This window comes from Enhydra lutris, unplaced genomic scaffold (genome assembly GCF_002288905.1).
Source record: "Enhydra lutris kenyoni isolate GAN:26980312 unplaced genomic scaffold, ASM228890v2 scaffoldscaffold31, whole genome shotgun sequence".
NCBI classification, from domain to species: Eukaryota; Metazoa; Chordata; class Mammalia; order Carnivora; family Mustelidae; genus Enhydra; species Enhydra lutris.
Window position 1 is genome coordinate 3061035 of NW_019154115.1, and position 116524 is coordinate 3177558.

At 55.0% G+C, this 116524-nt stretch overlaps 2 protein-coding genes across 3 annotated transcripts in view; one reads left to right on the plus strand and one right to left on the minus strand.

The window, feature by feature from the left end:
- The window catches only part of LOC111153362 (cholesterol side-chain cleavage enzyme, mitochondrial), an 11984-nt gene extending 11737 nt beyond the window's left edge, over nucleotides 1-247 (plus strand). The window contains exon 9 of the mRNA XM_022512354.1: nucleotides 1-247. This exon is cut by the window's left edge and continues 143 nt beyond it. The gene's annotated coding sequence lies outside the window, so the exon portion shown is untranslated.
- Nucleotides 248-1688: 1441 nt separating this feature from the next.
- On the minus strand, nucleotides 1689-102706 carry LOC111153335 (coiled-coil domain containing 33). 2 transcript variants are annotated; one of them, XM_022512311.1, is made up of 21 exons: nucleotides 102397-102706; nucleotides 100937-101262; nucleotides 91950-91952; nucleotides 80494-80648; nucleotides 69012-69145; nucleotides 64538-64647; nucleotides 62451-62567; nucleotides 59226-59317; nucleotides 57939-58059; nucleotides 51960-52089; nucleotides 51217-51350; nucleotides 50099-50170; nucleotides 38530-38724; nucleotides 6176-6347; nucleotides 5828-5916; nucleotides 5527-5658; nucleotides 5345-5435; nucleotides 4259-4425; nucleotides 3173-3259; nucleotides 2744-2857; nucleotides 1689-1871 (listed from the first exon to the last, which is right to left on the minus strand). In XM_022512311.1, exons 1-21 carry the CDS (start codon nucleotides 102704-102706, stop codon nucleotides 1764-1766), a joined length of 2859 nt encoding a protein of 952 aa, XP_022368019.1. In that variant the 3' UTR covers nucleotides 1689-1763. The 2 variants fall into 2 exon arrangements, with proteins under 2 accessions (XP_022368019.1, XP_022368018.1); XM_022512310.1 differs by lacking the exon at nucleotides 91950-91952 and adding an exon at nucleotides 100443-100562 and having other exon boundaries at nucleotides 80494-80657; nucleotides 100898-101262.
- Between the last annotated feature and the right edge of the window lie 13818 nt (nucleotides 102707-116524).

A 116524-nucleotide genomic window follows, 5' to 3' on the forward strand; every position in this document is an offset into this window, starting at 1 on the left:
GGACTCCGCCTCTGCCACCCACCAAGCCAGCAGGGGTGCTGGAGGGAGGCCCAAGGGGGTGGCACCCTAGGTGGTGTCAGCTCGTCTGTCCTCAGTCCCCCTCCCCTGCTCCTTTTGGACCAGCTCTGAGAAGAGAGAGTCCGTACTCAGGGGTCAGCTGCCTCAGCTCAGCCAGGACACCCCTCTTTCCTGCCGCCTCTTCCCCCTCTTCACCTGCCCCAGGAAGGCAATAAACGGCTGAACTACGTGATGTGTTTTCATTTCTATCTGACCCCCTGGGTTTCCAACACTCCAGTGGGGATTCTCCCTGGCCTGCGTCAATGGTGGGGTCTGAGCACGAATGAGAAAGCCCGAGGCAGCTGCGCCTGAAGCCCTCTCTGCTGGGACTCCCGCCCCCTACAGCAGCTCAGGAGCCAGTAGGGTCGACCTCCTTGTTGCCTGGGGTAGAGGTGATGCAGGGCAGGCCGGTGGTGGGCTGTTGCCACCATGAGGGGGCTACCAGAGCTGTAGGCAGAGGGACAAAGGACCTTGTTTCTATTGAAGGCATAGGGTGGCCTGAGAGGTGTGGGCCGATCTGGCTTCTAGGCAGGGCGGCCTAGCAGGAATGAGGCTCTGATTGGCTGGACCTTGGGTGGGAGTTCCCTGTGGGGTCCTGAGACTTCCTGCCAAGGCCCAGCTAGAGTTCTGGGGGAAGCTAAGGCTGAGTGAGTGAGTGAGGGTCTGGTGTGAGGCGGCTGACCTAGAGAATAAGAGGCCAGCATGCTTTCTTTGCCCCACCTGACCTTTCTCTGGGCTTCTCCAGGCCTCAGCTTCCTGTTCTAGGGAGACATGCCCACTTATCCAAGCTCTGGGCAGTAGGCGAGAAGACCGTTGCTAAGTCTGGTGCGTTATTTGGACTGTCGGACACTGGTCCCAATTTCGGTCCTCTTAACCCCTTCTGAGTTCCGTAACTTCCTGACCTCACCCAGTGCCTGATCCCTCCTGGCCTCCCGCTAGCCAGGTCTAAGTCCTGCAGGCAGATGGGGGAAGTTAACCTTGCTCAGGACAGTGGCCCTGTGGCCTTGGTCTCTTCTATGAGCATCTGCAGTCTCTGAGTCCACTCTTGGAGCCTTTCTTCTTTTCCCTACCACGCAATCCTTTCTTATTGGCTTTCTCTTTCCTTCCTGCTTCCTTTCTCTTCTCTGGGCCTGAGTTGTCTTTGACTCAGAAATGTTAGAGTGGGAAAGGGCCTTAGCATCAAAGAAGGCAAGCTCTGCGTGAGATAGATGGGAAAATGGAAGCCCAGAGAAGTTGCTTGGTCACTCAAGGTCACACAGCATGCTTGTAGCTGGAATTCAGGCCTCCTGACTCTCAGCGGAGGGCTCCTTCCCGAGGCCCCATCTGCTTTCCTGTCCCTGGCTGTATTTGGACGCAACATTGCTAGCTTAGCCTAGCCCAGTTAATGGGGGTACTTCACACTAATATGTAATTGATTGCCACAGGAAGGCTTTAAGTCTTTCCATTCCCAAGAAACAGATAAATCTGTTGGCTCTCCTAAAATGGTAGCTTCTGGGATAGGCAGGAGGCTATAGGGCTGTGGTGGAGGGCCCGGGTTCAGAGTGGGTTCCGGCAGGAGGAAGGTAGCCCCCTCAGCTGTCCTACTCCAGGAAAGAGGTGAATGTTCACTGACTTATGGCATTTAATCCAGTCCTCTGGGGGTTGGAATGAGACTCCCCAGCACACAGAGAGGGGGCCCTGCTCCAACTACTCAGGTCTGCTAAGACTCAGGTCTTCTCAGAGTTTGAGGGCTTGTTGAGCTTAGTCTCCAAGCTGGGCATCAGGGGATCCAGCTTTGAGGGTCGCCTGTGGTCCTTGGCATGGGCCAAGGAGTTCTGTGGTATGCAAAGCAAAGGGAGGCGAGTAAGTCCCTGCCCCCAGTGAGGGAACCCATCAGAGTTCACCTTGCCTGGCAAGCCAGGCCTCACAGGATCCAAACACACTGGGTCATGCCTTCACTATGGGTTCCAAACCTGTTTAACCGCAGCAGGCCCACCCAGTTTCTCCAAGACTCCCTAGGTCTCAGCAGGAGAGTTTGCAAAGGCAGCCCTGTGTTCCCTGATGCCCACCTCCCCATCCTCGTCAGGCCTTTTCTAGGGCCTCGGAAGGAGCAGAACCGTGCGGGCTCAGGAACCGGAGCCATCGGGGAGGCTCCGGGGTCTGGGGCTGAGCTGGGGCTGGGTCTTGGGGGGAAGGGCATCTGTGAACAGAGCTATTTGTGCAGATGAAGCCAGCAGCACTTCTCCCGGGGGCCATCCCCCCATCCCCGGCAGGTGGGCAGCACCATGGGGACTAAGAAGTTGTGCTCACGGGACAGCCTCAGGGGCCCTGGAGTGTGGTGGGGCCACGGCGATTCTGCCTGGGAGCAAACCCAGTGCTAAAGCATAGCCAGCACCAGAGCCTTCCAGAAAGACCTGCGGGGGCAGCCGTTCATCCACGGCCATGTCCCCTTGACTCACCCCCACCCTTGGGAAGCGGGTAGTCTCGGGCGGGGGGAACTTTCTATTCTCCTTGGGCAGGTGGGGTATGGAGACCAGGCCAGGGCTCCTGATGGTAATAGGGCAGACACTGAGCGTAGGTCTTCTGACTTCCAGTGGGGAGCAGGTCCCCCCGGTTCTTCTCAGGGCCCAGGAACTTGGGGTCGGGGGTGGCTGCTGCCAGCCACGCTGCCTGCACCCCACGGAGCTTGTCCAGAGAGATCACTCACGGGCAGGTCAGTGATGACGGAGTTCGAGGAGGGCCCCAAGCCGTACTCTTGCTCCTGCAGCCGCATGGCCAAGTCCTGCTTCTCGCGTCCCCAACGTCGGGCTGAGTCCTCTAACTGCAGACACGGAGAGGGACAGATGGGGGGACCTGCTGGGAAGCAGGGCCCATCCCTGCAGACAGGACAACCAGAGCCCGGACCGTGTGGGCTCGCTACCTTCTGGAGCCGTCAGGCAGGGGTGGGTGGGGAGGGCCAAGTGACAGTCTGATTAAGGCCCAGATGGACCCTCCCTGAGTTCCAACAACATACTGAGCCCTGACCCTGGGCACACACTGAGCCACAACTCTGGTCACACTTGGACCCTGACTCTGGTCAGGGTCTGCTGAGTGGTGAGCCCGCCCAGCCTGGCTGACCCCTGCCTGGGTCATCTACCTGGCTTTCCAGGGATAGGATCCGGCTCTGAGCTCGTTCTAGCTTGGCCAGAAGGTTGAACTTGTCGGAGGTGCTGGCAAGGAGATCCTGCGGGCAAAGCAGAAGCTCACACCAGTTTGCCACAGGGGACTGCCGCCATGTAGGCTCAGGAGGCCGGGAGCTGCTGAGGCAGAGACCAGCCAGGTCTGAGTTCCCAGCTCAGGTCCCCGATGCAAAGCCTCAGACCCAGGGCCAAACCCTCGTTCCTGAAGTAGACCTGAGGTGGCAGGTCACCGCTGTTCTTCCCGTGGATTTTGGTTATATGGAGTTTTGGTTATATGTCACTTTCTAAATATAAAACTTACTAGGCAGCAGCAGCGCACAGAAAGGAATCTTGGTCTTTTCGTAAAGTGAGGGCTTCCCTGTCCCTGCACTTTACCCGGATGTCCCCGCACTTTACCCAGATGTCCCCGCATCAGCGGTGCTTTCAAACAGAACTCACCTCCTGCAAGTCCTGGCATGAAGAGATATGCCCTCCGCTGTCCCCTGCCCACCCCTCTTCTGTAATTCCAAATGTCTTGTCTTTGGGTTTGCGTAAAGCAGGGATGCCTGCAGCGGCCTTGGAGGTGGAACGGGGCTGGGGCACCCACCTGTGCGGGCAGGGCCTCTGTGCCCTTGGAGTGGCCTGGGCCATCTGTCTCTTGCAGGCTCTCTGCCAGGTCTCCTCCTGCTCCCAACTCCCTGGGGTCGACCTGGGATGGGGGAAAAGTGCTCTCCAAGGCTCAGAGAGGCTGGTGTGGAGTCCAAGTGCAGGTTAGCCAGGTGGCAAAGGGGTCAGGGATCAAAGGTCAGGGGCCATTAGGGGCTTGCTTTCTCTTAGGCTGCAAGAGGAGGGCAAAGTGGAGCTTTCCCACCCATGCGCGTTCCCCAGGAGGAAAGAGGTGGGCCTGAGCGCTGGCACTCCTCCAGTCTCCAAGCACATTGGAGACCCTGGAAAGCCTAGCTCCTGACTGTGGTCTTCAACTTGGATTGTGCTGCGCGTGATTGCTGAGCACCCAGCGGCCTGTCCAGGCAGGCCCAGGCCCGGCCTGGGTGGGCGGCTCTTACCGGCAGAGCCTGCTGCTGCAGAATGATGGGGGCCGACTGGTGGCGGTTCTTCTCCAGCTCTGCCCGCAGCCTGGTGTTTTCCGCCAGCAGGACTGAGTACAAGTCCACAGGCAGGTTCTCTCCCGTTGACCCTGGGGGAAGGCCGGAAGCGGAGCGCGCAGGGAAGGCTGCAGACGTGGCCACAGCTGTTCGTGAGACAGGCGTTCCTGGCCCCTGTCCCTGGCCTGATCTGCCTGATCTGCCCCAGTGCTTTGCTGGCTTTGCTCCACTCTGCCCCTCCTCTGCTCCTAAGCCTTCAATGGCTCCCTGCTGCCAAATCGCAGCACCTCAGGCCACCATTCTAGGCTCCTTAGGATCTGACCCCTGTGTTCTCCATAACCACTCCCCTCCGTTGATCCGGGGTCAGTTTTAACTCTTCATCTCTCTCTTTCCTCCCCTCCCCCCTCCTGCCATTGTCACTCCCTGGGCCTTTGGCCTCACTAGGCTGCCTTCCCTTCTCTCATCCCACTCTGGGATGACCTTGGGGTTCCTGAAAGGCAGCCACAGCTCGCACAGTTTTCCTAAGGTCTTCAGAAGTGCACCCATTGCAGTGAAGCAGCCACAGGGCTGGGCACACGGGGGTTTCCGGTGGGGCTCATAGATGGCTCAGGAAAATCCTCTGCCCGGGCTGGCCTGGCACTGCAAGACCTGGTTCTCCCCCTCATCAGAGCCACCTCAGACTGTCCATTCTAGATGGCTTGGGCTAATGTCAGTGGAGAGAAAAAACAAGTGCTGCTTGTTTGGTAGAAGCAGACTCTTTGAAGACATGGGGAGATGAGGAAGTACTGGGAAGGGGTCGGGGCTGTTTGCTCATTCCCATCTGCGGGTCTGAGCAGGACCTACTATCTTTCTAGCCTGGCTCACACACTGTCCCCACATGTCCCAAGGGACTTCTTGGCAGGAGAAGGGAGCCCAGGGGAACTTTGGGAGCCCCTCACTGCCTTCTTCAGTAGGGGGCTAGCATCCTCGGCCCCAGTTCTGTTCCTGAAGCCGATTTTTCTGGAAGGCCAGGCCCCAGGGCTGGGACAAGCTGGGGAGCAGACTCACCCAGGGTGGGCTTTCCCAGCAGCCTGTTGAGCAGGGGCTCCTTCCTGTCCCGTAGCTGGTCCTCCAGCACCCGCTCCATCTTCTCGATCACCTGGAGGGCAGAGCACAACGGCTGGGCTGGCCTGGGGGTTGTCTTGCCATTGGGGGCTGGCCCCAGGCGCCTGGTTCCCCGTGGCACCTGCCTTCTCCTGGTGCCGCACGGTCTCCTCTAGCGCCTTCGTCTTCTGCAACTTGTCCTGGTACCGCTTCAGCAGCACGGCCTGTGGCTGCTGAGCCTGGTGCAGGAGGAGCAGCTCCTTCTCTCGATCATTCTTCTGATGGTGGGAGAGGGGAGGGGGAGGGAAGACCCCTCTGCTGAGTCTTTCATTGCCGTGCCACCTTCCCTCCAAGCCTTCTGCTCCCAGATGCATCTCTGGACACCCCCCAGTTCCCTTCCCCTCTTCTCCCCCTGCCCTCTCCCCTAAACCCCCAGCCTCAGCTCACTCGAATCAGCTCATTCTGCAAATGCTGCACTCTGTCCCTCAGTTTCTTCAGCTCCAACTCACTCAGCAGCAGTTTCTGCTTCATGGACACTGGTGGAGGTGGGGGTGGGGGAGGTGGGACTAGCTCAGGGAAGAGGCATTTCCCAGCTCAGCAGAGCTGGGGGCTGGGGGCAGGCGTCACTCAGTCCTGGGACTCGAGACAGGACTGGAATCTCCACTCCCCATCCCGGAGAGGACCCCCACTGGTGTCCAGGAGCAGGCATAGCTGGAAAATCTCCCCACCACCCTGGCACGCAATCCAGAGCCTGGGCTCAGGTAGGTACCGGGATGCTCTCAGGGACCCATATACCCTCATCCAGCTTCTGGGCTTTGTTGCCATTGTCCGGCTCCTCCTCCCCTCCCTCCTGAGTCAGCTGGCTCCTCAGCATGCGGTTCTCTGCCTCCAGCATGCTGGTGTGTTTCCGCAGCGACAGGATGTCCTCTGCCATCTTCTGCATGGCCTTCCGGTAGTTGTTCATCTCCTGTGGGTTCTAGAGCTCAGAACCAGGTCCCCAGCCCCACTGGGGCCCCCACCCCACATCTGCACCCCCTCTTGGAATTCAGCGACTGTGCCCTTGAGTCTTAGGAACTCCTTAGCGGGGTGGTTATGACTTGGCCTCCACCCGTCCTGGCCATGGGAGAGCAGTCATGCCAATGGTCTCTCCCAAGGCCCGTGTCTCTCCTTGTGATGCCAATGAGGAGGGACCTGGGGCTCACACCCCCCGGTGAGGGAGCCCCTGAGTGGCAGAGACTCGAAAGGACCCGGGGCCAGGTTTCCAGGCCCTGGCTAACTCCGAGCCACTTCTCTGACTTCTCCTTCTCCCTTTCTCTAATCCCTGTCCTTACTCATGTCACTGAGAACTCAAAGAAGAACCTTCAGAACTCCCCAGGAACGCTGCTTAGGGGTTGAGCCCAGGCCCCAGCACTGCCACCAACCTGGGGGCCAGGTAGAGACATCGGGCAGGCCCAGGAGACCCAGATGAAGACTCGAGGTCAGGGCTGGGATTCAGCTACAAAATCTAGGGTATGAGAAGCGACCAGGCTGCTGAGCTCTGTCTTTGGTTAGAAGTAAGAACTGCCATCATATCTGGAGTGCACTGAGCACCGAGTGTGTTCGGGTTAGGCCCTCCCTCACTGAGTCCCCACACCCAGCCTCCCCACCGCACTGATGGGGAAACCAAGGCCCAGAGGGGCGTGTAACTCACTCAGTCACAAAACTAATGAGTGGCAGAGAGAGGGTCTGAGACTCAGGCCTTCTGGCGCTGGAGTCTGGGTTCTTAAGCATTGTGCAATCCCTCCAGATGCCCCCTGACACAGGAACTGCACAGTGTGTTGAGAAATGGTAGGAGGAGCTTCCTGAAAAGGAAGATCGGTGTAATCTTAGTTTGGGAAAAAAATTCACGTCTGTCCTTCTGTATGCGTAGGAGATGAATGGGTTACCTGAATGGCATTTGTTTTTTAATAAGAAGGTTCCTACTGTTATTTATAAAAAGTTTTAAAAAGGGAATTTCTTAAACAGAAATATAAAAGAGGCACCCAAAATGGGAGGCCAGGAAGGCCGCTGGGGGGGAGGAGGGAAGTGAGACAGGCAGTTTGCTAAGCCCTGGTGGCCGGTGTCCCTCCAGAGGCTTTGGAGGCCTGGCATGTGGGAGTGGGGGGGGTGCTCCTCGCCTGAGCCAGGCTCCCAAGTTTCCAGGAAGCAGAGCTCTGTCCCCCAACTCCCACCTGGGCCCCCTGCTGACTGGGGACGTGGCCTGGCTTTAGGCCACTGGCTCCAACCTGCTGCATGGGGCCACTGGCTGGTTGGAGAAGGGTTCCCAGACAGCGGGGACTCATCAGACAACACTTGTCACCTGCCACTGTCTAGCCTTCTGGCCAGACTCCCTCTAACAGGTGCCAGTGTGGGGTCCATCTCTCCAGCATCTGCCCCAGTTGGGTTCCAGGCTTTGGCATCTCTAGATCTGCCCATCTGGTGTCCTCGGGCAGCATCATTAGCTAAGAGACTTGGCCTAGAGACTGTAAACACACACACACATACAGGGCCTTGCAGTCAGGCCTTGGTCAGAAGCCCAGTGTGACCACTGAGTCACTGAGCCCAGAGAGGCCCTTCCAGCTTTCTGAGCCTCAGATCCTTCTGACAGGTGAAGCACAGGGTTGCCTTGGTGGCCACCCCTCTGCTGGGCCCTGTAGCTTCTATCCATGGCAGCCCCAAGCCTAACATGGGTGTGGGAGGCCCAGGAGACTGCCAAGAGGAAGCACGTGTTATTTTGGAAAAGGAAATTCATCCCTCTTCCCCTTCCCCAGCCCCGTTCCAGCTTGGATTATGTTAGCTCTGTATAATTACAGCAGCCTCCGAATGGGTTTCTTTGCTTGTAGGAGTAAGTCTCCTAGAGGAGCACACACACAGGTGAGAGTAGTGTTCCAGGAAGCTCAGTGCATTCAGTCTGTAGACTTCTGCCGGGATTACACTTGGTCTCTGGCTACAGGCAGAAAGATGTCTGCACAATGTTGTTAAATTTTAAAAAAGCATGCAGCACATTGATATGATCCCATCCAAAATGTCTGTGTGTGCGCAGGCTCATGCATGGGCATGAATGTAGGTATATAAGGACATTGACTATTGCTCTGTTTGGGAAGGGAAAAGCATATTTTATGTATATTTTTAATGTAATATACAAAATTACATATTTTAGAGAGAGAGGGAGAGAGTGTACAAATTTAGGGGGGGTGGAGGGGCAGAGGGAGAGGGAGAGAGAGAATCTTAAGCACACTTCACACCCAGTGTGGAATCCAACAAGGGACTTGATCTCAAGACCCTGAGATCATGACCCGAGCTGAAACCAAGAGTTGGGCACTTAACCTAATGAGCCACCCAGGTGCCCTGATTTCATATTTCTAATAAGAATATATCCATATATTATTCATCTAATATAAAATAATTTAAATCTAAATACATTGAGGGACATACCATGTTCATGGATTGAAAGACGCAATATTTAAAGAATTAGTTCTTCCCAAAATTGATTTATAGATTTAATGCACTTACAATCAAAACCATAACTCGTGTGTGTGTGTGTGTGTGTGTGTGTGTGTGTGTAGAAATAGACACACTGATTCATTAATGGGTGAGAAATAAAAAAGGCAAGTATAGCTAAAATATTTTTGAAGAGGAACAGTTGGGAAGACTGACTTTATCAGTTATCAAGACTTATGATAAAGTTACAGTAATTAAGAGGGTAATATCAGAGCAAAGATTGATAAGTAGGCCAAAGAAGCAGAATAGAGAGCCTTGAAATAGACCCATGTGTATATGGACTCTTAGTTCATGACAAGGATGGCATTCAAGGGCTGTAGGGATAAGACTGTGATTGTAGTAAATTGTGCTTTGTCTGTTTGATATCTATTTGGGAAAGGGGAGGGTTGACTGCCATCACATATCATAAACAACAATAAATTCCAGATAGATGGAGATCTAAGTGTAAAAGGTAAAACAGTAAGGCTTCTAAAAGACAAAGATAAGACTATCATTAAGAACTTCGGGGAGGGAAAGCTTTTGAACAACAGGACACAAAAAGCACAAGCCAAAATGGAAAGGATTGATAAATGTGGTCCATTTAACTTAAGAACCTCTATTCATGAAAACACATTATTAAGGGAGTGAGTGGGCAAGACCAGTAGGAGATATTTACAACACGCACGATAGACAATAGGCTCATATTCAGATACAAAAATAACTCCTATGAAGAAGCAAGAAAAAGACCACTGAAGAGCATGATGGACAAGAGATTTGAACGGGCGCCAACAGAATAAGTCAATAAGCATGTGAATTGGTGCCCACACTCATTAGTCATTTAAAGCCACAGTGAGATACTACTATATACCCACTGCAATGACAAAAACAGAACAAAACAATCCTGACTGTGTCAAAGGTGGGTGAGGGTGTGGAACATGTGGAACTCTTCTTCACTGCTGGGGGACCCTAAAGGGCCACCATCACTTTGAAGAACCCCTGCCTGCTGGACAGTATTCAGGTTGAATGTAGCCAACGATCCTGCAGTTTACACGCCTGGGTGTGTATTCAGCACCAACGTGGGCAATCCACGCATCAAGAAGCAGGTGTGGGAATATTCCCCGAAGCATTATTTGTATTAATCCCAAACGGAAATCACACATATGCCCATCACAGTTGAACGGAGACATACGCATACAACGGGATGTAGGCAGCAGTAGAAATCAATGAGTGCCATTGACATGAAACCACAGAGAGGAAGCTCTCACACAATAACTTCAAGCAAGAGAAAAGCCGGACACGAAGTACCTCTCCTATGATTCCATAGAGATTTGGCTCAAAACTGGCAAACTTGGGGCACCTGTCGGTTAAGCGTCTGCCTTCGGCTCAAGCCTGATCCTAGGGTCCTGGGATGGAGCCCCCCCACACCCACGTTGGATCCCTGCTCCGAGGGGAGTCTGCTTCTCCCTCTTTCTCTCCCTTTGTCCTTCCCACCCCTGCTCCTGCTCTCTCTTGCACAAATGCTCTCTCTCTTTCTCTTTCTGAGATAATGAATACAATCTTTAAAAAACAAAGCAAAACAAAAAAACAGGCAAACTGAAGCACTGGAGTTAAGTCAGGGTGTGAGATCTACGCGGGGAGCTGGGGGGAGTGACTGGGAAGTGCGGGGGAGTTTTGTGGTGCCCGCAGTGCCGCACATCTTGACCTGTGGAACACATGGGGCTGACACACATCACTGCAACAAACATACTTATGTTTTGTGCATTCATCTGAACATGTGTGCGTCACATGAAAGAGTTAAAAACATTTGATGAATTAAAAAATAAATGAAACCTGTCTCAAGTCTGTTTAAGTCCCCGAAGCCTCCACAACATGGTTCTCCTCCGGGGACCCTGCCAACTCTCAACAATACTGGGTTCTTCTCGGCCCTGAGTTTTGGATGCTCCTGGGGGTGGGGGGTGGGGGGCTGCTCCCAGGCCCTCATGGCAGCCTCTTCCTGCTGTGAAGCCCTTTCCAGTCCTCTCGTGGAGGGCCTGGCAGAGTCTGCTCCGCCCTGGGCAGGGCGCTCTGAGGACCAGCAGGCACGTCCACTGATCCTTGTCAGGGACCCATACAAGGCCTCTGAAGATCCTGTGGGACTCTGATGGCTTCGAGGGCCTGTCCAAGGTCAGCTGGCTTGTAAATGTGGATCTAGCACTGGAATCCAATTCTACTTGCAAAACTGTGCTCCTTACACCTCCTTGATTGAGGAAGGCTGGGGCTTAATCCAGAGAGACGAAGAAAGAATGAGTCCTGCTCGATTTGGAGCTCAACTGATCTATAGAATTTGAGTAGCACTGATCAAGGAGTAGCCAGGGTCTACCTGATGCCCCAAGGCCACAGTCTGCCCTTTATCCCCGAGGTCAAGGCTGTCTCTGGTTGGAGGTAGAAGAAAGGGTTCCCCTATCTGCCGTTCACAGAGCCAGATGTGCCCAGGTCTCCCTGCATCAGGAGAGGTGGGCATATGGTCTCCTCTCACTGTCCCCCCCCCCGCCCAACAGCTGGCCCAGGACAGTGCAAAGACTGCAGACTCAAATGAGCCTGCCTGATCCCAGTGCTGACTCCCCAGCTGCAGATGCACCCTGCCGAAGGGAGGGGGAGGGGGACAGGACCCCAGGCAGGGAAGTGCTCTGCTGGGCGCCCGAACCCTGGGCACAGCAGTCTGTGTTTTGGGGTGGGGAGGGTGGGCGGAGGGCTGAGATCTTCACCACAGGCAGGCTGTGGTTCCCAGTTGAGCTCCTGAGGTTTGCAGCAGCTTCCTCCCAGTTCTGTGTCAACTCAGAGGCCTGGCATTGAGGCTCCCACAGGCATGAGAGCCACCCTGACCCTCCAGCACACTGTCTCATATCCCCCTTCACACCTGCACCCATGCTGAGCACTGGGCCGAGAACCTTTATTCCCACACCTGACCTTGGCTCTTTTACAGTCCATGGTGTGGGGGGGGCGCGTGCGTGTGTGCACGTCCGCACATGGGTGTGGAGGGAGTGGGGCTGGATCAGGGGACGGCCCCCTCCTCTCATCCAGGGCCCCACTCTTTCTAAGATCCCATTGTTCTCGAACTCTGAACAGTCCTGGAGTCCTGGGGGTGAACGAGGCTCTCTTTCTAGCCCCCTTCAACACATGGAAAGAGCTGAGCCTCAGAGCAAGGGATAAAGAGGTGGAGAGAGAGCATGACTGCTGGTGAAGTGGGGTGTCCCAGCCTCAGCCAGGTGGCCCCTTCTGGAGGGAGGGCTGTGAGTCCTTTGGGACTTTGGCCCTTGCAGATTAGCCCTATATACCACCGGGGCCTGGCTGCTGTCTGGGGGTGAGGTCTCCCCTGGAGGAGGGAGGATCCTGGCTTACCTCCCTCAGTGTTTGCCCTGGCTAGCGCCCCCTATCTAGAGGACACTGAGGGGTGTCTGCCCATCGACCTACCCTCCCTCCTCAGCTTCACCCACCTACACAGCTGAGCAGTAACCTTGGGCAGGGAGGCCGGGCTGGGGAGCTGTGGCCTGCGGGCTGGTTGCCTTGACCTCTCCCCACAGCCTGGGTGAGGCTCTCCACTCAGGGCCATGCTCTGCGTCACAGCCCAGCCTTGAGAACACGCAGGACACCATGCCCCAGATCCCCATCGTAGTTCTGCCTCTCTGCCTCCTCCCTCCTTCCCTCCCAGTTCCCAGCCTGTTCTGGAGGCGGTGGACAGGATACCAGCCTCTTCCCTGTGTCCTTTCTGAGCTATCACCTCCTCTGGGGACACCGACCCTCCTGAGTGCCCACTACACCCCCCCGCCCCCTGATCCCTCACAGGACCCTGGCTCTCAGAGTCTGTGGAGGTGAGAAGCATCAGGTCACCCCAGAGTCAAACAGTCCCTCTGCCCAGCCTATGAGAGTGGCAGTGTGCTCTAAGCCTCAGGGTCTTCATCTCAGAGCGTGAATATAGCCCAAACACAAGGGAACCCAAGGGGGTTAGTGGGTGTGAGGGGGGCTGGGGCCTGGCACAGAGGATGACACTAAGTTCCGTCCCCGTCCCACCTTCTGAGTGCTTTAAAAAAATCATTACTACAGTAGTGCTGGGGACCAGGCACAGGAGGTGTGATTATCTGAGAAACTGACGTCCAGCCCCTCCTCACGCTCCTTATCATATAAAAGGTGGTGATCTTTCCCAAGAGCCCGAAGAAGGAAAGTTTACTGCACCCCTCCCCCTCAAGAAGTTCTTACAGGGGAATCCGAGGTTATCTCACCCAAGTGGAGGTGTTCAATACATCTGGAGCTCCGAACAATTATGTTGACCAGAAATGCTTCTAGATCCTCGTTGTCTAAATGCCCAAAGTCACAGAGACGCAGTTAGAAAGCGACAGCTAGATAAACATGCAGGCAGCCAACACTTGCTGAGCTCCACTGTGCGCCATATCTGTTCCATGCTGGGGCCGGGGAGCACAGAGGAGCCCCCACTGTCCCTCCCTGCTGCAGTGGTTTCCCATCTACACAGAGGAGATGGCAGGAAGTGCCTGTGATACAGGGGAGCTCAGAGGAGGCTCTTAACCCAGGCTGCGGGCAGGAAGGCTTCCTGGAGGAGGTAATAATCCCAGCTGACTCTTGAGGATGGATGGGTAGGTGTTACCTGGGGGTAGGGGTGGGGGTTCTCTGGGCAGAGGAGACACTGTGGCAAAGGAAGGGAGGTGAGCGTGCAATGAGGAACAGAGCAGGGGGATTTCTGGCAAGCAGGGGACAGGGAGGAGAGTGTAGGGGTGTGGCTGGAGAAGGGGCAAGGGGAACAGAAGAGGATCTTTTTTTTTTTTTAAGATTTTATTTATTTATTTAACAGACAGAGATCACAAGCAGGCGGAGAGGCAGGCAGAGAGAGAGAGAGGAGGAAGCAGGCTCCCTGCTGAGCAGAGAGCCCGATTCAGGGCTCAATCCCAGGACCCTGGGACCACGACCCGAGCCGAAGGCAGAGGCCTCAACCCACTGAGCCACCCAGGCGCCCCCAGAAGAGGATCTTGAAGGCTCATCTCAGGGGTTTGGACTTGTCCTGGAAAGTCACTGAAAGGCATAAACTGCAAGGCAGGGGTGTGTGTGTGTGTGATAAGTACCCCCTGGTGTCCCAGGGGCATGCAGGCCAGGTGCTGTGAGCCAGGCCACGAGGGAGGGACCGGAGCCAGCAGAGGCAGTTGGGCACAGAGATGAGGGCGGGGCTGCAGGAGGGAGGAGGAAGAAGGGGTGGAGGGGGAGGAGTCATCATCTGCGGCCTTGGGGGACAGGGAAGAGACTCATGCCCCCAGTGGGGGAGAGGAGGTGCTGGCTTGGGGACGGGTGAGGCATGTGGGGTGAGGGGCAGTCACAGGCAGTTGATGGTGGTCAAACTTGGGGAGCATCTTGGTTGGAGACGGGGTGGGGGGGGCGGGGGCGGAGGGCAGCCCATGGAGGTCTAAGGGAGGCCTTGGAAGGAGATTTTCCAGAGTTATAGAAGTGTAGAATGAGGAAGGGGGCTCCAGGATGAAGGTGAGAGTGGGAGGGGGGTGCTCAGGTTCAAGTTCAGGGCAAGTGCCTAAAAGGTGGGAGACAGAGGGGCAGGAGCAGTTGGCAAAGCCAAGGCCAGGGAGCTTCAGAGAGGAGGGTCTTTGGGTCACAGTATGCTGGGTAAGGAAGGACTCTCCCCTTGCTGCCTGCAGATAACCTAGAGACCTGGGTACAGCGTAAAAACTACCTCCTCAGAGCATTCAAGCCCTGGCGAGCCACTGAGGCCCTCTGGGACAGAGCTGAGGGACACGGGAACAGCACCAGTCCCAAAAAAGAGGAGCCACAACCTGGAGCAACCTTCCAGATGCAGCTCACACTCAAAAGGGCCACAAGAGAACCACAGGCAGACAGACACGCATACATGCTGTGATGCCCTTTAGAGAGAAGTCGAGCTGTTAGGACACAGGGTCTGGGGAGGCACACTTAGGCGGTGACAGGATAAAGCAGCAAAGTCAGACAACGAGCCACCGCCGATGTGGTCATGTCTAGGGGAGGAGGGGTGTGAGGGGCTTCTGGTGCCAGCGATGTTCTAGTCTCTGACCCGGCTGGTGGTAGCAGGGGCATTCGCTTTCTAAGAATTTTGTTTTTGTTTTTGTTTTTTGTTTTTTAACATTCAGTGTGACCCACGTGGGTTGCATTTCACAATTTACAAGGTTTTCAAAAAAAAGATGATAAGGGGGAGGGTGCCTGAATGGCTCAGTCAGTTAAGCCTCTCCCTTCGGCTCAGGACATGATCTCAGTGTCCTGGGATTGAGCCCCACATCGGGCTCTCTGCTCAGGGGGAAGCAGCTGTAGCCGGTGGGGGGGGGGGAGTCGGGGGGGGGGGGGGGGGGGGGGGGGGTGGGGAGCAGGGAGGGGCTTCACTCTCCAAAGGGAAGGAAGAAGCCTGAGGCAGGGGTGGGGGGGTGGGGGGTGGGGGTGGGGAACAGGTGTAGACAGGTGTTGGATCAGAGGCAGTGTGGGTGGTAGGGTAGGATGCGTAGGATGCGTGCAGAGGGTGGGGGATGAGCCTGAACCAGGGTGGCGGGTTTGTTGGGCCTGGCACCCACCCTTCCCCCCTTTGCCCTTCCCTGGGCAGCCATCTCGCCTCTGGGTTGCCAGGCCCCAGGGACCCGTTGCCGGCAGGCCCAGGCTCCTGTCTTGTGGTTTGCCTTTGTAGCCGGCAGAGGGCAGCCGCCGCCCACAGATGCTCTGCCTTCTGTCTGTATCAGGAGTAAGGCTGGTGGGAGCAGGCCCCAGAGCTCTGGGCAGGGGAATGGGGGGATGAGGAGGTAGGGGTGGGGGAGAAGCATAGGGGGTGGTCTTACTGCACACCTGTCCTTCCTCCAAAAGGTCCTGCCCATCTTCCTACAGCTGTCTGTGAACTCCCATTTCTGAGGTTCTGATGGGTGTCCTCTGCCAAAAATCACCCATGGGGGCCAGGAAGTACAGTGACTTGTTCAAGGTAACACAGCAAATCCCAAATCTCACTGGACCTGGGTGTAGTTTAGAACCTGTACCAAACACACCCATGCACACACACACACACGCGCACCAACTAAATCTTTGCAAATCCGACAGGATGCTTCTATCTACCTCAGAAGCCGTGTTAAGGACATTAGACCCAGTTTGGGCCTGTGGAGGTCATGGAGCTTAATAACCAGAGCTCCACCTGTTGAATGCCTACCAGTGGGCAGGCCCTTTCCATACTTTTCCTCTGATTCAAACAATGAGCCTTCAGCAGAGGCATTTTCACTCCTACTTCCCGAAGAGGAAACTGAGGCCCACAGGGGCCGAGGCTGGGTGGTTTTTCGAGGTTGCCCCACCCATAGGGCCTGTGCTTCAGTCTGACTTGGGTCTCGCTGAGCGCCATTGAAGGGCCATCCTACAGGCTTGGAGAGCCAAGTCTGGGGTGGAGAATTGGAGCTATGGCCTTCCAGGGGACTGGGTAAGATGCCACTCTGCCCCTGACCCTCTCCCTCAGCCAGGGACTGGGGCTACTTGTCCTTGGGCAGGTGTCTACTGGGCGAAGGGAGTTGTACACATCACCCAGGCCCGTCTGATCGCCTTCAAGCATGTGAGGTGCTCTTAGGGCCCACCCGGGTTGCTTTTCTGAGTCGGAGAGAGAAAGATTCCCAATCCCCCACTCCGCACCCCCACCTCCCTGCCCCAGGCCTTGCCAGGCCCATTTCCTGATGTTGCTGCACCCCTACACCGGCCTGAGAGGGGCCAGTATTACCCCCTCAGGACACCCCTTTGCCAATGAGGAAACCAACCAATAATGTCATGTTTCTATTCCCACCCATGGGATTTCCTCTGCTCAGAAGGGGCACCTCTTGGTGGCATTCCCCTTCCAATTGCTCCTGGTGAACTGGTCTGAGCTCCTCCTACAGGCAGGCCTCCTAGTTCTCTGCTTCTTTGCGCTTTGTGTTTCCTCAAAACACAACCTTCCCAGTAGATGAAAGAGGCTAAATGTGCTGTGTTCCTCCTGTCAGCGAGACGTGCCGTCCCCTTGTAACTGGATGGGTCTTAGAGAACCCCAAAGGCAGCACTATGAGGTTCTGGGACTTCTTGCAGCTGCCCCTCCCTCCGGGGACACTTGTTGTCCCCTCAGGGAAGAAGGCCCTGAGGCTGCCATGCTCTAAGGAAGCCCCAGCTGCTGGTGTGGGCAGAGCCTCTTCCAAACCCCGTCCCCACCCCCCTCCCCCCCACCCCGCCCCATGGCTCCAGCCCCTGCCCTCCCATGCCAGCTGAAGACCCAGGCGCATGGATGGAGACCAGCCCTCTCTGCCATGCCTCGGCCTAGCTCCTGATGCAAAGAACACAGAGAGAATAATACAAGAAAAATGATCATTTTAAGTCACAATGTTTGGGGTGGTTTGGCATGTGACAATAGGTAAATGGCAGCTTCTCTCCGGCCTCTGGAGCCCTTCAATGGCTCCCACACGCCCTCGTGATAAACTGCCAGGTCTGAATTTCAAGGCCATCTGTCCCAGCAAAATTAGACTCCCTTCAGGAATTGGCCATGGCCACTCTGGTCATGGGCCAGCCTTCCTGGGCCCTTCTCCATCTCTAAAGCCTTGTGACCTCTGCCAAGAAGCCGTTCCTGATCCTCTACCACTAGACTGGGATTCCTCTTCCTACCAGGGACCAGCAACACACTCTCCCTCCTGCTCCTGGGGGACCCTGGCAGCACAGAAGGGCCTCCCCTCCTCTCTGTAGACTCTGGTGGCTGCCGCGAGATGGGGAAGGAGGGCCAGGCAGGTCCCCAAGGACTGGTGGCCAAGGACACTTCTCCAGCCAGATCTGCCGTCCTCTGATGGGCAGAGCTCCTACAGGTCCCCTCAGGAAGTGAGAGGCCACTTTTGGCCAATCTTACCTACCCAGTACCTTTAATGGGAATTAACCTCATTTCTTTAAAAGAAAATGGATACACTCAGCCTGTGTGGATTGTTGCTGGCCTTGCCCAGTTCCCCGAGATCAGATCAGGGCCCAGTTCCAGGGGGCTGCGGCCAGGAGGCAGGGCCTGAAGGGTGGGGGGAGAGGGGTTTTTGTTAAGCACCTGCTGAAAGGGGATGGCCCTCTCCCAGGGCTCAGGCTCATGCTGACCAAATAGCCCCTCACGCACAGGTACCCCTAGGGTCACGCCTTTAAATCTATGACCTCTCCGACTTTGGCCACTGGCCACCCAGCAGAGTGGGTGTGGGACAAGTGTGACAGCAGTGTGACTACAGAACCCTGTGGCCACCAGAACAGGCTCTTCCTTTCCCTCATTCTTTCTGGAACCTCATCACCACCAGAGGGAAGGTCAGGGAGGTCTGAGAGCCCCACTGGCTGGAGGGCATATGAGGCTGGGGCTGGCCCACCCGAGGTCAGGCAGCAAAAGCATGGCCAAGTGGGAGGGGCTGGACTCTGGGCTGGACTCTGGGCTGGACTCCAGGCTGCACCAGGCGGGCGGGCGGGGCTTGGCAGAAGGCAAGGTGTAAGGGTGCAGGGGTGCGGGGTGGGTCGCCGCCTGTGGGAGTTGGGAGGACCACTTCACCTGCCACCACTCAGGAGGTTGAGGGGGTAGGGGGGGGGTCTCTGCTTCTGGATTGAGGGCAGTCCAGAGATACAGAAGGTCCTAGAGCCAGTGCCCAGCTGACCCCAGATCCCTGTTCCCCATTCCCCTTGAATGTCAGCTGAATCTCCAAACCACAAGCAACTCTGTGCAAATTGCTGTTTAAAACAGGTTCCTAAGGGGGAGGCAGTTGCTTCTTTGTTCAGCTCAAGGTTACAGCTTAGAAACAAAAGGAGTGCATTTTCTCTTCCTTCTGTTCTTTATTTTCCTTTCTGCTGCCTCAGAGACGGTGCCTTTTGTGCTTAGCATAGTGAAGTTCAGAGGGGTGGAGAGGGGTGGGGAGGGGTGGCGAGGCCTTGGCCAGTGCTGACCCCAGCCCCAGCCTAATTGGCCCCTGCAGGAGCCAGGGGGGCTAATTGGGCTGGGTCCAGACAATGGGGCTGGGGGTAGGGCTGGCCTGGGGGAGGGGCTTCCAAGAGGATGCTCAGTCTTTCTATTCCCATTCCCTCCTCCCAAGCTTCCCAGAATCCTGCCCCACCTTCAAGGCTCTATCCTGGGCCCTCCTCCAAGAAGACTGCCTGTACCACACCATGCCCAGCCAACTATTACTCCTCCTCTGGTCTATGGCTCAGAGTCCTGCCTCTCCTGGACTCAGCTTGGGGCTGGCCCTTGCTTCCAGCCCAAGGAAGTACAAGGCCAGGTGCTCAGGGGGCTGGTGAGGGGCTAGACCCCAGCTCTGGCCTCTGCTTATTCTTCCATAAAGAACCCCTGACCCCACTGGTCACCTCCTGCCATAATCCTCTCTGGTTAGAGCTTTGCTGCCCCTGAACGGCCCTTGTGGGTGGGGTGGGGGCGAGTCCGGGCTACAGTCTAGGATCCTGGGTTCTAATCCAGCCTCTGCCCACAGCTGCCCACAACTTTAAGCAAGGCCCTTGCCCACTCTGGGCCTTCTCATCTGCAAGCTGGGGTGATGGTCCCGGCTAGGGGGTGGTTGCCACCATTTCTTGCCATAGAGGACGAGCAAATGCTTTGGTGACTGGGGTCCAAATGAGAAGGTGTTTTCACTGACCCAGGGCCCCTGGCCAGGGGCTTATCCACTTCCTCTCCCATGCCCCTATCTCCCTCAGCCTTACTCCTTCACAGCCCTTGTAAGCTGTGCCCAACCCGCAAGACTTCTCTGCCTGACTGACCTGAGCTTGCCCAGGCCCAGGCACTTTCTAGGACGTTGGGCTGGTCCTCCAAGAGGCCAGAGCCAGGGCCTGGGTTCACAAGAGACAATGGGCCCCTTAAGGCCCTCCTCTCTTCCCTTTCTGGGTTCCTGGATGTGGACTCAGGTGGTCGGGGCTGAGGCTGGGTGCCCTGTGGAAGATTCCTGTGGCTATGGGCCTGTGGGGGCCACTGCCTGTGGGCCGGATCTTCCAGGATCGCTTCTGCCGGTTGCCAGACAACACACCCCAGCACACCTGCCTGCAAGGTGAGCCAACCCCTCCTCCCGGAACCCGTGGGTATGAAGGCAGACTTACAGAGCGGCCCTCTGGTGGGCCTGGGGCAGCCTTGGGGGCTGGAGGGGATGGGGACTCTGGCTCCCCCATCTTTCTTGCTGGCCGTCTTGTTCCCTGGGATAGGTCCCTTGGGACTGTTGCTACAACAAGTCCCTGCCTGGTGACTGAGCCCAGCCCTGAGCTGGAGCAGGCAGACTCGAGGGGCCACTTTCCCTTTGTTCCAGGGTGGGGAGCATCTGGGTGGGGAGCCTGGCGTCAGGCTAGGCTCATTCCTTGGCCACAGAACTGCAAGGAGATGGCAAGGCCTGGGAGGGCTGTGGGGCTGGAAGCCCAGGAAAGGGCAAGCCCCCAAGGGCTCTGGCCTTCTGTCTCCCCCAGCCCCCATGTCGGCAACCCTCTGCCCCAGCCTACCCTGTAGCTACACCTCAGTCTCCCCCTTCTTCCCCCCTGTCTCCTCTCTCTCTGCTCCTCCAGCCCCACCCCCTCAGCAAACTCCCCTCCACACCCCGGGCTGGGCTCCTCTCGCAGCTGGACAACAGAGCCTAGGGCCCCACGCCTGCCCCCTGGGGCCTTCTCGTCTCTGCTTTCCTGATGGTCTGGACAAATTCCTTTCCCTTTAGTTCAGTGGAGACATGGGTGGATGTTTTTAAAAGGAACTCACTGGGAAGCAAAGGGAAAACAAACCCAAACAGAGCAGCCCGCCACCTAGAAACGGCCCTAGTCACTAAGGCAGCCATCTGTCTTAGCCACCCTTGGCCCGGGGTGCAGAGACCCCATCTGAGGGTGTGGAGGGGTCTGGCTGGCTTTTCCCCGACTGTGTTGGGTCCAGACTGTCTCAGGCCAGCCTAGCCCCAAAGCCCTTCCTGATAGGCACCCCAGCTACACCCGGCTAAGTGCCTGCACAGACCTGGGGCTTTCTTCACCTCCTTAATGAACAGATGAGTGAATGCCAGGGTTTTCTGGGGCCTCACCAGTGGCACAATCATCACCCCTGATTGGACAGTCCAGAACAGACAGCTTGACCTGTTTCCAAGTCTCCACCCTGGTCTAAGGAGCCCCCTAGCTCTTGCTGCTGGGTGTTAGCTCAGGATTCTGCATGTGTGGGGGGCCTCTGGCCTCGGTTAGGGGCACAGGGGGGCCCTTACTCTTCTCATGGGCAGGCCTCCGTTTTCACTTAATTCACTTGGAGATCCTGGAGAGATCTTTGTTCTTAATGGGGTGTCTTCCTCTATGTAATAGGGACAGGGCAGGAGAATCAGACATGACAAGCCCTGAGCTGCTTTGCGGCTCAGACCAGAGCCAGCCAGGAGCAGGAGAAAGACAGGGGGCCCCGAGTGCCAGGTTCCAGTCACCGCCCAGCTCCTCGTTATCTGTGTGGGCGGTTCAGGGCGGTTCAGGGCAGTCCTGAACCTCTCTGAGCCAGTTTCATGGTCTGTAAGATGAAAAGCCTGACCTCCCCTGTGTCCTAGAGCTGTGGGAAGTTTGATGAGCTTGTGGGTGTAAAGCTCCAAGCAGAGTACCCAATGCATGAATGGCTCTGGGAATGTCACTCCCACCTCTGTGTGACTCCTGAGGGCTCTGGAGGGTCGATCGTCCTCCAAAATGAAAACGAGGCTCATGATGGCGATTGGCCATCCTCTCTGGATGGCTCCAGCCACCCAGATGGCATCCCCGATGGGTGCCTACGCCTCCCTGATCTTGCCCCAGGGAGAGGGGCTGCTGTATTCTGCTGTACGTGCCCTTCCCATCCCAAGACCTGGGGCTGGAAGCCAGCGATCAAGGCGGTGCCACACGGATGCCCCCTCCCCACCTGCCTGCACAGCTACCCCCACACTGAGAGGAGCCCAGCGCTCCTGCACCCGCTGAGCTGCCAATCGATTGAATCTGCTCCCATCCTCGGGCGTGCCATGAATTTTTCATCAAAGGCCTGTAGACTTTGGGAAACGCACAATTAGAAGCACCATCAATAATGTACCACGTGGAAGCATTGGCCGTGCTCAGCCAGGCCCCAGACATGGGTGTCTTCTAGCCCTGCTCTGGTGGGAGGCAGGAGGGGCCCCCAGACCCCTCTGGGGGTCTATCAGTGGACTGGGGGTGCTGAGAGGGAGGGGATGCCATTCTGGAAGGGTTGAGCCTGCCCCTTGAAATCCCACGGGGACCTGCCCGATCTACACTTCTATAAAATGGGTGCCAAGGAGGCCCCCCGACAGTGAGACACAGCAGACAGCTGCTATGTCAAGATTGGGGCTCTTTGTGGGGTGGGGGACCACCTTCCATGGGGTCCAGGAAGCAGGGCAGGTCTTAGGTTGGGTGGGGAGCAGGAACAGGGGAGCACAGAGGCTCCCGGTGGTGCATTAGAGGGGGGTTTTATTCATCCCACTTGGCGGTCAAGGTCCATTGTGATCCCTGCCCCACCCTCCTCCAGTCTCCCAGCTCCGGGTGGGGGTGAAGAGCAGAGGTGGTGCAGTTCCGCCACCGACAGAACAGGGGCGCCCTCACCCTGTCTCTGCAGATCCTTTCTTCAGAGCCACCTCTGGACAAAAGCTTTTCTCACTCTCCTCCGCTAGAAGGGATGAGGGCTTCCTTTTCTGACTTTCTAGAGCCTGCATCAGTTAGCTAGTGACACAAGAGCTGGCCTTGGGCAGGTGCTGTTCTAGATATGTTACACAGATCCATCTAACTTCATGCCTCCCATAATTCAACAAGGCAGCCACCACGGGGCCCATTCTACAGGGGAGGAGAGTGAGGCAGGAATCGGGAGATTCTTGCCTCAGCGGGAGAAGCTGGTCCATGAGTCCACACTCTTCACTCCCTGCTCAGAGGCCCTGGCTGGCCTTCCTGTCCGTAACTGGCCTTTCTGCTACCTCACCAAGGCTGCTGAGAACTCAGGGCAGGGCACACAGCCATCGGTCCCCATTGGCCACAGTGCTCCCCCCAACACGTGGAGGGTCCAGGCCTGGCGCCTACATTTTGAGGCTGTTCTGAACACAGTTCTTCTTTGCAAGAGAGCTGGCACATGGGAGGGGAGAAGACACCAGGACTGAGATGGTCCATAACGTTTCTGTGATACTGTTGGATTTCTCTGCACCCAGCCTAGCTGTGAGCCTCTGCTCCAGCCAAGGACGGGCACCCAGGGTTCTGGGTCCCTGCACGTGGGCCGTGTGCGGCCTGAGATGCCGGTACCTGGAGGCCCAGCATGTGCCTGGTGAGCCTGAGTCCCCATTTCTAAGACCATTTTCTGGCAGAGATGCTGCCAGAGGGCCTGAAACACTTTGGCAGGCCTGAACCCTATCACCACCCCTCTCACCAGCCCTGGCAAATCCCAGCCACTGCCCCCCTGCCCCCCACCGTGGCCTGGGCAGGATACTTGGAGCCATCTGTGGCAGAGGCCTCATGGGTTCCTGGGATGGGCCCAAGGCGGGGGCTGACTGGAGGCGGTGGGCAGGGAGCTGGGTAAAACCCCCTACTTGGGTGCCTCCCCAGTAGCGTGCTGCATGCGGTCCTAATGAGTCTCCCGTCTGCCTGAGGCTTCCATGACTCTACGGGTGGGCAGCCGGAGCAATGGGGGGCACCTCCATTTATGGGGGACCGTGAGTGCTGCCTTTCCCCCAACCCAGACCAAGGGTGCTGGGGGCCCTCCAGGCAACACACACACTCTCTAGTAGCCCCGTTTGGGTACTAGATGGTGCCCCTGGCAGGGGCAAAGTCGTGACGGTTAGAAGCAGCCTGGCACCTGGGGGAAGTATAGACAGACAGCGAGGACGGGTGATGGGAGATGAAGCTGGTGTGGCTGCAGAGGCATTGAATGCCAGGCTAGGACCCAGTCATGGAGCAGGTTATGGTCAGCGGAGGTGGGCTGGGCTGGAGCTAGACACTGACTATGAATTTCCAAAGATAACTCCCAGGATAAGGCCTGGTTTCCTTGCGAACATGCCCAGCGTGAGGCCCCCAGAGCCCAGCGACAGTGAGAGGTTGTGCAGCACCCCACAGCACGGTCATGGCACAGCCAGCTTGACAGTCATCCCCCCAGGGTTGGGAAAGCCAGGCCATCTAGAAAATCAGTGCCGAGGACTGGAGGCACAGTCCAGCAGAGCTGGAAGGTGCTGAGACCTTTCTGGAGGCAAGGGCAGCTCTGAGAGGAGCAGGGTTGGGATGCCGGCTGTCAAGAGCCTTGGGCCGGGGAGACAGCCAAGGGAAGGCATTGTTAGGATGCTGCCTTTTCTCAGTTGTCCAGGTGGGCCATCTGCCTGGCATCCTGGGGCCACCAGGCCATGCCGACCCTGCTCTGGGGACTGCCCAAGTCTAGACCTCCAGACCCACCCTACTCAAGAGCCCCCTCCAACTCTGTGACTCAGTGATGTCACTGTTCTTGGAATAGGCACCTTCCCAACCTCAAGCTGTAGGAGCCAAAGCCGGGACCAGAACCAGAGCCCTTGGCTCTCAGGCCCCAGGTGCAGCCAGCCTGCCAGGAGACAGCTTGACTGGGGTCTGGGGGTTTTCTCTGGAGGTCAAGGTCCTCCCCAGTGGGGTCAGGCTTGCAGGGATTCTCCCAGGGTCTCAGCCCGAGCATAGCTCCCCAGGATGAGGAGGAAGGGGTGTGGAAGGAAGATGAAGGAAGAGGAAGTCTTGGCCGCAACTTCGGGAGTCCTAGCCTGAGGGGGGAGACAGTGCCCCACCCTGAGGAGCCCCAGTCTGAGGGTGGGTGCCTCGTCCCTGCTCTGGAGCATAGCTGAGAAGGATGCAGGACCCACACATGCCTGATAAGGACACAGGAAAAGAACAGATGGTACCAACAAGTGCAAATTAATTGAGCGAAGCCTGTGTACATAGGCGCTGTGAACAGGCGGCCTGACAGGCCCGGGAGAGGTTTGAGGGGGGTCAGGGAGGGGGAGAAGCCGTAACGAGCACTTATCGATGTCTCCCTGGCTCTGCAGCCAGAGCACGCTTATTGACAAAGCCTGTCTATAAATCTCCAGGCCACGTCGCCAGGAACCTTAATTACGGGGCCTCATTACCCCTCACACCTCTAGGAGCAGGGGACCAGCCGGGTGGCTGCTGACACCGTGGCCGGCCTGTGACAGCTGGGCTGAGCCTGGGCAGCAAGAGATGCCCCGCTGGGATGCGCTGCCGGGGAGGCACAAGCTAGAGTCCTGTGTCCTGCAGAGCCGGTGGAGCTCAGCCTCCAGGCCAAGGGCACAGGGGTGAAGACTTCCGACCCAGGGAGCGCGGAGTTACCTTCCGGTTTTCCCTGTTAAGGCTGTTGCTGGAGAGCGCTTTGCCCCTCTGAGCCTCAGTTTCATCAGCTGTACAGTGGGGAGAGGGCTGGGGTGAAGGTTAGGAGGGCAGAGTCTGTCTAGGGTCAAGCGCAGTGCCTGACGCTGGTGTGTGGATAACACACGCCTGTTCCCTCTCTCCCCGCTCACCCTGCCAGCAGCTCTTGAGGGAGAGCAAAGCAGCCCCAGGGGCCAGGGGCTGGCCTGGACATCACTTCACCGCATCAGATAAAGTGCCTTTCTTCTTCTTCTTCATTTTTTAAAATTTAAGTATGTCCTATACCCAGCATGGAGCCCAATGTGGGGCCTGAACTCACGACCCTGAGATCAAGACTGGAGCGGAGATCAAGAGTCGGTCGCTCAGCGGACGGAGAACATCCAGGCGTAACTCACAGAAAGTCACTTTCTGACCAGAAGGGAGCAAGACCACAACAAGGCCACCCTGTGGTACTGTCTGAACACAGATAAAACGTGAACATTGTTCAAACCACAGAAATGACCAGACAGCAGCCTTCCCTGGCCAAACTGAGTGCCTGCTGCTTCTTCACCAAGGACGGTTTTAGTCCCGTTCTGTCTCTCCTGCCTTCTGGATGAGAATTAGCTTCCCTCCTGAGAGCATCCAACCAGAGCCAAACCCTGTGTCCTCGAACCTTCCCCCAAACCACCTGATTCGAGCTGAATCCCTTCTGTCCTTCCCAGCACACCCTGCCTGCTGTCTCCTACAGCCCCACCCCTTGGCCACAGGGAAGCAATAAACCCAACTCCGTTTGATTATAGGTGAGTTCTTGGCGGTCTTCAGCTGCAGGGGATTAGGAATGCAGACAGAGGGCTGTTTCTTTAGGTTCTTGTGTTCTCCAGGTGTGAATTCTAATCTATTTTCAACCCCCACCCCTTTCATCGTTTTTTGTGGAGGTGGGCGTGCCCCCGGCTTCTCATTCTTTGTCTCCTCCTCAAGCCCCAGAGCTGGGTTTCTGGTGGGGAAGGGGAGAGGTTCTGGGGGCCACCTATCAGGTATCTGTGGGGGGAAGGAGCCCCAGGCTCTGGGGACATCTGGGGATCCAAGGGGATCCCTGGGGAGGGATCCAAGGAGGCTGAGACAATCTTGAATGGAATAAGGGACTGGGGAGTTGGAGCTCCCTCTTTCTCAGCGGTCACCTTAGTCCCTGGAAAGCCAGCACTGGGACAGTCAGTGGAAAGAGAGGGTCTTCTGCTCCAAATGTGCTGTCTGGTGAGCTAGATGGAGCAGACTCCCAGGGGTATTCTGGAGGGGAGGAGGGCATGGCTGGGCATTCCTTGAAGGTGCGTGGGGTTTGAACATGTGTAGGTCCCTGTCCCTGGGGGAACACCTACTTTGTCTCTGCCTCTCCAATCCCATCTAGATTCGTTCTTAGGGGCTGTTATGTCCTCTCCTCACCCCTCATCCTCACTGGCTGGGGACCTTTTCTGGCTGGTTTGTCCCTCCTGCCTCCAGCCTAGGCAAGCACATTCTCCCTGGTCCTGAGTTGCTAGAAACTATACTCCATTTCTGCCAGGCTTTGCAGCATGTCTTTGCTTTCAGACTCTTGGGCAGTGCTTCTGGAAACTCCTGTGTACCCTTTGCCTTTGGAGACGGAGCCTCATGGCTGTTGATCCCTCACAAATTCTTCTCAACTGGCTGGTCACGTGGCCTCTCCTGGCTACTTTCCTCCTCATGACTCATTCTCTCCCATGATTCCTCCTGGGCCCAGACATTCACAACACAGGCAGCTGTGAGGGGAGGGGGCTTTCCCATTGCCTGGGGGTTCCCCCCACCACCAACTCAGTCTCCTGGGATGCCTGTGCCCCTGCCCACTTCAGGCCCAGGCTTCAGCCTCAGGATCTAATCCTGATTAGCCAGACCTTCCACACTAAAGCCCATCCTTACTCCTGCCTCAGGACTTGCTCCCAGAGTTTTTAAGCTCCCCTCCCACTTTTAAGGCCAAGGCCCCAGGCACCTCTTGCCGAGATGGCAGTGAAATTCTCAACTGGGCAGAGGACTTGGAGAGGTAGGACAGAGACCCATACAGAGTGGGAATGGACTCCCCAAGGGAGGTTGTCTGATAGGAGGGTCTTGGAGGGACTGAGAGAGATGGAATCTGGCCTCTGTTAACTGCTCTCTCCCCTACACTATCCTCTTCACCTTGCTGCAAATGATAAGACGCCGAAGGCCCTTCACCACTCAGAGAGCCCTCTCTAGGCGCCACCGGGATTTTGGCAGCCAGCCTACACCATCCCATTTCCCAGGTGGAAAAACTGAGCTCCTTGCTGGCTGGGAGCTGAGTGGAAAGCAAACTTCCCATCTCTGATCCAGACCTGACCTCTCCCTGGGTTATGTGGTTACCTGGGAAGGGACACTTTATGCATTTCTTGGACACGTGTACTGAGCATTTATGTGTGCCAGGAACCTAGAGTGGGGGTGCGGGAGGGGACATGAGGCAGGCAGGAGAGAGGAGCCAAGGTTTGAAACTGTAAGCGGATACTCTCACAGTATCTCACAGAATATTCTGGGTGGGGGTACAGGCTTCAGAGGTCACGGGGGCCATCAGTCTGAGGGACTCATGCTGCAGGTGTGAGAGCCACAGACAGGTTTTGGGGAAGGGCAACACCTAGATTTATGCTCTGGATAGGTTACCTGCTGGCTATGTCCTAGACTGGAGGGGGCCAAGAGTGCAGGATGGCCCCATCTGAGCTGTCAGCTCCCGGTCTCTGAGCCAGCTTGCTGAGGGAGCCCCCCACCCAAGGAGCGGGAAGGACCTTCTTCTTGGCCTCCATAAGGCTCTCCCCCACTGTGAAGCAGGGGTCCCCACGCAGCCAGAGGAGGGAGAGTGAGATGCCTCTAGTCTCCCAAAACCATCCTCTGGGAGTGGGGGTCCAGCCGCCAGGCCATTGCCCTTGCTGGCCCTCCCGGATCCCCAGACCACTATTCAGCCATCCCTAGGGTCCACCCTGCTGTGGTGGATTTGCATATCTGAGAGTAAAAAACCTGCTGCAAAGGCTTAACGCCATTGGGCCATTGGGGCTGCCAGAGCCCCCCTTTTGTCTGTTTGAGTAAGAGCTGGCTAAAGGCTGAAGGATAATTAGTCCCCAGTGGGCCCTGTGGTCCCCCCTCCTTGAAGATTTAAAGGCACAGCCCACCTACTCAGCCCAGTTCTCCTCCCCACGGTTCCCTCTCCACTCTGGCCGGGGCCCCTCTCCTGCAGCCCCTCCCGCGGGCCCCCTCCACTCAGTCCTGGTGGGCTGGAGGAGGGGACCTCCGCTGCCGCTGGCAGGAGCCGATGAATGGGCATTTTATCTGATTAAACTGGGAGTGAACTGGCCCTTCTCTATTATCTTTGGAGCTGATTGGATATTTAACACCAAATGTAGTGTGTGTGTGTGTGTGTGTGTGTGTGTGTGTGTGCGCGCGCACGCCTGCGCACACATGTGCACAGACTGGGCTTTTCTAGTTCACGTCAGGAGGAAATTGGATTGTACTGAAAAGCATTTAATCGGAGCTCAGGAGCCTAATAGAGTCACTGCTCTGGGGGAGGGGCTATTCTGCCCTTAGCCTTGGACAAGCAGGGCCCCTGTCTTGGGCCCGGAGTGTTAGAGGGTCCTGCTCTTGCCAGCTCTCCCCGGGCTGCCACCTTCCCCACGGGCTGAGGACTTGGTAGGGCCAAGGAGCTGCGCCCAGCCAGAGCCCAAGCACCCTTCCAGACCACAGCCCTGAGACCTGGGACTCTGGAGTTCCCTCCTATCCCAGGGCCTGTCTTCCTGAGGGCTGCGTGAAAGGTCTCACATGGCCACTGGGCCCTTAGGATATGGGATGGAAACAGCCCAGTTAGAGGTAAAGGGGACGTCTCCTAGGATATGGGGATCTAGGGGCAGGGGCTGGGAGCTGCTCTCCCCCATGTTGCCAGGATCCAATGAGGAACTGGGGAATTCTTGGAAGTGGTTAATAAGGAAGGAAGAATAGAACGTAATTAATAGTTTGTTAGCTATGGCTTAATTGATGACTTTTCAGTTATGTGGAGTTCAGACATATGGTGCTTAGGACCTCTCTGCCTATACTCTCAAAGGTTTGGGGTGGGCCTGGGGAGGAGACCTGCAGTCCCAGAGTTCTGTTTTGGTGCTTTACCAGCAAACTGAGGCAGCCCTCCCACCCAGACAGATGGACTGGGAATGCTGAGTTGAGCTCAGCAGGCTGTTGACTTCTGAGTCACAAAGCCCAGCCAAGGCAGCTGCGGGAGCAGGAACAGGGTCCCTCAGACCCCAGACCTGTGCTTGACCAATGAGTGTTCTCCCTCAGTCTTGCCCTAGGGTCCTGGAAGGGCTACGGAGTTTCCTGCACTTTCTCTAACCATAAAGTGGGATGATTACTCTCCTTCATCAGGTTGGTGCAAGGAGGAAATGAGATGATGATGAAAGTTCTGGGAGCAAAGTAAGGGCTCACCAAGGATGGGTGGATATAATTGGTATTATCAAAAGGGGGGCTAAGCTGGCAGTCTGCAGAAGGAATGGGCCCCACTTCCCAGGTGTCACCCCGGTTCTGTAGTCCTTCTCACCCTCACTAGTAGATGCTTTAAGCCCTCAGCAATTTATGGCCTCATGATCTGGGCTTTATTTACTGAGAGAGCTCTGTCTCTGCCCCACCCACCCAGTGCTTAACTGGGAGCTGAGAGGGGCAGTGATAGAGCAGTGATAGAGTCAGTGCCAGCTGACTCCCTACGGAGCAGAGCCAGAGGTCATCCTACCTACATCTGCTTTGTTTGCCAGATAAAAGAGGAAATCATCAAGACCAGGCCCCTCATTGCAGAGAGGGAAGGCTGGGGCCCAGAGAGGGGAGGGGTGCAGGTGGGCCAACTGCTCAGGTCAGAGGCAGAGTCAGAACCGGACCCAGATCTCTAGGTGCCCCTCTCAGCCCATGTGCCCTTGGCTGTTAATTTTCTTGCTCCTCTTGGGGGTGGGGGTGGGGCTCTGCTCCAGTGGGCCCCTCACCTACATCCCTCCTCAGCCCGATCTTAAGGTGCTTGGGGGCAGACCCAGATTTGGCCAACCCTCTGTCCCATCTATTCCTTCAAGTTCTCACCTCCACACCCTAAGACTTCCTCATCTCTCACTGCTGGAATACATTTTCCCCATTTTACAGAAAAAGAAACTGAGGTCCTATCTTGAGGACTAGCCTGGAAGGAAGGGAGTAGTTTGAGGGCCCCCCACAATGTCTCTTGGTGAGACCCCAGGCCAACATTGTCCCGCCTGGGAGAGAGGTATGGAGGCAGACGAGGACACACACACACACACACACACACACACACACACACACACACAGCTAATCTCAACTCAACAGATTCCTCTTATAGGAACAAGTTCACTAACCTATACTTCTTTTCTACCAACAAATCCAAGATCTGTCACGGCTTTCATGGCAACAACCACTGATGACTGAAATCTGGGGCAGGGTGGGATGGGGTTAGGGTTAGGGATGATTCCCCCTGTGCCCCCACAATCCCTTGAGAAGACTGCACCCCAGTTCTGGTCACCCTCCTGCACGGATCCCCGATGTGTCTTTCCTCCTGAACTGGGGCTTCCTCAGGACAGGGACTTTTGTAGGGAGTTACCTTTTTGTCACTGTCACTGAGCTTGGGGATGTGCCTCTGGAGAAGGGTCAGAGGGGGAGGCCTGGGGGAGGTATGCTGCTCCCCACTTCCCTGTCCTTTCCCCAGCTTGAAGGGCCCATCAACACTGCAACTATTAATATGTCTTCTGCAAAGGGGAGAGGCACCCTCAGTTTCCTCAGCACTGCCATCCACTCTCTTGTTAATCCTCTCCAAAGCCTCAACATTCGGGTACAGGGAGAGTATTCCCTCCACTCAGTGGAAGAGACAGGCCCAGAGAGGTGGAGTGATTTACCCAAGGTCACACGGTTCTTGAGTGGTGGAGACAGGACTCGACTCTCTATCACCTGCACAGCTGAGAGGGCTCTGCAGGGCGAGGTAACAGGGTGTGGCACATGGCACATGCGCAGAAAGCTGGCTGAATGAATGAATTAATGAATGCCTCTGCCAGACTACAAAGTCAACATGGAAGGAGAGAGGCAGCTCGAGGTCTGTGGGGGTGGGGAAGCAAGCACTTGACATTTTGTTCTCTGTGCCCCCCTTCTTGGCTCCTCAAGCACTCTCCCACTTGGGGCAGCCCTCCCACCAGTCTCCCCAGTCTCAGTCCCTTGGCCCCTGCAGACTCCTCCCCAGCTGGGCTGGGAGTCTTTCTCTTCAGACGGACATGTGCCTCCCCTTCCAGATCTGATCCGTAATATCTGTGGGGCCTGCGACAGGGGCATAAGAGAAGAGGCTCTCAGCATGTGTCACCCTCTCTCCCACCCCCTGTGCCTAGCCAGGCTTCTCCCTGGAAGCACTCCACTCTGGAGTGGCCTGCATGGTTCTCAAGAGCAGGCTCAGGTCCATCTGAGCAGGGAATCCTGGGGTGTTGGATACCCAGAAAGTGATCTAGAATTGTGGACCTTGAGCTCCAGGGCACACTTACCCAGCCCCATGGACCCTCGTCCCATGGGGAGAAATGAGTATGGAGGAAGGCCAGGAAGGACTCTCTTGAATTGTCTAAGGATGGTACCCCCCCATCTTGTCTAATAACCCTGTTCTATGGGCTGGGAGGCCCGTTCCTGGGGCCAAGGTCACTTGCCTCTCTGGTCAAGTTGATCAGGAAGACAAGTCCACTCCAGTGGCTTTCCAGAGCTGGGCAGCACCGGGCTCCCTGCCTGCTCCAGGGACCAGGTGGGGGGGTGATACACCCTCAAGTGTGTATGTGGTGTGGGGGAGGGCGGCTGGCCTGTGGGGGGCCCTGCTCAGCGCTCACACACACCAAGAGACAATAAATCGACAAACACTTAATCTCTCTGCAAATTGAAACGGAGCCGTAAATATCTGGTGCATCCCAGCCGCTGAGTTATGAGTCTTGTTTATTAATCTCTTTAGTCCCAGGTGATGGATGGGGGAGGAGAATGGCCCACCAGAGACTCGGAGGGCGGGGGCAAGGAGGGGAGAGGAGTGGGCCAGGGGTCTGGGAACGGCCCATCTGGAGAAAGGGTCAGAGGGTGGAGGTCTATAGGACTTGCGCTTCCCCCCACCCCTGCTTCCCCCTCCATCTCGAAGGGCCCATGAGCTCTGTGACCAGTCCTAAGCCTCTCACACAGTGGACAGCCCTTAGGTTTCCAGCACAGGGCCATCTGCTCTTGTTAATCCTCCTTGTGGCCTTAGGAGGGGCACAGCGGAGAGCATTCCCTCCACTTAACAATGAGGAGACAGGCCCAGAGAGTTAGCGTGATTTTTCCAAGGTCACACAGATCTTGAGTGGTGGAGACCGAAGTCTGCTAGGGCTTCAAGAGAGAAGGGGAGGAAGGGTCGTGGGGGGTTTGGAGAGCAGAGCACCTGATGAGGGTCTCCTCATGGCTTCTTTCCTACTTTTCTCCCCTCCCTCCTTTCCTCAAACACTTGTGAGCTTGCCCTCTTTCTCTCTCTCGGTATGTGTAAGAACTGGTGGAAGAGGAGAAGGACAGAGTCAGGAGCTGTTGAGGGGCTCAGCTGAGTCCGGCAGCTAGCTGTGACAGGGACATACTCCAAGATCTGTGTTTGGATCGCCCCTCCCCCTAGTGCCAGCTCCTGGGCTCAGAGCTGGGAGGCTGCAGAAGTTCAGGGGATGAGCTGGGGAGGGCTGGTGTGGGTGAGTGTGGTAAGGTGCTTATGTGATGAGCATATGTCCCTTCTTGGGCCTCTGGCCAGATGGAAGGACAGGGGGGCTTGCAGAGGTGATGGGACAGAAGACAAAAGGCAGACCTGGCAAACGGGGGGCTGCGGGCACTGGGCAGTGGAGCTGAGGACTATAGACGGTGAGGGGCTGTAGCGAGAGGAGTAAGGTGACAGCCATGTTTCAGGAATGTGTCTGGTGGTTTGTGTGGGGAGGCCGGGATGGGACACCGAGTCAGGTGCTTCTGGTTGGAGGCTCTTGAGGTAAGTTCCAGATGGTTGTACGTTCTCTCTCCCTGTCTCACTCTGATTTTCCTGTTTTCTCTGCCCCTTGTGGTCCCAAGTATCAGAGCCCCCTGGTGGGGATCTGTCTCCCAGGTTGGAGTCAGTGTCCCTGTGGCTCTTGGGGGCTAACCCCAGGGTCCTGGACTTTGGGACCCCATCACCCCAGATGGCCATTCCTGCAAGTCACCTATATGATCGCAAGCAGGACCTATCACCTGCCACCAGGTGGTGCCTGGGGAGCGGGGCCTACCCTGAGCTGCTCAGCTTCACCAGCCCATGGACCTCATCCTGGGCAGGGGCCTGAGGGCAGGACCAAGGCTCTGGTCACAGCACAGGAGCCCGCGGGACTCCAGGATATCTGCTCCAACTTCCTCGGCTGACAGAGGAAGGAACTGGGGCCCAGAGAGGGGAAGGGAGTTCAAGGTCATTACAGGGAGGTGGTGAGAGCTCTGTGAGAGCAGGGGACAGTGTGGAGCAGGGCTGGATGGGAAGAGGGTGTGGCAACCACCAAGGGAGCAGGGCTGGAGAGGGGAGGGCCCATGCCACGCAGGGAGACCCTCCTCCTGGTTCGTCTCGGGTTTACCACTGTAAGTCCTACGGCTTGGGGACCCCTCGGTCGTGGGCAAACAGGGATGGCTGGGCACCCTTGGGCCACTCCAGGCAGGGAAGCAGGACCATGCTCCCAGGAATCTCTGTGACACCACCCGTCCCCTGCCCCTTTATGAAGGCCCCTCCTCACTTCCATCTGGCCCTATGGGGCAGTTAGAGCAGGGTAAGCAGCTCTCCTGTGTTATGAAGCTCAGGGACACGGTGCTCAGAACCATCCTGGGAAGGTGAAACAGAGCCAGTCCCTCTCCACCTGCCTGGGGGGCGGGGTGGCGGGGGTCCCTGGGCTGGGAGGCCTGCCCTCTGGTGGTCCCAACCCCACCTTGCTGCTGTGCGATCTGAGAGGGGTCAGTTTCCCGGGCCTTCCTTCTTCTCCTCACCCATGAAATGCAGCCCTCTTTCTTGGGGAAATGGCGTCCGGAGGAGCTGAATTCAACCCACCACCCTTAGGAGAGGTTAAAAGGGGTGGTGCGAGGGGGAAGGTGGAGTTAAAGGTATGAGGATCAAGGGATCATTCTGGGGTCGGGCAGACTTAAGAAAGGGAGAGAGAGGAAAGCTGTGTTCAGAGGGGGGGTGGGCGTGTGGGGACAAGGAAGGGGAGAGATGGATGGGGGGGGAAAGGCTTTCAAAGAGAGAATGAAAGAAATGAGTTATTCCAGTGTGGGGAGGTTGGAAAAACTCCACTGAATCTTTAAACAACCATTGTCAATTATTCATCTGCTGGTATGAAGGCCTCTGGTCTGCCACAAATCTCCTCCGAGCATGGGAGGGAGAGAGGGAGGGAGGGAGGGAGGGAAACAGAGGGAGTCAGAGAGAAAGAGAAAGCCAGAGACTCAGAAAGAAATTGAGACAACCAAAGAAAGGCAGAAGCAGGGAGAGGCAGACATGGGGGGTGGGGAGAGAGAGACACAGAAAGAGAGAGAGAGAGAGAGAGGGAAAACAAGGAGTGGTGAATGGAGGGAGGGAGCCAGAGAGAAGAGGCTGAAGATCCCGTTCTAGAATTTCTGCACTACAAACAATACTGAACGCACAAGTCTTGAATAGTACTTCTGCCTCCTCCAGGAAGCCTTCCTTGCTCCTCTCTCTCTACTGAGGGCTCACTAGGTGTTCCCAGCAACACAGCGTGAGCATGACACTTAAGAAGATAAATGGTCTGGGCAATGCCCTTTTGCCATTTATCCCTTGCCAAATATTTCCTGCGTGTCGCTCTGTGTCGCTCTGTTGCTTCCTGGAGTGTGGCTTGTTCCTGCTGACTGAGAACCTCCAGGGCTCAGGGCCTTGGCCTCTTCCCACCCCCCCCACCCCCTGCACAGCTGGACACAGCACTGGGCACCTGGCCGGGGTGGGGGTGGGGTTCTGGTTTTCTGCAGGCTGGAGGAATTGCTAAGCTCGCTGGGTGCTGCCAGGGAGGAGGCGGGGTTGTGTGGGGGGAGCGGAATCGTGGCCCAGGGCAGGTGGTTTATAAGTTCTCTGTGAATGGAACCAGCCCCTCATCTTCCCCACTCTTGAAGTTGCCTGGCTCAGCGTGAGGCGGGCTTGGGGAGGGGGTGGGGTCTGGGGGCGAAGGGCAATGCTTACAAGTTGTTTAATGTTCGGGAGTTACCAAGTTCAAGAGGACTCTTAATGTTGCACTCTTCACACTCAAAAGCCCACGTCTTCCAAAAATGCCTTCCTGGCCTGTTCAGAAGGGAAGTGGAGGCTTCCTCCAGCCCTGCTAAGCCCTGCCAAGCCCTGCACCTGACTCCGGTGCAGCGTGGGACCCCGGTCTCAGGGAACACACTCAGGACAGGAGCTTTGGACAAAGTGGCATCGGAAAGGCGTGGGTTTGCTGGGTGTGAAGGTGGACCCAAGGGTACACTAGGGGAAGGGAGCCTGCTGGGGCTCGTTGGGGCTATGGGGCTGAGACTGGCAGGCCCTGGGGCAGTGGGGAGCCTCTGCGGCCTCCAGGCAGATAGGGCACAGACCCCACGTCCCCTCTACTCCCTTCTCCCTTCCCAAGGTGCTCCTTCCTCCAGAAATTGTTCCATTTCCTCTTAAGCCAGAGTAGGCTCTGGAGGGATTCAGAAGCAAAATTGTTTCTTGGGCTCTAGGGACCATGCTCCTAGACAGACACACTCCAGGAATCCGGAGCTGCTGAGAGGCTAACAGCCTGAACACACAGGTGGAGAGAGAAGGGAGGCAGGTCATCGCTGGCTCGCCACTCAACCGGGGGTCCACTGCCACTTCCCCCCAGCCTCCCAGGAGTCACCCACTGTGATGGTGCCTGGAGCCACTGCCACCCAGATGTGTTCCAGGGCTGCTCAAGTCTCTTCTCTTGTTCTGTGACTCTGTCTGTGGCTTGCACACTATACGTGTGCTCACACCCATGGTCCGTGTTTGCGTGTCCTATCGTCCAGTGCTGGGGGAGAGTGTGTGCGGCTGGACTCCTCTATTATTCTGTAACTACAGTCTGCTGCTCCCTGGCAGCATTCTAGTGCTTGTCACTTTGTCTCCTGTTTGCGTGAGCTTGTCGATTGCTATGTAATTTTGTGTGGTTGCTATGGAACAGTGACCATCGCTACACAGCTACCTGTGATTTCACGGAGCTGCCCGTTGTTGATACCCACCCATGTTCTCTTGCTTGGGACGGGGATTGCTGGCCATGTGGGTGTCTGGGTCCTGCCCTGCTCCTTGCAGGCTCTGGTGAGTGGGTAGGAGCTGGAGCTGGGGGCTGGGTCTCCAGGACCAAACTAGGGCACAGGATCAGAAGTGGGAAAAGCCAGATGGTAAATCTGAGCCAAGGGAGAACGAGAGAGAGAGAGAGACAGACACATACACACACACTCAGAGTGAGAGAGAGAGAGAGGGAGGGAGGGAGGGACAAATGATTGGTTGGAGGACTGAAGGCAGGGTTGGGAGGGAAAACGGAGTGGAACCAAGAGTCAGGCACCAGGAGGGGACAGGCTGGGTCTGACACAGGCTGTGATGGGCAAGGGAGAAGGGCAGGCCCTGTGTACTGAATACGGCATGGGCGTCTGAGGGACCCAGTGGTGTCAGTCTGACTGAACAGGGCAGGGATGGGCATATAGGCCTCTGCAGCTACCTGTTTTCATCTGGTTATGAGCAAGGCAACGTGGGACAGTGGCATCAGGAGGCCTTGGGCAGGGTCACCCCACCTCGAGGCCTCCTCATTGCCATCCTTCATCAAATTAGGAGATTGGACTAGACGCCCTCTAAGGTTCTTTCTGATGGCCTTGCTATCCAGCCAGGGGTTCCATCACATGGCCCAGTATTTACCACCACCTTGCCAGGTGCCCAGCAAGGGGGAGGGTAGAGGGACCAGCCCACCGACGGGAGTGCTGGGAGATTTCCAGAAGGGGCACGCTTCCCTGCACACATGTGCCCAACTCACAGCCTCCCTGATGGCCTGTGGGTATAGGGGAGTCCTAAGCTTCCTTGTACACGCTCACAACCTTCCAGAATCTTGTCTTAGTGCCCTTGCAGTGACTTTTTTCTTATCCTCCCCTCCGTGACTCACAATGGTTACTTGGCCTCTTGCTCAAGAACAGTTCCTGCTCTTGGCTCCCCTGAGCAGGCCAGTGTCATCTCTTATATTTGAATCCTGAAGAGAAGACAGAGACTGACCGCAGGCACTATTCATGCTGCCAAAGTCTCTAAAGACAAGGTCTCCATATTTATTTTCAACCCGGTTGAGAGCCAAGCTGGCAGGTGAGCCCTGAGCGCTGCTTTCCCAAGGGGCAGAGGTGAGAGAAGGGAGTGTCAGAAGGTGGCCCATGGGTGTTCTGGCTCCTGTGCCAGGGTGGGCAGAGGCAGTCCCCGTGGGCGCATCTGGGCACGCCCTGCAGACAGCAACCCTTCCTAATCATCAGATGGGATGTGTTCCAGAAAGGTGCAGAAGTGCCAGGGGAAGATAGGGAGGCTGTTGGTGGAGAGGGGCAGGTCCTGAGAGGGGGAGTCCCAGGGCTTCCCCAGGGGACGGTGGCCTTGGCTGGGGCCTTTCCTCAGGATCTTTCTGATCAGCGTTCCCCATGGGATCCGCTGCGGAGGAAGGGAGGAAGACATACATGAATCCACCCGTGGTAGCCCAAGTGGGGACTTCGACTGGACTGTCTTTTGGTGGCCTGCTCTGTACTTCTCTGCATTAAGGGGCCAGGATTCAGCACTGATCCCTCACCAAAGTAAGCCACCACCTTGGCCAACTTCACCAACCCTTTCCCAGCATCTGATCAACTGCAAATTTCATGAAGGACGCAGACCCTGTGACCAAAGATGGTGTCCTCTTTTCTTTGAGCCCCAATCTCCTCTTTGAGAAGTTAAAACTAATGACTCAGAGGGGCATCCCCTTACCCGGAGGGCATGCTCCTGAGAAAGTTCTGGGCTGATCCCTGCTTAAGTCAATGGACCCCTGTCTTACAAGTGTTCCAAGGGTTTCCTTGGAAGGAAATTGTGTGTGAGTTCCATTCAAAAGGTGAAGAAACTCTGTAAAATGAAGAATCCACACCTTCCACCAGGTTAGCTTGGGGGTAAGTCACATACTGAGGGTTCCTGAAGGGAGGTCTCCTTGCCACTAGAGGAGTGAACCAGGTGACAATCAAAGCCCTTCCCTGTGACCTCTATCGCCGCTCTGGCCCTCCCAGCACTGGGTGGAGACACTCACCATTTCATGGGACATCTTGGGCACCTGAGGCTCTATCTCCATTTCCTGAGAGGTAGATGGGCTGGAGTCCATACTAGAGCTCACTGTGGCCTTGGACCAGGACTCACGGATGGTACCCAGCTTCTCATCTAATATCTTGGGGTCCAGGATGGGCAGAACCTGGCTGCTGTTTGGAGTCAAGAAGTCTTCCGGCTTCTGGGAAGAGAAGGTGCGAAGAAATTTCTGTGTCTTTCTACCACAAATGTCCTTTCTAGATGTCCCCCCAACTCCCAAGCCTCTCCTCTTCATAGCTCAGGAGGCCCAGCATGCCTGGCCCCTGTCTTCCACCTGCCCCCTCGCTCCCTGGGCCTTACCACACTGTCCTTGGCATTCCTCCTACGAGCGAAACTCTCCTGCCTCAGGGCCTTTCCCTCTGTTGTGTTCTCTGCCCAGATAGATTCATGGGTCTTTCCATGGCTGTCCTCTTCTCATCATTCAGATTTCTGCCCAGACATATTCTTCCCAGAGGTGCCCTGGCCTTCAGGAGAGAGGCCCACCCTCTCTAAAGTCACCTCTCCTCTATGTTCTATTCACATTATCCCTTTTTACTGTTCATAGTACTTAACTCTACCAGAAAGTTAAACTTGAAAAAACTGATTTTTGCTTGTTTACTGTGTGCTTCTCTCTCACCCCCACACTAGAATGTAAGTGACATGTCAGCAGAGACTTTGTTTATCCCCAGGGTCTGTCACTGTATGTGCTCGGTAACTATTTGTCGCAGGAATAACCCAACCGTGCCATCCAGGACTCTCACATTTGGTGCAGGAACATCATCCTCGAACATTGCCATTCTCCTCTGACACCCTTTGCTGGGAAGATTTCTTTTCCATTTCACGTCTGCCTTTAGCCTCCCACCTATCACCTGTTAAACAGTCTCCTCTCTCTCTGCTCTGCTGGGCCTCCTCCCTGTCCTTCCAGGTTCTTTTTCCTCTTCCATTCTCCCCTTAGCATGACTGCAGCTCTCATCTCTGCCGATCCAGAGCTCAACCTCACTCAGATACCGGCATCTCCAGGAAATCTCGATTTCCCCCACCCACACTTGCTCAAAGCTTTTCTGGGATCTTCTAGCCCAGCAGCTGACTCTCTCTGTTCTCACACTGTTCTCTAATCCTAAGCTCATTTGCCATTTCTTTTTTCTGCCCAAACTTTATGTTTCCTGGGCTTGGGGACATGTGTGATGCTCCCTCAGAGGAGAGATTAGTTTAAAACTCTCTTGGAAACCCATGGTTAGCCCTAACACGTGTATGTTGTTCAAAGGCTGTAGGGACCTCCAGGATGACCCGCTTCTCCCCTACATCAGTTGTTGGAATTCTGTCTTGGCCACATAGCGGATAAACATGCCACCATCTGTGCTAGAAGTAAATAGAACAATGGGCACAGTGCCAACCAGCACAGGATATGCTCGGGGTTAGAGGTGCCTGAATGTCTGACCCTGAACAAACAGAGGAAGAACAAGCACGGGTGGGCCTCCCTTAAAGTGACACTCTTTCTATAAAAACCCACAGATACGAACCGGATGAATCAAGATAAAGACCCTTCACTTTACCACTTGGCTCCTTCCCATAATGATTCCTTTATTCCCTTTTCATGGTAAAATTTTGTCTGCAGAAGTTCCTAGGGGTACCTAGGTGGCTCAGTCAGTTAAGCATCGGACTCTTGGTTTTGGCTCAGGTCATGATCTCAGGGTCATGAGATTGAGCCCCACGTTGGGCTCCAGGCTAGGTGGGGAGTCTGCTTGAGATTCTCTCCTTTTCCCTCTTTCCCTCATCCCCCTGCTCTCTCTCTCTCTCTCTCTCTCTAATAAAAGAAGTAAATAAAAAAATAAAATTTGGCATGCAGAAATTCATTAAGTTTTTTCAGGCTTGTGTCAGTAGAGTGAGCAATAGTCATGCAAGGACAGAAGAATCCAGTTCAGTCTGGGCCTCATCTCCCACCCACCCTGTCAGATGGGTGCAAGGACAGATAATTCCAAAGAGAAAGCAATATATGAAGATTTTTGGAATGAGAAGAGTGAAGCATTGGGTGACCTTGAGGCTGATCTGGGCACTTATTGTACTTCATAACCAAAACTCCTGGGCCTGTTTTGTCCCTGGGCTTTAGGCCTGGCTATCTCTCTCACCTGCCTCTCCCAGTGGCTATGGTTTAGGGAGAACGAGAGTCATTGTGAGTCTCCCCACTGAACACCCCAGTGCCTCTGTATACCATCTGAATCAGGTGCTTTGGGGTTGTTTTGTTGCCTCTGCACTTTCAGATGTGTGGGTAGATGGATACAGGACAGAATAAAGGAAAGAACAGCTAGCCAGGGCAAAGATGATCTCCCCATTGACCAGCTGGCCCCTGGGACTGGGGTGAGATGCTGATTCAGGACCTGTAATGACATCTCTCCTCATTTCCAGGCAGAAAGCCAATCTCACTGCCCTGGATTTCATAGACTGACATCTAATCCAGTTAGGGGAGGAAGTGGAAGTAATGAAATCAAGGGAGAGATCTCCAGAGGTGCCCCATCAGCTCTGAAAGCGGGGACACACTGCAAAGGGAGTCCCTTCCCCCATTGTCTGTCTCCCTCACATCTACCCTGTATGGACCAAGCACCAGCTGGGTAAACCCAGTGACCCAGAGCTGACATATACTGGACCCTTAATCAGAGCTGGGCACTTATCAGGTACTTAAAATAATTTTTTTTCCCCAAAAGACAGACAGACTGTCACATGTGGTGCCTCATTTAGAGGTGTCTGGACTCTTGGAAGCTTGGCTAGCCTATGTTCCTCTATGACTGAACCCCGAGAGCTTATTGGGAAGTTCTAGCTGGGCAGGGCAGCTACTATACACCCTTGCTAGAAGAACAGTCTTCCTCCATCTAGAGAGCACAGCTTCGGGAGGGATGTATGTGGAGTGGTGAGGGAGGAAGGGGACACCTGCCTAGCCAGCCAGGTCAGCTGAACCAATCCTAGTGATCACTCTCACATCCACTCACCAGGTACTTTTATGTGGATTCTGAAATTTATTATAATTAATTTTTCATCACAAAGATAAGATTAAAATGACACTGACCCTTCAGTCCAGACGAGAGACTTCACCTTGTCAGTCTCTGGTAGGCAGGTTGTGGGGGAGGATGTTCTAAGGAGGAGGGAAGGAAAGATAGGGTGTTCGTGGATGTCAACTTTTCTGCCCCTTCTGATCCATAGGTGCTCTTCCTGCGGCTCCTGCCAGACTGAGAGGATCTACTCTGCTCTGCCCTCTCCAGGGCTGGCCCTGGCCTGTATTTTATCCCACAGCTGCTTCACGCTAGTACCCTCCACCTCCCACACCCATCCTTGCAGGACTCCTGCCCACGATTCTAATCTCCTGCTCTAATCAACTTTGCCAGGATCCATCTTGGTCTGGGAGTTGGGGCAAGTGAGTGGGTAACTTTTATAGAATAATCTTTATATTCCCAAATGGTAGAAGCCCCAAAGGGAAGAACAGTGTTCAGAGGCAGTGGCTCTTGTCATATGAGCTAAGTGGCACCAGGAGGTTCCCAATACCCTACACAGTGCCTCATTTCTCCTTAACACTGCCTACTCAGACTGCTCAGCTTCAGTCTGCTCACGTTGTGGGGAGGCAATTGCCCCTCTTGTCCTTGCTTCTCATGGGAAAGGAGCTTGTCTGGGGCTACAAGAAGGCGCCAGGCTGCTCGAAATGGTGGGCGGTCAGGGTGGAGGATGGCAGAGGGGGATAATGCTAAAATGAGGATAAGGAGAGGGTAGGGCCTTGGGGACTAACTCCTCCCTATTTAAGCCCAGGCTTACCTAGCTCTCCTCTTCTTTCAGGTGGGGGTGGAGGCTGCTAGCCCACCCCACATGCCTAGTTGTTTGCTTTTCTATTTGGCAGGCCTCGCCAAATAGAGGCAACTTGGGACTGATAAGTGGCCCCTCATTCTGGTTCCATGGCTACAGCATGTCCTGCTTTATTAGGGCTCTAATTGGAGACCTACTTTGAAAGCTCAAAGCAATGCACAGCCATGTACTGGCTCAGACTCGCTGCGCAGCCCACCACTCCTTGTGCTGCTGCAGCTGCCTCATACCACGTGAGTGTCATGGTGGAGAGAAGACTCCCCTTCCTCGAGCCTCTCAGCCCTGGCTGTTGCCAGCAGAGGAGGGTCTGTTGCGACAGACCAGGCCAATAGCATCACAGGCTCGAGGCTTCTTGGGTCACCTGTTTCCTCCTCCTCCCCTAACATCTTCTGCCTCCCTTCTACCCACTCCATCCCCTAGATCCCTGATCATGCAAAATGCAACAGTTCCAGCCTGCCCTGGCAATCACAGACGAGCCAGGATGCAGCTGCTGTCCTTGGTGCTGAAAGTGCCCGCCTTCCGGCCTCCCTGCCTCTCGCCCCGCCCTGAGCCTTCTCGCTGGAGCGCACACGCTCTTAATTCAATTAGCTGGCCCTGAACCCTCCCCAGGGAACCTGAAGCGGAAACTGACAAATTCTGTTTAACAAAGACATTTGTCCCCCGCCCCACCGGCCTTGGGCTCTGCCCGCCTGTATCCCGCTCATTAGGTATCTAACAAAGTGCGTCCCAAGAAATCTGCTTCCAATCGCTAGTAATTCAGGAGGCCTGATGCAATTTTCTCCCTGATAAGGGTGTCTCTCCCGCTGGCAAGCACCATAATGAGCCCTGTGCAGCAGCTCCCTGATCAGTTACTGCTTTGTCATTTCCTGTGGCCCCAGTTGTAGGTTATCTCTTCAGCTGAAGGCGAGGCTCGGAAAACGGGGCCCTCCAAGAGGGCTTGCTGCATCCCATGCATATCACAAGCCTCATTATGGCATCCTGCACCGTCTTGCAGCTGCATTGGGTTTTGAAGCTCTGAGTCTCTGCCAGCAAAGAAGGGTCTGAGTGTTAATCCTCATTGGGTCCATAATTCATTCTCCAGAAAGTGGTTTTCAGAGGGTTAATCTAAAAGCAAGTTACAGGATCAGGGGAGGGTGCCAGTAATAAGGATATTTAACAATTCTGGCAAGGACTTGAGTATTAAATAGAGCCCTGCTCACAGCTCACTGGACAGTCTGTGGGCTCACTATTGTTAGTTTGGAATCTGGGCTTTCTGTATTTCATCTCTCCCATTGGGTCCCCCCATTTACCTCTTGAGAAAGCTTTCCAACATACAGATCAGATCACATCTTACTGCTGCCCAAAGACTTTCCTTAGCTTCGAATCACTATGAAACACCAGTAAAGTCTAAACCCTGCATCCTGGCATACAGGCCCTCCATGGTGTAGGCTAAGTCTCCAGTCCCATTGCCCACAACAGCCTCCATATGTCCCACATGCTTCAGATACCGTCATGCCTCCATGCCTTTGCACCTGTGATTCCTTCTGCCTGAATCACTCTTGCTTTGCCAATTTTTAAGCCATTCTTTGAGGCAGAGTTTAAACTATTCTCTGTGACTCTTCCCCTGACCTTTGTATGCTCAATGCACTTCTGCCAGAACTTAGCAAGATGGGTGGTGATGATCTGTTGGGTGCTTTACTGTTTGGCACAGGTTAGGGATCCAAAGAAAGGCTAATGACTTCATGCCTGAATGACCTTGGGTGGAGCTGGGATGCATCTGGTTTGGCCAAAGAGAGGTCTAGGCTATGGTAGTGTAACTTTGAGATGGGAAAAACCCAAGAGCAGCCCCCACTCTCTGAATAATTTTGTCTAGAAGTTTTGCCCTCTTTTCTCCCCTCCCGCTTCTTCAATCCCCCAATCATGCATTGGGCTCACAGAACAGCAGAGCAGGCCAGGGGTGGGCCAAGACTTCCAGCTTCCTTAGCCATCTCTGTATCCTGACTCAAAACATTCCATCTCTGTCTGGGAGTCACAGGCTCACATTCTCAAGGAAGCAGAGGCCTGCGGTGGGTGAGACATCTGGAATGAGCCTGCGGTATGGCTCTTGGTCCAGCCCTGCCCACTCACAGGGCAGGAAGCAGGTCTTCACTTCTCCACAGCTCAAGGCAGGGTACACTGGGGACACTTCAGCAAATCTGGCCTCCAGAGAGATGATTGTCTGTCTCTTCTCCGTTTCTTCATTCCCTGAAAAATTGCTGTGAGACTGAATGTGGGGCTGGTGATGTTTGTCTTCAGCTCTTGACAAGGCCTCCTGATGTCCTTATGGATGTGAGTCTGGTGGAGCGGCTGTCACGAGGGGCGGGCGGGTGCTGAGTGATGGATTAGCAAGTCTCCATTGTTCCCCTCCCCCAGGAGCCCTGTCCTCATGTCTGACGAGTTCAGCACGTTTGTCAGCAACTACACTGGGCTGGCCACTCACACAGGCTCCTTCATTCCATTTTCACTACATTCCTGGCTGGTAAGGATCACAGCTCCTTTCTGTGGATGACGAAGGTGGGACTCAGGGTGGCTAAGATCAGTGGAAGATCCAGGATTCAAGCCCAGACCTGAGGATGCACACTGTTCGTGTAGGGAGTGTGGGGTGGAAGGGAAGACAGGCAGGGTGTTGTGAGGTTGTGGGAGGGGAAAGGGTCTTTTTTCCCTGGATCCATCATTGTCCTTGTGGTCATTCTCAGAGCTGGAGTCTTGGGGGTGGGGACAGAACCCTCCGGAGGACAGGACCAGCCAAGGAGGCTCTGGTGCTGTCCTGAACGCTGGGCCTTCCGGGCAGCTGTGCTTGGTGAGGAAATGGACACAGGTTTGTGCTGGGCCTTCTCTGAGGACCAGCCCAGGACCTTCCTATGTAGCTTTCAAAGAAATTTATAAAAATTCATCAAAAGCCAGCATGATTCTGCCTATAGCCTGCCTTCTCCTCCCCCCTTTGTTAAACAGCCACTTGTCCCCACTTTGGTCTGGTCTCCAGAGAGCTTTGTAACTGATTTGAATAAAAACACTAGGGCAGGCCTTGGCACAGCATTGCAGACCCACCCTGCCTCTTCCTTCGAGAACAGGGAAGGGGGAGGTTCAGACAGGACTGTGGGAGCCGTCCCTTCCCTCAGTGGGTGACAGTGGGTGCCACCTCCTTCTCTCCTCAAAGGCACCCACCCTGTGCCAAAATCCAAGGAGACCCACAGGTTTCAAGTCCTGCCAGCATCACTCAGGATTGCGGGCTGAGGAGGAGGCAGCCCCCCATCTCTGCCTGGTGCCCTGGTGCTCGGTCTGGGTAAGACTCTGGATTCCAAATCCCAGCCCGAGAAGGCACGCTGTCGCCACACACCCAGATGACTGCATAGACTCGTCCCACCTTGCGAGAGGCACATTTCCATGCGAGGAGGCAGGGACTGGCGCTGTGAGCACCTATCATGTGAAGGAGGGGCTTCAGTCCACAAGGGTCAGCCTGGGAAACCTGCTCAGTGTGAGCCTCACTTCAAAGAGGTTGCCTGCAAGCTGGAGGGCACCCAGGATGCTGCAGGATCTTGACACAAGTTCATTAAAAGAGGCAGACTGCTTAGCCTGGAGAAGCACAGACTCCTGGGGGACCAGATCACACTCTTCAAAGAGCAGAAGCCAACATCAGAGGGAGAATGGAGGAGAGATAGGGTTATTCGTACATGTATATGTGGAGCGGCCATAGGCTTATGGATTTTTAGAACTGAACAGACCCCCCCCCCCAAGGCCAACGCCCTCTGTATGCACAATAAAGGGAAGTTGGCCGCCTATGGGCAGGTATCCATTTTTTTAGTTTTTGTGAATCCATGTGTAGTTATTCACGTGCTCACCTACACACACAGCTCTAGCTTAAAGCAGATCACTCTGAGCAGCACGTGCTTGTCGAGAAGTCCCATCAGAGGGATAAAACTTAACCCATCACCAGCAGAACTAGCTTCAAGCACTGTATCCCAAACCAGGAGACCACTCCATCCCGCCATTCACAGAAACTGCAGGCTTTGCTGGCTAGTAGGCCTGCCAACATGTTGCATGGCAGCCACGTGCCAGTGTCCCCATAGCCAGCACAGGAGGCTTGCCAGGGTCGCCCTGCAGCCCCAGATGGTGGAGCCAGGATGCTGGGGGCACAGAGACGGTGGGCTCAGGGTGAGGCGGGCACTTCTGTTGTGGCCATGGAGCCACGGGACAGAGGGCATCTGGTGGTAGTGAGCGTCCTGTCAGGGCAGAGCAAGTAAGACCACCTGTGGTGGATGTTGTTAAGGATAATCTTGTCCCGGGTGGGCAGTTGAGAGACATCTCTGTGGTCTCGGCCTATTTGGAAATTCCACAATGTTCTTGTTCTCAGAGCTCTGGGAATGGGTGATGTGGAAGCAGAGGGTGTAGGGAGATAATGTTCACCCACACCTCAACGAACCAGGATAATCTGTCTGTCCTGCGGAGACAGATCAGGAGAAAGAGAATGTGTCCTCAGGAGGGAGGTACCCAAATAGAGCATGCGTATTTATTTCTCCTGAAGCATCATCATCTTTTAGTAGCACATTGGACCACGGGCAAGGAATTGCTCTTAAGGGATTGTCACTTACATGGACGGGGGGCCCCGAGAGACCTGTTATCCAAGCCCTCCCCACCCCCCTGGTAGCCAGAGTGTCCACGGGGCTCTAAGATCCCAGGTTTCTGGCGCTGGCCCACCCAGCTTCGAGCCATGTTTGATTTAAAAATGGAGGAACCGATAGCACTGGTCCCCCAGGCTGGAATGCAGACACGAAGGCCAGGTACCTTCCACTGTGAACTTGCAGATGACGTCTTAGGTGGAACCATAAGAGGAAAGGAATTCAGACACTGCCAGGTGTTTGCTGTCACTGGGTTTTGTCAGGCCTCTTACAGGAGCTGCAATCTGCTCATGAACTGACTTGCTCACTGCCTGGGCCAAGGCCCCTGCCCTCTAAGAACATAAGCTTTATGAGGACGTGTAAGATCCCTAAAACTGGGACAGTATCTGCTTCATAGCAGGTGCCCAATGTTTGCGCTGGCACAGAGGGACAGCGGAGCTGTGACAGTGAGGGTGGTGGGGAGTGCTAGAGCTGGGGAAGGGCCCTCTGCACTCAGCTGCCAGGCATCCTCCTATTCTTCCACCCTCAACACTCTCCCACTACCCCGTAGAAAGGAGGGTGCCAAAAGGGCTCAGATGCGAGCCGGGAGCCCTGTCCAAGCCTGATGAGGGTGAATTCAAGGCAGATGGACTCCATGGCTGCTGGCCCCTCCCTCTCCTCATTGCAATCCACAAGGCCAAAATCGAGTCCTCATCACATATATGTGGCATAAAAGAATGAATGAACGGCTGGGTGCCCTGGTCGCAAGAACCTATGCCGAGCCCACCCCATTAGCCCCCAAACTGGAGTTCAAGATCCTGGAATCAAAGTGAGTCAGTTCTCAGCCAATTCACAAATAGTGTCACCAAGGAACGGTTTAGCCACAAAGAGATAGAGTTTCTGTGTATGCCAGTGCAGGTGTGAAAACTTCTGTGTGTCAGTTTGCACGTGTGTGTGTGTGTGTGTGTGTGAGCATGTGTCTGTGGATTGAGTGTGTGTGCCCATGCAAAGGTGTGTGTGTGTGTGTGTGTGCGTGTGCATGTCTGTGCATATGGGACCATCTGCGTGGGGGTATTCGCACGCACTGGTGTGAGACAGCGTGCGTGCATGGAACTGTGTGTTGAATGCTTGGCTGCAGAATCTGAATTTCCTCTAGTACTATTTTTCCTGGTACACACCCTATCTTGATCCCTTTCTTTTCCTTTCTTCTCGGAAATCCATTACCGAAAGATTTTTTTTTTTTTACCCGCCTCCAGGGGAAGGGGGGCTGGGGGAAGGGGAAGCTAAAATCACAAGGCCCAGATCAAAACACTCAGCCGCTAAATGAATTCGGCAGCGTTTTCCCGCATGACTTGGAGGGATAATTTAGTGAGGCCGCCAGCTGGAAGGAAAGGGATTAATTCTGCACTTAGCACAGCTCCGGTGAATAATTCATCACTGAGACCTTTGTGCCTAGCCCCTGGGCAACCGGGGAAGTGTCCTGTCCACCTGCCTGTTGCCTGCTGGGTCCCCCAGTGGCCTGACCAGGGGCACTTGATGCTCCTTTCCGTCCTCAGGACACATGTGTTCCCATGAAGGGACAGGAGGCAGGGGGAGGTGAGGAAGGGCCAGGCACTGGCCACTGACAGACTCTAGATACTGAGAAGAAGCTGTGGAGGGGTAAGATACAGTCTGGGAAATGGGTGACTTTTTCTCCAAGGACTCTGCTTCACTTTCTTGGGGCTGCTTCTGTGTCCTCCCCTCTCGGTACCTTCTTGGTCCTACACCTGGTGTGGTGGTGGTGGTGGTGGGAGTGAGGGTGGGTGTCAGGCTGTCTCTAACAAACTCTCTTTCACCAGGAATCAGAAGACAATGCAGAACATTCCACAGGCGAAGTGCTGATGGGAGGTCCCAGGTACTCACCGGAGGCCTTACGGGGACATAGTTTCAAGTTGCTACGTTTCCAGATACATGCTTCTTACCACACACCATATAATTCTCTGTGTTCTCCATGGGTCAGGTCACAGGGCCAAGTATTACCCCAGCACTGGTGGCAATTTTTCCTGGTGTGGGAAGCCGGTGGGAGGGGGCTGACCCAGACGCCAAGTGCCTGCCTGTAGTTCCTTCGTTCATGGTCCTGAACTGCCCACATCCCGGCTTTGTGCCTGTCTTAGCACCACAGACCAAAGAGGGGAAGAATTCCAGCAGGCCAGGTGCACTGGAGCCAAATGACCAGGGTTCAACCAGGACTCAGAGTCCAGGGAGGGCTGGCTAGAGGAAGAGATCCCATCCGTCTGGCAGGGCTCAGAGCCAGTGGTATCTTTCCACTTGGATCAACCCAGCTGTAGGAGGCAGGAGTCCAAAAATGGGCGCCCAAGATTCCACACCCTAATCCCCAGGACCCATGCCTATGATGAGCTGTGACCCCTGTGATTATGATACATGGCATGGCTGACCTTGAGTTGGGGACATTCTCAGAGTGGGCCTCTCTTAATCACATGAGCCCCTTTAAAGCAGAGGGTTTTCTCTGGCTGCTGACAAAGGAGAAATAGAGTTTTGAAGTGTCAGGGGGATTTGACCTGCCTGCTGGCTGAGAGATGGAGGGGGCCATTGTGAGAAGGAATGTAGGTTACCTTTACCAGCTGAGGGGACCCTTGGCTGGCAGTCAGTAAGGAAACAGGGACCTTGGTCCCATGACTGCGGGGAACTGGATTCTGATGACCCCCTAATGAGCCTGGGAGCACACTCTTCCCCAGAGCCTCCAGAAAGGAGCGTGACCTTGCCAGCATCTCAATTTGAGCCGTGCCATGTAAGACTGTCTACCCTCACTTGATCCAAGTGAGCCAGGCTTGGCTTGGGCTGGGTTAGAGGCTGACTCCCAGGTCTGGGTGGCCCTCTGCTTTCAACTCTCCTCTTCCTAATATCGGCTCTCTGTCTCGTTTTCTGGAGCCTCAAATAACCCTCAGACATTTCTATCCAAAGCAGCAGTCCCCTCCTTCCAGAAGCCCCTGGCCCCAGCCCCTGAATGAGGCCAGCAATTATGAAGGAGGGTGGAATCCACTGCAGGGCTATGGGACCTGGCACATGACTGCCAGGCAGCCTTACCTCAGAGGAGAGCAGCTGGAAGGAGATATCCACTGTAGGGGCCTCACCATTGATGGTTTTCAGCTTGGTGTCCTGGGGAGGAGAGAGGAATAGTCAGCCTGTGCTGGCCAGCGCAGCTTCTGCCTCTGATCTGCCCACTATTTCAGATTCCCCAAGAAGGGGCCTGCTGGGCCCTCTGCCTGGGGATTGAGAGGGAGGCAGGAGCTGGTCCCCCGCCTCTGCTCACCCCTCCCGCCTTGAACTTCCCTCCTCAACTCCACTGAAGACCTGACTGTCATTTCCAGACCTGCTTCCTGGAGGAGTGGGGGAACTCCCATTGACTGAGGTCTATTACAACAGGATGGCCAGGGAAAAAGTTGGCATAGAAATAAATGATGTATTTATCATATATATATTATATATATATATATATACACACACACACACATATATATATACATACACACATATATATAGTCTCAGTAAGATTTAATACATTATTATATATTATATATAATATACATTATTATATATATAATATATATTCTTTTCTAAGTACTTTACATGTACTTCCTCAAAAAAAAAAGTCTCACATCAACCCTATGAGAAAAATTCCATTACTATGACCCCATTTAACAGACAAGGAAACTGAGGCACCAGGACTTTAATTTTCCCATGGTCATGTAATCTGGTAAAGGGTGGAACCAGCATTTGGACCCACATAGTCAGGCTCTAGAGACTGGGCACTTGGCTCTCTTGTCACACAGACCCTATACAGGCATGTTGTTCCCATATTAAAGACGGGCACTCCGAGGTTCAGAAAGTCTAAGAAACTTGCCTAGTTGCACAGTAAGAAGGGCAAGTCAGGATTTAAACCCAAGTCTCTCTGGTTAAAGGCCTGAGCTCTTGCCACCGTCCCATGGGGCTTCCCTGTGTTTCTCCTCACACTGCTCAGGGCAGGAGCTGAGGGAGCGCCTTATACCTGACTGCGGTTGGCTTCCGTGGTGGGGGCCCTGGGGGTGGGGGTGGAAGCTACTGGAGAAGCCAGTCACTGGTGTCAGTGGGGCAAGATGGAACAGGGTGGGCTGGGGCAGGAGTGGGCCACCTGGTATGGGCTCTGGTCAGGGCGGGGCACTCACGGTGATGGGAAGCTTCTCCACACGCAGCCCATTCGCACCCTTCCCTGCCAGCATCTTGCGGTACAAACGGCTCTTTAGCGGCAACACGGAGACACCCAGGGGCTTGCTGAGGGTCCATGGCTCACTGCCTTTCACTGTAGGGGGAGGACCAGCTGGGACTCCCACCAAAGCCCCCTAGGATCCCAGTGTTGGCGGCCCCGGCAGGCACCCCAGTCCTTCTGTACCCAACATCCAGTCACCCCATGCCTCTCCGTTCCTGCCTCCTGGCCTTGCCCTGCACAACTCTCCTCCTTCTCTGAACTTGGCTCTGTGAATTCAAAACCACCTCTCCACATATTCTGCGCTTCTGGGTGTGTATACAGATCTCCCCTGTCTCTGGCCTTGGGGTCTCTTTACTCTCTCCATGTGGAACTCAGACTGTATGTAGATCAGTGGGTCTCTGAATCCAGTTTCCCCTCTATGCTGTGAGCCCTGGGGGGATCTGACCCTCCCTCCTCACTGACAGGTCCGTGGGGATGGGGTAAGGCACTGGTCTAATATGGGAATAAGACAAATGTGTGCTGGCCCGTGCCAAGGAACAAGGACAAGGAAGCCAGCCAGGAGCTCCTCCACCTGCCCGCATGCACTGGAACCGCGTCCCCTTCACCCACCCCCGCAGAGGGCAGAGGCAGGTGGTCTGAGCACCCTTCGCATGTATGTCCTGAGGCACGGCTGCCCTCGCACCGCACCCAAGGGACACTCACTGGAAGCCGAGGAGTAGTACTCCAGCACCAGGGCTGTGTCTTCCGAGAAGTTGGTGGCTCCATCTCGGCCTTGGAAGAGGAAGGATTGGTTCCATAAAGGCAGCTCTGGGGGTCCCGCTGGCTTGGACAGCTGAAAGGAGACGTGGGAGTAGACAGTGGGGCCATAGCTTCTCCCCAGTGAAGGGATGTCAAGACATGGCCATCTGTGCGTCTACACATGTCACAAATGTTTGTCCCAATTGTAAAAAGCAACATGTGTGTAATAAATGAATTGTGGAAAACACAGAAAAGTAGAACGCTTAAAAAGAAAAACCTAGGGGTGCCTGGTGGCTTAGTCAGTTAAACATCTGGTTCTTGATCTCTGTCTGGGTCTTGTTCTCAGGGTCATAAGTTCAAGTCCCAAGTTGGGCTGGGTGTGGAGCCTTCTTAAAACAAAACCAAACACAAACATCCCCCCAAACACACCAAATTCCTACACTAAAGACAACTATCCTAGGACAGCGTGTTTCTTTCTAGTTTTTTTGCTAAGCCTACTTTGTAGATAATTGTGATCCTAACATCCTATGTTTTTCATTTACTGTGAAAACCTAAGTATATCCAGAGTCACAAATAATGCTCGGTATCCATGATCTTTGTAGCTGCAGGGTTTTTTGTCATGTCCAGGAGCCCTGGTTTCTCCCTTCCCATGTTTTCCTAGAATAGTTCTGTATTGAATATTGTTTGATGTGGATTTCTGAGTCTCAGATTATTTCCCAAAGACCCGAAGTGGAAATGCTGAATTAAAGGACATGCACTTTGGGGCACCTGGGTGGCTCTGTCGGTTAAGTGTCTGTCTTCAGCTCAGGTCATGTCCAGAGTCCTGGCATTGAGTCCCACATCGAGCTCCTTGGTCAGTGGGGAGCCTGCTTCTCCCTCTGCCTCTGCCTGCCGCTCCCCCTGCTTGTGCTCTGTCTCTCTGTTTGACAAATAAGTAAATAAAATCTTTAAAAAAAAAAAAAAAGGATGTACATTTTAAGGCACTACAGTATTGACCAGAGTCCCTGAATAAGGGGCTCTAGGAGACATTCCCAAGGATGGCCACCAAAGCCGTCTCGCAGGAAGCAGGACCTGAGGAAGGCTCTGAAGTAATATTTGGCAGGGCGAAGGGAAGGAGGGAGGACTTCTGGCTGGGAAAATCACCAGGACAACAGTGGAGGCGGCTCCAAGCATGGCAAGGGTCGAGGATGCCTGGAATAAGGAGGGACTGCAGGTGGAGGAGGTCGAGCAGCTGCAAAGGCTGGAAAGAAGGTGGGGAGTGGGGAATGGACCATAATGGCATCGGCCAGCAGCCCCACACAGTCGGTCCCAACACAGGGAGGGACTGGGGTCACCGGGGCAGACTCTTCCAGAGGCAGCCTGGCCTCTGTCCCCAGCCAGGGCTGTCAGCAACAGCACCAGCTCCCACCTCCCGCTCCCCTGCAGGAACCAGTCATTGCTCAGAAAGGTCAGCACAAATGCTCCGCTGGATCTCGAAATATCAGTGTGGGTCTACCCACCCCCACCAGTAGTGGCAGGGCTCTGATGCATGTCACACTAATGTGTCTGCTCTGGTTCTCCAAGGCCCCGCCTGAGGCTCAGCTGTGTCCACTTCGGCCCCTGCCCCCGGGGGACAGGGGGTGCAGTCACTTTGGGGGCCAGGGGGTCCTGAACACAGGGACAGGGACTGGGGTGATGGGGCTGTTCCTGAGAACGGGCTCTGGAGGTCGCTCAGGGACAGCCACTTGGCCCCAGGTCAGGCTAGAGAGGCTGCCTCCAGGTTCTGTGGGGCTTGGAAATGGTCTTTCAGGATTGATCCCCAAACCATGCCCATCCCAGAGCCACCCCACTGAGTGCCAGAGGAGGCTTCCCCATTGCCTGGACCACTGCCAGGCCCTGAGGCACTCAAGGAGGACCTGTGACTCAGTCCCTTGCTGCCCCCATGCCTTGCTCCCACCCTGGATGGGGGGAGAGCATTTAATGGATGCTGGCTGTCCTCTCCGGGGCCTATTAATGTGTCTAAATGGAGTCTACTGAACAAGAAATAGTGCCTGACTGCTCAGGAAGGACAGGTCTTTCCCTGAATGGTTTCCCAGGATGAGTCCTCCAAGAGATATCCCTTCAGACCTACAGCCGGGGAGAGAGGGTCACACTCTCTTGTGGGTGGGGGAGGGGGAAGGAATCAAGGTTAAACCACCTCTGGAGTCTGACGCCAGGGCCCTGGTGAAGGTGTTGGTGGCATGTGTGTGTGGGGAGGGTTGGGGGCAGGGTGTGGGGCGGGGAAGCCATTGACCACAGAGGCTAATGGGAAAGGCCACAGCAGGCTGTGGAATTAAGGAATGTGATTAACCTTCAGCTGTGATCTTCAGCAAAGCCATTAACCCCTGGCCACTGAGGCAGCCCTGCCTTCCCTAGGAACAGAGGTTTCATTACATGGGCCCATGGGCCCTCCTTCCATTTCCCCTGGGCCCACCGCACCCACACCCCCACCTAACACTACCTGCTCCACCCATCCTGGGAAGGGTAGCTGCCAGCAGCTGATGCTGGGGGGCCTCCGGGGAGCTATGATACACGGGCTCTGGGCCCAGGTTTGCCTCAACCTTGCTGTGTGACCTCTGGCAAGTCCCTTCCCCTCGCTGGAACCTGAGATGTCACTGTCCACTGGGAAATAACTTCTGCTCTACACCTTGGGGGCTGTTGTGTGGGTTGAAGGAGAAAATGGATGCTTTGCCTTCAAGACCAAAGTTCAACTGAACTCAGCTGATGCTGACTGGGGTTGTCCGTGCTCTACACCTCAGGGGTGCTGTTGGGTCTTTGGGGGAGCTAGAGTCAGACCCTGTTCCCTCTCGAGCTCACCATCTTCCCAGGTGATAGGACACACACACACACACACACACACACACACACACACACTCCTATGACCGATGCGGAGGTCTAAGCAAGTTGTGGGTTGTGGGTGCTGGGGTGTTGGAGAAGAAAGCAACGACCCTTGACTGGGGGAAGGGAGGATCTGTGGGAGGAGGTCTATTCCAGGCTGAGTGCAGCAGAGGGGAAGGCTGGCAGCCCAGAGAGGACAGCATGCATGTGGAGACAGCTGGGCATCCAGAGAACCTGCAGAAAGCCTGTGGGGGTTGGGGCTGTGAGCCAGGAGGCTCCAGGGGATGAGGCCTTGTGTCCCCGGCTGCCAGGGAGGGCTTCAACCTGTCCAGGGTCCAGGGGAAGGGTCTAGAGCTGGGTCGGGTTTGCCGTGGCTGCTTCTCACAGGCTGAGCTGGAGATGCCTGAGTGGAGGCGTTGCGGTGGTCCATAAGAGATGAGGCCAGCACGAGGGCAAGGTCTGCGGGATGGAAAGGGGTCCCGGGACAGCCTGGGGACCGACTGGCCGAGGGGGCTGAGACAGAGGAGACAACGGTGGGCACAGACAACTTCTCTGCTTCTGTTTCATCAGCCGGGAGCTCTGCCTCAGTTCTAAAAGGAGGGCAGGCCAACAGGAGCAGCCTGATGGGCAGTGGCCCCCCCCACAAAGGTGTGGGATGCAGGGTATGAGTAATTCCTAAGTCCCACCCTATTTTGGGCCCACGGGCCCAACTATCCCTTCACTGACCAGTTTTGCTATCATCAGCAGTTCCCAGAGGGGTGACGCAGACACTATGCCCTTCAACCATTTCTGTCTCTCTCTCTAACCAACAGAACCCGCTTTGGTCCTGGTGCCAAAGCAGGTGATGCCACGCCCCTCCTCAGTGATTGGCTGAGAGCAGGGCATGTGATCCAATTCTGGCCAATGAGACCAGAGGGGAGGTCTGCGGAGGGTCTCCGGGTGGGAGGTTCCCCGCGCTTCAGAAAAGCCAGGGGTGAGAAGGGGAGGCTCGCTCTCTCGGGTCCTGCTCCTGTCTGGATGAGGGTGCCGCGAACATTTTGCCTCCATGAGCTGTTAGTCAACTGAAGATGGCAATTCAGTGGTGTGGAGAGATCCTGAGTCCTGAGGACGTTGTTGAGATGGTGCATTAACCGATTCTAGCAGCATCCTATGCGGGGGACCTCTTGCCAAGGGTAACAAGTAACAAGGCATCCTTAGAGCTTAAGTCCACGGGGTTACTTGTAGCCAAATATAACAAGGGCAGTGGTGAGGCTGGCTTCAGGGGGCATCCGACAGTAGGGGAGGGGCAGCTCTGAAAGGGACGAGCCCCCTGAACCTCCGCCCTGGGCTTGGACGCTGTGCCCAGCTGAGTCCTTCATGGCCTCCTAACAGCCCAGTAAAGGTAGGAATCTGGAACTGCAGAAACTGAGAAGGCTGCCAAAGGTCACGTAGCTACTAAGTCACAGAGCAGGGGTCAAACCCAGGTGGGTCAGGCCCTCAAATCCCCCGCCGCAGTGCTTTGCCATGGGGGTGGGGGCGGGAGTGGGCAGCTGGTGGGAAACCACGGCGACTCCAGACACCGCCACCCCTCAACTCAGGTGAGGACCCCGAAGTGTGGAAGGGGCGGGAGGGGGTAATGTCAGCCCGTGACTGGTATCCTTTCAGGTAGAGTTCCGCCCACCCGTATCTTGTACCACAGAAACCCCGCCCCTGTCCCTCACTTCCAGGAGTTCTCATCCTGGCCCAATTGCCATGTTGTCTAGTGAGCGTCAACAAGTGTCTGCCGTCACTGGACCTTGGGCCTTGAGTCTCACCCATGCACAAGGCATTGGAGGCAAGTCTCTGTAGCTAGGGGCAGCTCCACTACCAAGACTGGTTAGGCAGCAAAGGCAGCCAGAGACAGGCCGGAATAGGGAGGGGGCTTCCTCATTAAGACAGCCAGCACCTCCTGCCCCTTGGGACCACCTGCTGATTGGTTCATAATTTTCTGGGCAAATGCAGGGCCATGTGTGAGATGACTCTGGGGAAATCAGGCCAAGGATTGGTTTGGGTTTGAAGCCTCTGTCCCCAGGGTCCCCCCTTGTCCCACCCCTCCCTGCCACCATCACTCTTGTCTGTGTCTGAGCCTTCAAACGCCCTTGCCTTTTAAATGAAGGCTGGGGACTCAAAGGGGTGCCTCATTCTGTATTTGCCATGCCAGACATGAACAGTGGTGGGCAGACAACAAGAAGAACTTCCCAGGCACCCCTGTCTTCTTCAAGGCCTCTAGGAATGTTGGGACCATCATGTGGGGCAAGCTCCAACTGAAGTAGATGGGAACGGACTGATCTGGCCATTCCCTGGCACCCAGCCACAGTCTGCACACCCCACCCCAACATCTTCAATGTCCTGTGCATCCTATCTCCACTCCTGTGATCTTGTTTTCTGTTGCCCTGCACCATCCGTCCCCTGTTAAAAACTCAGTCTTATGTGTGGATACCCATCCTAATTCCCCAGACTTCACATCCCTCTTGCCTCAAATAAAAAAAAAAAATTTTATTGTGGTAAAATATACACAACATGAACTGTCCCATTTTAACCATCTTTAGACACACAATTCAGTGGCATTAAGTACATTCACTATGTTGTATAACCATCACCACTATTTCTGGAACTTTCTCATTAACCTAAACAGGAAAGTCTGTACCTATTAAACAAGAACACCTTGCTGTCCCCTTCCCTCAGTCCCTGGCAACCACCATTCTCCTTTCTGGCTCTATGAATTTGCTTACTCTAGGAACCTCATCTAAGTGGCTTCAGACCATATTTGTCCTTCTGTGTCTTGTCTCCTCTGATATTTCCAGCTCTGACCGTCCCACCGGCATCGTTATTAGATTACACATTATCTTGTGTTGATATTTGGGTTTTTCATGCGTGGGATACCCATCTTCACCAAACCAGGAGCGCCCCGAGGGCAGCTCCTCCACAGCACAGAGAGGCTTGGCTCTGGGTAGTAGCTTGTTCAGTAAACTCCTTAACAGTCCAGGGACTGAGGGAGTGAATCAACCCGTGGGTGAAACACTAGAGGTACGAGCCCAGTGACAGGGTGTGAGGGGGAAGGAGCCATACCTGAGGGCACCCATTCTGGCTGACCCGAGGAACATCAAAGTACATCACAGATGAGACAGGGAAGGAGAGTCGGGTGATGGGCAGCCCTACAAACGCTGGGTCCTGCTTTACCTGATGGACCCTGGGGAGGCAAGGAGACGTGGGTCAACCCACGAGTGTAACAGGTGCCCAGGGCTCTGGGCTCTGTGCCCCAGCTCAGCAGCCAAGGGCTCCCACGAAGATGGACTGTGGACTGATGTGAGAGAGGACGAGGGGGCCGGGGCCTGGACACCGGGACAGGGGGTGGATCGCTGGCCCAAGCCTTGGGAAAGTTCAACCAGGTCAGGAGATGGGCTGCAGCTCCCAGGCTCCCTTCCCCATGACTCCCTGTGGTCTGGGCCACACCTGAATGCCCCAGCGACCCCCATCTTTAAAAAGCCTCGCCTTTGGAAGTCCTTGCCAGAATGACCCACTCCGCAGTGGCAGTTCTGGTTTAGGCTTGGTGGGGCACAGAAGCTGCAAGGGCAGGATTCGGGGGGCAGGAGGCTGTGAGCGTGTGCACATGTGCTGAGCGTTTAGGAGGGCCGGGAGTGAGTGAATCAATCAGCTTCATTCCCACAACAAGCAAGGAGTGTTCCCAGGTCATCGGAACTCAACAGATGGTGTGTAGTGGAGTCCCATCGGGCCATCAGAGTCAGCGGAAGTGACAGAGCAGACAGCTGACCCCCAGGAGTTGGTGCTGTCACAGAGGACAGTGCTGTGTGACCTCCAGTGACCAAACTACCCTCAGGAAGGGCATCTGTCTGAGGACTGCAAACCCACCCAACCCCAAAGGTCGTCTGGGGAGGAGGGTCATGAGCTTCACGTGGGGCCATGGAGACCCTCGGGAGGGTAAGGAAGGGGACTGGTGGACAAGGCTAACAGTCATGAGGTCATGTGAGCTAACCCACAGGCGGCCTTCTTTGGGGACAACCACTGGCTGGAGGCTTGGCCTTGCACTAGAACAGGAGGGGGGACTGGGATGTGGTGGGTATGGGATGGGGAGGCAGGTCTGGAGGAGCTGAGGACTTGCTCTCCTCCTCCAGCTGCTGGTTCCTCTGCAGCCTGCTCTCGAGAGACTTCTGAGGCATCCCTTTCCATGGACCGTGGGCAACCTCCTGGGACCTCAGGCCCAGGGGGAGGTTTGAAAGGCCTTGTGGAGGATAGGTTTCTAGGGCTCTTGGGCTCATGGTCTGTGGTGACAATGGCAGCCTTTTGCCTCCTCTGTCCTCTGCCCTCCTTGCCCACACCCACCTGGGCCCCACTCACTTAAAATCATTGTAGTTGGGAACCACCCTGGCAATGACCACTATGGGGTGTGGGTTGTTGACCAGGGGCTCGTTGACTCCCCGGAGGAAGACCTGGGGAAGAGAAGAGGCAGGTGAACCTTGGGTAATTTTGGGCCCTCTTGGGGAAAAGGCCAACCCACCTACCATCTTTCGCCCCAGTAATGAGCTCATCCCTGCCTCCATCTATCTCACTTGTTTCATTCTCTGCAGACCTCCTTCAGGCTCTGGGCTAGGCATTGGGAAGGCAGGGGGAGAAGACACAGATTCTGTTTCCATACACCTCCACCGCCAACCCAAGAGATTCCTGATCTGGCTCCTGGCCCTCGCCCCTTACCCACAGAATGGGCTCACACTTATCCCTCTGCCCTCACCCTAACTCCCCCAGCTGTGATTCCCATGGCTCCTTTTACTTCTTTGACCCCCATCACTGGCCTCTGTTCTTCACCCAACCCATCCCTTTCCCAGGCAATTTGATACATGATGGCAAAAACTGCTTTTGTAAAAATGAATTGAACTATGTCATTCCCCTGCTTGAGACCAGGAATGACCATATTCCCACTGCCATTAGAGTGAATTCTGTCATTCTTACCATCATGGCCAAAGCCTGCATGTGTTGGCCTGTCTACCCTTGGCCCACATTTCCACCAATCCCCAACTCCTCCTTTGTTCCAGCCTCTTTTGTTTCACCCCTTCAACATGCTGATTTGTTTCTGCCTCAGGGCCTTTGCACATGATGATCCCTCTGCCTAGATTCAACATCCCCACCCCCAGCGACTCAGAGGCTGGCTCCTTCTTTTCCTTTAGGACTTAAATGTCACCATCTCTGGCAGGCCTTCTGCGACCACTCTTACTAAAAGCAGCCCACCCCATTCTCTAGCCCCTGGATTGCCTCTTCCATAGCGTTCATCATAGCCTGTGTTCATTCTCATTTCTTTCTTGTTCATGTTCTGTCCATCTGAGTAGAACCCAGGCTTTGGGGACCATGTCTGCCTTGTTCACTGCTGTTTCCCCAGCTGTTAACAAATGTCCCTGGCACAGAGTAGGAGCTCAGTTTGTGTTTTGGGGAGAAATGAGCTCCACTGATGGAGGAGAAGAGTGGAGGACAGGGGAAGGAGATGCTGAGTGTGCTTCGGAGCCAGAGAGAGACAGAACCTCTGATGCCTGGCGGGGGGTGGGGAGAGGGGCCAGGCAGGGGCCTCAGGGAGAGGCTGGGTTTGAGCTGTCCTTGGAGGGTAGATGGGGATCCTAACTATGGGGTGCTTAGGGGAGGAAAAACAGAAAGAGAAGGGGCTGTGAACACAGCTGAAGGGCCCCTCGCAACAGCTGGGTCATTATGTCACCATGGCCAGTCCCTGATCCACTCTGGACCTTTGGATCCCAGCTCGTACACTGAAGGGTGGGACCATACTGTCTCTGGTCCTCCTAGTTCTGACCTGCAATGGGAAGACAGTGCCTGGGAGCTGGGGCTTCCTCTGGCTCTTCTCTCTTTCCTCCTCCCTGAGCACTCCCTCCTGGGCCCCTCTGCCAGGACCCATCTTAGCTGGTGGCCTGTAAGGCCTTCAAATAATAGTGCTTAGGGCCATTCAGCACTAAAGGGGGCCCCTGGAGACTGACTCCCTCCCCAGATTCAAAGGACTGGATCTGGTGAAGGTGTTTCAAACTTTGGGTGGGGGCAGGAGTCTGGGCGGAGGGAGTCCGCTGCAGATGTGTCAGACCCTTGTGCTCACAGGGACACCAACAGGTATAGGGACTGAAAGCAGGTCTCTGAGAGGTTGAGGGGTGATGGCTAATTTACACCTGGTCTGTTGAATGGTCAGGTGTGAATGAGATAGCTGCCGCAGCACACCGGCTCATGACAGCTGGTGAGTGACAGAAGCAATTTCTCTGCCCACTGCGCTCTCCAGTCTGCTCTCTGGACCAGAAGTGGGGGGCATCTGTGCTGGGGACAGGGAGTGGGCGCACTGCTGGAGACTCTACCAGGTAAGTCTGGGGCTGGGGTAGGCATGGGGCAGATCGTCAGAGACCCCTGCAGTCTGGGTTTCTGCTGGGTCTTAAGGGTATTACCTTCTCACTGTGGGGCGTGGTGTGGCCTGGCCAAGCTGTGGCCATTCTTCCTAGTTCTGTGTGTGTTTGTGTATACGTGCATGTGTGTGTGTACACATGAATGTGTGTATGATTGCTGGCAGGTCTCAGGAAAGGGCGTGATGTAAAAGGGAGGGAGAATGGACCAGAGGGAGCATCCAATGGGGAAGCAGAGGTGAGGGTCAGGACCTCTGGACTTCCATCCCAGATTCTTTCTTCTTGGGTCCTGGTTCCCCAGCTGTGAAATGGGACTCAGGAGCAGTTCTTATAGTGCTGCGGGGTGGACCAGATCAGCCGAGCTGGGGCAGGGGAAGCCCAGAGTTTGGGCTTGGTGACCCCCGCCCTCCTTGGTGACCCCCGCCCTCCCCATCCCATTCAGGCCAATGCTGCATTTCAATCTGTCATCCCTGGCAGTTTGAAGGCCATGGGGGAAAGGGAGAGAGGGCAGGTTCCTGGGCATATTTCTGGAGTATGGCCCAGCCTTCTGAAACTGCTGGAAGGCTGAGGTTGGGGTAGAAGGTTGGGGACGGTGTGTGTGGAAGTTAGGTCCAAGCTGGGCCAGGCCTGGAGGAGGCTATGTAAACAGCTGTTGAATGGGTGAATGAATGCCTAATTAGAAGGCCAGCCAAACCTCTTCAGAGATAGGACTCAAAGAAGAGGGGAGAGGCCCTAAAATTGGGGGGATTGTAAGCCCTAGATCAGGGGTCACTACTTCAAGAGGAATAGACTAGGAGAGAAAACAGCTTTTCCTCCCCGCCCCCCCCCCCCCAATCCCATGAGATTCAGGCAGACATCAAGCTTTGGAAGCCTCCCGTTCTCCATCCTGCCTGCACAGTGTGTGAAGCAGAGCAAGAGGTGGCCAGGTTAGGGTAGGACGGGGGATCTGGAAATGTTGGGAAAGATTAGACATCATTTTCATCTCCATCCCTATCCCCATCATCCCTGAGATCCCAGGGCTTATCCTTCGCAAAGTACGTGGGCTATTCTGGAAAGGCCCTGTTGCTTTCTTCCCCAGACTCCCCTCCCTGCCTCACAAAGTCAAGCCAGTCAGAGGTGGTGAAGGGCAGGGCCTGGGGGCTGCTCAAAACTTGCCCCCCCCAACCCAGGGCCCCAGTCCCGGTACCTCCAGAGCTGTGTGGTTGTTGCCGATGTAGCGGGGGAAGAAGCTCCCCTTCCGAACGATGGTGGTGTACAGTTGGGTTTTGGCAGTGGCTCCCTCAGCTTTTCCAGACTGGGCGGGCTGGGGTCAGGGTGAGGGAAGAAGACACACCAGGAGGAGAGTGACTAAAGGGCAGCCCCCAGCCATAAATCCAGCCCTTTGCAGACAATCACTTGGCATTGCTCCACCGGGGCTCCGAGCTGATAATTAAAGCTCATGGTCCCTGCGAGCCTTTCCAAGATCAATATAATAAATCTTCCCTTTTCTATTTGAATATTTCATCGTCCTCATAAGGACCACGGCCTGCCTGCTCTCTTTGTGGAGATGTGATAACAGGGCCTGGGTTGTAAGCGGCCAGAAAGCCAAAAGGCCTGGGTGATGATCGCAGAGTCACAGCTGAAGTGTGAAGCCTTCCAGGCGAGTCACTCATCTCTCTGGCCCTTCCTGTCCCTGCTTGCCCCAGGTACCTCCTCCAGGCTTAGGGAAGGGGCTTAAGAAGGTAAAGATCCCTAGGTCATGGCTGAGAAGGTGTTTGGAAAGAAGATCAGTGCAGGGCTTGATGGGAAGAAAGGAGGGGAACTCACCCAAACTGAGCCCCCAACACGTGGCAGGTGCTTTGCCAGGGTCCTTAGGCCCATTGTTGCAACTGATTGTCCAAGTGCATGCTCAGTGTCTATTTTGCCGGTGAGGAATGGGGAGGCCTAGGGGGTTAAGCAGCTTCCTATGGATATACAGTTAGCAAGAGGCAGACCAGGTATAGGAACCTAGGCAACCTTGTATCACATTGTTCTTTACTCCAAACCACAAGAGGGGTCTGGAGTGCACACTGAGGGGAAAGTAATGCTCTGTTCATCTTGGTCCAGTGCCAGGCACATAGTAGGTACTAAGTATTGAGCCATGAGTGAGTGAGTTCTGCCTTCCACCAGTCGGCACTGGGGAGAGGGAGTGGGTGGAGGAGCCGTCCTGGGAAGTTCAAGCCATGGACTGGGATACCTGAGGCTCCCCACTCCAGGCTCCTGCCCACTTGCCTACTAAAGGGGTGCCCTCCAGGGGGCACTTTCTCTTCCACCTGCCCCAAATCTTCTGAACCTTCTTCCGGCCAACACACTATGTGGCAGCGCAGAAAGAAATGACCTGGGAGACAGGTGGCTGGGGCTCACCCTCCAATCTGCTACTCATCTGCTCTGTCACCCAGGTTGACAGGATTCCTCTCTCTAGGTCCCAGTCTTATGTATGCAAAATGTAATTCGCCTTGAGGATTAGAGATGGTGTTTGGCCCAGGACTGGGGACGTAGTAGGAATTCTGTAAATACTGTATTTCTTTGATTTTTAGATCTAGTTTCACTTTTTTTTTTTTTAAAGATTTTGTGTATTTATTTGACAGAGAGAGATCACAAGTAGGCAGAGAGGCAGGCAGAGAGAGAGGGGAAAGCAGGCTCCCCGCTGAGCAGAGAGCCCGATGCGGGGCTCGATCCCAGGACCCTGGGATCATGACCTGAGCTGAAGGCAGAGGCTTAACCCACTGAGCCACACAGGTGCCCCTAGTCCCACTTAAAAAAAAAAAAATTATTTATTCATTTGACAGAGAGAGATACAGTGAGAGAGGGAACACAAGCGGGGTGGGGTGGGAGAGGGAGAAGCAGGCTTCCTGCCGAGCAGGGAGCCCCATGTGGGGCTCCTACCCAGGACCCTGGAATCATGACCTGAGCCGAAGACAGACGCTTAATGACTGAGGCACCCAAGCGCCCCAGATCTAGTTCCACTTTAAACATACATGAAACCAGAATGTATCTTTCATTGGTGTATTCATTTAATGAAGTAGATGTTCCAAGCTGTTGGGCTGTTTTACAGAGATGAATTCAGAGAATTCCAAATTCTCATGGAAATCATTCTTATCTACCTGCCAGGAGCTGGGTTTCCTGAGCCCCATATGTTCCAAGACTTGTCATATTGCTGGGTGAGCGTGGGAGGCTCTGAGGGAACAGCAAGGGGGATCAAGGTGGGTCCCCTTACCTATCCCAGGCCCACAGGGACTCAGGGCCCTGACTCACCTTCACCAGCTCAAAATGGTAGGGGTGGAAGACACGCAGGTACTTGATGGGGATTTGGTAGGACAACAGCTCCTCTTTCTTTTTATTGTCCATCACCTTGAGGATCACATCTTAATAGAGAAAAAGGAGCACAATCTCAAAACAGGGCTTAGCTGACCAGCATCCCTCCCAGTGTGGAGGAGGTGAGATGTTGCCCAGAGCAGGGAGCAGGGGCCCTGCTGAGGAACCAACATGCACATGTACACATGCGAGTCACCCCCCAACACACAACACACACACACACACAAAAAAACACACACACATTCATAAGCACCATTTGAGCCCTGGCCCAGGGCAAGTCTCCATCCTAGGTGCTGTTAGAAACCAAAGATGCAATTCTGTCCTGCGGTCCAGGAACTCCCAACTCAGAGATGGACACACCTGGCATGGAACCCCCATATCAAGAGACACACATATGAGGTCATCTGGGTGGCTCAGTCGTTAAGCATCTGCCTTCGGCTTGGGTAATGGTCCCGGGGTCCTGGGATCGAGCCCTGCATTGGGCTCCCTGCTTGGTGGGAAGCCTGCTTCTCCCTCTCCCACTCCCCCTGCTTGTATTCCCTCTCTCACTGTCTCTCTGTCAAATAAATAAATAAAATATTAAAAAAAGACACACATATGATGGCAGAGACATGCACAGAAGCAGGAGTCATACCCTTTCCTAGGAGCTGCTTCCCTTAGTCACAGATGCTCTCACCAGCTCCTCAGGCAGGAAGGGGAGGACTTACCTCCCACATGTTGTAAATGGGGAAACTGAGTCTCAGTAAGGAAACAAGATCTGCTCAAGAAATCTCTCAGTACAAATACCAACAAAAGTCTACTCCAAGGAAATGAAAACTAGTCTAACACTAAGAACAATGCACCACTTAGAAAACTCCCTCCAAAGAGACTACATTTTGTTATAAAATGCATGAACTTCAGGATGAACTCTGAGGGGAATGCCAATAACCTGGAAATAAACATGCAATCCCACTTAATGAGCACCTGCTGTATACCAGATACAGGGATGGGTGTTCCTGAGTCAGTATTCCAACAAATCCCCACCACAACCCCTCAAGAAGGAATCACCATCTCTGTTTTTACAATGTGATTAGTGGAGCAGAGAGTGGTAAATAACTTGATCACCATCACAGAGATAGTAAATGTTTGATGGGAGACTGGGTTTTTGATCCTGGAAACGTCTTTCCATCCTGGAAGTCTGTGGTTTGAGGAAGAAGAGGCAGGGGAGAGAGAATGAGAGAGATGGAGGAAGGATGGATCTGAAAGGTTTAGAGAAAAACAGGGAAGGCAGGATGGGAAGGACAGGTGTAGCTGATGGAGACTAGAGCAGACCCTTGCCCTTTGCCTCTTTCCTGAGAAAAGGACATATCAGCACCACGGACAGCTCAACACTTGGAGCTGGATGGGTCATTTGCTTTTAAAAAAAAAAAAAGATTTTGGGACACCTGGGTGGCTCAGTTGGTTAGGCGGCTGCCTTCGGCTCAGGTCCTGGGATCAAGTCCCACATCGGGCTCCTTGCTCGGCCAGAAGCCTTGCTCGGCCATATGCTTCTCCCTCTGCCTCTGCCTACCACTCTGTCTGCCTGTGCTCGTGCTCTCTCTCTCTCTAACAAATAAATAAATAAAATCTTTTAAAAAAAAGATTTTATTCATTTGGGAGACAGAGCACAAGCAGAGGAAGAGGGAATAGCAGGCACCCCACTGAGCAGGGAGCCTGATGTGGGGCTTGATCCCAGGACCCTGAGATCATGACCTGAGCTGAAGGCATTTGCTTAACCAACTGAGCCACCCAGGCGCCCCTCGGTGGGTCAGATGGATTAATGTGTGGAAGAGAAGGAGAAGGAGGAGCATTTGCTAATTACTCTTCCTTTCTTCCTCTTCCACACAGCTACCCTGGATACAGAGAGAGGGAAAGACACTTGCCAAAGTCCCTCAAGTGCTGGCCATATGGGATCTGCGTTAAAAGGAAAGAAAGCAAAATGGGTACACAAAAGACTTGAGGTTGCCTTGAAGGAAGTCGAGTAAGACAAAGGATTTGAAGTGAGCAGACCTAGTACTAACACACCAACTTGCTCGGTGACCTTTAGTCAGTCACTTAACCTCTCTGAGCTTCATGTACCTGCTCTGCAAAATGTCAATATTTTAAAAAGGAAAAACCTTGTCCCTCCTACTATTGTTGTAGGGAGGGAAATGTGTTTTTCAAGCTATGAAATTCTAAGCAAGTGCTCCTTGTAGCTGTCACTATTTTCCTCCTCATTAGCCATCTGTAGTGCTCCATGTACTCACCCAGCCCTGAGCAGAACTGAAAAAACTCAGCTGGAGGATTCCAGTGCTCCCACCCAGAACTTCAACAGTAGCTGTGGAAGCTGTAGCCCCTCATGGCCACTACCCATGGGTTCTGAGTCCCCAAATCTGGTTGGAATTTGCTGAGGCTGAAAGAAGAGGTGAATGTCTTGCATTTTTTCCCCCTACCCCAATCTTGGGAACTCTGTGTGGGCATCCAGCAGATGAGCTATAATTGGGGGGAATGGACAGCCATCCCTCCCTGTTCCTGTCTCTATGCTACAAACACGCTTCATCAGCTTCTTCTCTGGGCACTGTGCCCCTCCAGCCTCCCACAGCTCCCTTTGTGTGGCCAACAAGCCATTTCTGCCACCCGCCTGCTTTGGCCCTGACATGGGTCTGCAACTCTCCTTTGATTTTCATTAACACCTCCTTGAGCTACCTCTTTCCCTCCCTGACATCTGTTGGCTTAGCCCCCATCTCCCCCGCCCCCATCACAGACATCACCACAGCAACCGGTTCCAACCAGGTTTCAATGAGCATCCAGCTACTTCAATCTGCAAAGAGGCACCTGCCAATATTCCGTCTATCCAGTAGGCCTTCCCTACCCTCTTGTTCTTTCTGCAGCGAGTCCCGTCCCCTCTCTGCTGCACAGATGGGCCCTAAGGCCATTGGCTCATCATGTCCTTTCCTACAGTCACCCAAAATGTGCAGAGCTCAAGGTGGGATGGGATCCCAGATCCACTCACCACAACCCCTAACACACATGCATACACAGACTATACACACACGTACTTCCAGGCAAACACCACCTCCCAGATAAATCTAGGCACAGACACAACACACTGTTGCAACACACACACACACATGACACACAGACATGCAAGCCTATGGCACAGTGACAAGCACATAGTCACACATACCACATTCACACATACACGCGGGCCAGCAGGCAGGCATTCACAAACACATGCACACACAGGCACACACATACATGTGCATGAAATCCTAGGTCAATTTTTCCTCCTCTCCCACATATTCTTAATTCACCCAGCAGCCCCACCTATCCCTTTATAGGCAGAAAAATATTCTCTGGCTTGACCCAGAAGTAGCCTCTTCCCCTTTTATTGATGTGCCTCCTCCCACTTTGCTTCTCTCCTCTTCTCCCATCTTTAGCAGCTGGCTTTCTGTTCTTCCCGAGGCAGACAAGAGTTCTAAGGCCCCAGTGAGATTTCAAGGGGAGAAGTAAATCCGGTCTCTGAGGGAAAGACCACCAGCCAGAGGAGAGCCTGAGCAGAGATATTATGGGCATGTGTGGGTCTGTGCTGACGAAGCCCAATGCCGATCCCCAGCGCTGTCCTGGCACCTGCCCGTCAATACTCCTGTGTGTGCCCAGCCTGAGCTCTCGCCTAAGAGCAGAAACCATGAGTGCACACATACACATGAACGCCTGTACCTGGAGATTCCGGTATGAGCCCAGCCTTGAAAAACTTAAATTACCTACAGTGTTAGAATTTGCTCAAAGTCAGGGACTGGAAAGGCTTCCAGGGGCAGAGGAGCAAGGCAGTTTCTACAAGAGCGCACCATGGTCCTCAGGAAGCACAGGAACACTGCTATCTGACAGTGGGCAGTGCTGGGGGAGATGGCAGGATAAGGATCCAGTCTAGGGAAGCAGTTAGAGCCCTGCAGCTGCAGTGGGGACATGTTTGCTGATCCTAGGTCCTCCACTTATGGACCACATGAGCTTGAGCCGGTTATTTCAATTCCTTGAACCTCAGTGTTCCCATCTAAGCAATGGGAGCAGCATCGCTTCTCCCAGGAGGTGTAATTCTAATGAACAATGCGTGGGGATGTGCCAGGAAGCTGTAATGTGCTGTTTCAGTGGGAGACGGCAGTAATAACAACCATGAAAATGATAACAGTGGCCATAAAAAGATAAGCTTTCATTGTCTGGAAAATTCATTTATGTGGAACAACTCATTTTTCGAGCAGACTGAGGAGATGAGGCATGACAGTATTATAATTTTTTTTTCTTTAAAGTGCTTTTAACTGAGCCCAAGGTGGTGTTCGGGTGGCTTCCAGCTGAACTGAGGGGCCAGCCTCTGCCTCACACCCCTCCCATGCACACCAGCCCCCCTCCACCCCTGCCTCACCTTCTCGCCCTGCATCCTCAGCTTGGAGCTCCACTTTGACTGTGTCCCCCCAGATGGGGGCTGTGGTGGGCTTGGAGGTCACAGATGTGACTGCCTTAGCATTCTGGTTCTTCATGTCCTCTGATGTGATTTTCCTGGGGACGGGAGGAGCAGGCTGAGTTAGAGGAAGGGTGTCCTGCCTGCTGGACAACTGTCCATAAATCTGAGCAAAGGGAGGACAAAGAATAAAGAGCTCCCTCCCAGGCAGACACACTCCGGTCATCCCAGGCCCAGGGGACACCGGGCCTCTCTCCTCAGATGCTCTGATGGCCTGGGTGACCACACTGTCTTGCTTACCACCGCTGAGGCCTTCCCGTGGACTCAGGCACCAGAGGCCAGGGGTGGGGATGGGAGCAAGGAGAGATGGCTTGCCTGTCTGACTTTCTGTCCCCTGCCTGGCCAGGGCTCCCCAGTAGGCGCCTGTGTGCAGAGACTCCCCGTCCTGACTCTTCTCTAGGCTCTGTCCGGTGGGAGGAAGTCTCTGGGCAGGGCGGCTGTGTGGTGCCTGCCTGGCTGGCTTCTCCTTTGACCTTCATTTCCCTAAGCTGCTGGCCCAGATTCCTGAGGCTCAGCCCAGCTTCCCGGGCTCTGAACCTTTTCAATGGAGCACATGCCAGCTACCGCCTTCGGCAGCACCCACTGTGCACAGGGCCCTGGGCTGGACGCAAGGATCTGGGCATGGGACAGGGCAGGGGGCAGTGAAGGGTCGTTTAGGGCCCGGTTGTCCAAGGTGAGGTGGGAACTTGGGCCCTCTGTCACCCAGTGCATCCCACAGGTGTCTGAGTTACATGTCCCTCAGTTCCCAAGCTATCAACCAGTTCAGCAAGAGAGTTAATCTTTCTTCTGTTGAGGATGTTATTATGTTGGGGCTGTAAATGGTGCAGCTACATTAACTGCAGCAATCATGGCTGAGGAATCATCCCAGAGCCCGGAGCAGGGGAGCCACAGCACGTACTAGGGAGGGGGAGGTGCTGCCGCTGGTTCTCCAGGCAGAAGCACAGATGGTGTCCTCACCAGCCTCGGAACCGCCCTCAGAGGCCCCCAAAGGAAGTGTGGGGCAGGCAAGTTGGCCCAGAAGCTCTGAGCCGATATGCCTCACGTGGTAGCTAAACCAGCCCGTGGTTTTCCCAGCCCATCCTACTCTCCTCCAGGAAGCCTTCTGGCTCCCCCCACTCCCCAGGTCCTCATGGCTCCCTCTGTCCTCTGGACCTGAGTGACATACCTGCCTGGATCTTTGCTCCCCGCTTGTCTATAGGACTCCCCTGGACAAGCATTCTTGTGAGACTCTGGTCTCACAACTGGAGACACCTTGTGGGGGGGGGTCTCTGGTCATTGTGACCAGAGTGTGGAGTCCTGGAGAGAGTACCCGCTTCAGAGTCACACACAACTGGGTCTGAGGCCACAGTTACCTCGTGACCAGGCCACCTGCCCTCTCTGAGCCTCAGTGTCATGCTCTGTAGGTGGGCCTCCCTCTCAGGACTGTTGTTAAGGACTGGGAAGAAACCATGTTAAGCTGCCAGCACACAGGAGGCCCCAGTCCATGTTATGCCCTCCTGTGGAAGATAAGCTGGGTGTTTCTAAGTTCGCCGACCCAGGGCAGCCTGGCAGGGCCCAGTGAGCGCTGAAGGAGTGCTGAGATGCAGAGGGGCGCGCCTCCCAGACACATTGCCTCCCCACACCTGCAAAGGGGGCCCCTCTGGCTGAGGGGTGTGTGGGAGGCTGCCAGGCTGGAGAGAAGAAGCAATTGAGGCTGGAAGGTAATTGGAGCTCCCTCCCTTCGGACTTCCCTGCTCACTCAGGGCTGCAATGGGAGCCCCTTCCTCCTGCCACCCTTGGTCTTGCACTCTGTGTCAGGACGAAGTCAGTCCTCTACACCGCAAACACCCAACCTGCTCCTGTGGGGGCATGTGGGCCTGTGTGTCCCTGGGGACTTGCCAGCACACAGAAAGGACAGACACAGGGGTGAGCAGGGGACCTGAGTCACACGCAGTGCAGTGTCAAGACCGCAGGTTGGAACCCAGGACCTGAACTTGCCAGCCTGTCCTCCACCCTCCTGAGAGTTCTTCAGCCCCTTGTCCCCTCCCCTTCTCACAAGCTCCTGGTAGGAGGGACTCCAGGTGGAATGAGATGGGGACGGGCCATGGACAAGGCCAAGAGAGCCTGCTGGTGCTGACTCTGTTCAGGCATAGAAGGGGTTAAGCAAGCATCTCTTTCCTCCTGTTCAGCCCTTCGCTCTGCACACATCAGAGAGGTCTGCCAGTGCTAGGTGAGTGGAAGCGAAATAACTCAGGAGGGTGAGACCCCTGGGGAAGGAGGGAGGCTTTTAGCAGGTGGAGGGAGGCTGTCAGGGTAATGGCTTTTCCTGGCACAGCTGATTCCTTCAGGCTTTGATGCTATTCTAGAAACCGGAAATCTAGATGGGTGAAGGGGGCCAGCTCACTCCTTGCTCCTAGTTCCCACTCTGCACTCCGAGCTGGGCACGTGGGTGGCTGGGTTCTGGGACCTCCAGCCCCTGATGGGGTCAGGTCTCCCAGGGCAGTTTCGGAATCCATGGGGCATCTTAGGGACCTGCCCCCACAAAGCTCAGCTGTAACAGCGGGGTCCTCCCTCCTCCCCACCCTGCCCTGGGGGAGCTGCGGGGTGCTGCCTGCTTTCCTGAGGTTCAGACTTAATCCAGCCATGGGGGGAGCAGTCACACCAGGATGGAGCTGGGGTTGGATTCAGAGGCACCGTGTAGCCATCCTGGGTCCCAAGCTGCCAGGAAAAGGAAACCCCTCTCTGCCAGGCCCACCCCGCAGCACACTAGAGGGATACGGTGGATGTTTGGCAAAGCAGCCAGGAGGCTCCGGGGCTCCCACTCAAGCAGGGGCTGGGGGTGAGACCCAGGCACATCTGTGAGTGGGAAGGAAGAAGATGGATTTTGCTCTCCTTCTCTGAGGCTGTAACACAGGGAGGGGCACGTGCTCCTGGGGCTGCAGCTGTCAGGAAGGTGAGCAGGTGGTGAAGCAAGGGGCACGGCCAGGGAGGGTGAGGGCAAGCTCCTGAGCCGCTCCCCCAGCCGCCACCCAGCCTCTGAAATGCCCTCTAGGACACACCTCTAGGAGTGGGATCCATGTTGCCACTGTCCCTGCCTCTCCTCTGCTTCCCCTCCCCCAGCACAAGCATGTGTGCTCACGTATGCACACATGTGTACAGAGACACCCAGCCTTCCCTGGGGAGGTCTGTGGTCCTCTCTGACCTCGTTCTTTCTCCAGCCCGCTTCTCTCCACACCCATGTGCATTGTCCTCTGAGGCCAGACAGGAAGGAGGGCAAAGCCCTGCCCTCATACCTCTGGCCTTGGCCAAGCTCCCTGGGGATTGCTGGGACAGAAGTTACAGCCAGGGATCCACAAAAGAGGAGCTAAGATCCCAGGCAGGGAGGCTGGGTCTGAAGCTGCCCTCTCTCGTCCTCCCGCTTTACTGGACCATGGCCCAACAACATCAACGCCCCCTACTCTGAGGGCGCCCCTCCCCCCGCCCCCAGGGCTGCTGGTTCTTGAGGGTTCTGAGCTCTTGGGAGGCTGCCACTTCAGGCACGAGAAGGGCTGTTATTCTTAGCAAAGTAATGGCTCTCATCCTGCGTTTCATTTATTAATTGGACTCTAATGAACCATCACTAATTGCTGATGGTGCCACACCACTACAGGTGGGCCTTGATGGAAGGAGTAACCGAACCTGGAGCGCTGGAGGCCAGCCAACTCCCCATCCACGTGGGTGTGGCTGCCCCACCTGCACCTTCCGCAGGGAGGGGGGACTGCCCCCCACCCCCCGAATCTGACACTCAGAAACAAGGCATTCCTAGGAACTCTGAGATGAGCACTCCGGCAGAGGGAAACTTTCCCAACCTTTTCCTACAAAGCCGGGATGCTGCTCCCCACCTCCCTACCCATAGTTCATGTGAAATAATCCCCCTGCTCTCAGGGGAGCCCCTCGAGGTGAACCGTGTACCCCTACCCCCGCTCAGGGAGGCAGCAGCGAAGGTGGACTCCTTCCACACGACCCAGGGGAAGATCTCAGCCCACAGAATTTTGTGATGGGTGAGAAGCCAGACTCAAGCCCCGCTCTGCTGGGTATTGTCATACCCTCGGTCTTCTCCTAGAAAGGATTTCCTTGTTTTCCAGAGAAGCCTTTTTTCTCAGCGGAGACGGGAGGTGGTGCATGGTCAAATTCGATCTGCCAGTCTTTGGAGCATCCCGCTGTGGTCCATGCTGTGGTTTAGCTTGCTGAAAGGCTCCGAGAGCCATCTTCTTAGGCAAAGGGGAAAGGGTCCAGCTGTCAGGCCCTACCCTGGCCCTGAGAGTTGGAATGACAGGTAGTCCCTTGGTTGAGTACAGGCATAGGGGAAACAGCCCTGCCTGGGAGGCCCTTCTCTCCATGACTTGAGATCCTTCGTGATGGGTCTCTTGGAACACCATCCTCTTCCCAGTGTCACCTTTCTCGTGGATGCAGTCTTCATGCAGGAGGAATGTGGGCAGACATACAGGTGAGTTTCCCCGCCTCAGGAAAATGACCCGACTCACTCTGATTCTTGTTTCTCTCCGATGTAGAGCCCTGCCTCCTGCCCTCTTCCTGAGACCAGCCTTCCCCTAGGGGTCCTGATGCCCAAGTGCTGGGGTCTGGAGCCTGCTTAGCTGCCTTCTGCCCGGGAGATGTAGGCAAAGGACACGTGAGTATTATCTGTTTAGTGACCCCTGACACACACACACTGGACTGTGACGATGAGCGCTTAGGGGCAGGGGCTTGTTACTGCTGGAGCTGTTTCCGGTTCCCCTCGGGGAACAGTGGGACCCAGCAAATGTTTGTTGAATGAAGGAAGGGGTGGCAGACACCTGGAGACTCACACAGAGACGGAGGCAGCTCCTCCTCTCCGGCTCTGTGAGGCCAGCCCCCTGCCCAGACTGCTGAGACCCTGTTCTATACCTGGGTAGCTTTTCAGCACGGCCCCAGGAGCAGCTCTGGGCTGGGAGGAGGGTTCAGATCTCAAGTTCTAGCCCAAGAGTATGTCCTCAAAGGGAAGGAAGCACAGCCCAGCTGCAGAGGGTGGGCTCCCCCAAGGCCTGGGGGTCCGGGGCTGGATCCTGGGACTGATTGCCCTGCTTACACTGACCATCATAAGGGCCCCCAATCGCAGTCGCAGGCCCTGTTTCTCCAACACCCCCAGAGTACTCTAGCCTGTTCCCGGCCCTTCCCACAGGCCCCAGAGTGATGCGAAAAGGAGATGTGGGACAACGGGCCTCTCTCCTCACTTAGGGTCAGCAGCAGATCTGTCCCCACCTGCCCTCCCCAGGGATAAAACCCCATAGCCTCCTGAGCATCACAATGAAGGCCGGAGAGAATGGATTAGTGCTCAGGCTCACAGGCCTGAGTTCGAATCCCAGCCTTACCACCTACTGACTCTGTGGGCTCATCCTTTAAACATCTCTGAGCTCAGCTCTTCCCCATAATGGTGTTCCTCACCTCACAGATTCTGGAGGGACAGTGAGCCTGGGGTGGGGGTGGGGCGCTTTTCTACAGGAGCCCTATGCCCCCGTTTGTCTCCCGCACCCAGCTGCTTTCAGCATCTGTGGAGCTGGCTCCTCAGGCCTGAAGGCACCAACTTTGTCACCTCTGGCACCCCTCCCTCTGACAGAAGATCAGCGTGTGTCAGGGAGGGGAGGTGACAGAAAGGGGAATAGCACAAGGGCAGGAGGAGCTGAATTGGAAACTGAGCCCCAGCCCCCCGCCCTGTGGCCTGCCACCCTCTTGGATGGATGCCGGACCCTGTAGCACCTGACCTGGGAGCCTGTGTGGGAGGCGAGGGGGACAGAAGCCAGACCGAGCCCAGAGGGAGGACCCAACCTCCTGGCCACTTGTGATGTCTGGGGCAGAAGGAGGGGCCCTGGCAGCAGCTGTGTCCATGCTCAGAAATAAGCAGATGAGACAGCCTGTGCATGAAGTGGTGAGGACACCAGGAGGGTCCCCACCGGCCTGCCTCAGTGCTTGAAATCTTCCCATTAAAACTCGCTTCTCTTGGTAAGCCCTGCCCCCTTGGGCTGCTCTCCAGGATCCCAGGGCCTCCAGGGAAGAGCTCAGGGTTTTGGGGTCGGTATAAGTGATTCAGGTGTGCAGGGGCCCCGCACGGCGGTGAGAAGGGAACATCTGGAAGGATCCTTGTGGCTGAAGTCTGGCTGGGGAGGTTCTCAGGAAACCCCCATTTTAACCACGGACACTAGCTGTGTTTACAGCCCTGGGATACAGGGACGTTCTCACCGAACAAAAATTCTGAGACCCTGAGCCTCCAGGGGTTGACATCATTTGGAGCAGGTGTGGACAGGCCAGGCCGCACCATAGGCTGGGGTTCCTGAAGGGGAGATCAGATTCTCAGGCCTCTCCTGGGCCTTCTCCCCAGGCTGTGCCTTTTTCCCACAAGCATCCTGCTGGGAGGGAATAACATTGGCCTCCACCCGAGTGAGCTCTCAGCGGCCCAATGGAGGCACTTTCCTTCAACTGCTCCACTCTCACTGGCCAGCCTCGTGACCTCAGACAAGTCCTGGCATGCCGCTGGGTCTTGGCCTCTTTGGTCATCACATGGGGCTTGAGCAACCTGCCTGCTGGGGTGACTGTATAGAAAGCAGAGTAAGGAGAACAGAGCTCTGTGAGAGCGCAGCCTGGGCTGCTGTCAGCAAATGAGGGCTGCTTTATTCCTGGGACTGTCCTGTGATCCCTGGCACTGTGTATTAGTGCTGTGTTTGCTGAGCTCCACCCTCTGGCTGCTGAGACAAGCTCCCAGGGCATCTGTGAGTCATGCCAGGCCTCTGCTCATTCGGCCCAAATCCCTGCCCTCTGGAGCCTTTGGTCAAGGCCCACAGCCAGACCCGGGGAGATGTGGGCAATCCAGATCCCAGGGCGGGGGGGGGGGTGTCTTCAGACGGGCCCCTGGATCTTCTCTGGAAGTCTGGGTTCAGACCCCAATGCCAACAGTCCCCTTCTAAGAGGGGCGACCAACAGCATGAAGATCAAGTAAGGGAGTGAGGTTGAAAAAGCTTTTAGATTTTGGAATCCTGGATCTTGGCTTAGGGACTCTCTAGCTCTGTGATGTTGGATAGGTCACAGAAACTCACTGAGCCCTTAGTCATCTCCCCTGTAAAATGGAGACCAAATTTACCTAGCTCAGAGGGCTAAGTGATGATGAAATTATGAAACACACACACTACACACACGCAGGCACTCCTAGCATACTTGCCAGGTACATGGTAGGCACTCAGTAAACGTGCCCTTCTTTAACGTTCTCGTACCAGGACCTTATGCAATGTTCCTACTTTCAATACTTTTCTTCATTCAATTAGTCATCAGGGGCAGAGCTCAGTGTGGGACCAGGGTAGGGGCTCAGTGCGTGATTAGGGCTCAGTCTATGACCAGAGTCAGGGCTCACTGTGTGATCAAGGTCAGTCTCAATCTGGGGCCAGGGTCAGGCTGATGCAAGAAAACCAAAGATCCTCTTGAGTGTGGCTGACTGCTCCTGATCTGTGCTCTGCCCTGCCTACAGCGGTGGGCCAAGCCTCCCCCAGGCACATGAGGAAGCAGCACTTCCCCTCCTGGTCCTGGCTCAGGCCCTGTTCCTTAGCTCTGAGCAGCAGGCAGGCAGAGAAGCGGCTGCCAACTAGCAGTCCAGTCACCAATCCTTTGGCCAAGGGTCAGAACTCCACAGACTGTCTCCTGGCTGGCCCTGTCCCCACACCCAGCCTGCTGGGGCACCCCTTGTCTGTCAGGGCCACTGCCTTCCTGGTCCCTGCTGTGCTCTGATTGGCAGGCCTCTCTGTGCCAGGCTGGGAGGCAGGTGCTGGGCACTGCTCAGGCCCAGATTGGCCAGGGGTGACCTGGACCTGGGCGCCGGCCCAGGAGACCTGGGTGTGGAGTCTGTCTTGCATGTACAGCTGGAGCTCTTGTTGTCTCTAAGGCACTGAAACTGATTCCCAGGCCAGAGCGCAAACCAGCCTGGCAAGCCGGAGACAGCATGGAGACCAGAACCAACATGCTGGCCACAGGAAGACAGAGACTCAGAGAAAGGCAGGGACTGGCCCGAGGTCACACAGGCAGTCAGGGGATGGGCCGGATTCTGGGTTATCCTGACCCCATTCTGGCTTCTCTCCAGCACCCCATGGTTTTCTTCTGATTGATCTCACACGCCCACACGCTCACTCCGCATCATGGTTTACACATGTCAGCGTCTCCCTGCCCCGACCCCGGCTCTGCCATCTCCATGGCCCTCCTAGGCAGGTTCCCAGGTGAGGTACTGGGACACTGAGGGGAGAAGTAACTTTCCCAAAGTAACAGAGCAAGCTAGAAACGGGGCCAGATTCATTCAACAATTATTTGCTGACAGCTTCCTGTGACCCAGGTACTTTGTTAAATAGTGGGGGTATCATGGGGAGCAAAACAGACCTGGTGGTCACTTGTGGAACTAGACGGGCACCATGGGGGTGGGCACTAAGAAAGAATATGCCCGAGATCCCATAAAAGCACATCGAACACGTGGATCTGCCTCTGAGGCCTGAAGAAGCAGGCAGTCCCAGGGAAACACGGAATGCGGGAAACTCTGGCTTGGTCTGGGAAAACAGGGAGGGCTTCCTGGAGGAGGTGACTGAGCTGGGATCCAAAGAGGGGAGGGGAAAGGAGAATGTTCTGGGGGAGGGAGTGAAAGGCCTAGGGTGGGAAGGAACAAGGTTTGCTCAGAGAACGGAGACACACCTGTTAGGGCTGGAGCCGAGAAAGGGAGGGGCGGGCAAGGACCCAACCACGCTGGGCCTAGCTAGAATCCTCTTTACCCTGGGAGCAGTGAGAACACGATGAGTTTGAAGAGGGGGGCAAGATTGGATGTGCTAAGAAGAAAACAGTGCAGTAGCCTAAGGTCAGGGAGCTGGCAGAGAGGAGCAGCCAGATTTCAGAGATAGGAAATACACTGACTAGACAGGGATGGAGTGGAGGGTGCTGGGCGGGGGTGGGGGGGAGAATGTGATCACCCACACCAGGAGGAGGATGAGATCCCGCAGAGCATACAGAGGAAGAGGAGTGACCTAGGGTTGAAACCGGGGACAGGCCAGCATCACTAAAGATGAGACGCCCAGTGGACATAGGGTGAGGCATGGTCGTCGCCTTAGAGAAAAAGGTTTTAGTGGAATAGTGGGGTCAGAGCGGAAGCAGGGCCTTCGCCCTGCTTGAAAGAGATAGAACCACAAGATGAGCCACAAGGACTTCTTGGTCTGGGACGGTCACAACTAGAGGTGCACCCTATTACTAGCTGGGCTTGAGGCTGGAGCCTGCGCAGGAGGGAAGTGACTCGGTCCCCAGCTCGGGAGTCCCCATTGTTAGACCTGAACTCTCTTCAGATCCCCCACTCATGGGCTGAATGAGTAAATGGCTCTAGGGTACTCTCAGGCTGAAAGTACCCTACCCCACTCCTACCCCACCACTGTCCCCGGAGGTCTGCCTGCTGGGATGCAGCAGGCCCAGGGAGAAGGGACAGAGGTTGGGACAGGAACCCCTGCAGGTGAGACCCCTGGGGAGGGCAGAGAACGGGAAGCTCAGGCGGGACACCAAGTGAGGGAACCAGAAATACACGCAAGAGAAAGATGAGAAAAAGGGTTTTGAAAGAAGATGAAAGATTAATAATATTAATCTATATTAGATAGACTTCATGCACTGCAATATTCATCATGAGAAAAAGCATGGGTGGGACGGGTTTAATGGAGCCTGTGGTCTGCTTTGTTATGGGGCTTGTGGAATCAGACATCCAGGGGACAGTCAGATTCTCCGCCCGCTTCTCCGGGTCTGGGTCCTCCCTCTGGGGTTCCTGCCTGGGGCCTGGGCTCCCCGTGAAAGCCCCTTTCAGGTCCCTGACAGCTGGGCCTGCATTCTCAGAAGCCCTCCCTTCTGCTGTCATTTGCATCTCATTAGCACCCCCGGGGCTGGTGGCAGCTCAGCCTCCTGGAGCCCAGGAACGCGCTCACGCTAGGGCTGTGGGCTGGGCTGTGCTCTGCAAATTGCCCCCTCCCCCAGGGGAGAGATGGGTGCAGCCATGCGCTCTCCCCCGCCGCCCCCACACCCCTCGCCCAGGCTCGGGCCGGCTCGGCTCCCGCCGCGCGTTCCCATGGCAACCGGGTGCCTGCGCGGGTCGAGGTGCCTGCCCGCCGAGCCCCACGGCGCCCCGCTCCCCGCCCTGCCGCCCCGGCTGGCTTGGTGATAGGCAGGGCCTCAATCTCCCGAGATGATCGGCGATAATTGGTTTATGGAAATAGCTGAGGGGAGAAGGCGAGCTCCCTGCCAAGCCCACTCTCTGCCACCTGTCCCTCCTCACCACGGAAATGGAGTTGGGGGAGGGGAGGGCCGAGGAGCTGGCTGGGTGGAAATGGGGATTTTGAGACAAGCAAGTGGTCCACCTGTTGGTTCCAGCACAACAACCTTTCAACCGTGTGGGGGTGCCGGGGTTGTCGGCTCGTGACCGGCTCTTTGTCTCCGTGTCTCAGCCCCGCACCTTATGCCAGTTAAGTCACCAGAGCTCAACTCTGGTGGCTGCCTGGAGGAGGAAGAGCCTTCAAGAATTTGAAGGTGGGATTTTCAGCAGGTGTTGGGGGAGGGGCAGGCACTCTCCCTAAAGGAAATATGGGCGAGTAACTGCTGGAATTCATAGAGGAGGGGAGGTGTAGAGTAGCTTGGGGGGTGGTGCTGGTGGCTCCCAGTTTACAGAAGGGCTCAGGGATGGTGAGCTTATGGGAGGGTTTATCGCACAGTGCCTTGTCCTCAAGATAGAAGGCACATCCAGCATCCCTACCGAAGGCTGGCTGGCTGGACACTGTGTTGCCCCTTGATACCCTTCTGGGAGGAGTGATGCCCATAAGGTGGGCAACAGACACGAGACACGGCAGCGCCAGCCTCACTCAAGCACCAGGCCTTGAGAAGTGTGTGCCTGCAGCTGGCTGGCGGCGGGTATGGGGTGCATTAAAGGACAAGAACTGGGGAATCCCTTGGGACAGAAATGACCCAGGAAATGGTATGGGCCGAGGACGAGGATGATTGTGAGGACCTACCCCAGAACTGGACACCATCACCCCGCTCCGAGTCCAGCCCTGGCCTCTGTATCCGGAGGCCCTACCTCCCTAAGGTCAAACTGAGGCCAAGCCCTGCCCCGCTGGCTGTGGGATCAAGGAGTGGCTCTTCCTTCCTTCCCCAGCCCTGGTGAGCGGCTTCCCACGCAGCAGGGAAGAGGTCAGGCCTACCACGTACAGGCCTACAGCCCCTGTGTGATTCACACTTGACTTTCCCCTCTGGGTACCACAGTCCAGCTCACAGCCATTGGCTGCTCACACCCCAATGGCTTTCTGCTCACAGCCCAATGGCAGCCCCAGCCCCTGTGCCCAGCTCTACTTACACCATGACATAAGGCCACGGCTCAGAGCCATCCTTGCAGGTGGGCAAGTTGGTGGCCCCATGGAGAGTGACCATGATGGTCTCCTTATTAGAGGGAGACAGGTAGCTGGTGACAGATTCCACACTCTGCACTGTGTTCATGGGCTCCTCTGGGCTCTTGGCGACCTGTGGAGAGAACCAGGGCTGAGTGGCCTCCTCTGGGGCGGTCACCTGTCCTTACTGCCTCCCTATTAACTCCAGTCCCTCACTGCTTCCCTCCAAGTGCCTTTCCCTCTGTCCTCCCCCCATCCAGTTTAAAACTACAGGGCACTCGTCTCTGGCCCCATTTCCTCCCTGCCTCTGTCCCACCTCCATGTCCACCCCAGCCCTGTGTCACTTCCTACAGAGGAAGACAGGCCCTCACCTCTCAAGTTCAGTCTCACCCCAGAGTCTCTGTTTTCTGCAGGTTTTTGCTGGGTTTTGCCTCTCATTCCTAAGTACTGCCTGCTTTCTTCCTTCTCTGTAAACCTCAGCCCAGTCCACCTGTCCCCTCAGATCCTTCCCATGCACAGCCCTTTACAAAGCTTATCCATATCCATGAAGTCACCCAATGCCTTAATGAAAAGAGGTGAAGGTGGCTGTCCCAAATGCCCCCTCTGTCTTCCACCCGGAGAACCCTGCAGACCAGGAAGGTGGAGAGGCACCTGCCTGCACATGGGACCTCTAGGCTGCTGGCCCCAAGCAGACGCACAGGCAGGAGCTCAACAGCTCAAAAGCTCACAGCTTGGGGATTTAGGGCCCAAAAGACCATGGTATTGAGAGCTGCCAAGAGGAGACCGAAGCAGCCGCTGGGGGGAAGTCAGGGAACCAGCTGGGAAGGGGAGGCCTTTAAAGTGTTGGGAAGACGTGCATGGCTGGAAAGACAGGCTGGAATCTGGAGGAAGGCTGCAAAGTGGGAAGGGAGCTTCCCACAGCTCAGAGCAGGCTCATTTTGATTCTGGAGGCAGGAGGAGTCAGGGAGGGTGGCAGAACCCACAGTTTGTGAGTGAACGCCATGGTTGGGGAGGGTGTGGGTATGTGCCTACTGTGTCTGGGGCTGGTCTTCTTCTGCACTGACAGGCTGACTCTCACTCCAAGGGCCTGGACTTGACACAGATGACCCAGATTTACCCTTGCTAGGTCTCTGCTGGCAGGAGGCTCCCCCCGTCCTTGTCCCTCCTGCTCATGTGAGGGGCCACAGAGAGGCCCTCCTGGCCCGATGAGGGAAAGCAATGGACCTCCTCAGCTTGGAGAAGGGGCCCTGAAGGGTGACTGAGAACCCTTTTATCTAGAAAGTTCAGCCTCTCAGAAGCTGAATTCCAGGGCAGGTCCTCAAAGTGGTAAGTGTCCATGAAGGCCGAGAACAATGTCCTGTGACACCGAGAGGAGGCAGAGACCAGGAGACAAGTAAGTTCCTGGTTCTGGGGGCCAGTTTTGGTGCTGGCAGCAACCCCAGCAGGCTAGATGCCCTGGCTCAGGCCTGATGAGAACTGAGGGTCAGGAGAGCTGGGTTTAAACCAGCTCTGCCCCTCACCACCATGAGACCTGAAGCCAGAGAGTCGGTCCCCCAATGGGGTGCTGTGGGCTTGGAGTAGCTGGTCTGGATCCTGCCTGCTCCCTGAGGGCGGGCTCAGGATCCCCACACAGTCTGCTCCCACCTTGAACCTGGGAGATCTGGGCACAGTGGCTCCTGGCTCCTGGAAGCCTCTGGGCAGAGGGGGAGGGAAGGACCTGAAGACTTTGCCAGCTGTCACTCTCTCAGGTCTCATGTTGGCGGCGGGGTGAACATTATATGAGCCCCATGCCCCTCCGATCTGGCAGCATGTCCTGACAGGCCTGCCTTCAAACTGAGTCTGGAAATCTGACCCCTTCTCTCCATTCCCACTTCAAGCACTCAGGTGCACGACACCGGATTTCTGCACTCCCGCCGGCTTTCTCGCCTCCTTTCTGGCCTTGCTTCCACCCTGCACCTCTCACAGAGCGGACAGAGTGAGCCTTCCCAGATTTCAGTCAGACCAGGTCTCTCCTCTGCTCAGAACAGTAGCTCCCTATTGCATTCGGAGCTTCACAACGACCTGTATGGACCTACACGCTCTGGCCCAGGAAGCGGACCTCGCCTCATCCCTGGGCCCCTTGCCCACAGGCTCCAGCCATGCGGGCCGTCTGCGGTTTCTTACACGCCCCAGTCTGGCTCCGGCCACCAAGCCTTTGCCTAGGCCATTCCCTATTCCCCTGCACGTCCATCCCTGTGGCCTGCTCCCTCACTTCCCACAGATCTTACGTTCTCAGAAAGGCCTTCTCAGTACACGCTGTGGTCCTTGCCTAACAAGATGACTAATTAGGAGGTGAGAACCCCACTTCCCAGCCCCAGAAGTGCCAGCCCTACAGAGAGACCCTCCCCACCCCAACTGAGGAGCGCCCCCTCCCCAGGACTCAGTGGAACCTGTCACCATCTGCAGAGGTGCAGAGTTACCCCTCCCCCTCTCCCCTGTTCCCCTGCCAGGCCAGGGTGGGAGGAGAGGAGGGAGATCAGTGCTCAGAAGGAACCCCTACTAGATGGGATGGAGGGGGAGAGGGGAGGAGGGGGAAGCAGGCACAGAGCCACTCCTTCCCTCACAGGCCAGAGTTGCTCACTGCTCGTCCCCCATAGCCCACTCCACTCTCCTGCAGGTTTATTCTCCTGGTTTAGTGGTATAGGAGCAAGACCAGCGGCCTGGGGTGTTGAGAGATGTAGCTATGAGGCGAGCTCTGCCCTAACTCCCTGTGGGTCTTCATTTTCCCGCCTGGTCAGTGGAGCTATCTGGGATGGTTTGTAATCCAGTCTCGCCTATCACAGGCCTCAGGTTCCTGGCAGGAGGTCAGGAGAGATGACTCATGTCTTCCCAATCACCCAATTCCCAGGAGCAGCCTAAGATGGTGGCCCTGTGCCCCTTGTTGCTGTGGGGGTTCAGGGCTTGTCCCCAGCTTTGGCAGCTGTCCCCAGCTCTCACGGACTCCCTGGGCCCAGAGCCCACCAAGTGATTCTGCAGACCAGGCCTGTGAATTGGGCCCCCTCTCTGTCCCCTACCCCCCCATGCCTCACCTTGTGGGACAGCCTTCTGGGAAATAAAGCTTCCTGGGGGGTTGACAAAGACCGCTCATGCTTCAGTTCTGGGCATAAGGCCAGCTGCCAGCCTGAAGCCTCCTGGCGAGGCCTGCAGGCTTGTGCCCGCTGGGCAGACTGGGCCCAGGGCCAGGGGGAGGCCTGGAGCGGGGGCCGTGGGCCAAGCTGTCTGCCTCCCCTTTCTGCCTTCCTACGTCTGGATGGGAATCTGCAGGCTTCCCTCAGAGATGCGCCTGCATCAGAACTAATGCACCCCAGCCCCCTCTTCAGTTTCCCAGCTGTATCATAAAGGTTTTGTTAAAAACCTTTAAAAATGGTCCTTCATATTCCTTCTAGTGTCAGCATCTAAACTTGTATGGGAGTCACGATGGCTATGGCGGGGCCCTTTCCTAGACAGGGAAACGGGCTCGGGGAGACCAAAGCCCTTGTATCTGGGCACTGGGCTTAGCTAGCAGGCAGAGCTGGAAGCAGGCTGCAGTCCGTCTCTCCACTTTGTGCAGTCTCTGCTCTGCACCAGTAGTGTTCTCTGGGTGTGCCAAGCTTTCTACAGGCTACAAGGTGCATGCCCTTGGGCTCATGAGCTGGGTAGCCAGTATGTGTCAGGACTAGCCGTAGGAGTTGAGGTAGTTGGAGGAGAAGAGGCTTTTCCAAGGATGACACACAAGTCCCAACTCATAAAGGAAAGGATTGGTCACTTCGATGGCATTTAAATATCCATACCAACTTCTATAATAATCCCCAATATACCACAATACAAAGAAAAGACAAACAGGAGAAAACATTCACCATATATATAGAAGAATGAATATCCTTAACACACAGAGAACGCTGAAACCTCTAAGTGTCACCACAGAGGCACAGAAGATTCACCAAAAGAGAAATATGGATACATACTCCCGTATATACACTATGAACTATGATTCTAGGGGATTCGACTCGGTCATTAAAAATGTTCTGCAAAGTTATGAATGAAACAAAACAAATGTGTCTCCTTCTCAGGGCTTCCATGCATGCCCCATGGATCCCCAAACCCATTTCGAGTGGGAAGGTAGGAATGAGCTTCTGGACCAGCTGGCCGCTTAGGGCCTCTAGGCCAGGCCAGCCTGGGGCCTGGTCCGGAGTGTGTGGCATTCCATAAAGCAGCTGAAAGGGGGAGGAGCCCGCTGTGGGCAGAGAACACCAGGGACCAAAGACACCAAAGTCAAGTGTGATAAAAGTAGAAACCACAGAGGGGGCACCGGTAGCTACTTGGTCGGAGTCTAACTGCAAAGAGGCTGTTCCCAAGTTAGCAAGTGCCTGGTGGCTTGGGTCTTAGGTTGTTCTACCGTCCCTGTTGGTACTTGGCACAGTCGACGGCAGAGGTACAGGCTTGCCAGTTAGCAGAGGGTAAGGGAGGCCTCATAGTGAACGGTTTGCACTTTTTTCTTAAAGATTAATTTGTTTAATTTTTGGAACTGTTTGCATTTCACTGCTCTGAGATTGTAATCCCCTCCTGGCAGGGTCCTAGCTATTTATTAAGCACCTATAATGTGTCAGGGGCTGTGCTGAGTGCTGGGAATACAGCAGTGATCACCACCGACAAGAATCCCTTCTTCCTAGTTGAGCATCTGTGGTCTGGGGCAAGGGTCGGGCCAGGGCTGGAGGGGCGTAGGCCAGTGGAGCTTTGGCAGTCCCAAGGGCAGTGGTCTGGGAATCTCCTACAAGATCTGGGAGGGGGATGGTGAGCCATCTCAGTGGGGTCTCTGAGCCTCTATGAAAATGGCAAAAACTCCTTTCCAGGCTCTGGGGAGGTGGGGGGAGGTACTATACGCAGTTCAAGCTACATTTTTCTCTGGGTTGTGGCTATCCCAGGCAGAAAGAACCAGATAGGGTAGCAAACGTGCCAAATTTCTGCTCCCACATGGCCTAAGAGTATAGCATGTCTGGAACCTACAAGCACCCCAGAGACCACTTCGCTCTCCTTTTAGCAGCTGGGAAAACTGGGACCCAGAGAAGGGGAGCTTTTGTCATGACTTAGAAACAAATAAAACAAGGGACTTTGAAGGAGAGATGAGCTCATACAGGTGCATGACCCATGCCCCTAGGCCTCACCTTTTTCTTTTTCCGTCCCATCCTCTTGGGGGCAGGAGTGTTTGGCCTTGTTTAACAATCTTGGGGACCAGTACCTGATATTGGTGGGCACTTAGGCATCGAGTCTGCCCAGAGAGCTGGCCTGAGCACGTTGGAGCCTTTGGGGCTTGGCAAACAGTGTGGAGCTTCAGTGTTGTGTCTGGGGTGCCACACACCAGCGCTGGGACCTTGACAGGGGAAATGGGTGGGGGGTGGGGTGGGCAGGTAGAGGCAGCCTGGAGTTTTCTCAGTAGCAAGACATTCTTCTAGTGGACTTGTCCTCAGGGCTCAGAGCCATGACCAGCTGCGTAGGGGTCAACAGCTTGAACAACTGGCCCTTGGTACCCCCAAGAAGGTAAAGACAGGGGTGAGCCTCTCTGTCCAGACCTGGAAAAGCCCAGCGGGGTCACCTGGGGAACACTGTGTGACATCATAGGGGAGGGCAGAAGTCACACAGGTAGAGTCCAGGTGTCATGGGGTGGAGGCTCAGAAGCCCTTCTCCCTGTTTCTGGAGCTGGGTCCTGCCTGCTCTCTGGCATACTCAGTCCTCGCCGTCCCTGCTCTAGGTATCCCAAACAGCTCATCAACCAAGATTCCCCAGTGGCTCTGTAAGCCCAGCCCCGCTGCGGCGACCTAGACACGACTCACAGGAAGTTACAACTTGGTTAATAACAACTATTTCCCTTGAAGAATCTGCAGCCATCCTGCCTCTCTGGGTGCCTGCAGTCTCGTATTTGTTTATTAATAATAAACTCTAAGTTCGAGACAATGGTTTCCCCTTGGAGACTGGGTGGGAAGAGGGCAGAGAGAATGGGGAATAAGTAGATATGCTATTATAATGTCTCTCGGTTAACGGGTGTTCATTATATTATCAAAAATAAATTACAAATAACTAAAGAGGACCAACAATGGTTCTGGGGTATGCACCCAATATTATGACTAATCCTATTCTGGGCTCCATAAGAAATCATTACAAAGGTATCAGTTCTTTTTACTGAGCACTTACTATGTGCCAGACAAGGTTCTAAGTGCTTTTCTGTGTAGTCAGAGGGCAGAATAAGGAATGATTGGCCCTTGGCCTGAGGTGAGGTCTGCTCCAAAGGGAGGCTAGGTATGAACTGGGCCTGGAAAGGGTGGTCAGGAAGCCTGAGCTAGCAAATATGAGATTTGGGGTACTGGGTGGCCTTGAGAGGTGTCAGACTCCTGTGGCCTGCCTCATTCTTCTGCCAGCTGTTTTGGACCCCATATTGAAGGTTCTTCCCATTTTCCTGCATGTGGGGACCAAGCACTGGCCTACCATGGCAGCAAGAGGCAGGAGCTTATGGCTTTGTGGAGGTCTGCTCCTTCCCCATCCACCTCTAGTCTAGAGAAAGGCAGGGAGGATGTGGCTCTCCCCAATTTAGAGACAGAAAAGCTGAGGCCTCACCTATGATTGGAATTGTAAAGATCAGCCAAGGTCATCCAGATGGCTGGGGATGAAAGCGGGGAGTCCCGCTCCCAGTTTTCTCCCTCCCAGCTCTGCCGAGGGTGGTGTCCTCTCTCCTGGGCCAGTAATCAGGCGCACGCATGTGTGGGGAATGTCTTGGTGATGGTTCCCCAGCCACCCTGGGGTGCCTCCTCCTTCCTGTTAGTTCCCAAGGCTGCAGCAGCAGATTGGGGAGGGGACCAGTGCTGCCCCAGGGCCCATGTGAACCATTCATGCCCCAGTTCAGAGGCCAGTGGGGTAATTCCGGAGCCAAGTTTAAGGAGGTGCTGTGGCTCTCAGAGCTTCAGGAGGGCTCCTCAAATTCTGCCCCTTCCCTGCCTCACCGTGGCCCCTGGGGCTGCCCCACATGGACTCGGCTCTGGGTTCCCCTCCAGCTGCCCTAGCAGGCATCTGAGCTTTGTGCCCCTGGAGCCCCAGCCTATTGGCCTTCCTGCCTGGGAAGGAAATAATGCAACTGGACACTGGTTCCAGGAGGTCTGGCTCCAGAGTGCTACGAGCCCTGTGCACTCAGCAGCCACCAGAAGGGCTTCCTACCACCTCACTCGAGGGCTACCCAGTTCCCTGGGCCAGGGACCCCTGGGACACTCACTCCTGTGCCACAGGAACCTCCCCCCAAGAACTGGTTCCTCCTGGCCAGTGAGATAGCCATCAGCCTGGGACTGCGTGCGGCTTTGCTACTTGACCACACTATGACCCCCCCACCCACCTCTCTCCCTGCCTGCCCAACTCCTCCTCTTGCCTTATCGCCCTTCCCTGGTAAGGGGAGCCCTGCCTCCCTGACCCAAGGGCCATGAGCCTGCTCCCCCAATGCCTAGGGGCCAGCGCCAAGCTTTGATGACTCAGAAAGGTTCCAGTGTGAGGAGTAATGGGTGATCTCATAGCTAATAGGTAACCATCCCTGTCTCCCCGGGAAAGAGCACTTGGATCAGCCTTGTGGCCCGGCCAGGGTGGTTAAACACAGCCATTTAGGGGCGCCTGGGTGGCTCAGTGGATTAAAACCTCTGCCTTCGGCTCGGGTCGTGATCCCAGGGTCCTGGGATCGAGCCCCACATCGGGCTTTCTGCTCGGCAGGGAGCCTGCTTCCCTCTCTCTCTCTGCCTGCCTCTCTGCCTACTTGTGATCTCTGTCCGTCAAATAAATAAGTAAATAAAATCTTTAAAAAAAAATCTTCTGCATAAAAAAATATATATTAAAAAAAAACACAGCCATTTAGGGAACGCACAGCTGTGGAGGGCTGGGCTGGATCTGAGGCTGGCTCTTGGGGAAGGAGGGGTCCTGCTCCCCTCAATGGCTCTGCACACCCCCGACACCCCCATCCTGCTACTCCTCCCCTCCTCCCCTCCTCCCCACCCCGCACCACCCTCTCTGTATTTTGTTTGGGCCAATGTATTGGGCTTCGGGCAAACGCAAAGGATGATGGGAAATGGAGCGTGATTCTGTAGCAAACAGCAGCTTATAGCTGTGTGACCTTGGTTCAACATACTAACCCTCTCTGAGCTCTGGCATCCCTCCTTATACAGTGGGGAAATTGGCGCTGCTATGAGGACCGAAAGAGGCAATGAGGGTACTGCACTGGCACTGAGTCTCAGCAGGGTGCTCCAAAAATGCTCCTCCTTTTCCTTGCTGAGCAAACTGGGACCTGGCAGCTTTTCCCCAGCAGACCCGGGCCAGAGAAGCAAACACTGTCTGTGTGCGCACCTCTGCCAGTGCTCAAGCCTTTCCATCCCGCCTCCCCCGCTCCTCCAGTATTCCAGGCCCAGTCTTCCCTCTTCTGCAGACCCACTCTGTGCCCCGCTTCCAGGCCTGTTCCCACAGCCGTGACTTTCTCCAGGCAGCCCCCACACCAGAAATGGCTCCTGCTCTCCTCCCTCATTTCAATTTGTCCTTAGGGTCCAGCTCAAGACAATTCCTCCAGGGGCACCTGGGTGGCTCAGTGGGTTAAAGCCACTGCCTTCAGCTCAGGTCATGATCCCAGGGTCCTGGGATGGAGCCCCGCATCGGGCTCTCTGCTCAGTGGGGAGCCTGCGTCCTCCTCTCTCTGCCTGCTTCTCTGCCTACTTGTGATCTCCGTCTGTCAAATAAATAAAATCTTGAAAAAAAAAAGGACACTTCCTCCAGGAAGCCTTCCTGACTCCCTTCATCCCCTGCTCTGAACGGTTCTCTTTGCAGAGTTCGCCCTTCACAGGTCTTAAGCCTGAGGCAGGGGCGTGGATCGCAGCCAAAACCCTGCCCCTTCCCTGGCATTTGGCAGTTGTCTGCCGAGGCAGCTCTCTTCCAGAGTCTCTATTCCCCAAGCACCCGGCCTGTCCCCCCAGCCGGAGTGGTATATACAGCAGGGGCTTGCTGGTTGGCTAAAGGAGGGCTGACTTCAGGAGGGCCCCTCCTTTTCTTACAGTGGTGAACACACAGGCTGCCTTGCCTTGCCCTGGGCTCAGCTCTGCCTCGCAGAGGGCGTCTGGGCAAGTCCCTGGACTCATCAGGGCTGCAACTCCCCACCTGCCAAGCAGAGGCTAAACCACCTTGCCAGGGCAGGTGTCCGGCACACGGCAGGTGGTGCTGAATCTGGCCTCCTCCACAAGCACTCCAGAGTGTGCTGACCTGAGCCTCTGTGGCCCCAGCTTCACAACAGGGGACTTGGGGTGCTTGTCACAGGTGTGTGTCCTCCTTCCTGGCTCAGCAGGCACGTTTATTGACTGCCTTGTTGAAGGAAGCCTCTCAGCGTAGGTAACCAGAGTTCTCGTGGAGGGCCGCCTGGGGCCCATCCTCCCATCATGAATCAGTTTGCTAAAGATGCAACGTGGCTTTGGGCCATTTTTCTTTGGAAAAAAAATCAATAACTCGTTAACAAAGAACTAAATAAAGGGGTAAGCGATGAAGGCCACCAGCCGTTCCCTTCCTTCAGAGAGCTCAGGAGCCAGATCTGCCAAGATGGGGTGGGGGGTCCACTCAGGGTTCACTCAGGCTTGGGAAGCAGTAGGCTCACCCCTCAGCCCGGCTCTTCCAACCCAAAAATCTGACTGAGTCCCTCCTCTGCCTCCGTAAACACTTCAGGAGGGCCCCACTGCTCCCAGGAGAGATTCAGATTCTCCCACGAGACCCCTGAAGGCCTCGAGGTCTGCTCGCCCAGGCCTCTCCAGTCTTGTGGCAGCCGATCCCTGCCTCACACCCATGCTGCAACCACATCGTATGCCTATGGTCCCCTGAATGGGCTCTGAGCTCTCCAGCTTCCTGGGCTTCACATATGCGGTTCCATCTGCCTGGACTGTCCTCCTCCCTCTGCCAGCCTGAATAATTCATGATGCTTCTTCAAGACACAAATGGAACAACATCCAGCAAATCTTCCCTGAAACCTGCCTCTGCCGCCCCCATCCCCACCCAGGGGCATTCGATCCACAGCCCGTAGGCCTCTCTGTGCCCAGGCTCATACCCGCTATTCTTTTCTGGGAGAGGGTCTATCTCCTCTGCGGACAGGGATTATGCCTGGTGGTCCCTCCTCAGGGCCCAGGCTGTTTCCTGACATGAAGTTGGTGCCAGGTGTGTGCTCACTGGATGAATGAGGGATGACATTAACATCAGATGCCTTCCTCCTCCCGTGGTCCTCAGAAGCCCCCACTTCAGCCTAGGATAATGGTGCCTGCCCCTAGATAACCCTCCTTCCTCCAGGGTCCAAGCTCTCCGTGGTCTTCTCCCCTTACTAGGGCACGAATAGCTGGTGTGTGAGCCTCATATTCAAAGCTGATAATCAGCAAGCATTCGTTACGAGGCCGGCCCTCTCCACACGTTTGGCATATATTCACTCAGTTGTCACAACTACTCATGAGGTAGGTACTACTCTAGTTCCCATTTCATAGATGAGAACACAGAGGCCGGGCCTTGAGCAGAAAGGCCGAACTTCAGAGCCACGCCATCTGTCTGCACAGTGTGTTTGTAACCACAGCCCTGGCCCTTGTGGATGATCTTGTAGGGAGTCTGGGGGGCCTGCCCTGCTGCTGGGATGAGCCAGCCAGCCAGAGGAGCTCCGGTTACAGGAAGCTGCTTATGCAGACCTAGTGGGCCTGGGATCCCTGAATCCCCCCCTTCTCTGATTCCCTGCTCAGTGCCCGGTCCCTCGTCCACACCGCCCGCCCACCGTCTCTACCAGAGAGCACAGCCTCTGGCCCTAATCTCATTTGAGGCCATGAAATCGCATTTGCAGCGTATTAATGCGGCACAGGCGGGCCCAGCCCTGCCTGTCTCCGGGAGGACAGGAGCCTGCAAAGCAATCTCTCCGGGAGGCGGCGCCCGGAACACCCGCCGACAAAAAGCAATTATGCTTTAAGAGGAAGATTAAAATAATATCTCCCCACCCCCCTCCCCCATGCCCACCAGAGGGCCTCTGCTCCGCTCTGCGAGGCCCCCACCGCCTCCCAGCAGTGATTCAAGGGCAGGCTTCCTGCTGGGGGAGGGGTGGGAGCAGACTCAGCCCTCTCTCTCCTGGGTGTGCCCCATGGCTGGCCCCTCAACGGGCCCTGTTCCCCACCCTCTATCTCCCCCAAGTTCCCAAAGGAAAGCACGGCTCTCCCAAGCCTCTGGGCCTTTGCCTAAGCTGTTCCTTCCCCCTTGGAATGCAGCCCTCCCGCCCTTATCTGGCAAGCCGCCACTCACCAGGCTCGAGGACCATAGCTAATGTTCTGTGGGCATTTAGTATACTCTTTCAATTTACTGCATATTCAAGTCAACAATCCCGTCAGGGGAGTCCTACCATCTCCCAAATGACAGAGGAAGAAAGGAGGCACAGAGGGGTTAAGCCCTGGTGCTGGAAGGCGGCAGAGCAGAGGTTTAAGGACAAGTCTTCAGCCTTTCCCCCAGGGTGGGCCCAGTGGCTTCCCCTCCAACATCTAATGACCATAGTGGCCTCGCTACGCTCTCCTGTCTCCCGGAGAGCTCTGAGAGGCCAGGCCTGGCACAGAATCAGAGCTTCACACACAGTTCTTGTGCAGAGGAATCATGTACCTCCCCGCAGTGGCAGAAGGCCTGCGGGTGTGAGTCCTGCCCGCCCCTGCCTCTGAGGTTGGATCCACTTTCTCCTCTGTCTCCATTCTGGAAGTCTTTGGAATCTCCTCTCCTCCAGGAAATGCCCCCAAATTACAGTCAGGCTAGCAGACGATTTAAGCCTCACAATCATGCTGCAAAGTCAGCATCGTTACCCCCATTTCACAGAGGAGAAAACAAAGGGTCAGAAGAGTGACTTGATCAGGAACACCCAGTATGGGGCAGAGCCTGGGCTCTGAGTCCAAAGTCCCTTGTTTATCCCCTGCACCTTCTCGGTTGTCTGTAACTCTCTCTCACCCCTGGGGTTGGGAAAGGGCTGGATTCTGTCCTGGGACTGTTTATGCAACACTTTTTTTCTCAGTGTCGTCTATCAACTCCAGTGGGTCCGGAAGGGTTGCCTGGGGACTCTGAACCACTGAGAGCCCCAACCCCATCCCCAGTCCTGCTCCCAAACCACCCAGCACCATGAGCACAATGACTGGTTGGGGTCAGTTTAAGACTCAGGAATCCATCTTGGCTGGACTTGGTGCCATATGGGGGCCACCAGAAAAAACCTTTTCCCCAAAACTGCTTCCCCTCGATCCTGACATGTCATCTAGAAAGCCCATTGAAGTAGGAGTCTCCCTGGGAAAGAACGCGCGGCAAGTCATTCCTGCCACTGTACTGATTGCTGAGCCTGAGAAACCCAAATATGGGGGTGGGGGGCTGAATTCTAGCCTGGCTTTGCTACTGAGGCAATGGGAAGCCTTAGGTAGGCCATTCATCTCCTTTAAGGGCTCCGTTTCCTGCTCCAGAAAATGGACATTATGAAAGCTCCCCGTCCCCTCCCAAGACCATTATGATACTTCAGAGGACTTCACGAGTCCCCCCTTCACCAGCCTGGCTCGGAGCAGCCCAGGCAAATGGGTGACGGCAGAGGGCTCGGGGTCCACGGAGCCGGCACACCTGCCCTCCGTTCCCTTGGTATCCCTGCAACTGCCCATCCCACAAACATGCCCTCCCCACTTCTTCCGTTCTCTCTGCTTGCTGTTCCCTCACAGTCCTCCACGTTCCTGCTGCCACACCTTTGCTCACATTTTCCTCTCCACTCGAAAACCATTCTGCCCAATCTCTCTCGGAATCCCACCCATTCTTTGAGGCAGGGATCAGAGGTCCCCCTGACATTTGTGAAGTGGGTTTTCATGAACCAGACAATTTCTCACCCTCTTCCTCACCTGACTTCACAACCTCACCGTCAGTAGGCACTGCTCTGCCCATTGTACAGGTGAGGAACTTGAGGCCCAGTGAGGTCAAGTGATTCACTCCAAGTTACAACTAAGAAACTAAGAAACTGCAACTAAAAAATAGGGTCCTAGACCAAGGTCTTCTGAGTCCTGGCCAGAAGTGGTTTTCCTATGGCAGAACGAGTCCTTGTACCACGCAGTCATGCCACCATTTCCTCGCCAGGTCCCAGCAGCCCTCACGGTCATCTTGGAGAGCCACTGTCCTTCTCCTATTGCCTCTCCTTACCCAGCCTGGTGGCTCCCCAAGGCCTGAGGGGATACAGCTACCTTGTTTGCTGCTGGGGGAATGGATGAACAGGCAGACGGATGGATGGACAGATGGATGGATGGATGGATGGATGGATGGATGAATGAGCACCACGGGCCCAGAGAGGCTGGTCTAGGGAACTCTAGGGCAGGCTGTCAGAACCAGATTCTCCATCTGTCTGTGGAAGGGGCTGGTCCCTGCTGGCCTCAGCTGCTCCTGAGCCCAGGACCCCTGCAGAACGAGGACCAGGCCTGACAGGCCAACCCCTGACCTGGCCCAGGTCAGGCTGGCTGGATCCTGTCAGTGTTCCTTCCCCACAGCCCTCCCCCATCCACTGTTTTATTAAAGATCAGCCCTGTAAGATTGGTTTCACACACAGTTCTAATTTCACCTCATACATCACACATGCCATGTCTCCAAGACTCTTTCTTCTCTGGTAGAGGCTGCACTTGGGGGTCTCTGTACAGAGATGAAGCCAGGAAAGTCCAAGGAGGTACATCTCTGGGTGTGAAAGTGCGTGAAAGTCACTGAGTTGCTGTGGCTCTCTTTTTGTGATGGGGAGGGTCTCTGTGCGTCCAGGATGTGATGGGGGGGGCGTGTCTGTGTACATTCACATATCTGTGAGGGTGTCTGTGTTCGGGAGTGTCTGCTGGGGACACATCCACCTTCCGGGGTATGAGAAAAGGAGAAAAGCATAAGATGACCATCAAAGGCCAGATAACTAGACCCTCCCGCCCCTCCTCCCTTCTTACTTCACTGGGAAGGTAATTTCTGGAAATGAGAAGCACACCACAGTTCCCTCCTCTGGGCTGGCTGGAAGGACAGATCAGAGGCAGGCACCCCCTTCCGCTTCATCTCCCCCTCACCAGACACATCTCTCTCTCTCTCTCTCTCTCTCTCTCTCTCTCTCACACACACACACACACACACACACACACACACACACAGCCTCCAAGAGGTGTGAGTCAGCAGTAGCCCCTGGCAGGCGGGGGAAGACAGAGATGGGGAGGGCAGCCGGGCCAACCAGCGAGAGCTCGGTACAACAATCTGTTAATGGGAGGCTACCACCCGGGCTGGGCTGGCCTTCTCCACTCCAAAACCTGGTGTCCAGGTCCCAGGGTGGAGGGCTCACAAGTTCCCATCACCCCTCTTGTGGGAGGCCAGCCAGGGAAGAAGGAACAGCCCTATTTTCGAGATGCAGAACCTGAGGCCCAACCCAGCAGTTTTGTCCAATCTAGACATCACTTATTTTACACTTCCTGCAAGGCAGGGCCAACGGTAAGTAAGCTAGCTCGTTTCTCTTCCCAGTAACAGAGGACATGGGGAGCGCTCTCCTCCATTTTACAGATGTGGAAACGGAGGCCGAGGGAAGTTATGTAATCCACACAAGGCCACACAGCTGCCAAACAGATGGCGGAGACTGATCCGAACCCAGGTCCGTCTGACCCCAGCCCACCTGCCTCTCACTGTCAGCTACCTGAACCCCAGACTTCTTCACCGCCATCCTGCTGAGCTCCGGAACCTGGGTAGGACTCCATAGGCATACAGAGGGGACTTGGAAATCAGGCTGGGTGGGCCTGAGGGACAGGCTTGGCAAGAACATAAATATAGGACCCCTGCATTTTCAGGTCTTATCCCCTGTGTCCAGGGAGCTCTGAGCTCTCCTTCAAAGGTCCCTGCGGACACAGTCTTTCAGTGCCACGGAAGAAGGAGAGGGGCCATCAGGCGGCCTGGAGGGTGATTGTGGTACATTTAGCTGATGGCCTTTCTCTTCCTGAGGGGGCTAGTCCTGTCCTTGCCCCTGGGCCAGCTCCAGCCAACCCTGCCTCTCCTGCCAGCCTCAGCCCTCCATCACTGACGGGCGAGGGTTTGCACCCCTCCCCATGTGGGTGACAGCGCTCTCTGGGAACGCCTTGACAGAGCCTTTGTTCCCCTGAAATAAAAGAAAATCGAGCTACAAAGGGAAACCTCAGGTAGCTTTTAACGGGGGCTCAGCTGCCTGAGGCACAGTGTGTTTAAGCTGGAGGCAGTTGTCACAGGAGCAGAAGGGGGAGCTGCCTGCAATCCCCTCCCCTGCCTCCCGCCCCCCATCAAGTTTACTCAAGGAAAAGGCTCTTCTAAATAGCCACAAAGGAGGGAATCAATGAAAATTGATAGAGAAACATAAAGCAGCTGTCCGCCTGGGTGTGTGTGTGTGTTTGTGTGCATGCGTGTGTGCAGCAAGACCATGCTGCCTGGACCCAGGCTGACCTGCCCGGGGCCAGGAAGGCCAGGGGCTGGGAGTCGCTCCAGCGCTCCAGCCAAGAGCCGCTCGAGGGGTGCTGGTGGCTGGGGGAGGGGCAGCGGCCAAGTCTCACTCGAGTTAAGAGAGAGATTAATATATTCAATCCGCTCGGGGTAATTGAGGGAACAATCGGAGAGTTTTTCTAAAGCCTATAAAACTGCCTCATTTGCAAGGAGGAGCTGACCTACTCCAATCCCCTGTATTTGATGGAGCTCCGGAAGGGAGGGAGGGAGGAGGGGCGACAGGGGGATCCCCGCACGGAGGGACTAGGGACAATAGCCTGGGAGGGCTCCTGCAGGTCTAACCTGTTCTCACCTTTCCCACCTCCCACCTCTTAGTAGCAGCCGGAGCACTGCTTTCTGGAGCCTCTGTTTCCCCACCTGTGAAATGGGCCCTGGGCATCCTCCTCCAACAGAGAAGTGGGAGGGAGTAGCAGAAAGGGAGTTTTCTCTAGGTGCCGGAAGCCGACTGGGGGAGGCACCAAAGGTCTGACACTGAGGCGAAGAGGCTTGAGCAAAGGGAAGGACACTGGGAGTAAAGAGGTGGCCAGGTCCCCCTACCAGACCAGATCCCCACTGTGAGATGAACGGGGCAGTAAAGTTAATTAAATCCACATTGTGAGCCTTTCTCGGCTTGAACCATTCCAGTCTCCAGGGCAATAGAAACCGCATCTGCAATAGTGAGCCATAAAAGGCACGATGAATTTAAAAGAGTAAAGAGGGGAGGAGAGTGAAGACATGGAGTACGCTGGTTGGAGGCAGAAAGCCGGTGCTGAGGACCGGGAGGGTGCCGGCCTGGAGTGCTGCCCCAATGGGGATCCTGGGGATCGGAGAGGGTGTGGGAGGGGAGAACGGAAAGGAGAGGTGGAGAGAGACTGGGAGGGAGGGAACAAAGGGAGAGAGCCAGAGCCAGAGGTGTAGGGACAGAGGGCAGAGGGGACCCGGCAGGGCCAGCCACTGCCGGCTCCGTTCCCCTCTACTTCTCCTTAATGAAAGCCCCAGCCTGCTGATGCCAAAGCCACAGTCAGAAGCCACAGGCTTGGAGCCAGGTGCTCAGCATTTGGTGATTGCTTTATTAGCTTTTTCTTCTCTTTTTTCCCCCTCCGGGGCAAAAAGGGAAAAAAAAGGTGTTTTAAATGGAAAGAATACGAAAAAAGACCCTTGAAAGTGTCATTTAAAAGGCTCCTGGGGAACAGAATCGTTTCCATGAAACAAAACTGTGATTGTTTGGAAGAGGTAAATGCAGGGCAGGAGTGGGGGGAGGGAGTCCCCCACACCTTCCCCTCCCCAGCTCCCGCTCCAGTGGGAGGATGCTCGCTTGCTTGCAGAGTGAAGGAGCCCCCAGGACTGCTCCCAGAGCTATAAGCAAGGCATTTTTAAGTTCACGTTTCCAGAAATTTCCAGCCCAAGATTTCTCTCTGGAACAACTCTGCCTGTGGGAATTTGTCCTTAAACCTTCAGGATCTCTTAGAGAGGTCCAGTGAGCGATGCGGCCCCTGAGGGCTCTGCGGCTTCAGGCCCAAGGCTGTGGTGGCCTCCCCTGCCCTCCAACCCCCCAGGAGGCCTTGTGCCCCCATTAAAAAAATTTAGCCGGAGTCATGACCTGACACTGTGGCCTGCCCCTTGCTGCCTCCCTCACCTTCCAGGACCCTCTCTGCCCAGCACCGGACAGGCCACCCTCATTCTGGTCAGATAAACTCCCTTTTACTCTGGGGGAAGAAGGGCCTTGGGGGTACTAGGGTGGCACAGCCATGTGGTCTTAAACCTGGCAAGAGGATAAGGAGGGAGTGTCAGAGGACAAGATGAGTCTGGTGGAACTCTGCCCACAAAGAAAGTCACTAAGGACCCCGACACCCATGCACGAGGAGAGTCCCCCACTCTAGCCCCTGCCTGTGCGCCCCAGTCTCCCATCCCTGGGTCAGGGGCCTGGGGAGTGATCTCTATCCTGGAGTTGGGCTGTACCCGCTGGAAATATTTGCAGGGGCTATACCCTCGACCCACAGCACACAGGGGGAAAGTTGAGGACTAGAGAAGGGAAGGTGTTCACTGTCCACATAATGTGAGTGTGGGGGGATTGATTGTCCCAGCAGAGTCTCGGGATTGTGGAAATGCTGTGGCCAGCTTTGGTGTGTCATTTTTGGCTCTGAATCCTGTGGGCTGTGGCTGAGGAGCATGGTGGTTCAGAGTCAAAGTCAGTCACTGACGCTCCCTTGGAGCCCTGCCTCCTGCTACCGGCTCCCTCTTGATCATTTCATTCCTAATTCCCTGCTTTCTGCCCCTTACTCCACATTCATCCCATGACCATGATCAGTTCTGGTTTAAAAACTGACACACAAGTTGGAGAACAACTTGTGAGTTTACAATAAAGTTGTAAATTGAATAGATTCAATGGTTGAAATGCCTGATGCAGACAAGACTGAAGATATTCCGGAAGGAACAAAATCAATGCAGAGAAGGCTTCCTGGAGGAAGTGACCTTGAGCCCAGAAATCCATTCCTGGCCCTGAACTGAATGCAATGAATGCAGTCTCCTCTCTCCATCCTTCCGGCTCACTGCCTCTTTTCATCACTCACCCTACCCCCACCTTCAACTGTCTTTCTCGCCTCTTCAGTTGAGAGCCCAAGAGAGCTGGGTGAAGTCCTTCCCTTCTGGGCTCCATTTTCCCCATCTGCAAAGAAGGGAGGGAGGGGGGTTTCAAGGATCCCCATGGTTCTAGGCCACACCACTTCCCCAGGGAGCGGGCCACAGGAAGGCAGGACCGCCTGGGGCTCCAACCCCAGTCTTGCTGCTATCCTTCTAACTGTGTCTTTGAGCCTCCAAGTCCCAGCTCCAGAAATGTGCCTGATTTCCTCCTTCACCTGAGCTGAAAGAAGGCAGCCCCTTTCCTCTGAAGGACCCCGCGGCATTGTCTGTCCCCCACCAATTTCCTGGCCCTGTCCTCAGGGTTGTGATTGCTGACCCCCCAGGAGGGAAGCTATTTTCCTCTCCCTTGAAAGCCATTTTCTTGTCTTGGTGGAAGCAGACATCTGACACTTTAAGAGGGAGAATGGCAGGGAGATGATGGCATTAAATAACAGAAATTAGAGCTGCTGAGGATGGCTCTGCCACCCCAAGGCCCCCCTTCTCTGCAGCCGCTGCACCACCCCCAGCAAACGGTCTGTGGGGTGGGGGTGGGGGGCTGGCTCAGGCTGGTCACAGAGAGCAGGGGACCGCTTCTCCCTGAGCTCCGTGCCTCTGGTGTGTGTATTTAGCCCCATGAAAAACTAGGACAGAGGGGCCAGGGGCCCGAAGTCAGGGAGCTTGGAGTCTGAGAAAGGAGAATGTCACGTAAGGACCCAGGGATGCTCCAACTCCCTCGCAAGCAGTGTTCTCAGCCCCCAGCCTACAGTAGGTGTCAGAAGTATTTGTTCATTTTTTTTTTTTTACCAGTATTTGTTAATGGACTAACCAATGAATTGAATGAATGAATGAACAGAGGCCAAAGTGGTCCCTCTAACAGGCTGAGACCTGGGGTCCACGTAACAGGCTGAGCCCCGGCAAGAGAAACTGGCCTCTGGGTTCCTTCCAGTTCTCTAGGCATGTGCTGCCGGATCTCTGTCTAAACCACAGCTCATGGTGTCTCTTTCTCCTGAACTTTCTCCCCCCTTGCCTCCTGAATCGAATATCCACCTTCCTCTATTGCCATCTTACCCTGATCACCTCCCCTTTCCCCAGCCCATCAGCCCTCCCTGAACTCCATCAGCCCACTACCCTGGGCTCCACAGCAGCCCCAGACCACGGCATTGCCCACCACCCGAGAGAGGAGCTGCAGGAAAAGCAAGGCGCCTTGGGCTCCAAACTCAGCTCCAACTCCTGCTGCCAGCTAGACCCTTTCCCTCTTCTTGGCCAGCTTATTCTGGTCTCTCCTCCTGGAATACCCTCCCCAGAGCCCGGAACTAGTCGAGGGTCTGACAGAGTCAGCACTTAAATGTCTGATGGGTGAATGAATGAATGAAAGACTCATCTCCCAAATGACGGTTTTTCTGAGGAGCGTAGTCTATGCACTCCCTCACCAGAGCACCCCTTCCAGCACACGCCTCACAGGACTATACAATGGCCACACTGTGTCCACTGTCTTCCAGCTAGGTGGCACCGTGAGCTCTGGGACTGACCTAGCTTTGGATCCCATGCACCCGTGTAGAGTCCCCCAGGAAATGTCATTAGTATTAATTGGAATCAAGCATCGTGGGGCATGATCCTCAGTTTCATGGCCATGAAATGGGCTGCTGCTTGCTCTACTAGGTTTCGCCTCTGCTGGCTTAGAGGCTTACCAGACACACTGCCTGGCTGCAGGACGACAACCACATTGAGAAAGCCTCCTTTGGCTTGGACAAGGACAGGACTCTCTTACTTGGGTCTGAGGCTGCCAGGATCCGGGTTCAGGGCTGCGTCCCTCTTGGCCATGGTGGGAGCTGGAGGGGTTTGAAGGTGGACGCACACAGACTTCTGTCTTGTGGTCACTTCGGGCCTCCTTCAAAACATAGTAACAACACATGAGACTGAGCTTGAGGACAAAAGGCTCTCAGGGGACACTCATCCACTGGGCAAAAGGAACCCCACACAGTGGTGTCCCTTCTCTGTGTGGGCTTTTTCTGTCATCCCCTTCAAACTAAGACTTCCTGCCTCCACCCTCACTCAAAGGGTGATGCAGTTTCCCCAGAACTGAATGAGGCCATCCTAGGAAGTTCTGCGGCTCTGCTCAGTAGAATTGGGGGACAGTCAGGCTTATCAGAGACTCTGGGTCTTCTAATAGGGGGTTGGGGGAGGGGAGGCCAGAACCTGAGGTGGGTCCCAACGAACACCCACCTGCAGCCCGGGCAGCTGGGGCTCTGGGAGGGGTGACACCGGTTCTGGCGAGACGGCCCCTGGGGGGCAGTTGGGGACTGGAGGCTGAGGGCCCCGGTGCTCTCGGAAAGCTACACTGTAGGCCAGGCCCCCGCAGTGGCGGGCCGTGGTGTCAGCACTGGCACGCAGCAGGGCCAGGCTGCCGAGGTAGCGGTACAGGTCCTCGTGCTCCCGCGCCCACAGGTTCATGCGGGGTTGGTCTGGGCGCGGGAAGACCGGGAAGATGGCCTCGCCCACCTTCTGGGCGGGGCGTCCTGAGACCCCGCCCAGCCGCAGCGCCTCCACCCGCAGATGCGCGTCGTGCTGCCAGTCGTTCTTGCAGAACCCTGGAGAGGGGAGGTGTGGGGTCAGAGGCGGGGTCTGGGGACTCCCTGCCTGCCCGGGGTGGGGGTAGGAATGACTGGCAGGGCCCTCGGGGAAACCTGGGCGGCCTGCCCTTTGAGTGGGAGTGGGCTTGGCTAAGCTTTCCCAGCAGATGATGCCTTCACAGGTCTCGGGGCCCCACCTCTCACCCCTCCTTCTGCCAATGCGGGGATGGCAGGGCTCTTAGCCGCCGACATGGTCCCGAGTACCGCTACGTGGAGGGAAGAGTTCAACCTGTCCCTGATCTCTGGCCACCTGAGGGCCTGGGACTTGGTTTCCCCGTTCCCTCACATCCCTTCTCCTCCAAGAAGCCCGCCTACATGGCTTCGCAGTCTAGGCGTGGATCTTCTGCTCCTTCCAGACCACTTAACTGCTCTCTGTTTGAGATGCCCACCTCTGTACCTAATCTGGAAACTACTGAAGGCCAGACGCGGGGGTCCACCTCTCTGTCCACCCCCATACCTGCAGTCCAGTGGTGTTCGGGGCTGGGCACTCAGGACGGTGGCTCCAGTGTTACTCAGTGTGACATCCAGCAGGACTGCCCCCAAACCTGCTAGGTACTTAGCTCTTGTAAATTTACAAAGCCATTCCTCATCTGTCCTTTTATTTTATTTTTTTTTAAAGATTTTATTTGACAGAGGCATAGCAAGATAGAGAACATAAGCAGGATTGTTTGCTTCAGCAGCACATATACTAAAACTAGAACACAAGCAGAAGGAGTAGGAGAGGAAGAAGCTGGCTTCCGGCTGAGCAGGGAGCCTGATGCGGAACTCGATCCCAGGACTTTGGGATCATGACCTGAGCCGAAGGCAGACGCCTAACGACTGAGCCACCCAGGCTCCTCCTCATCTGTCCTTTTATTTCCTCCTCACCCAACCTGTGTGACCAGCATCAGTGTCCCCCTGTCACACCGAAGGAGGCAGGGGCTCATGAAGGGTCGGCATTTGTCCAAGATCACACAGATAGAACTTTGGGATCCAATCTGAAGTTCTGACCCTGACCCTCCCAGGTTCCCTGAGGCTCCCTGGGGTCCCTGACTGGTGGGGCAGGAGTTAATAGGACCCTTCTCTCCCCGCAGCCACCACCGTACTTCGTACCTTTGGGCAAAGTAAAGACAAACTTGTTCCTGGTGAGGGTGAGGCTCTGGCCAGGATCCTGCTGCTCGATGATGTCAGTGACAACAGAGCAGGTAGGGAGGGGATCCCCATCATTTACCTGCAACTGTACCCCAGCCCCAGAGCCAGCCTGCAGGGGGTTCTCAGCTGTCAGCCGCAGGGCATATCTGCCCTCCTCGTTAAACCCCACACTTAAGACTTCAAATTCCAGATCCAGTATCTTCTCCTCAGCCTTCAGCCTCTGGCTCTGCAGGGATGCAGGGACCCAGGGTTCAGGCCCCCTGAAGGCCATGAACTTGCTGGGGACTGACCCCCAGGACTGACCCCCAGGCACTGCCCCCTTCCTCCCACAGCCCCAGCCTGAGCCCAGTCTGAAAGCCTGTACACTGGGTGCTCAGGGTTAGGCCCCAGCCCTTTCTGTTTGTTTGAGGAGAAACCAGGTAACAAGCCAGGAAGCTGGATCGGTCGTGGGGTAACAAAGGCTGACGTTGATCCCTCCCTTTTAGCCTTTGTTCATTCAACAAATATTTATTGAGCATCTAATGTGTGCCAGGCACCATCTTAGGCATTTCTAATACAGCAGTGAAACAAATGAAGGTTCCTGCCCTCCTGAAGTTTCTCTTCTATTGGGGGAGGAAGATTGGGACAGATAGAAACAGGCACAAAATAGAGGAAATAAGTAAATTATAATATATATTAGAAGATGATAATTCTGTGAGAGAACTCCTGCAGGGTCAGGGATGAGGAGTACTGGTGTGGGGAGCATAGGGTATGAGGTTCTCAGGACTTTCCATTTCTGGGAGAGTCTTTCTCTATATGCCTATTCATTCCCAAGAGTTGGTGAATTGGGGGAAGTCTCAAGGGAGGAGGGACAATATTTGTTCTCTGGGAGCATGGCCTTAGCACCTGCTTCTGGAACCAGTCTGACCTTGTAATCAAAACTCACAATATCGGGCACAGCTTCACTTTATAGAGAGCCCAAAGCTTCTTACACTAAAGAGTTGTCAAACTGGAATCCATCCTTCCTGAGCCTGGGTCCTGCTGATACCCAACAAGGAGAGGGGAAATTCTGAACACTCTTCACTCTTCATCTCTACCTTCACCATCACCACCATCTCTATCACCACCATCATCAACTTTACCACCAGTGCTATTACCATCACATCACCATCACCACCATCACCATCGTCACCACCATTACTATTTCCATCACCATCATCACCATCACTACCATTACCATTGTTATCACCATCATTACAACCATCACCATCACCACCACCATCACCATCACTATTGTCACCACCATCACCACCATCTTCACCTCCAATATCATCATCATCATCATCATCATTTACAATACTCTTCATTGAGCAGCAACGGCACACCAGGCACTCTATGTGGCTCTGTGATATAGATATAATCATTCCCATTTTACAGATGAAGACTCTGAGGCTGAGAAAATCTCAGATCACATGGCTAGCAAGTAACCTGAGCTGAGATCTGTACCTATCACTACATTTTCCTGTACTAAACTTGTCCTGGGACTGGATCGAAGATGGAAATTCATATTCTCATGGGCTTCTGTATCCTGAAACTGCACAAGTACAGTTCTGAGTCCAAGAACCACAGGTATCATTAGCATAGATTTCACTCTAGACTTCATTTGAAGTCACCTTAGTGGGATGTGTCATTTCCATCAAATAAAAGATAACCAATCTAAAGATGGCATTGGCCAGCCCTACCAAGAGTCCCAGTGTATGTGGTAGGCTTCTTTGCAATGAATAGAATCCAGTTCCTTCAGATTTGCCCAAGGAGAAATTGAGGCAACGAGGGTTTAGAAGACCAGAGTTCTAGTCTCTTGACTTGCACGTGAACTTGGGTGGATCCCTTTCCCTCTCTGGGTGTCAGTGGCCCCATTTGTACCATAAGTGTGAGTTGGGTGCTAGGTCTTCCTACAGCTCTGGCAGTCTGCAACTCTGTAAGTCATAGGGAGAAAGCCCAGAGTCTGACCATTTGGGGGAAGAGAGGCCACTTGGAAACCTTAGCCTCAATGGTTGGGCCTGACCAACCAATCTGGGTCTAGAAGCCATGGTTTTCCCCTACAAGGTCGAAGGAGATTCAGTGATTCAACCAAAACAGCTCTCTTCCCTTTCATGTTTGAAGTGACCCCCAGAGATGTTACAAGACGGGAGTCACTCCCTTCTGCCCTGGGGCCAACCTCTGCATTGTACCCAGACCCAAGTCCCTTTGAGCAGATCCCATGAACACAACTGTTCTTCCTAGTCAATTTACCCCGAGCCATGCCACACTTCCCTCTTCCTGCCTTCCTCTCTTCTTCCCCTCCCTCCCACTTTCTATAAAAGGTCTGGGGTGACCATGGTGGTCTCAGCATGGTTTTAAGGGTCTCCCATCCCTCCCACATCCAGCCTCCCCTTCCCAACTCAGTCTCTGGGAAAGGCTCATTTTTGGGGTATGTGTGTGTATAGCTACCTTTTGCAATTATGGCAAAAGAGGTATAATGTGAAGTTTACCATCCTATTCATTTCTAGGTGTGCCATTCAGCAAATGTTAAGTACATTCAGATTATTGCACAGCCTGTCTCCAGAACTCTTCTCATCCTATGAAACTGAAACTACACACATTAAGCAACGGCTCCCCATTCCTCCCTGCTCCAAGCCCCTGGCAACTGCCTTCTGCTTTCTGTTTCTATAAATGTGATTGCTCCCCATCTAAGTGGAGTCACACAGTATTTGACCTTTGGTGACTGGCTTATTTCACTTAGCCTAATGCCCAGGAAGGCTTACTTTTGCCCAAGGCCAGGCCCACCTTGTCTCCCCTCCCCTGCCTTTGCAGGTGCTTATCCCCTGTGCCCCAACCGCCCAGCCACACCTGCTGTCACCCCATGCATCCTGTTGGAACCGGGTCTGGGACTCCCTCCTCTGCCCCACTCTGCACCTTCCTCCTTCTGTCTCAGATAATGACTTGCCATGCTGGGCAGAATATTCTTTCAGGGATCATGTCTGTGTGTCCAGGCCAGGGCCGAGCAAGGAATAGGTACCTGGGGGACCATTAAAGGATTATTGAGTAAATGAATGAGTGCGTGAATGAATGAATGAATGAAAGAAAGGTTAAATGAGTGGATGTTCAAACCCGTCCTAGCTTTTGCTTATACGGAAAAGAATAAGAAATGGTGCTTTCGCTACTTCAACTGGATTCCATGTGAGAGAACAGAAGAGCATTTTGGGCTCCTGACTCATGCTTGGACTCAGGGATGCATCCTGGTGCCTCACTGGGCAGGCTGGTGCCCCGCCGGGAAAACAGGGGTAAGTGGCAGGGCAGGAGGTAGGGGTTCTTTTTTTGTTATTTGTTCATCAAGATTTTTAAAAAAGATTTTTTTATTTATATATTTTAGAGAGAGGAGAGAGAGAGCAAAGGGGCAGAGAGGGATAGCGAGAAGGAGAGAAGCAGACTCCTACTGAGCACAGAGCCCAACATGGGGCTCAATCCCATGAACCCTGAGATCATGACCTGAGTCGAAATCAAGAGTTGGACACTTAACTGAGCCACCCAGGTGTCCCAGGAGGTAGTGGTTCCTAATGCTTAGGCTCCTCTGGGCCTGGCCTCAGTTCCACAAAGAAAGTCTGGAAACCTCAGTGAATTTTATCAGATCAGGGCTGGATAGTGCTCCCATTTTACAGATGGAAACACTGAGCCTGGGGCAGCAGACCAGGACCAGTTCCCTACTCCCTTCCCAGGATTCTCTCTACTCCTAGTTGCCTCCCTGAGTCCACCTTCTGTGGTTTTCAAAAGAGTGAAACTGCAGGCAGAGGCCTGGCTCCTGCAGGAGTCAGGAAGGGCCAGGGTGTGGGTGAGAATGGGAGGCAGCAGCGCTGACTTCCAGGGTTCCCTCCTGGGCCCCAGCATGAAAAACCTTAGTGGAACCCTCCAGTCTTCTTTCTTCCCCGGGATGTGGGCCCATCCCCATCCTCAGGGAGCCATCTCCAGCTCCCCCCTTGAATCCCTGGTCTCTGCTCAGAGCTGAATCCTCCCAGCAGGGACATCTGTGAGTTCCTGGATCCTCCCAATAGTGCTGGCACAATTATCCCCTTCTACAGATGGGGAACAGAGGTTCAGAGAGATCAGGTCGAGGAGTGAAGGGATGGACCTGGACCTCAGGCCTCCTGATTCGCAGGCCAGTGTTGTGATTTCAGTAGCCAGCCTCCTCCCTCCAGCAGCCTCTCCCCTCCTGCCGCTGCCCCCTCCCCACCCCCAATGGAACAGTCCCGGGCCCACTCCCTTCGAGTCACAGCACCAGAAACCTACAGGGTGATAGACTCTTGGACTTAGCACTGGTAAAGCGAGCCATGGCAGCCCCTTTCCATTGCACAGATAGGAAAACAGGCCAAGAGCAGGAAAGAGCCTCTTTGTGGTCACTCAGTAACTGGTAAAGGCAAAATGAGAAGTCTGGTTTCTTCCCCCCACTGATAGTGGGGGTTAGGGCTGGGGTCTGGCTACCTTGAGACTCTCCCTTCTGAGTGGTAACTTGGATCCCATCTCCATGTCTCTGGCACCGTCGGGCTGCTTAGCCTCCCCTTCCTGGCCTCCTGTTCCAGGCTTTGGCACAGAGCACTGTCCTGCGAGTCTCAGGTCATGCCTGCAGCCCTCTAGCTGGCAGGAGCTGGGGCTGCACCTGTGACCCCTGGGCTTGTCTGACAGCCCCTCTTCCTGGTTCAGAAGGGATACATTTCCTGAGGTAGCAGAAAGCAAAGGGCACTAGTGTCTCTGACAGCATCAGCAGCACCGACCTTTGCCTCCTATGGTCGCTCAACTGTGCTACCAGCTCCAAGGGCTCCCTGCAGACTCTGGGGGATTCAGAGACCAGCACCAGTCCTTCTCTCTGCACTGGAGCCAGACGGGGCAGGTAAGCAGGGAGGGAGAGACAGGAGCGGGCAGGGGAAGCACTACTTAAGCACTCAAGAAAGCCCGAGAAAAGGTGCCGCCTGGAACCTTTAGGCGGAGAGACAGCTTCACCGTCAGGCTCAGAGAAACAGAGAGAAAAACAAAACCAAGAGCGGGAGAGAGGAACAGAAAGGGAAAGACAGATTAGAGAGAAGGAGAGACACAGAGATGGACTGAGAGTGAGGCAGAGACAGAGAGGTAGAAGGAGGGACAGAAAGGTGGGAGACAGGCAGACTGAGCCAGACCAGGTGAGGGTGGGATAGAGAGAGACAGTAACAGGGATTGCAAGAGAGACTGATGGACTGGGACAGACTGGCAGCAGAAGGACAGGACAAAGAAAGAGAGAAAGGAGCCAGATGGGAGATAGTGGCAGACACACCCACCAGTAGGCACCAGTGGGCAGAGCTTCTGCTGTATTCTTATCAGACAGAATGCTGAGAGGTATGTCTCAGGCGGGCGTTTTAACCAACTCTGGGGGTCTTCGCCGAACTCCAGGGACTGGGTCCCAGACAGGGTCCCTAACCACAGAAAGGAGCAGAGTCCAAACCCTGGAAAGGGCAGTTTCTGGGCAAGGACCTGTGAGCTCTGTGTGTACAAAGAGGGTAGGAAGAGGGAGGATCTCTGGGAAGACTTCTAGCTCAGTCACTGCCCTGGCATATCATGTCGTTTCTCTGAGCCTCAGTTTCCTCTAGATGTGTTGGTGAATATGGGTAGAGCAGGGGTCTCTGAGATCTCCTTCTGGCCTAAGATCTGGCCTCAGCTCAGGCTTTTTCTTTGCAGCTAATTTACTGCTCTGTCCTATTTAACTCATGATCTCTACCTCATAATCCAAGATGGCTGCCTGATGTCCAGCCATCGCAACTTCATTTCAGCCATCTTGAAGGCAGAAGGAGTAAAGAAAACATTGCTCTTTTAAAGAACATCTCTTTTCCGAAGCTATAGTCAACACTTCTTTTTCCACCTCATTGGCCAATACCTAGTCTTAGGGCTGTATGTAAGCTTCGGGAGAGGCCAGGGGGATGTGCAGTACCAGGCTGGGGACTGAATCTGTTTCACACAGCTCAGAGATGCCTGTACAGCTCCTCTCACACAACAGGCTTCAATACAACCTTAATGTATTTTCCTTTGATTTACTAGTTGAATAAATAAACAGACAGATAGGTTTTAAATATACATTTCAAACAAATGAAAGTCCCCCTTCATTTGCACAAAGTCATTTCTCCCCCGAATGTGACCACTATGAACAAGCTGTGTGTCTTCTCGATTCATTTTTTAATGTTATTTACACACACACACACATGCACGCGTGCGTGTGCACACCTAGTTTGAAGCAACATGAAGTGGGATTGTGATTTACGAACTGCTTAGCAATTTGCATTCGTGGTTATTGTACTTGGCACTGTCTTGGCGGTTTCACCATGCCAGGCCATGAGCAAGTACCTTACTGTACAGACTTAGCAAAGCTGATCCATAGATATTGGGCTCATTGCCAAGTTTTGCATTACCAATGGCCTTGGGAGATGCCCACTTTCCTGCATATACATGCAAATGTTCTTTGAGGGTAGAGTTCCTGAAAATGGGCCGAAGGTGAACTCTCTCTTTGAGTTGTGAGTCTACCCCTTTCTGTGTTAAAAATCTCTTCTCATGCTGTGCCCTCTGTCTGGGGTCTTCACCCTCATGGGGAGCCAATCTCACAGCCTAAAACTTGTGTTCCTTAGGCTGCCCACCCTTTTGTTAACTGTACCTCCCTTCTCCTTGGAGGTGGAGGAAGGGGCCTCCCCAGGCATCTATCGCCTGGGGTTTTAGGGCTCTGCCATCTTTATCGCTTCCCATCTTCTTCCCTAGTGCTTCCTTCCCTTCCCTAGTGCTGTTTACCCCTCTGGGGAACCTCCTCTAGAAGGAGGAGGAGGGGAGAGCATGGTGAGCCTGAGCCTGCTTCCAGCTGACGGAGGGATGGAGATCACCTCCAGTGGATGGACGGATGGATGGTTGGAGATCGGCCCACTGTCCCTGCATCCTCAGGGAGTCGAAGGCATGGGCTTGGGATGAATAGCAGGCCCCAGTACCCCAGCCTTCTTCCAGAGAGAGACTGGGCCATGAGGAGTTGAGGAGAAGGCTCTCCCCCCTTAATGGATTATTCCTGAAATTCAAGCCCCAAAGCCCCATGAAAGTGTGACAAAGTTCCCCTTCTGGTGGTCAGGGCCCTCAGCCCAGCTGGGCAGCAGCAGCAGGCTGATCGGGTTATTAAAAGCTTAGCCGGTGGTTCCCCTCTGGCTTGGAGCAATTCATCAGGTCATGGCCTCCTGGGGGTGATGGATGGTGACAAATGAGAGGAAGTAGGGGGTTCCTGAGCCCATCCAGGGCCACAGCTGGGGAAACTCAGCCATCAAAGCCCTATGCAGGCTTCTTCACTAGAGGTGACTCTGAGGGCCAGGGAGATCAAGTTTCGGGCAAATGGTTTCTGGAGGTGGAGAGGCTCCTCTGGAGACAAGCCATCCTGTGTACTGTGTGGGGCCGGAGCTGGAGAGATGGGGGTGGGGTGGGCTTCTCTGATTCTGCACAGGCGGGAGGCCTGGGGTGGGGGAAGGAGGCCTGAGGGGTGGGAGGAGGGGCAGGGCAAGAGCCAGCGGGAAGGAGGGAGCTTTCTGGGAAGAGGAGATCAAACACCTTCCAAAGCAGGTGCTGGGGACCCTGCTTGGGGGCCGTCTGCTGAGACCTCGCAAGCAGCCAGCCCTCCGAGATCCTAGCCAGAGCTGGGGCTGGCACTCAGAGGAGAAAGCCTCAGTTGTTGGGGAGTACTCTGTGCCTGGAGCCAAGCCTCGTGGGCCAGGTAGGACCGGAAGAGGTGGGGGAAGAGAGACAAGGCACTTCAGTGGGCACAGAGCCCCAACAAGGGCTTTGGAGGCAGGAAGGTGGCTGGATTGGTAGGGGGAAGCAATTCTGAGGGATGAAGTTGGAGACCTGGAGATGGCTGTACTGGGGGTATTCTGGGGGCCAATGTCGACTCCAAAGACAGGGAGATGTCAGAAGTGTTGTGTCTGAGTATGGTTTTCTGGAAGAGGTGGATGGAGACCCCTAGCCTGCGGCCATCAGGGAACAAGAAGAGAGAACTCAGAGAGAGAGAGAACCCAGGGGATCTGCCTAACAGTCAGTTCCTCAGTGAGGAGGGAGGGCAGCACAAAGACTACATCTCAAGGCCAGACCATGGTGATAAAATGCCAGGAAGGCCATTCCAGGAAGTAGAATCCGGGGCTCCTATAGCTGGGGGAATCTTCATGGCCTTCTGGCCAGTCCTTCTTTGAAGGCTGGAAACCCTCTGTAGCACCTTGATGCTACCACCCTCTTCTTCTTTTTTTTTTTTTAAAGATTTTATTTATTTATTTATTTGACAGAGAGAAATCACAAGTAGGCAGAGAGGCAGGCAGAGAGAGAGGAGGATGCAGGCTCCTTCTTGATTACCTCCCCTGATTGGGGGCTCACTCCTCTGTGTGAGTAAGAAAGCTACTTTTGTCCTGGGCTGAAATTGGCCTCCCTAGCTTCCCTCCTCTGAGTCAGTTCTAGCCTAGCTCTCTGGGAGGGGAGGGACACGCTGCTCCCGGGTCCAGACAGCTACCTTCCTCCTACTCCTCACCAGTGTCTACACTCACACCAGAGCAGTCTGGCGGAGATCCGTCATGGCTGATGGTGTTGGTGGTGAGGGGGACAGGAGAATTCCAGGAGGGGCATGTTGGGTGATGCTGCTTCTGCTTCTTCTTCTTCTTCTTCTTTTTTTTTTTGTTTTAAGATTTTATTTATTTATTTGACAGACAGAGATCACAAGCAGGCAGAGAGGCAGGGAGAGAGAGAGAGACGGGGAAGCAGGCTCCCTGCCGAGCAGAGAGCCTGATGTGGGCCTCGATCCCAGGACTCTGGGATCATGACCTGAGCCGAAGGCAGAGGCTTTAACCCACTGAGCCACCCAGGCGCCCCTCGGGTGATGCTTCTGATCTACCCTCATGGCAAGGGAGGTAGGAGGTAGAGAGTGAAGGGGTAGAGAGCCATCCACACTCTCCTGTCATGAGCTTAGCAGTCAGTGACATGCCTTCCAGCCATTGGCCCCATGAGTGGGGCCAATCTGTATCTGGGGACAGGTTAGGCACCGGTGTCAGTTTGATACATGGATGCTGTGTCAACAGGGGCAGACCCGGAGCTCACTGGCCTGCATGGGGTTGAACCTGACTTGGCTGCCTCTCCACATGGGACCTCATGGGCAGGACCAAGTTGCACAGGAGGCCATACCCCTTCTCTTGGACCAAACATCCCTTGGGCATTTTCTGCTGCAAAGCCAGGGATCAGGGATGGTACCGAGGCTCCCTGAGGGGTCACTGAAGTTTGGGTGCTGTGCAACTTTTGCGGAGCAAAAGTTTTGGGCTGGGATGGGAGGGTGGTGGGCAATGGGGTCTCTGGACCTTCTCCAACTTCTCACCATAGTTCCGACCATCAGGCCCCAACTTGTGCTTGATTTGTCTGTGTCTGATGGTCCTTGGAATGTGACCAAAGTTTGACCAAGGTCCTGGTACAATACTGACATTCTGGGGGCGACACCGAGGTTCCAGGAGTTTTTGTGGTGATACTGTAATTCTGGGGATAGTGCTGGGATTCTGGAGGTGCTCTGGAGGATCGGGGAAACCCTGGGGACGTTTCTGAGATTTGGGGGATGCTGCTGGTCTTCCGCATTGCCTCTGGCCCACTGTTAGCTCCTTTTAAGCCTAGCACTTGGCCCTTTGAGGATTTTGATAACCACAGGCTGCTGAAGGCACACACGTGGGCTTCTGTTCCCGGACGCAGACATTCCTCAGATTTAATCAACTTGAACAAAAACATGGGTGTAAGGACCTATTTAGAAACTGTCCCTGCTCCCCTTCCCCCAGGGGATTTACTTGGAGACAAGTCCCAGAAACCAGCTTCAGGTGACAAAGCCCAGATACAAAGGTGGGTCAGGCCAGGTGGAGGCATCCGATCAGTGGGGGGATGCATACTGTCTCCCTGGTTACCAAGGAGTATGGGCCCCGCCCTTTGGGCGCCAATCCCAATCAAGTTCAAATGTCTACTAGGGTCAGTTGTAACTCAATTGGTCACCTAGCATCACTGTGGAGTTTCCTGTGTGTGTTACAATCTCATTGGCCACCTGTGCATGGCCAGGCCCGACCGCATGGCCTTTGCCCTTAAAAGCTAGACTGTGAAACAGAAAAGGGTCGCCCTCTCTTGTAAGAGGTGCGGCCCCGAACATTTGGTTAGATTCTTGATGCTTGGCGTGAAATAAAGCTTTGCTTGACCTTCGCTTTGTATCAGTCTCGCTCCTTTTTTTTTTTTTTTTTAAAGATTTTATTTATTTATTTGACACAGAGAGAGATCACAGTAGGCAGAGAGGCAGGCAGAGAGAGAGGAGGAAGCAGGCTCCCTGCTGAGCTGAGACCCCGATGCGGGGCTCGATCCCAGGACCCTGAGATCATGACCTGAGCCGAAGGCAGAGGCTTTAACCCACTGAGCCACCCAGGCGCCCCCAGTCTCGCTCCTTTAATCACGGACCCATTATTGGGGCATAACAATGGGGAGGAAGGAAGCCCAGTCCCAAGGACTTTATGGGCCAGCTCCTGGCCCTAGGGTCAGAGCAGAGCAGCTTGGTGCCAGGCCCAGGTAGCAGATGGCCCTTGTCTTCTCGGAACCCAGAAGCTTTTTGTGACCCCTGTCTTACAGTGAGCAGAGCTTAGGCACCCCCAATCTGTATCCCTTGTGTCCTGGCCTGCCCCTCAGGTATTGGCACCAGCCTCTTCTTCTGAATGTACCCATGTGGGCTCACGCAGGCCACAGCTAGGTGGCCCGGACCTCTGCCCCAACTTCTTGCCTTCCAGACTCCCCTTCTTAGCTCTCCTAAGGCACCTCATTCTTGCTACCATTGCTGACCCTGTCTGACTTTGGGGTTCTGCTCCAGGACACCTCCTCCAGGAAGCTTCCAAGACTATCTGAGACATCTCCTTATTCCTCCTGCCACCTCTCTGCTGGGAGCTTCTGGAGTCTGTCTCTGAAGTCCCTCCACTCTCCAGCCCCTCCTTCCCTGACGGCAGGTACCAGTCTCTGACTCTTCTGGGCCTGAGTCAACCTTTAAAGCCAACTCCCATGGGTCAGTTGTGAACTCTGCTGCCAGGCAGAGAAATTCTTCAGGAGCAACTCATTTCCATTCTTCTCTTGCCAGTATGTTTCCCGGCCTACCTGCCGTCTGGCCAGATGACACCTTTCCTGACACCTTGGCACCAACCCTCCCATTTCACAGATGCAAGCACAGAGCCATTCCAGCTCCAAGCTGAGGAGGTGTTTTGGGGTCAAGAAGTGGGGTCCCCCTCCCAGCCTGAGCCATACAGCCACCCGATATCCGTGGATCATGGATCTCTGACCAGGCTTGCCTCCCTCCCTGCCCCTACCAGCGTGGATTGGGGAGTGGGGGTGGGTAGAAGACAAAAGGGGACACCTGGGTAGTAACAGCTTCTGTGGCTTTGACCTTCTTGCTAAAGCTAGTGCCTGGTGTGCTGGCTCCGCATTCTTGGGCCATGAAGTCATTGAGGGCAGGGAGTAGGGGCCGAGAGAGAGAGAGAGAGAGAGAGAGAGAGAGAGAGAGAGAGCAGAGCCCACAGCCAAAGACTCTCCAGGCTGGAAGCCCCACCCCTACTGGGACAGAGGAGGGGTTGAGACCCCAAGAGGCCTAGGGAATCCCTCACAGTCACACAGCCAGCGCCAGGATTCAAACCTAGGTAAGGCTGCGTCTGCAACAGGGGCCTTCCCATTGCCTTATAGGAACGGTGTTCCTTCCTCCTGGGCCAGCTCCTGCCCATTGCCAGAAGGGGCCCCATCAAGGTGCTGCCTTCTGTCCACTGTGCCCACCCCTCAGCAGAGGAACAAAGCTCACAGTTTCCTCACATCTGGTTAGGGCCTCCCAGAAGGCAGCCTCTGCATCTCCCCATTGAGGAGGGAGGTTATATCTTGGGCACTGGGGTATCCCTCAGGGGAAGCCGCTGGAAGGTACCCACTGGAAGTCCATTTCCGTGCGGAGCGGGGTTTGGTTGGGGAGAGGTGCGTGGGGAAGGGACTGGGTCTGGGACTGGGTCTGGGCTTGGCTGCGCCCCTCCCTGTCAGGCTGGCTGCAGCCTCTGAGGAGGAGGGAGGCTCCTTCAGGCAGCCTGAAAGTCTTTCCTCAGTGCCCAGCTAGGTACCCCTCTCTTCCTCCAGGTCTCTGCTCAAATGTCACCTCTTCTGAAGGGCCTTCCCTGACCATCCAGCCTAAAGCAGCCACCTCCTGTCTGTCTGTCTCTATTTTCCCTCTTATCGCTCTGACACCTTTGACTCCCCACTATGCCCCAGTGCCTGTTAAGAGTCGCTCTCTTATTGTGACATTCTCAGCTTGTAGAACCTTCCCTGGGGTGCCATCGGGATGTGATGAACCTTTGTTGCATGAATGGATGCATGAAGGAATGAATGAACAAACCACATGGGGGAGGCTTACTCCAGGCAGGAAGCAGCTTCTGACAGAGTTGCCCAGCGATGACCATCTCTGCCTTGTATAGAGGGAGAGAGCTCCCTGTCACAGACTGGACTCCAACTGCTGGAGTTACCACCAGGCAGATCTAAGCAGATAGAAGTTAGTTGCCCTCTAGGCTGAGAGTCCAAAACTCCTGAGCAGAGAACGGAATGCGGGGCTCTGAGTTGGAGCAGAGGCTACATACTGGCCTGCCTAGTGCAGGTCCGTGGAGGAGTGACAGTCACTAGAATGAACAATGGCTGGGCCAAACCCAACTTGTAAAGTCCTCGTTGCCTGAGAGCCTGTACTGTGTGTGCGCTGGCGGAATAAGGGAGGAGGAAGAGAAGAGGCAGCGTTCTGCCCCCAGGTCCTCAGAGCCAGGCTTCGGAGGCTGGATTCACCCCAAGTTCCCGGGAACAGATGGGCAGTGTGGGCTCCTGCATTGCATCACAGAAAGTTTAGGCTCAGTTCTGAGTCTGCCTCGGACAACTCTGTGGGGTGAGGGAGGTGTGTCTGAGCCCACTTCCTGGAAGAGGGTCATTGGGGAAGGAGAGGGGAGCAGCCAAGGCCAATAGAGCACTCAGGCCCTAGTCCTGGAAGGCTTCATGGGCCTGGCTACTAGGTCTGAATGGGAAGATTTTAGGATTTCAAGCTCTGTCTCTGCTGAGCCCACACACCCTCAGGGGGCTGTTCCCTCTTCCAGGAACACGCTTCCCTTTCCCCACACCCTCTACACATCTGACTTTTCCTTGTTCTCAGATCTCTGTGAATCAGGTTTCTTTTTTCCGGGAATCCCCCATTTTTTTCGGACCAAATTCAGCTTCCTGTGGTATACCTCAGGCATTCTGTGCCTTCCCTTTGTAGACAGGAAGGCTCAGACTGGTGGTTATTTACCTACTCTTCAGTGTCCCCCCGGAAATGTCAACTTTCACATCCCAGGGTCCAGAATAATGCCTGCACTTAGTAGTTGTTCAATGAATTTATGCTAGAAGAATAAATGGATGAATGCCTTTAGAAAAAAAAAAAACCAAAAACTTGTGGAATGAGTGCCTTAGCTGGAGAGGGCCAGGGCCCAGGGCCCTCCCAGGGCAACTGGAAAGACAGGGACTTGTTTAGGGGGCCTGACCCCCGCCCAGGGACAAGGGCCTGAGAACAGTTCACTGTCTTTATCTGCATCTTGTCTCCCTTCTGGGGCCAGTTGGGGGAGGGGAGCCAGCCAGAGGTACAGCTTCTTGGGCTGGGGTTTGGGTTGGGGGGGGATGGAGAGGAAGGAGGAAGCCCTAGCTTCTGCCTGGGCCCAGCCTTCCTCACCTCACCCCACAGCGTGGGAGGAGCCCAAGGCAGGAGGGGTTCTTCTTGCTTACCCGCTGGTCTGGTTTGTGTTTAAAGGCCTAATCTCTGCCTCAAGAGGGTGAGTTATCTCCTTTTGAAATCAAGTTGGAGAAACTAGAAGGTTTTACCAGTGAGACACATGTTGCCTCCTTCATGGAAACCCAGGGGAAGGAGTGGAAAGGCTCCCCCTCCCTGCCTCCACCCCTGGTCCAGCCCCAGCTGTCTCCTTGGGTTGCTGCATGCTGGACTGTGTGTGCGTAGGACCCTGCA

Excerpts from the sequence above, each read along its gene's own strand:
- LOC111153335 (XM_022512310.1), bottom strand. The coding sequence starts at position 102,706 with ATGGCCTTCAGGGGGCCTGAACCCTGGGTCCCTGCATCCCTGCAGAGC. Across the intron at positions 101,263-102,396 it reads TGTCTTTACTTTGCCCAAAG|GGTTCTGCAAGAACGACTGG; the intron begins GTACGAAGTACG and ends TCCCCTCTCCAG. Across the intron at positions 5,659-5,827 it reads TGCAGAATGAGCTGATTCGA|AAGAATGATCGAGAGAAGGA; the intron begins GTGAGCTGAGGC and ends TCCCACCATCAG.